Genomic DNA, 144,179 nt, shown 5'->3' with positions numbered 1-144,179 from the left:
GTCATTCCCATTCAGTTGCAGCCTGTGACCCTGGCAGCAGATCTATAATAGGTCTCGGAGTCATTTAGTAATATCAGGGGTGAGATCAGCCGGTGATCAATGGTTTGCTTTAACGCTGATGCTTCACCCAAGCCGTCTGATTGACACTTAAATGTGGAGAGCCCGTGGGTTTCCCTCTCGGTTCTGGTTCTAGCACAAAAAGAGAAGGAAAGAAAAAAAAAAAGTGTCCCCTCTGACTTTTCCGTTGCGTATAAAGTAAGCATTTAGAAATGTACAATGTGCTGCGGTTGCACATGGATTCATGTGATATTTGCAGGGTGAACTGCCATATCGTAGGTTCATCTGTGGATAGCATTAGGGGGACTCTATGTGCCAAAGCCATATTGAGAAATAAATTGCTAGGCATTATTACACTATTTCTCGGACCGCTCGCCTTACGCTGTGCCCAGACATGACTTGCCTGCAGTCTGTGATGGAGCATATCCGTGCCATTTTTTGCTTCGCTAAAGGGCAGCTCCCAGGGTGATAAGGTTGGTGAATAGGGTCATCGAGCCATGGCTTCAGCGAGTAACTCCCATCCCCCTAAGGCTGGCGTTAATGTGATGAAAAGTTGACAGCACACAGGTATGGAGTTACTAAATGTCAAGCCTAACGTGTCCCGGTAAGACTGGTATCCTTGAGCCTCATTCCTCCAGCGGCTAAATCCAGGAAGCTTGACTCGCAGTGTTACTGTATTCACAGTACAATATCGGTTTATTAGTTCTGAGTGTCTCAACTTAATGACATACCAAGCTTCAATCAACATGTTACCACAGTCTGTTCCGACTTTACGTTTTCATACTCGGTCATTCAAACCGACAACTAAAATGTATACACAGGAGCTATTGCGACAATTTAATTAGAGTTGCTGCCTAATATCATTTTGTTCCGATTTTTCCCAACACTTTAATGAGGTTTGTTGAAACATATTAGTAATTACTACAACCTATTTATTCATTACGGAAACCAAAAATCAAGCTGCAGTCAGATAACGGAAGTCATTTGTTTACTTTTTTTCTCTCCCATCTCTATTTGTACAGACTTTTCGTGTGCATTTTTAGGTCTACACATTTCTTATAGTGCAGGCACTTTAATTCAACCTGAATTCTGAGCAAGTAGCAGTGAAAGCTGACACTGAACCTGTGGGGACAAACACCATTACCATGTTTAGTGAAACAGATTATTTTAGGGTTCACCTACGTGCATTCAATTTTCTTGTTGAGCCGCGATAATTAATTAGAATTATCTCTTGTTGAATTACGACAGTGACTTTGCCTCATGTGCACTACATTAACGCAACAGGTTTGCCGTTACCTTTTGAATTTATTCTATGAGGTAATAGATGAGTATGAGGGAAGCCTTGATAGGAAAGTGATGAACAGCCACAGCCCTGGAGGGAATCGATGTGCCGAGGTGGTTTGTTGGTATTTTGCTGATGGGCAGAACATTTACTGTGAATCCAACCTACAGTATGTAAAAAAGTCTGGAGTACACTACTGTAAAACACATTTAATCTAACTGGAGGGAATCAGGGGTCAGTATATGAAGAGTCAAATCAGAACACAGACGAAATAGCCGAGCATAATTATGCAGGATTGTATTCATAAGATATGGTATTTCTGTGTGAGCTGCTTCATTTATTTCAGCCATTATCCAAGCACGTTTCCTTGACTTCATATCAGGTCAACATGCTCTATAATGTTCGTATCATACAGCATTTTGCAGTTCAAGTTCTGTATTTATAATCGTACTGTGGTAAAGTGCAGGAGCATCAACATGTCTGAGGTCATGTATATTCTCTAGTGTGGATGACATATGTCTACAGAATGTGTCATCTGGCTACTCTCAGATAAACATATGGGGAAGAAATAAATTATGTAAACCAAGTGTGTGATAATCACACAAATGAATGTATGATTTCTAGTCTTGCTCGTGACCATCAGAGTTGAGAACACTTAATTTATAACACGTCAACTAAATTCTGGCAGAAATGTATTACTATTTTGAAAATAGTCATAAATACGAAATTATTTGATGATAGTTTTCTTGTATGTTCAGACAGCAATCAAGCTGTTGTCTTTCTGTCGTGTTCATGGACTGACATTTCAAGCCGTCAACGCTTACAATTTTACTAAACTCCTGTATACCAACGAGCAAAGACATGCCTTGTCAATTGTGAAATAAATTCTAAGTTATAAAAAAACTGCAGTAACAGTGCTTGTAATAGAAGAGCAGCATTGCACAAACATTCATAAATTGTAGATTGAAGATTGGGAAGATGAGCGCTTCATTTTCAATGCATACAATGTAGATATGATTGAATTTAACCGATCTCTAAGGATTTAGGAGCAGTGTGGAGCAGTTTGGGAGCAACGGGCCTTGTTCGTGAACTCTGTTATATCCTGTCAGCAGTGTGATTGGAACCTGTGACACTCCGAAAAAGCAGACTTGTCAGCGGGAAAATTAGTGATTTGCAGAAGTGTAAAACTAGTTTTTCTTTTTCAGTTGGTAGTAAACCAACTCCAGTATTTCTGAAAGAACTAACTCGTCATTTGTTCATTTTTGGAAACTTTAGCAACAAACTGTTGGTTATCATTAATGAATTTAAAATCAATGTCATCAGGCCGTATCATGTTTTATGAACTTTAAATAAAAGCGAAGTACATTCTGAGTGAAAACTGAGTTACCTGTATCTTACAGTTTGATTTGTTTTATTTATCACATATTATGATTCAAGGTGGTTTTATGAGGTACTCTTTATTTTTTATGATGCTGGAATTTTGTTTCGATGCCAAGAATAAAATCCTTTCATTTCAGAGTTACACTCCTTAAACAAATGGTTTGTGAAGCTTCTCTGAAATAAAACTCATGGTATGGTGTCATGTATCAAGCATTGCAGTCAATATTAGCGTATCCTACAGATTCATGTTAAGTTAAATACAGTAGGTGCAAAAACATATGAATCAGTCCTCCTTTAAAATAATTTAACAGAAGAACTGGTCCAGTTTCGAACTACCTGAAAATCTTCTGAAAACAATGCTAAACGACAACAAAAAATATAATAAGGAGACTATAAAGTGGCTGTCGTGAAACCTGACTGTACATGTCATCACTTGTCTATATCTTCTGTATAATTGAGTCATCAACCCAAACCCACCACAGTTTATATCCTGATGTGTATGGTGAGCGAGTTTCTGCTCTTGGCTCCAGACCTTTAAATATCTCAACCATATTAAAATGTAAAGATCTGATAAAAAATGCTCACTGTGTGTTTTAGTCACTTAGACTTCATGAAAAATTTCCAAGAGTGCAATGAAGCGACCAAATGAGGCGAGTGGATGACTTCTTCCAGGCCTGGCTACAGCTCTCACATTAGACAGCCCATCAACAGGCACATTTGCAGTGTGGGGGTGGGAGTGGGGGTGGGGGGGGGGTTAGACACACTAATGGTCTGATTAGGCTGGAGGTGAATCTCAAGGCCTTCGACAGCAGTTTACATCTTGGCATCCAAAAATTACAAATATGCAGTATTACACTATCCAAGCTACCATTACAGTGGTTTTTATGATATCATCCTGCCTGGCATTGCGACTGTGGAAAAACAAATGACTGATGTCACATTCTTCCTATCTTTGGAATTTCAGGAATGTTTACAACATAAGATGCAAGTCTTTGAAAGTTTAAAAGAGGCCACATGGCAAATCTTTTAATCCCCCAACAATCTGGGCCGTAAAGTAACCCAGGGACAAAAGGATAGATGATGCCGTGGCCACCCATCTGGGTTCAAGTCTCAGTGCAGCTGCACACAGTAAAACCACAATTTGTTCTTGATCTTGTGAGCACAGAATGAGGAGATTACGAATGTGATCTTGTCTTAAGTTTGCGTATTACAAGAGAAGGCACCGCAATATAATTTTTATTGAACTGATTCAGCTATTTCAGCAACCACGGTATGTCATCTTTATTAGGGACTATTGCTGAGTACGTGCTCATTTCCGAGCCAATAATCGGTGCTGTTTTTTGTCTTCCATGCTTCATCAGTTTCAGTGGACTTCAGTCAAATCCAAGTTAAACACATGCAGAATCGGACACGTAATATGCTTGATGATGCTCCTTAGATATAGCCCGCCTACAGGATTAGTCCCCAATCCATGGCTATTTTATAAAATTGATTGTGATTGTCAGTTATGAGAGATACCAAGAATATATGCAAAGATAGCTTGTACTCCTTGAACCTTCTTCTTTTTATTTTTTAGATAACTGTGAGACTTCTTCAAAACTGTTGCAGAATCTAACACTTACAGAATTAAATTCACAGAAACTGTGGCTGGGAATAAAAATATGTAATACCAATTCAATGTGATATCAAGTTGAAGGAAAAAAAAATGAATTGCAGATTCTAATATGGCACTCACGCTTTCTAAGTTTTGAGGAAGTGGAATTACAAATAATTTTCTGTAAATGTAATGTAATGTTCATCCTGATTTCACATACTTCATAAGTCACCTCTATGCTTTTTGTCACAACTGGAAAGAGCTTCATACATGATGGCATCTGTGACCTGCCCCCATCAACCTGCATCAGAGCCTTTAGCTTGATCTCACTGCACATGTGTGGGGTATTTAAACAACAGTGGCTCACATTATGATGACAGGTGAAAGTCGTGGCTTCCAACATGGCAGCACAATACTATTCTTTTATGAGATAAACATGCATTTTCTCAGTATTACTATGTACGGCATCAAAGTAATGTTCAGGGGGATACCTTTACCTTTTTGACAATTTTAGGGGAAAATCATGATAAAAATGATTGGGCAAATTTTGCCTTATTCAAATGTCATCCATCCATTATTTAGGATTTATGAATAACCAGAGGGCCAGAAAGAAACCCACACTTACATACTTCATACAGAAAGGCCCAGGCAGTATTTGAACCTTGACCTTCTTGCTGCAAGGAAAGGGTGCTAACCACTGCCCTTGTGGCCCTTTTCAGTCGTTCAATAAATTTGAGTTTGGAAGGGTCAGTGATGCATTAAATACAGTATTTTTGTTGCAAATGGCATACACAATTTTTACTTCATCTCAATTTAATTATGGGAGCACTCTTAAGTAACGATAATATTCTTCTGTAGCCTTTCAGAAGTAATTAACATTCATCAGACTTGAGCCTGTAATTTTAATGCAAGATTCAGTACTACCGTCCATTCCCAAGGTCAAAATTCACCTCATTATCCCACATGAAGTACTGCACCAAACAAAGTGCCCGAGGACATATTTAGCGTAAGTCATGATACAGTCCCACAGTCCTTGCCTCCTAAATTGTTGAGTGATAAAAGTGAGTCTCAAGATCTAAGAGAATCTTTCATTTCTAATCCTCGCTGATCTAGATCCTTCCCTTTTTTTTTATTTTGCGGGCATTACTGTTTCCATGTGGGGAAGGCAGGTGAGTTTCTCATTGTCTGAGAATTCATGGTGCAGAGCAAAAGCTGTCGACAGCACTTTCATACAATAATAGCTCCGAGGTGGAGAAGAAATGGAGGTAAGGTGCCACACATGCCTTTGTCCATTGTACTCACTTTTCACTCCCCCACAGGCCCTCAACAGTCTCTGGCATGTGGCGCACAAAATCCTGGCTTGAGACGGAGACTAACTGGATGAGAGCACTTTGATGAGAATCCAAGTGTTCCTAGAGAGGAATCACTTCTTGAGTATTGTTTTCTAAACATCTCCTGTGTGATATTGCATAGTGAAAAGACATTGTGCTATACAAAATATGCATGAAGTGTAAGTGAAAAAAAAAAAAAAAGTGTTTCCCGCATACCAGTGAAACGGCAATGGTCTAGCTTAAAACACTCACACATATACACACTACCACAAGTTGGAGTAAAAAAAAAAAAAGCTGCCTCAGCAGCAGCAAATATGGTCCTGAATCTGATAGAGTTGTGACCTCACCGGTACCATCCACCATCGCTAAAATGCCCCTGAGCAGGGCATTAAACAAGGCATGAAGAAACTGCAGTAGTGAATCTACTCCAAGACCAACAAGACAAGGCTGTAGTGTTTGTACATGCTGGCTCCCAGCTGTGACTGTGGGTACACATAGAATATAACATCCCCTCTTCACTGTGGCTGTAAATAGTGATGTATTTTTAGTAAACATGCCTTGTTAAATCAGGACAAAAATTCTAGTTTATTGAATGCTGCCTCTGCAGCGACGGTAGAGTAAGTAAAGTTCTACCGTGTCTTTAAAGGTGGATGCCTCTGTGCACTCCAGGCAGTATATTTTTCTGTGTATGTAAGCCATAAGCCCAAGTTTAGTCAGCAGTCTTGTACATTTTGCATAATAAAGAGTGTCACCATCCCAACATCTTGTGCTCAGCAGGAAGTAACTTGGCTCCCCGGTGCTGGTCTTGTTTAGTTTCCATGCTGGCATGCAATATAATGAATGATATGCTTGTGGTTTTTCCTTATGAGCCAGTACAAATGGCAGGCATATATTTGTGGAGCAAAACACTTCTGCTGAGACTGTGTGGGCGGAAGAGACAGAGAAGGAAGGGGAAAAGGGGTAATTGTTTGAGAGCTTGTTATATCATCACTGAGTAATAATTGCAGTAATTAGTGAGAATGTACATCTATCTCCTTCAGATTGGCTCTTGGAAAAAGGGATAAATTTGACAATAGGGCAAACAGATTGTTTTGTTGCAAAGATTATTTAGAGTTTAAAATCATATCAGATGTGGGGCAAATCTCCTCTGTATTCAAGCAGCCAGCGATAAGAGTCTCTGGCGATCCATAATGTTTGTCTGCAGTAATTAACTCGAGGTGAAGATTACGGGAGATTTCTTCTCTAGTGTGTACACATCATGCAGAATTCATATTCTGACCTAAGCCCAAAACAATGAGCCTCATTTATAGCTTCTGCTCCAGCTGATGGAGAATGGCTTTGACAGCGATCAAAACTGCACACTAATCTACGCAGCTGGCATTTGTCATTGATACGCATTGGTGGCAGGCGCACCATGCATTTTAATGCACAGTTGCACTGGAAGCAGGAGAACAAAGAGGGAGATTTGCATTGTTGCATGAAGCAGGTTGATAGTGGAAGTTCATACTCTCAATATCCAAGTAGTCGTCCCATTGTCAAGGTATCAAGGTTCAAGCTTCGTCACACAGAAACGCAAGCATGTTTTTTCGTTGACTCATCCATAAAATTGATATATCTTTCTCTGAGTGCTCTGATTGATGTATAGGGATATAAGTGGAGGGCAGCCCGCCAACATGCAAAACCAGAGGCGTAAATATGTAATTTATAGTAATTTTAACATGAACTGTATTGGTTAACAGTATCTCCTTGAGGAAAAAGTTCTGGATGTGATTTCACAACCTTGACCGGGCTAGTTCTTTGAGTTTGCATGTTCGTCAAATACATGTGTTGGCTTCCTTACACAGTACAAAACCATACTTGCATAAATACTGATTCCAAAATGCCTGTAGGTATGACTGTATTGAAGGGATTTTCTCTGTGTTTGTCTTGTGATGGATTGGGGTCCTGTCCCCAGTGCATCCTGAATTTTGCCTGATAACAGCTGGGATTAAAGTTGGCTTAGAAGACAGATGACTGATAGTAACGATTCCAACCGGGTCCAGGGCCACCATGGAAGGAAACACCAGTCACTGAGAGGGTCTCTGAAATTCGGCCTGCTCTCAAGTTACTGAAATTAGATCTTCACATGTCCAAAAACTAAACAAAAACATAATAAGGCACTTTCTAGAAATTAGACCAATTCCTAAAACCTGTCGGTATGTCCACCTGTCCACCTTCACTGTAATATTTTCATGAATTGCAAACAATAGAGTTTGTAGGCTTAATCTTCACAAAAAGACTGAGAAACCCTTCATTAAAACATACATTATCACGTATCATTTACCTGTAAATCTATTTGCTACCAGATTTTTCTCCTTCCCAAAAATGCATGCATAAAATGAAAATCTAGTGAATTAGTATGAGTACGCACTAAAGACGCAGACCTTTATCCGAATAGATAATTAACCTATTCACAACAGTGAGGGTTCAAGCTGCTCGTATGAACTGTTTTCATATTTGTTTTGCACAGATCTAAAATTGATGAACCCAGAGACATTGTGTAGCACAATAACAATGAAGAAAATTATAGAAACACAAATAGACACTGTATGCAAGCAATACGTGAGCTATTCAAATGTTTTGGGCATATTGAAATTCAGTGGAAATTTACTTAAATATTCAAGAGGCAGCCAAGAATGTGCACATAAACATTTATATCATTTGTGAAGGTCAGTTACAGTTCTCGTACCAATTATAGCCTCGGCCATCTGCAGAAAGGAATCTCCTTCATTTCTCATCCTCCCTCTGTGTAAAGGGTGTTGGGCAGTTGTCCTTGTCTTCTAAGAGAGCTGGTAATTCTTGCGGATGTGCGTCTGTAAACCCAGAGGAGGCATTGTATGTGATATTGCAGAATACAAATAATCTTCACTTGTCAAAAAGTGTCTGATGCTAACTGCGCTGGGCTAAGAGAGGAGTGCGGCCTCATTGCAATATTCCTGCTGGCCTTTTCATGAACAGCGTCTGATTTAAATGCACAGCGCCAAGTACTTCCATGATTACGCATTAGCAGCTCCGAGAACAATTGTAACTTGTGTGCGCCACTTTCCAGTTAATCCATTATACATCCATCACCCATCTTACAGAAGCCACCTCTCGTGCTCTCTGAGCGAAGCTCGCGCCAGTGAAAGGGGTTTGACTGTAGATGCTCCTGCTATTAACAGAATTAACTCCAACCAGGAGCACAGCTCAGGGAGAACACACCAATTCCATTATCTCAGCTGGACAGAGGCCATTCTCTCACTGCCACTCTGCAGCCAAAGTGCTCCAAGCATGGAGCCCTCCAATCCCATTGTACAGAGACACAACATGGAGCAACTCTCAGATGCACTCTATCAAAGCCTTTCTGCTTGAAATATTCATCTAGCTGGGAAAAAAACCCCACATTTGAATTTTTTTTTTTTTTTTTTTTTTTTTTAATAAATAAATAAATGGAAAAATAACAAGGTACAAATATTTAATTCGTTTTTCCTTTTACAGAGCCAGAAAAGTGAACCACTGTGAACCCAGTCATATTTGGTACACTTTAGTTTACATCAATACCCTTTCCCAGGACATTTTAGTAAACATTTATTTTCCTCAGCTGTCCTTACTGCTGAATAAGTTTAAAGAGCAACCTCAGCAGACAGGAGTTTGAAAAAGTCAGATTATATAAACAGAAAATTTTAATGATTGAGGAAAACTTTTGCTTTTTGCTCAGTTAAAAAGAACAATGACTGGTCGGTCATTTGGAAATTAGTCAATACAATAACGAGAATCTGAATAATTTGATGGGAGGGTAAAAATAACACAAATCACGAGGATGGGGTGAGGATGTGTATACTTATTCCAGGAAGAAATTATGATCAAATTTAATTTAATTAAACCCACCTTTTTAAAACCAAATGAAATTGGGATTGAAGATGAATTAATGATAAAAAAAAATTAAGCGAAGTGTGAAGGATATAACAGTTGCAGGCCTATTTATGATGACCTATATATCAGACCCCAATACTCTTTATTGGCTATGAATCTTAGTAACTGCTAAGAAAAAAAAAATCTTTTAATGTGAAATATACACTGGATTTGCTGCTCTTAATGAGAGATAGCAGCTCTGCTTTATTTGGATTTAAAAATACACCCATTTTATTTGTTGCTCCGGTATGCATTTGAAGTAACCTATATAAATGTGAAACGGAAATGGCAATAATGTTTTCAATAAGAATAATTCAGCAGAGGGAGGAATGCGTCAATCAGAGGGTCTGGGTAACTCCCGCCTCCATCTCCACAAGCAAATTGCTCTCAGAAAACTGTTAAAGGGAAAAATCATCTCCGCGTCAACACTCATCAGCCAATTCAAAGAGTACATCTATTCAGCCTCTCGCACATAACACTAGCTAACCAGACTAATATATGGCAGCAACTCAATGTATTTTAAAATGGTAGAAATGGTGGAGAAGTTCAAACAGAGCCCAAGAATGGTGAAAAAGAAAACTGGTGATTCAAGCGATTTGGAACATTGCATGGTTGTCAGTGAAAGACAGGAATTCCAGGCACAAATATGTCTAGGGTTTAAAGAGAATGGTCTGAGACAGAGAAAATATCCAGCAAGCCGCGGTTCTTTGACCTCTGGCATCAACAAGACATTTTGGCCCAGAGGAGAACAGTCAGACTGGTTCGAGTTGATGAAAACACAACAGTAACTCAAATAACACTATAGCAGAGGTATGCAGACGGCACAATATGTGGAAGCTTGAATCTGACGGCAGCAGCAGAGGGTTCACCAAAATGAATACACTAATGGATAAATGTTGCTTAGTCTTATCAGAATTTGTTGTAAACAACATAAAAGCATGGATCCGTCCGACTTTGTATTAATGGTTCAGGGTGTTGGTGGTGAAATCATTGGAGGGATATTTGTGTGATACACTTAAAGCCAAGTGAACATCATTTAAAGGCAGCAATCTATCATGTTAATCCCTTTACGGCCACTGTGTCCACTTTTTTGATGGTTACTTTCTGCAGGATAACACGCAAAAAGCAGGTCTCTGCAGTGACCTAAACTAAATCCAATATCGCACTTTTAGGATGTGGTAGGACGGGGCATGTGCAGCCAACAAATCAGCAACAACTGCATGATGCTGTCATGTCTCCAAGGATTGTTTCCAGCACCTTGTTGAATCCACGCTGCCAAGAATGAAGACATTCCAGAAGGAAAAAGGCAGTTCAACCTTATACAACCAAGGTGTACCTAACAAAGAGGCCAGTGACTGTACATCATTGTTGTATTGTAATGATCAACTTGCAACCCTCTGCACTGGATAAAAGCAGGAGAAATTCATTTGGCTCCTGACCTGGCACACACTGGCAACCGAAACCCAATTTACACTTTGCCTCTCCACCGTTCTGCGCCCACCCCAGTGAGCAGCTCCTCGTGCTGGTAATGTGTTCCTCGCTGTTCTGAAAGTGTGACAAGTCTCAGTTAAAAAAAAAAAAAAAAAAAAATGGACAAAGACTTGAAACACAAACATAGTTTCAGCATATGTTCCTTCATTTGGTTTATTTTTACTCAAAAAATCCTGAAAACCTAACTTACAACAGTCTAACTAACAGTCAACCCTATTTTGAGGGAAGGTCTGGTACCTTTACTTCTTCCTCTTCTTCTTCTGCTTCTTCTAAATGAATCGAGCCATCTGCTCCTGAAGAAGAGCACGGCTTCTCTTGTGTACCCGAGAAGGGGGCAGGGAGTGTTTGTACTCCACTGTCAACAGATGTTGAAGACACTGAAGAGTGTAATTATTCTGATTACTGCCGCGGATAAATAGAGCAGCTCAAAGCAAAAAGGTAATTCCTAATGAGAACGTTCATAATTGACTGTGTTCAGGTAATTTAATGGCTTCTTCTTTGTTGGAGGTCGTTGGGGCTCGCATCATTTTATGAGGTACATCTCTGTGAGGCTGTGTCTTAACTCAGACAAACGGAGACACAAATGGTCACTTGTACTTTTGAGACTGGGGATGAGGAAAAGGAGCTGCAAACTCAAGCTGCCAGCACATCTATTTTATTAGGATGACAAAATATCTGGACAGCTGTTTGTGAAGGCAGAGGCTTCGTATTAGAAAAAAAAAAAGGTGAAAAAAAGGATTTTCCCTTCACAGTGTGTGCCTTCTTAAAGGCCCAGGACTTATTCCCAAAATATGCCTCATAACCATGAAAGGAGGTTGTGAAAGCCTATAAAACTGTTACTCAAAGACATAAGACAATATTGATAGTGTAGTGGTAGGAGTGGTATTGCAATTGTGCGCCACTTTAGTTCATCTACTTTACAGCATTTTCTTGCTGCAGGTATGTTATACGCTGTTTGAGGGCAGTCTTTATATCGTAGTTGTTTATTTTGGTTGCCTGTGTTCCAATCTACCGACGCTGAACGTTATGTGTGATGCATTGCTTATTGCACACACACTGTGACTCTGGCACCATATCCTTTTGTACTCGAGCTTGAGGCATGTTTATCTCTCGACGGTCTTCTCCTAAACCAGGAGTGTCAAATATATGACTTGTAGGCGAAAATCCCAGCTTGCCGGGAAGGTTTCAATGGGGCCTTCGAGAAATTACAAAAAATTACAGACAAGACAATAGCTGTATTTATTTATTAATTTTTTTACTTTTTTAATTGAAAGTAATTGCTATTCCTGATTTATCCACTGGGGAGACACATAGCTGAAAAACAATGCCTGTTTTAATGTCGGAAGGAAATTGTAGCTAATGTCATGCTCGTATAATACTGTGAAAACATGCATGCGGTCATGCAGACAAAGAAACTACAGGCTTTTGGCACAATTAGCCTGGAGAGAAATGTTGAGGCGCATCAGCTTTTAAATTGCACTAATTCTCCATTTACACAATGTTTCAAGTGAGCAAATATTGTTTTTGCATTTTCGTTTCAGGGAAGTTTCGCATTTACACGGCAGCCTTTTGAAAAAAAAAAAAAAAAAAAAACGGTACAAACACTGAAAATTACGCCGTCTTCATGTTGGGCCACTAGTGGGTGCTATTGGGTGTTTTAGTAATGGCACCATGAACATGTTCACGCAGAGAACAATACGCTTATCAACATTAACAATGGTGAGTAAACAGACATTCAGATGGACAAATGACAAAGTTACATTGCTATTACGGTGACTCAACTATAAAACTATCAAGTCCCAAGAGAATATGTACTGGGGTTCATGACAATCTGGAAGCCACCATTGTTGTCATCGTCCCTCCACTCATGCATGTGCAGAACAACTATTTACTACAGTCAGAAAAGCAGTTCAGAAAGGTTCTTTCCCATTGATTCCACAGAGACGGAAGCTGAGCTTTTTTGAAAAGTTCTACCTTGGGAGCCATTTTCCAACAAGGTGTTTTCAGTGACTTGAAGCACCACTGTTGTGTGAACAGACACTCAAAACAAGTTTTTTTTTTTAAATTAGAAACTCGAAAACGTAATTTCATTTGGGTGTTCATATTTGGCTTTGTAATATAAAGCTAATTAAATGTGAACGTCTTTCAAAATTAAGCAATTTGCTGTTAGAACATCTTTAGTCTGTAAATATTCACATTAGTAATCTATCTTTTTCCTGGTTCTAATAGTAAATAATGCTCTATGTAGCCTCGAAACGACGGGGAATTTTTACAACTATGTTAGAGATATATTTATATTCAGTAATTAGTTATCTTAACCCATATAGGAGGAGAGGTGATATCCCAATTGTTGCAGCAGTTTTACATCATGAATGATCTGAGGATACCGGTGATCTTTTACTGTTGAATCATGGAGATCCTGATCACACAGATCAGTGCATCGACAGATGCCTCTAACTTATTCATGTCACCTATGTGCAGTCCACACTGTGAGAGCCAAGCTACTTAAATCATCACTACGCGACCAGTCAAAGTAAAACCGAATTGCACCATGCACTAGCAAGGATCACGTCAATATTGGTGCACACTGCTGTGCACAGGAGCGGTAATGTCGAGCATAACCTGAGCTTAACTCCGTCCCACTTTTCCAACGGTTGCATCAGCTGATTTGTCCTGCCTCCCATACTCGCCTCCTCTCACTTCCCTCACCGATCCTCTCAGTATTTACACCTCCATTTCACCTACCGCTCTCAACCAGATTCTTCTGTTACATTTCTTGACAGAACCTTCCAACACTCGCACATCGCCTGTCTTTGTATTTGGTTGTTTTTTGACCTCAGCATCTGAACCTAAATACAGATTTTCAATATGTCCTCACACCATAATAGAACAGGTCAGAAGGTGAAATATTATGACCTTTTAAGAATAACTTTGATTTCACGTTGCAAATAATAAGCACAGGGTTCACGTTGGGCAACGGTTGTTTTTGTCAGAATGTCTACATTAGCTAATGAAAGATTCCATTGATGTAACAAAGCTTATGCAGGAGCTCACTTTTGTGGTCACACAAGTTGAATCAGATTTTCTCACAACTCTTTATAGTACATCACCTCACTTCAATAAATGAGTAATTTCATTTGTTCGATCTCTAGCTTTTATAGAAATATATAGTATAAAGTCCTCCATTAGGGTGTTGGGAATTCTGGCTTTTAGAAGAGCTGTTCTTTTTGCTCATAGATTTTGCTACTTCAAATTAATCCATTACTAATGTGAAAACACATTGTGTTGAATGTTTATTTGTTATCTGGCTTAATGTACTCAACAGTATGATGATGGTTAAACAAACAAAATACCTATCGCAATGCAACATCTGACTGTATGTTCAATATTTATAAACCTTTATTTATTGATGATCAGTGGTGTGAAACATACTGCATGTTAGTTCAGTTCGCACATTCTCATTCAGCCAAGGTACCTCAAGTAGCTAGTTTTGTATTTTATGTAACTTATTATCGGTTAGTTTCCTTTTTACTTTCTTTTTACCTACTGCACTAATGTCCTCACTTTCTCACTCATCTGGGTGTGTGAGAGCTGAATGTGCACGTGAATGTTTAGGTTATTCTGTATATACAGTGTGTCTGCTGAGATGAATGCGACGCTGAATGTGAGAATGGCTGCCTGTGTTCCATTGTATGTCTGTGTGTCTATTGTAGCTACACCGCAATTTCGTTGTACCATGTACAATGACAATAAAGCTTCTAATTCTAATTCAGGGGCCACATATTTTTATCATTTATTATCTGGAGTGGTACAATAGTGCCATAATACCATTTAAGTTTATAAAGCAAACAAATACAGGCAATTATGAATATTATCTCAATATAAAGTCAATTTTAATCAAACATTATGGTATAAAATATAGTGAAATATCCCAAAAAAGGTATTTTTGGGATATTTTGTCTGGTGGTTTAGTGGGCAGGATTGGAGACCTTCGCTGGCCAGTTTTGGCCCTAGGACCTTATGTTTGCCACCCCTGTTGATCTTTAACTGGCCAATCTCTCAAAAGTGTAAACTTGTTTCCGATTAAATCATTTTGATGTCTGTTTATTTTTTCCCACAATGTTCAACAGCTCATTTATTCCTGTTGTTTTACTAATGATGAGTGATGAAGAACATTATTTTTTTTTTTTTACCAACAATTTGTTCTGTGATAGCCTTATACATGTGCTTCTTTTCTGTAATGTAAGATGCCCTAGTGGGGCTCAACACAAATTGTTTGTGTCTCATATAGTCGGAATTGAACTGTTAAAACTACCTATTGCAACAGTCTTACACTAACAACAATATTGTAATACGAAGCAGCCACATGACTTTTTATAATCCTTTAACAATCTTCTCTGTATCATTTCATCCTCAACACAAATTATATAATGATAATACATTACTTTTAAAACTGTTTACATAAACCGTTGATTTATTGTTTCGATCAGGGGTGTCAAACATAAAGACCATGGGCCAAAACGAGACTGAAGGAGGCTCCAATCCAACTGGCCAAACCACCAAGCAAATTGTAAACATTTCAAAGAAAACATTGATTTGTTTTTCATGAATTGCTTAAGAGTAGCTAACACAACACTCACTATTGGTAAGTATGTACCAACAGTGAGAGGTGTGGTTCATTTAAAGATAAACATTTGTTATGGCAGGATTGACTGTCTGATCCTCATTTTACTCTGTCCATGTGTCAAAGTGCTTTTGGGCAAGATATTAAAACTCGACTCGCTCCCACCATTGTTCGATCGCCTCTCACACCAGCTAGTGGGGTGAATGTGTGTAAAATAATAAAATATGTTGAGTTTGTCCGGGCAGTGAAAAAGCAACATGTAAGTAAAATCACCTCGACATTTAGTCGCGATGTGCGAGGTACAGAACAAGTGGCGCTAAAAGCAAATTACAGACATCAATTTCCTGTGTAACTTTGCCCATCCCAGTGATGTTTCCATGAAAGGAAACACATTTTTATACATAGTTGAAAAACCATCTATTTTTCTTCTGCACAACAAGTGAAGACAGTACTGCAACAAAAGAGAAGTACTTATTGTGATTTACTGAAAGCCTGTGTTTTCAGTCTTCTTTTGAAGGTTTTTTTTTTTTTTTTTTTTTCCCCAAATGAGAAAAATCTTTTGCTATGAAACAACATTTATGAAACGTTGACTAAACATGGATATTTCTGTGGTGTGCCCCCGGCTCTGTTTATTGAGGATGGTTTATCATTCCTTTGTCATTTTGCATTCTGCATTTTATGAATATCCTTGAATGGAAATGTCACATTTAAAAGTAAAGTAGACTCTGTTGAGAGCAGATAATAAGAAAGTTTAGGCTCTAAGTTGTAGTGTTTTACCTGTGTCTGTGGCTGCTAATGGAATCTACCAGCCACCCACCTCAAAGGCAAGCTATTTGTCAGCCAAGTAGCTTACTTTTGCACTATATATAAACAGCCTATTGTGGCGTTGTCACAGTAGACCATTAGCATACTCAAACAAGCAATATTTAGGTTTGGTTTTAATGCTCGAATTTATAACAAATGCAGCCTTGTTTGCTGATGCTCTAGGCTGTTGTTCAGGAAAATCCAGATGATCAAATGAGCCCACAGGCAAACCAGGAGGAAACGGAGGGAAGACCAGGTGAGAATATGAATCTGGTCTATGATAGGGCATCATCACATAGAGTCGACCATTAGTGTTGGGGAATTGTTTTACACACATTTGCCTTCTGGCATAGGCAGTTCGTGTAGTTATTTCTCCTAACCTTAGCCATTTTGGGGAAATAAAAACCCTCTCTATGTGGTGGCGGAGGTAGTAAACCTGGAGAAACCGTGTAGGAAGCTCAGTCTTACTGCTGCACTGTGACTTGTTTTCAATATCTAGTAATAAGAAACACATTTATTAGCATTTGTTTGACACATAGCAACTGTTGTTCCTCACAATGCAGAAAGGGAAGAAGGGAACAAAAAAAAAGGCATTCTGGAGCATTCTTGCTACGCACAAACAGAACAAATTTATGTCTTAGTGTTTTTCAATGCAGGCATCAAAGAAGGAAGCAGACACAACGAGGCAGCCAGGCAACAAGAGGAGAGAAAGAGCCACGACGGCACATTGTGAGCAGCATTGTTATTTCATCACACTCCTGTGGCATTTTCTGCAACATACATGGGTAATTCATAGCAAGTGCAAGATCAAAACAATAAGAAAAATTGTCGGGGAATCATATTGAGGTTGTCAATACATGGATCCCAGGAGATGCAGAGAACGTGAGAAAGGGAGAGGGGAAAAAAAAGAGCAAAATAGAGAAACTTAGTGACCGAGCAGCTCATATTGTCAAATAGAGCATGTCATTGGTGCTTAAACACTATTTTCTGTAACTACCTCCTCCAGGAAATCTATTCTGAGGGACAGAAAATGTTGTTAGTGATGCAGACTGATGGCAGAATACATCAAGAACAAAATTAGCAAGAAGTGGACTCAAGAAAAAGATTAACTTTTCAATTTGGACTATTGTTGGATATATATTTATTTATTTATTTATCTCTCTATCTTTTTTTGCAAGAAGTAAGTCTCCTTTAAATATTTCCCAGTCAGGAAAGTCAGGTGGTAGTAACTTTAGTTACAATCAAAAAGCTGATTTCTCCTGGACTAGCTTGAAAGAGCTTTTTGTTTATGAATTCAAACGGTAAAAAGCAAGTGTTGCAATGTTCCCAATCGTGCTGGGTATATTTAGCATGGTCTCTACGAAAAAAACGGTCTCGTGTACCAATCTCGACTGATATGTTTTAGAGGCATGCTTGCTACTTTCTCCTTAAAGGTCTGAACAATTTGGATGCACGCCGGCTGACTGACTGCATCCTCCTTTTGCTTTGTGCACTGCTTGATGATGAGAGTTGCTTTTTCTTTGAAGCCCCTGTGACAGCAATTAGTGCGGGAAGAGTATTCTTTTAATTCTTGCAAGCTGTACGACTGCAGTGAATACACCCATTCTTGTGAATGTTTCTGCTCAGAAGCATGTTTTTTTTTTTTGTTTGTTTGTTTTTGTGATATTGATATGTGATCTTCTCGATATGTGATCTTCTAGAGTGAAAATAATCCCCAAAATTTAACAGGAAATGATTGCAATTTGACCTTAACTCTCATTTGGTGTTTGCAAAACACAAAATGTCGACACTGCAGATACTGGACATTGATGTCGGAGCAGTTTCAGCTAAGTTAACCGGATCAATCTGTTATATTGAGGCCTGGAATTGACATTCACACTACACACCCGGAAGATATTTTAGGATTTTGATGTTTTAAAAATATGCCAACTAAATTAATTCCAAACTTAATCACCAAGAAATTCTTCTTACGATTTTGATTAAAGGAGAAAGGATTATGATTTCTGGCGCCGTGTTCTGGCACAATCCTACACTTGTGTGTCTGAGAGGGACATTTCAAGGTCAAGATCATAAAGCTTGCAAATACTCTAACTAAAAATCCATATACTTGACTTTGATAATAATGGGAGGGAAGGGGCACTCAATTATTTAGTTGTTTTTATTGTACTGTCTCCTTCCCATTGCTATCTACTTTGATCCCACTATGTTTTTGTTAAGGTTATGCTTACACATCCTGACACATTCCCAACAATAAGCCACCATTTCCAATGTTTAGGAAACTTCTGAAACTAAGACAATTTGAAGAATGGTGTATGGTGTATTTCTACATTTGTTATTTTTCAGTGTTCATGCGATTAATTCTTAAGCTTTCATTTGTGAGTGCACATGCGATAACGCTGATCTTATTGCGAATGTTAGAAGACGGGAAAGAGTGTAAACAAACACACAAGAAAAAGATAAAAAGGAAATACTGTCAGTACAATGCTATATTACCAACCCTCCAATGACGGAAAAGGTCAGTATACATACCGCAAGTAGAAATAGCATGTTGTGCAATTTTGTGCTTTGATTTACTTTTACGAGCTCTTTTGCCATTTGTTAATGTAAGTTATAGCATTTTCACCCGAAATGGTTGTCGTGCAAAGCCTTAGTGCATTATTCTGTCTCCAAAATCCTCTAACAAATTTTCCCCATAAAGATTTGTTCTTAAACATATTGCGATAGACTTCAAATTTTAAGTCAAATCTTTGTGGTCTTCCGTTATATTTTGTCTTTATTACATCATTAGGAACATTTATAAATAATATATATTCACTATACACATTTTGTAGTAAAACTATCTATTAATATTATATGCCTATCCCATTGCTTCGATCTCGCACTGCACTGGTCGTGTTTTGTCTCCGTTCATATAAAATTGGTCTTAGAACAATAATCCTCATAATTTAACTCCAAAATCAGAAAAGTCTACAGGATGGAAATGTGAATTAGGATGTCAGCAACACATTTTAATAGAGCTGGGACAGGAGAATGTTCGACACTTTGTCGCATCACCTGTCCTTTTGGTAACAGTTTGGAAGTGTTTGCAGATGGAGGAGAACTGTGGGTGCACTTTTAGTTTAGGGGAAAAAAATGTCTTCACATAAGATTTCAAACGCTCTGCAGTTCAGCGTCTCCTTTGTGTTCACTTCAAGTCAAATGTTTATTGTCGGTGAGTGCTCCGGACTGCACAACGCTGAATTTATCATCCAGATTCTTTTGTTGATTCACCGTTTTGTAATAATTGTTGAATGTGGTCTGGTATTAGATTCTGAAAGAAAGCAAGGCCATCCCTTAAAAATGCATTGTGTGGATGGCAGCAAATGTTATTCAAAAACCTTCAGGTGTGCAAGTCGCTCATACCAGAAGCAATAACGCACCATTTTGTGTGTGTGTGCATGTGTGTGTGCTGGTCAATGTCTTTGTTGAAGCAATGCAGCCTCCATAGATATTTTCAAGAAATGTTCATGTTGATCTTCGAAATTTAGATTCATTGTACCGCAAGATTGACAATTTCTTTTCCAGCCATAATGCTACCCTCTCTGCATGTTCTTCTTATATATCTGCATGATTGCATTTTAAAGTTCAATTACGTAGGATGTGATTAACAATGTAAACAGACAATGGTTTTGAGTGATGCAGAGATTTCAACAAGTAAACTGTCTATATAAATGTAGCATCACCAGAGCTTTTGTAGACAACGAAGTATTTTAACATTTTGATGCAAAAACAAAACAAAACAAAAAAACACTTTCTTATTTCCACTGGTGTTTTTCAGGCATAAAGTAACTTATTTGGCTTTGTTTTCTGCTGGAGGGGATGAAATGCATCTTCATTACATGGCAATTAAGCATCTTTACCAGCAGACTGGACACGGAGATATCTCGAAAATTGTCTCTCTCTCTCTCTCTCTCTCTCTCTCTCTCTCCCGCTCTCGCTCTCTTACACTCATATATATATATATATATATATGGTCATGTCAAAAAATTAGGACACCCCATTTGATGTTCAATTCTTTATCAAAAACTATTCACATGTCAATGTCTAACCTTGTTTTTATTCATCACTGAAAAATAAAGTGATTTAATTGCAGGTAAACAACAACAACGATAACAGAATTGCGGATTCTAATTAAGGAAAAAGGTAGGACACCCTACCTTATAGCTAGTGTTACCCCCGGTGGCTGAAACAACCCGTGATGACATTTTAGAGTTTTGGAGGCTTCTTTTAGCATCTTGCATTCTGGGTGAACGGGGCGAACTTGCTTGGACAGCCAGACCCGGGCATGTTGGCAGTTGTTTTGAATGTTTTTTCCACTTGTAGACTTTCCGATGACCTCAAACAGCTCTCCGTATCATGGTGTTCACTCTCCATCCAACAGTCAGGAGCTCACCAAACTACATTTCTGAGGTTTACATAAGGCAAGCCTCCTTTAAAATGCTCAGTTATGATGTTGTAATCATGTGCACCTGATGTGATATGGCTGTGTGAGATTTTCGCCATTTTAGGTGGGAATAAATGTGGGGGTGTCCTAATTAGAATTTCTATTAAATATGTCCAAATATGTAAAGAAGCACTTAGGCTTTTGTAGGGTGTCCTGCTTTCTTCACATGACTGTATACACTCAAGCAATCAACTGTAAACTCACATTATAAACATACTTTGATATGTTAAGTCTATTTGTTAGACTGGATGTTGGGCTCCCTGTAGTTTCACATTAACATACAGTATAATGTTAATGGCTGTTGAGATCTGTGGACGATTCAATTGATATAAAGATATATAACATCATTAGAGTATTTTTATCACACATTTTCCTGAGAATTATAAATAATAAATACAGTGTAAATGATCAAAGAAGCACAACAGGTTACCTTCAATTTGATTCAGTGTTGAAGTAATTTCCTCATTTCCCATCGACATTATATGAAACATTGACCCTATATGTGCAAAGATGAATAGAGGCCTTGTGGACAACGATGACTATTCCTCCATCCCAAGCGTCATGTGCAGTAGATCATTTCTCATATGACGTGCATCGAATGCTCAATTATTATGAGTGACATCATATACCATTGATCTGCACCTCGATCTGAACCAAATGCTGAGTTTGAAAACAAACTTTATGAATGTCTTTAGTCTGACTTTAAGTGTATTTTGTGGTCCAGTATTTTATTTATTATTTTTACGTATGCATAATGATATACAACTGTTTCCCCAGCATCATTAGGACGGACCAGCTTTAAGTACTGACAGAGATCAGCAACAGAGAAAAGAGCAGAGAACATTAACAGGGGGAGAAAAAAAAAAACGCTTACACTTCTATGGCCTCCAATTATACTACTCATTTTCTAATAGTGCTGTAGTAGTAGGACAGACTGGATAATATGCCATTCAGACAAATGTCCAATAACGCTAGAGTTTACATTTGCAGGGAAGTAGCTCAGCCATAATAACCACATTTTCAGCTCTCTAACATTAGTGAGAGGACGAAGCATATTACCACCATCAAAACATCCCCTTTAAATTAGTTGAAAATTATTCCTAGTTTCACAAATTGTGGTGGGAGAGAGGCTTTAGTGTGATGCTCTGTGTGCACTCGTTTCATCTCTCTACTGTAAAACTGTCCAATAATAGCAGAATGTAAGAAGCAACTGAAGCTGCAATAAATGGGGGGGCTCCACTTTATTACACGTTGTACTAAAGACTTGTGCATTGAAACTCTGCATCAGGTTTGTTGGGGTTTTCTATTGTCTGCTGCGCTACAAAGAGAGCATCTCATCTAACTCATTAAGCTCTCCGTGATTAAATGTGCCTTATATGCCATCCAAGCAAGTCGTATGTGATAGATCATAATACACTCTAGTGAGTACAAGTTTAAATGGAGCAAATAAGTGCAAGCCTAATTTCCATAATTTTTACAGATTGCCTCTTCCTTTGTAATCAGTATTTAAGAGTTATCCCCGCTTTGCCGAAGCATATGGGCGACTTTCTGTTTTTGCAATCCTCTGCTTGAGATTGGAAGCTGCTGTGCAGCTTTTTTAGGGTGTATCTTCAGTGTATACAAGCTTTATAAATGAGCCCTCAGAGATCCATGTCTGTGATCTGTGATGTCACATTGATGTACAGCCCCGAGCTGTTCTTCTACTTCAATGGATGGGAAACTGACTGGGTGAATTTTTTAACCATTATTTATCCAGAGAAACCTGGGTAAGCACACATTCTACTGTTGAGCAGCGATTGTGCTCGATTCCCACAGCTGTCTGCTACAAGTGCAGCGTGCGTCTATTGATCAGAGTACTTTTGGCTTGCATTATCATGCAGGCATTTTCACATTCAAATGTTAGCAGAAGAATCGACCCACTACTAAATGTCAAAACCTCGGACTCTGATATCTCTGTCATATTGATTGACAAGTCTTTTAATACCGAGGCTCGACCACAGCTGTATCCAAATTATTACTGGCTGATGGCAGGCAGCGATAATGTTGGGTCTGTTTGCATCAGTAATAGTGTAAACACTGCAGAGAGCACACTCTGTATCAATATTCCCACGGTTTATAGTCAAAACACCTCATTTGCAATCAGGATGTGAGAATACCTGTGATTTGCACGGTCACAAGCCTGAGACAACTCCAGTCCCTTAAGCCAGAATTTTGACACCATTTGTACAAGCGTTGCTTTCTTTCCAGTATTATCCTTGTCAAATCTGTTTCAGACCGGTAAGCCTACCTTTAAACTTCAAAACACTGCTCTGCTTATGTCACTGTTTCCTTTTCTGTTCTTTTCCAAATCAATTATGCATCAGTGTGGCACCACAGATTGGGACGAAAAACAAACCCGTTTCCTTTTTTTTCCCTCAATCCTTCTCCGCTCTTTGGCTGCACAGGAGATGGTGGTGAGTATTCACTAATGCTGAATAAACCGTCCAAGGGCAAAGGGACTGCATCTCAAAATTCACAGGTGTTTCCCCCCACCAAGTGCAATATCCAAATTCAAATTCCCTGGCATGAAGCTGCATTGAGGATCCTTAATAGACTCCTGGAATCCAATAAGGCCTTGCTGATTTACCTATAAAAGCTAGAAATTATCTATCCGGAAAGAAAAGAGAAATATGCAAGTTAAATGTCACAGAACGATTTCTGCTCTTATGTAGACCAAAAGGTTAAAGGCTTTTCATCCATGAGGAAAAATGCTTCCCCCATGCATTTATTTATACTCTGGCTGTTATGGCTTTTTCAAGTGTCCCTACAGGGCTGTCTGCACTTCCAGCACCTCTCCACTCTGACGCACTTCCCCTGGTGGGGCTTGACTGCACTGGTGAGCATGTAAAGCTCGTCTCAAAGCACTCTTGCTTCTGCCTGGGGAACGACACCCTCAGAAAACACCTACATGGAAATGCAATTAAAAGCGCCTTTCTCTGAATAGTACAGGCCGTTTTAAGGGACAGTAGCAGCAAATGTAGTGTGAGAGCAACATGGTGCAGGATGGACAGAGAATGAGGGACGGAGGAGGGGAGGGGTTCGCCATCTGCATTCTCCTTCTAATGCACTCATCTTACATCCATCATTTCAGCACTCAGTCTTAATTTAACCTGCTCTATTTGATGAAATACACTCACAGCCACACATGCTCTGCCTATTTATGGCAGGACTAAACAGCCATTTCTCTACTTTATTCTGTGAAATCAGTAGAGGTTGGTTTTTTTTTAAGTTGATTTCACATATAAGTCTTCGAAACTAGTGCATGATATACATTTCCTAAGATCTGTTACTATTTGTAATACTGAGACTTGAATCCGTATCTTAAAGCAGCAGAGATTATTTCATATGTGCAAGTCATACCTTGGAGAGCTTGCTCTGAGTACAGAGTGGCAAAGGAAAACACAGTATGTGAGCCAAATATTTAATTGCGCAAACATTTCTGGTCAGGATTAGTCCCTCTCTCATGAATTCTTGGAAGGACGTTTCATCCAACCTGTGCCACCGTTGCAGATTTCAAGCTGCATCTAACATTCCTCCAGAGTGCTTGTCCATAATAAATCAGACGCAACGCAGACACATTAATCCTGATTTCAAGAACTTGACCAATCAAAGGACTTCACTGCATCCTGCAACTTTGTACAGGTAAAGCCAGTGAGTAAGCTGCTTCCCGTCGTTATGGGCCGTCTTCTATGTAATTTGGTTAAATTAGTTAGACCGTCTCAAAAGATTTTTGGATCGTTCGTACAAAGGTTGCAATTTAAAGAACAGTCATTTATTACAATGAAAGTAAATCAAGGGTGTAATGTGAAATCAGCAGCAATAACCAGGAACCATTGAATTCTTGAAGGGGAAGAAGAAGAAAAAAAAGAGAGCCGATGACAAGCGAGCGCATGTGTTCACTTTTATTGCCTGCGAGGCCCAGGTGAGCAGGATCAGCTGACAGCACTCCTGCGCCAGACACTCGTCTGCTCAGGCAAGGGCAGAAATCCCATCTCATTGTTGAGAGAGACAATAAACAGAAACATTTTTGGAGGGTCCCCAATAGATCAGCAAGAATGCTGCCAAATGCTTGATCCATGTAGTTTTATAGTTTCTGTTTGCCACTTAGCCATTATTTGAAAATGAATTCTGTGTTGGTTCATAACAAAATTAAACCACTGCCAGCATTTACAGATATTATTTGGAACCTAATTGAGTTTGAATTACAGTAACCGCGCGTGTATGAGAGGGCCTTGTGATGGACCGGTGACCTGTCCATTTGATAATAATAATAGACGATAGACAATAGACGATATGATGTGATAAATGTGGAGAAATGCTACATTTTCTGATGTACATTTCTAATAGGAGTGTAGCAACAAGCAAATCTGGAGATCAGGGGGATTCTTTTATCCTCGTTTTGATTATTTCCTTTTAATTCTTGAGAGAAACATCAAGGATAAAACTATTATGCACATTTTTTTAGAGCTGAATTTATTGTAATAGAAATTATTCATGTGTGTTATAAAGACTTACTAGATCTTTATGGAGTGACAAAGCTGAGTGTGTTGGCTAAAATTGATGAGCTGACTTAATGAAAACATGAATTGAATTAAATGGGGATCATTAAAAGGCAACAAACTACTTTGAAGAGTATCTCTACAGTCTCCATCTTCGTGACTTTCTCACTGTAAGGCAACAGCCTTAGCCACCTCTCTATCACACGCCTGAAGATAATCTTGTATATCTATTTAAATTATGTGATTTCCATGTGTTTTTAAATGTCATGACTTGAACTTCCCTTAACAATCAGTTGTATTGGAGCCATATCAATGGGGACACTGTCAGCAATGGCCTCAGATCATATTTAGTTGATTGTTTAAAAAGAGTAAACACTGATATATGAATGTTTTTGCTTTGTTTTTTGTTTACCAGGAAGCCTGTTGAAGTGACAATTTAAAGTGCAATTTCCAATTCAATAATGTGGAGAACCAAAACAAACATTTCTACCAGGATTTTTCAAACGTCTATGGCTCCCATTAACCTTAAGCAGCCATAAGAAATAAAACAGGAAGTCCTGCTTTAAACACAAATAAAGGGGGAAAGATTTTGTGTAACATGGCATTTGGTAAAATCCTGCAAATGAAGTCATCTCCTCCACAGCCGAGACTTGGTGCAGAGCACTCCCGGCCCTCTATGTGAGTCCAATCCTGGAGGAGTAGTTTAATTGGCATTAAATAGAGCACATAAACAAAACACAGCCTCATCAGCACAAGTGTCTTTGCATCAGTAATGGCTGGGATATTAAAAAGAATTAAATATCTTGATGTTCCTTCTCTCTAGCCCTCAAGAGCTTGATTTAAACTTTCAGGCTGTCCTGCAAAATTGAATTTTTTACTTAAGAATGCTCTTGATTTTTGGGTGGCAAAATGATGTTGGGGGGGAGGACACACCTGAGGTACTACGCCAGCATTTTGAAGTGGGCTTTTTGAAGCCGGTTGGGAAAACACAGTGTTACAGTGTGTAGTATGAGCTGGGTCATTTATCAAGTGTTATCAGCTGTGTTAAAGGTAAGAGCTCGGATCCCCACAAACCGATCTGTGTTTCTGTAAACCTATGTTTCTGTCATGTTTTACTTGTTGAATCAAAACAACAGCAAAACATTCATTTAGTTCCTCTCTCCTTTGGTTTATTTTGCTAGAGACTGTGCACTGCTGGAAGGCTATCAAAAAGTAATTATCAAGAAACAACATGAAATTTGTTTTTTGATTCCATTGTGCAAAGGCATGAAGAAAGTTATAATTGTTTGGAAGGGATCATTACTGGAATCCATCAACTATCAAGGGTGTGATTTCTATTGAGACGCCAAAAGTAGTGCTTCATGTTTACGACGTGTTTTAAACACTTAGTGGGGTCGTTAACACTGCAGACCTTCACTGCACGTATGGGTAGCCATTATATACTACACAGATAGCTTTAATGCACGTTTAGTTTTTTCACTTCATTGCATTTGTATTGTTGACAAACCTCATGCAGTTGTTCTTCAGCACAGTGCTGTGAAAAATTCTAATATATACATGTGACATGGTGAGATTCTGATTGAGTATTGCTATGATTTGCGTAAGTAATAGACGCTCTATTTTGGCTTTTTACTTTCACACCGTGTGATTTTAAGTGCACATTTCAGGCAGAACACTCAAACACAATCTTATTTGCAAGGTGAGCTTTGAGTGAGCGCACTTTCAGGAGCTCATACTGCAGAAGCGAAGGCTTTTATTTCATTGTTTTGGTTAAGAACGCAGTTTGAGATGCTGCATAGCTGAGACTTACTCTGTCATTTGGGTTATCTTATGCCCTCACGGTTGGTGGTGCAATTCCCAATATTGCCTTTTCTCTGTGCCAATGTTCTTAGGTAAGATTGTGCACGTTGCATGACAGCCTTCACCACTGTTGTGTACGTGTGTTACTTTGTGATTAAAGTGGTAAAATCCCTGTAAAAGTAAAGTCCATTTACGATTTTAAAGTGCTATGAAAGTTTTTTTTTTTTTTTTTTTTTTTTTTAGAAAAGTTCAATGTCTGTAGTCAGCAACTGTGAATAAATGAGCTGATTTGACTTCTCTGACTTTGCGAAGACATCCCGTGTCATCTGTCTAAACTCAGCACATCACACTGTCCAATCGTTCGTAAGGATTGAAACCGTTTTGGAGCTGGCAAGCTGCAAGGCCTGTGGTCGTAAAACATGTAGTTGGCATGGACACACATCAGTCCAGAAACATCCAGCCCCTCAGAAGAAAAGGGTCATTGAGATCAATGCGCCTTCAAGGCACAAACACAAAGCATCCTGTTTATGGCAGCGCTCCAGAGAGGAGCTTAAAAAAGGAAAATCCAAAACCTTTACAAGATGTTTATTTTGTGATTTAAAAAGCTGTAAAATAATTGCATAGATTAAAGATGGTAAATAAAATGATAAATATGGGATCTTTAAACTCTTCAACCCTCATGATGTTTCCAAAACAATGTCAGAGACGATGACAAGGCTGTTACACAATAAGCCATCAAATTGAAAGTATTACAAATGACTAAAAGCAAGACTCTGGGTTACTGGCAGACTTGTGTATATCATTTCCTACATTTCCCGTATTTGGTTTTAACAGGACACCCGGGGTACAATATTGTAAAAGACATTTGCATAAATATTATTTTTCTGTGGCAATTCTCCAGCACAAATTAAATTGCTGTACTTTTGGTTGCATGTTTGCTCTCTTGTTGCGAGTATTTCTCTGCACAGTGTGATTTAACCCCAGGTTCAAATGTACTGAAAATCACCATGGGCTTCTACCTCTCTGCTCTAATTGCTTGAGATGCTAATTGGAGTGTGGAAATGACCTCCCGAGTTTCATTTAGGAATCCCACAACCTGAATTTGAAAATAAGAAGCAAAAAGGTTTTCCAATTGCCACAAGACATCTGGATGGCTTTGCCCTGAAAGCATATTCATAATTAATAAACAAAGTCTGGTGGAAGGTGTCTTCTTTTTTTTTTTTTGATTGAAAGGTCTTTCTGAATTACCCAAGCTAAGTATGAAAAGAAGATGTAAATTTAGCATGCAAGAATATGGCATTTGAATCAGAGCATGCAGCATGCCTCATTAAAATTAAAATATAGAGTCCAAATGTAATTTCTCTGTGCACAGGCTTGTCACTAAATATGAAGGACTGAAAGTCCTTTACCGTATATGATCAGAAAACTTCATTACAAAAATCAGGTTCCCTTAGTCTCTCTCGAGTCTCTGCAATCATTCACCAGTATGAATAATTTTTTAAACCTGCTCTGACATAAGCATCTTGGGTCAAACTAATAATCTGTTGGGGGGGGAAAAAAAAAAAGTATTACTAACCCTGCGTTGAATGATTAAATAAGTCTTTAATTTACTTTAAACGTATCTAAAATTCTGCAGCAACATGTGAGCCATCGAAGTAGGTTGTCTTGTGTTCAGTCGCTTATCACGTTGCATAGAAGAGGCCAAAGAAAGGAAAGGGATTATTGTTGCATTTGTATGTGTAGAGCCACGCAGCCTCCAACATAAAGGTCACATAGTGTTGTGCTGCCATCGTCACAATGTGAAGAGTGTGGCAATCCGAAAGCGACGGCTGCCTTGAATGACTGTGTTAGAGAAAGGCAAGGCAACCTAATGGAGACAAGCTCTTTCCATTACGGCACCATCTGTTCTACTGAACAGCGCTGTTGGCAGCTGCACACATGTTGGAGCTAGACCTAGAAACCAGACAGGAAAGGTCTGGGGTCCCTTGCGCTCCTCCACTTACTTTATGACAAAGATTTTAATTAGCTGAACTGATCAGTGAAAATCCTTTGATTCCTCCACTCGGCGGTTGGCGCCGCAAGATAAGCAACTTTTTTCCCCGATTTCTCCGACGTCGGGTTTGATTAAGAGAGGTGAGGCATCAAAGGGAGGGGGGGGGGGGAATAAAAAGGTGATGCAGGAATTTGGTGTAAAGATGTGAGCAGCCAAACTAAATGGATGGCTTTAAATATTTCAGAAATGCTCTGCCCTAGTACCGTGCTTGTGTTTGAGGATGTCGACCATGCGGCTCGTGTTTGTCTGTGCTATACCATGAAATAAATGAAAGCAATAAAGCGAGGCTGTTGATTTGGTCAGAGGGATTCACCATGAAGCCATCCTTCTACATGAAACATTTATTTCTCCTAATTCTCCTTGCAGAACCTTTGAGTGGTAATAACATGTTTCTTTCCGCTTGGTCGTGCCAGGCGAGCGACAGGAAGACTGTAGGCCATAATTATCCTGTTTGTTCAGAGGCCCAGTGCTTTTTATTATTTAAATCTCCTAGGGCTGTGAAAGTGCTGGGAGGCAATTCTTTCTCCCATTTTTCGCCATGCTGTGTTAGTCAGTGTTAATGCCGCTCTGTAATTTTTTGATGTTCTGTTTGCACAGCGTTCATCAAGAATGTGAGAGACGCCTTAAACAAGAAAGAGAAGTGGCATGGCAGTGTAAACAAATAACTTGAACAAATTGCTTTATACAGACATAAGTACTGATGATAAAAGGCATCAGGCGCCCCTATTATTGTGGAATCAACTTTTGCACTCCATGTTGAATGAACTGATTTCCCACAATAGTGTAAACACTGAGACCTTTAAAAGAGTGGAGAGAAGGGAAGGCATTTTTCCATCTCTTCCCCAGACACTTGTCAGTCTGTGTCATTGTCCTGGTGCAACATTTATGAACATGACAAATAGGCCTTCACATGTGCTTGTATGAAATGTTGATGTGCTGGCAACATGTGTAATTGCATAATTTCTGGGTTTCTCATAATTGATTAGACAAGGAAAAAATATATATATGCGTATCTGTATTTTTAGATTGCATGCAGGCCTATCGAGGATTTTTTTTTCCAACCATAAAAACAGATATTCCAGGACACAGATTTAATGACTCAGCAAATGCTTAATTTTACATGAATATACAGAATCTTTTGTCGAAATGGTTTTATAATGTTACAGTTGGATTACTACACAACAACGAGTTGACTGAGCTAATCACATAGCTTTAACCATAAATTAATCAGTTCCTCCAACGCTTAACCTGCTTAGTCTCATGATAAGTCACAATCTTGTTTTAAACTATTTAGTTGTTCTAAACAACTAAATCAAATATTGAATTTTATATTTAAAGATAGCATTGGCGATTTTGGTAAAGTGAAAACTGCTTAAGTGGGAATAAAAACAACATCTTGTCAACTAAGGTCCAGTTTACACAACATTTTCAAGTGAAAATGAAAAAAAACATTTGTTGCGTTTGGGCTGTCTGTTTACATGGCATTCACAGCCGGTGAAAATTCTGGCTCCCAAGGTGGAACTTCGAAAAAGCTCCAACTCTCTCTCTCTGTGTAGACATGCACGAGTAGACCGACAATAACAACAATTGTGGCTTACGGACTGTCATGACTCCCAGTCCATATTCTCTTTGGTAATTTTATAGTTTAGAGTCGACGGTAATGAAAATCCAACTTTGTCATCTGTCCATACAAATGTTCATGAGCTCACCTTTGTTAAAGTTTACACTGTTTTGTTCTCTGTACATATGCATGTGGTTTCATTACCAAAACAATCAACAAACTACATACGTTTTCACCGTTTCTGCCATTTGTGTAAATCATTTATAAATGCGACATTTTTTTGGAAATGAAAATGCAAAAATTACATTTTCACTTTAAACCACATCATGTAAAGGTGATATTTTTTCAAGCTTTTAAAAACAACTTAGCCAAATGGTCAATATTTGATATTTAAAAAGAACAATATTCTTTGAGTTAAGCAAGGGTAAAACTATCTAAGTGGGTTTAAAACATCTGGTCAAATAAGGATATTTTACCAGTCCATCAATATTATCAGGATCTGGGCAAAGATGGTGAAAACATCATTTGATGAGTTGGATGAATGTTGACGCACCTTCATAAATGTCCAAGATATAAAGCCACTGTTGAGTTTTGTCCCTTTGTCAGACACAACTTTGTGAATGTGACTTTTCTGAAAAATGGCTCCAATTCTTTGTAGAGTATTTGACTTATTGAGATGCACATCTATTGTTTTTGTGTCAGGTGGTACTAGTGTCAGAACTACATCAACTAAACAAAACAAACAAACAAAAAATCACATTATAACAACTCCTATATTTCCGAGAAAATGGGGCATAAACAAGTACGGTAATGCCAAATAACAAATAATTAGGGTTGGAAATAACAAATTAGTCAGTGACTGAAGGATATATTTGCACTCTTTATTTTATTTTTTATTTTTGCAAATATAAAATTGTACTACAAACAACACATAGCATGCAAAAATATTAGTTTTATCATACTTTAAAATATATTCAAACCTTTTGATCTGCATCTTTTACGTTTTTTTCTTTTTTTTTAAGCACAGCACTCACTGGTTATGTCCACATCTTTTCATTTTTTATCTACTTCATTGTTTCTGATATAAATGTGCTTACAATATGCATATGCGATGCAGATAAATTAAATCAACTACCTCACACATACAAATTAGATAAATATGAATAATAACCTCTCAGACATGTCTCTTGACACTGTAGCTATGCTTTTAATACTATATTTAGAGTAAGAAAATGAGCTTGGTGTATGTAACATAGATAAAAAGGGAATTAAATTGTTTCCAATTGGGGCACGCATTTACAATCTATGCATTACCCAAGCATTATTTCCACTGGGCAAATAGTTTGACTATTAATTTATACCTGCTACGATACTTTGACTGTATTTTGCATATAAGCCTCTAAAGGAGAAAGTTTAACTGGTGGGTTTTTTGTTTTTTTTATTAATTTTAATTATTATGATTTTGCACATTTATTTAGTTAAACAGGAGAGGAGATAAATTCCTGCTATCTGCACTCTACAGAAGAAAAAAACATAACGCAATGCTAGACTCATATATGTCAAAAAATGATAGGAGAAAAACCTCTGGTGGTTTGTTTCTAATTTAACATTCAATTATCTCTTTCAGCAATTGTCCTCTTTGTACTGGTGTCCATACACACACACACTTGTTCTGACACTCAACACACACAAAGAGGTGCCTTTTGAATTTCCCATCATTTCATGACAATATTTACTACACCCCATTAAAATATTTCCTTTCTCTGTGTCAAATCCCCCCCCCCCGGGCTTCCTCAGAAAGTTCCTTCAGACCTGATAGTGGGTAGTCTCGCTTAGCACACCAACTCATGCAAGACAACTGTAAGAGAGGGAAGCCAGAGACTGGGAGAGCGGGGGGTATTTCAGCAAGCCTGAAGAAGCCTGGGTGTAGCTTATGGTGCTTGGAATGAGACCCCGGCAGGGCAGTGCTGAATCCTCTGTTAACTCAAGTGTGCACCGGTACAGGAGAGCCACATAAAAGGTGCACCGGTTCAACTCTCCCTCTCGTTACTAGTCATGTGTGACTTCCCGTCGTCCTGAGTGCAGTTTCAGTCCCCTCCAGACGACACTTTACTTAAGTTTTTAACAAACTGATTTCCGCACTCGTTCGCCCGTGAAAGGAATTCATGCTTTGTTGCCCCTCATTAAAGGCTATTCTGCTGTCTCTTGTCTGCATCAGCGTCGCACCAGTATCAGCATTTTATTACACATCAGTCAATTAGTGTTGCAGAGGTTCCCCTTTACACAAAAATAATAAAACCTGTAATTAAATTGTCGTTTATCACAGCAAAGAATCTCTGGATGCGTCTTCTCCATGTTCCATTTAGCTGCACAAAGAGCTTGGAGATAAAACGCTGTTATTTCTGCAGCAAATGGACGAACAGCCTATTATATGTTCGAGGCACCTGCAATGAGCAAACACATTTTGTTTGTGCATATTTATTTGAAGGAGATTTTGAGGTTTCTTTTATTTAAAAGATGCATCTATTGTTTTTTTGTTGTCAGAAAATACCCATTCCAATTATATGAATCAATCAATCAATCTGTATTTGCACAGCATGATTTAGACAAGTAAATTGCCTGAGAGTGAAGTATTTGACAAAAACAGGACACTCAAGAAAGACTAAGAACGAAAAGGGAGACACTAAAAGGAAATGAAAAAAATATTTCTGCATGAATGCACACAGGAATACATGGATAAGTACAAGCAGTTGCACAGAGCCATATAACAACCAATATACCTCCAGGAGCAAAAGACGCTAAAGGTTGAAATTATACAGACAGATAGATAGAAACGTTTCCAGCAGTTCACAATAAGATTATCATAACGATTGTAACAATCATTTAGAAATAAATAAGATGTTTGAAAAAAAATTATGAACCACGATGTCTGATGACAAAATAGCAAAATAGTTATGGAATTATGGATTAAATGCTCCAAAAAAACCAGCAGGAATAGCATGAAATGCAGAAGTACATTTATTAAGTGATCTATCAAAATCAACCCAAAAGGGCTTTCAGTTTGAATTAAAAGTATTACCTTTCAAAAAAGTTCCTTCTATTTTCCGTCATTGATCGTATGAAATATGAACAGGCATGAAGTGGCTGCAGCACTTTGTAAAAGACACAATAAGCACTGTGACATTGGGTGTGGTCACAAGTAAATTACAGAGGTTAGTGTTTGAGCGTTGGATCTCCCTGTTGTCTTCAGCACTATTATACACGAGTGCGTTCGGTTTCGTACTTGGCCTTCAGCTCAAAACATTAGTAAATTTACGACACTACCCGAGAGCTAATGTGTGGGCTGTAGCGCGGATACCCATTTCTCACCGGGGCAGCCTCTCAGTTTTTGCGCCCGCTCTCTGAAACCGACTCCAAACTGATACCAGACCCATATTTACAATGCTTAAAAGCCATTTGACAGCCTCACATGAATTAATGAGACGGGTTTATCAGAAGTGGCAGTCCACGAGGAAATATTCCCCCATTCCGCACGATAACTATACATCTATTCAAATTCATCAAAATGAAATTTAGCAAACCTTGAATTCTCAAACCGTCATAATCTGAACGATGTGACCCGATAGCTGTTTGTCACCGAGATAAGAGGAGGGGGCATAATTCTGATGTCCTGAGACACTAACTTACGGGGTGACATTAAAGTATAAAACCTGAGGGGAGCACTGTCCTTTGGTAAATGCTGAGGAGGCACTATGGCATCTCTCCCCCCCCCCCCCCCTCCAATTCTGGTTGTTTACAGTAGGCTGAGTAACAGACTTTGGGGATTTATAGGCAGTTGTGATATGAGCGAACACAAAGACATGAAAATGTCACAGTTTGTCAAATGGCTTGTGACCTGGAAAAAAAAAAAAAAAAAAAAAGAAAAGAAGAAGGGAGCATGGTTTACAAAGCAGTGTGAGCCGGTGCAGCTCACAGCCTTGCGTGCACGGACACAGCTAACTCTTAACAAGATTTAAAAATATATTGTAACATAAAAGCTCCAAGCAGCTGTAAGTAAGTTGACCTTGTTGATATTCTCTGAAATTGTTACAATTTAAAAGGTGCTGGGGTGTTTCTTGCGCTGTCGACAGAGATGAAAGAGGAACTCACTTCTTGTGCATGAACTTAACTCTTCGGTCTTTATTCCCGAATAGCAGATCACATTTAATTCTGCATGAAGTCCAGACTGTGATAGTGAAAACTATCCAGTCAAATAGATGCAGTTATACTTGATGGTGTAACAGCTTCCCCGTGACCCTTTAAGTCTAGACAGCCGTACATTTATTCAACTGTTTACATTATTGACATGATTGGAACCCATAAACTATATAAGCTAATAGAGCTAACTGCCTATATAAAAGGGTATTATTGAGGTTTTTGGGTATATCTTTGTAATGTTGCTTTATACATTTCTATCTACATTTCTTTGTGTTTTGTGCTATTTATGTTGCTTTAAATATTTTCCAGAACTATTTTGTTTTATCAGACATTGTTAGATAATTACTTCATACATATTATTTAGATTTAGTTTTTCATAATACCTTTCCCCTATCTTATTTTTATTTTGGGCTTTTTATTGTATTCCATATAATTAATTATGTTTATTAGTATTGATAGTATTCATATTAGTATTATTATTATTAGTATTGTTATTGGTATTATTATTTTTTTTTGTAAGCCTGGACACCTTGAAATTTCCCTCTTGGACGAATAAAGTATCCAGCTCGCTATTTTCCTTCTGACTTCCTCACCTTTTTCTTTCTATTTCTTTTTTTTTCCTTTTCAATATTTTATTCCCCCTTGACTGTACTGCAGACTGCATTCATACTTGCTTTCACAAAGACCTCGTTGTCACTTTCACTCCAGTTTGGTCCAACAGTGTTGAACCCGTCTTCATCATCTGCATGCTCAGGAGGTTCAGCTCACTGACGGCAACACCGCTGCTTCAAAATGAATAAACATAATCGCAGTGTTAACACTCTTCACAGTGAGGAATGTGAAGCTGCACGCTCTGTAAGGAGATGCCGACATAACTAAAGTAAGGATTTCTCGAGTGAGCCGAGATGTTGAGATTAGAGCGCTGACTGCAGACGGAACAAAGAATCATAATGTTTCGTTTTTTTGTTGCCACACTCGTGAGTGATATCTGCATAAATTGATTTTTTTTTTCTTCACATTGCCCACAAGATGACAATTAAAACAGAAATATTAGATTGTGATTACCAGCCATCCCAATTTCAACACAAAGTGCATAAAGAACGCATTATGAGAGAGGGAAAAAAAGTTTAATTTCACTGATAACCTTACTCTGGTGTCATAAATGTGCTGGCGCATTTCTTAATTTGCTTGTTGTGATCCAATATGGTTAATGCTTCTTGCTGAGTGGGCTTCAGGACTTAATGGGAGCCAGCTGTGCAAATCTTCAGTTTATAATAGCTGATTGTTCAGACAATTGCTTGCTTACTTTAAAACATTATTATTATTATTATTATTATTATTATTATTATTATTAATAAAAATAATAATAATGATATTGATGTAAATATCCAATTCAATGGTATCCCTTAATTTTGATTAAATATAATAGATTTTAGTATTTGAGGGATATTGAGCTTGGCGCAAAATACAAGGGTTTCATTTCACATTAGCACCTCAAGGATCGTATTTTGATTGTGAAGTAACATTTACAAACACTAAGCATTGCAGGGAGGGTGGATTTTATTCAGCTGAAGGCCAACTGGCAGCAGTCTTCAGCCGTATAAGGGAAACTGCCAAACAGAGCTTTGATATACATTTTCAAAGCAGCATGAGCCGACAGATAAAGCAGCAGAGAGGCCAAATCATCTGTGGCCAACCTGAAGGAGAGCCGGTCCACCTGTAGTGCTTTCATGAAGTATTTACGTCACTTTGTCTACCTCACTATATTACTGGTCTAACGTTTTTAATAGGCCAGTATTTTCAGTTGTCAGTTCCAATTGCTTTCACCCCCCATCCACTCGTCCTAACATCTAAACCAATTACCTTCTGTGTCCCACTCGAGTTTAAAGGCAATTAAATGTCAAGATATGTACACAAAATACCAATCAAGCACCTAGTTATGAACGTGGGCCTGTGGGGAAACCCCTGCTGCTTGTTGTGCTGGATTGGTCCCTGCTTGTCTCCAGCCTTCGTGAGACATGTCTCCTGCAGTGATGCAGTGTTAACTGATTAGAAGAAAAAAAATATCTGAGGTAAAAGGTCAAGGCTGCATCACCGAGGCTACTGAGGATGAAAGTCCACAGTCCTGCATGTGATTAGCTTGCAGGGGCCATTTTGATTGATTGAATATCAGCTTCTGAGCAAAGAATGAAATATTACTCAGTGCTTCTCAAAAAGTCACACATGAACTAAAATATTATGGGCTTATTTCCTTATTTATTATTTCAGCCTTTAAGTTATGAAAATCACAAAATACAGCATCTAAAATATATATATTTTTAAAAATTATATGTTATGAGTGGCTGGATGACTGAGAAACCCTTCATTTGTTTTGATACGCACCTGTTTAGTAGATCAAGAGTTTATAATTGTCACTGAGCATCACAGCCCACTAAAAAAATAATAGGTAAGATAAATCCGTATTTAAACTCTGCAACTGCTCTAACTGAATATAAAGCATACTAAAAATGTATTTAATCAGAGAATCAGAATCAGAATTTCCTTTATTGTCATTGTAACAGGTACAACGTAATTTCATAGATTTAAAAAAAAATTATTTTTCAGAATCAGAATTTCCTTTATTGTCATTGTAACAGGTACAAATGTATCAATTTAGGTGATCCCATGAAATTAATAATTTCAAAAAGAAATAAACTATGCTGGAAAATGGCATCCATCCCCATGACCCCCAGATTTTCCCTCCCTCTCTACACGTTGAAAACTTCTGCTGTATACAATGGCGTTTATGAACAATGTGTTTTCTCGGATTCACACTGAATAACATTAGAAAACATTTCTAAATCGGGCTCTTTTTTGTTACCTCACATGGTCTTCTGGGTCGGCTGTGGTCTCATCGGACGTGCTTTGCAAGGTCAATGTGGAGGCAAAGAGGGTAAAAGTTCAAGAAAACTTAAGTCTGTGGGCAGCAGAACTGTACAATTCAAATACGGGTGCCAAAAGCTCAGCAGTAGCACTGCAAGGTTTGGCAACACAGCAGAGCTCAGAGTCAAACAATGGTTCAAGCCTGCTCCAAACACTCAAACTGTGCATACTTGAGAGAAATGCAGGAGGAAATTTAGAATTGTGGTGTGATAAGTAGGTGGACACTTTAGACAATTTAGACATTAACATACTGGAGTTTGTGCAGTTCTCGTATAAATGTTATTCATGGCTAATAAAATCAATCTGCGTGCACTATCTTTTGTAACTAATTCCTCCCAGCTGAGCACTGAACTGTGTTAGTGAATTGCAACCTCTTGTACAGTGCACACTTTCTCATAAGCAGAGCAAAGAAGTATGGATTTGCCTGTTTAATATGGCTTAATGGGGCTGTTTCGTGAAAGCAAAGTCAATATTGTATTAAATGTGGCAAAAATAAATTACAAATCTAATGCAATGAGGTATTGCAGCCAGCAGATGGCAGCAGAAGTCATCCGTAGGCCACATCAAAAATCCTCCCCACTCACTCCTTTTGACGGCTCTGTGGTGGAATATTGTCCTCCCCATTGTTTATTTATTCACTGTTTATTTCCATGAAACTCTTTTAGATTTAAAAAGTGCTACACAGTAGAATCTGACACATTTGGTGAAGGATGATCGCATGCTGACATTTGTATTGCAACTACATCTGTCAAAGCATATGATTCACAATGTGTCAGCCTCGACTCCCTATTCAACATCCATCCACAGAGCTGCAGTTTAGCGAATCATCACAACATATTTTCTCCTCATTCCTGGTGGAGGATTTCTTCAGCACCCCTGAACCTGTTTTCCTTTGAGTTTGACTCACAGGCCTTGAGTGATTTGTCAGATGTGATAAAATATGAAGATCATCTGCGTGTGCTGGGGGAATGAACGCTCTGGGAACTGGCCTATGCTGCAAGAACAATGGGTTCATTGCGTGGAGTGACACCCAATCTCAACACAATATGATTGCTTTTTCACCACTTGATGGCAGTGTAACTGTGGACATCCCCATCAGCGTGAGCCGATGAAAGAAAGCTGCTTCTGCACTGGAAAATACTGACCAGGCCATAGGAACAGAAAGGAGAAGATACACTGAGATTAGACGAGATCACACAAATGTTACATGATGTGCCGGCACAGGGGAATAAAAATATGAGATACATACAGTCCATGAGTACATCCACAGGCTTATATTTTTCTAGCCCATTGCCGGCTGAAAAAGAAACATATTGAAGGGGAAAACAGATCTCTGACAGCATCAGTGTTGACTATATCTTGCCATATGCTTTTAAAAATCAGAGTAGAAGGGAACACACCAGGTTTCCAGATGTCAATGGGGTTACCTACTGTGTCACTGAAAAGATGTGTCAAGTATTTGCTTATTTCATGGCCTATAAGCGAGTCAAACAAGCACAAATTGCTCCACAAAAAAAAAAAAAAAAAATGGCAGTAACCGTTTGCCATAGCAGCTTGTAGTCTTTGGTACTCAGTAGAGCAGGAAGAAGTCCAGCTGACTGCACTGTTTGAAATGGTAAACAGCATGTCGCGAGACAGTCACCGTCAGTGTAGCGCAAACCAGAGGAAACCTGCTGGTGAAGTTTTAATGTTAAACAAAACTCTGTGTACTGTGCTAAGATGCACACTTCATTATGGATGTCATAGCATGCAGTGAGATGACCCCCAGCACCACCATTAAAAAAAAAAAAAAAAAAAAAGCCTACTCCTGCTGTCTGTGCAGATATCAACAACACAATAACATAAATCTAAGACTTGAAGTTGTTGATCTGTTTGGGAGTCAAAGTGGTGTACAGTCTGCTGCAAGACAAATGTTTTCCATTGTGGTGATGTACTTACAATATGCCCCACTGAATTAATGTTTTTTTTACTGCTACTCACATCAACATCCTCCAAAAGGGAGCTAATTAGTACATTGTAAGCCATTCGTTTCAGATGCTAGTTACTTTTTTAAAATTACAAAATAAATAGTCACAAATTACTTGGGGAAAGTAACTCTTGCCTATCTTATTTATAATATTGTGGTGACACTGACCCATTCATTAACTGTCAGCAATGTGTCAGTCTGAATAAATTCAACTTAAAAGAAATATTGTGTTAACTATATGAAAGAAATCAAACACATGAATTAAGCTGTAAATGCATCGCAAGCACTGTTCAGGTGATTAATATCGACTGTTGGACATAATTCATATTGCCGTCAGGAGGAGGAGTGTTTATTTATTGATTTATTTGTTAATTTATTTTTATTCCTATGCGAGTATGTTGCATATATCATTGCGACACACCGTTAAACTTTTCTGACGAAGCTCAGTGCTGTCACTATAGCTGCGGAGGTCTTACTCCAGCAGGCAACATTTTAGTGAAATAGTAACCATGTAGACAACATTGGGCTAATGCTAATAATCTGATCAGTAAACAGGCGAGAAAGAGATGGAAACTATTCAATATATGAAATGTAACAAGCTTCAGAAAACGATTAATTTCATAAGTGAAGTCGTAGTGTTGGTATAGTAGCTGATGCACATTATTATTATTGTGCATGTCTGTTTTAAGATAATTTGCCATTTATTGCACAGAGAAGAACAACAATCCCTACAAAAACGTTGATCTAATGTTTATAAGAACAGAGCTATCTTGGATCATATTTCATTTTATTAAACCTTCATGCCGGCAGAACCTTTTGATTTTAGTCTGGCTAAACATTGTCTGCAAATAAACTTTTCTCAAACTCCCCGTGTCAGTCCAAGTTAGGCACTGCGGCTGTCATTCAGCGGGGAATGTGGCGAAGTTTTACAAGGTGTGTCAGCGAGATACAGCCGAGTCAAAAGCCTGGGGCACAGTGTGTATTAAGGTTAATTTGAGCTGATTAGATTAAGCAGTGGGGCTGTAGCTGTGGGGAGCGAGGGAGCGTTGCGGTGTGTCCTGCCGTGAAGGGTGCGTGGTGCACTTTATCTCCCGCTTCCCAGTGAGCTTGTAAGGGTGATACTTCATGCTAAGGGATGGCGGGTTGTACGAGTTCAACTCTTTGATAGCACATATCCAGCAGCTTGTCACGCTTGATGGGAGAGTCAAATTGGCGGTGTCGAGGAAAACACTCTGGAGGAGGTTGGTAAATGCGGCTTTTCATTAATGGTACAACCACCCACACGACTTTCCAATCACTGTTGTATTTGATGTTTGATTTATTGAGTTGTGTTTACTTTTCTTAGCATAGTCTCATCGTCTCTTGATTTTTGTTGTTGTTGTTGTTGTTGTCTCTCCCAGGTGGGAAAAGGTTTCCTCCCTTCTTCACCCCCCCCCGCAGTGTTGTCTGAGATGGAAACTGAACATTCCACTTTGCAGGTTTGCAATGCGTCCTCCCACCATGCTCAGTGTGTATGTCTTCCCAAAAATATTTTTCAATCTCTTGCAGTGTCTTTTTTTTTTCTTCATCCCTGAGCTTTTTAGTCAATGACAAGTCCCACTGTGCAGTAATTGCAATAAAAAATTTTTTTTTTTTTTTAAATCTAGAAATCCCAAAAGAAGCCACCACTTGATCCGATTTTCTAAAACTGCCATTGATAAACAGTCCAACGCATTGATGATCTTTGAGATATTCAAGTTAAAATGTTTCCAAATATTCCAATGCTGTGCGGAGCTCTGTGAAGCTTTATTAAAGCACAGCAGTAGTCTTAAGTCCGCACTACGACAATATTTAAACCCTTTGTCTCACCCAGTATTTGGTCCATAAATACACATCTAACTGGGGAATCCCAGCCATATTTGTAGTACTGAAAGAAGAGGGAGAAAACCAACTCTGGGGAAGATCAATATAAACAGAACCAAAAAGTATGACCATTTTGGTTTTGTGCTATACGCTTTTATTATTTTTTTACCAATGAATAGACTCTTTACTCTCTACCTTTGCTTTTGAAAAGCACGATTGTTTTCTTGTAATTACTGACACAATTTGTAAAGAATGTGCATTTGTAGGATGAGCAGCAGAACATAGAGTATGTGAGAAAACTGAGTAGATTCTTAGCCAAACAGGTTGATTGGAAGTTTGAAGAAACACATTCAAGCATTTTTTTCATTTAGTATTTAGAAAGAGCAGTTTGTTCAAAGCTGACCAATAGTTTTTTCTTTGGTGTTAAAGTTACGACTGCTGTTATTTCTTTCGAGTCCTCCCAAATTATTTTATTCTCAGACTGTGGAGATATGCAAGTGCTACTGGCTACAGAATTTCACCTCAATATCAGTCTACACTGAGATGTGCCGATCAGCACCAAAGAGCTTTAAATGGGAGTCCACAGCAGACGTCGAATGTGATGTCAGTCTGTCCTGGGAATGTTTAGACTCTTCACTCAATGTTTGTTACTATTATTCATCATTGGGTGGATCAATGGATTTCTGTATGGAAAAAAAAATGCTAAGCAGTTCTCTAAGAAAGATGGCTGAAAATTATTTGTGATGATTGTTTAGATCTCATTCAACTAGCCATCAAACTAAAGTTGTATTTTTATTTTTTCAAGCAGCACTTCGTCGTCATTAAAGACAGGACACAATATGATGGCTTGTACCGTATCACTTTTACATCAGATAAGGTTTGTCCAAAGTAGTAGAGATCAGGCCACTAGTCCGCGGAGAAAATGAAGACATTTTAAAGGGTTCATATATTTTCTTCTTGCCTCGGTATAAAAGTAATGATTCAGTGACCTCGCGAATCTACTTTGCATTCAGTATTACCCACTAAATTTGCATATAGGGCAAAGAGACGCAAGGCACCATAAAACAATGCAACAACTCTTTTGAGAATAGCTCAACATTGCTTTTCAAAAAGTTCTATGATTACAATTTTACTCACTCATGAGAACTGAATTTCTGGTGAGGATATCATGACACATATTCAAAGGAAAAATGTAAATATAATTCCATAAATATGATTAAATGGTAATCAAGGATGCTATTGAAAGTGGAAACTGCAGTGGGGGAAAAAAAGAAAGGAAGTGAATAGAAAAACTGCACACGGCTTTCTAGGATGAGGAGGGAAGCTAAGCTGACGGCTTCTTGAATCTGTCTGCGCTGTTGTTTAGATATGCAGATTTAACAGTTGAGGATGTGGAAAAATACTACAAACTCCGCTGATTAAAAGCGAGTAAACAGCTGGCATTAGATAAAGGAGTCGCAATTAGGACACATCCAGATGTGATGCAAACATCAGAAACACTCTGGGTGTCTGAAACCGATATAACATTTGGGGTGCTTTGAATTGTGACAAGTTAATTATTGAGCACTGTTACTTTTGCTCATTTCAGGTTGGGATGGGGGGAAAGAGGATGTGCTTTTCTGTATTTCAATGTCTTCCTTTACTTAAAGGTTTCTTATCGAATATGTGAGAAACACTTGTCAGGCACCATAATGTACAACTGTAGTGATATATGTCCTGCCCAGGATAAAGCAATCACTTGAACGCACTTAAAAATCTCGAGAATGTTATTCTTCAGTACTGAGTGTCACGTAACCTGACGCCCTAATTTCTGCGTCGTTTCCCATCACCATGATTTTTTTTTTTCTTTTTCCTGCAGGTAGACCACTCATCTGCAGATAGAAAACGAGCAGAGCGTAGTGTGGTGCCAATTTCAATGTGAATTCAAATACATATCACCCAGAGAAAATTAAATCTCATGAAGACATGGCTGGATATGGATGGTACACTTGCATTAATGTTAACATTGTGCAAAATTACATCAGCCAGGAATGAAAGTGTCTACATCTCCTTTCCAATTAAGCTCCCTTTACTACATATTAAGTGCTCAACTTAAGCTGCGGGCAGCAGAGGATGCATTTCAACGGAGCAGGATTTCCTTTCATTCTGTCTGGCATACTGTATATGTGAAGAAATTACTAAGCCTCACAAGATTTTAGTTTTTGGAATTTAAAAAAGGAAAAAAAAAAAAACTGCAGCCAAATTGAGACTCTCTTCATCTGTAAGCTGCTTTACGCCTCACTAACGGCTTAGCCGTTCCTTATTAGTATTGGCTGCTGTGTAAATTCACCAGACTTCCCCCTTTCCTTTCTTTTTTTTTGCCACCTATCTATTTACCTTTGATGCAACCTTGTGCCCTGACAACTTCAAGTAGACACGTTAAGCTTGCCCCTCCTGTCACTGACTTGCATGTTAAGTTCAACTCAAGGTTTTATAGGAATTTGGCAGGTAGATCTTACTGCTGGTTTGTCCAGTATTTACAGTATGTTCTACGAAGACAGCTTTCAAAGTTACTAGGGAGTCTACTGCATGAGCTTCATTTTAATTGTATGAGCTGTCAGTTCCAGAAAGAATAATAGCGGGCTTTCTTTCCATAACATATTTCACCACTGGTAGTGACATTACAGCAGGTTCTTCTTCCTGAAGACAACACCATATTTTATGTATGATAAAGACAATTTTTTCCCCCTGAATAATCCAAGAAGGGGGCTGATTTTCCAGCTCGATGTGCAGTGAACTGCACCTCTCCTGGGAATGAATGCAAATGTGTTGGATATATTTCTTTGTATTTCTGCAGTCTTCAGAGTGCCATCTATTCTATATTATACATCAGATTTTCTCCCGTCTATGTGACACCCAAAACAACAGCACCGAGTGAACAAGTGTCTAGAGGCTGCTGGAGATGCTGATGGCTTCTGTCATTTCGTAACTTTTGTACATCGGTGGAGATGGAATAGTTGATTTTTATGGAAATCGAAACATGTCTGAACTCTTCAATATTTAAAAAAACAAACAAAAAGAAACTGCCAACTATTTTGTTCAACTTAGTGAACAGTAGTGTTGTAGGAGCAGCATATGTGCAGGTTTTTGAGAAACAGATGTCCTCCCCACCCACTGCATGCATTCGAAAAGGATGTCAAAATCCTCCTATGGAGTTTGTTTACCACAGCTCGTAAGTAGGGGGCAGCAGTGCTGTGCTGACAATTGCTAATTGCTGCATTGGGAGCATGATAATCAAAACCGCAGTGGCAGACAAGACTGAGGCAGAGGTCGGACAAACATAGTCTGTGTTTCTGTGCAACCAAAAGATGTAAATTTGCAGCCAAACTAACTGGTTGACTGTCATTTAATAAAAAAAAAAAAAAAAAGTCTACAGAGGGAATGTTAAGCTTTCATTATAAATGTGTGCCACTCTGGGAAACCAGTTGTAGATTAGTAGTAAATATGATTTGGTCCAAACAGTGAAGAAAAAAAAAAAAGCAGTCAGCCAATGGTGGCCACAGATATTTAAAATAAGTACTTCAGCAGCTGCCTGGCATCCACAGCTGCACTGCAATCTCTTTGATTACCTCCAATAATCCTCAGTGTGTCACACCAACATCCGTGCAGTGCTATTCACATACAGTAGGTGGAAAAAAAAACCTTTTACACAGCCTAACTGTAACCCACTATTAGAGATGGGTTTTTTTTCTTTCTGCCAGTTAACTCATTATCACCATGAGGTTCTGCTGAAACTGCACCTTAATTTGAATTTGGCATTGTCTACTGTTGAAGTTGAAGATTGATTTTGCTGTGCTTGCATGAATGAACTCGCATTTTCTCCTAATATCAATGATTTGAGGCACCTTCACAAATGTGACAGAGAAGTAGGGCAGCAATGTAGATTGTCATTACTGATTAAAATTACAGTTAGTCTCTTGATTAATTTTTGTAAGCTTGTGAAAGGCAACACTTGCTCCAAGCAACCAATCATGACACCATCAATTAATCGAGATTCCACTTCATCCAGATTGGGATTAGGAGTCATTAGAAGCAAAAACTGAATGCATTATGGACAAGCTACCCGTCCATCACAAAGTCAGAGTACTAAATAGAAAGGTCCCATCAGACAGCAAATTTCACTACACATTTCGTATTCACCATCCTAACTCATCAATCCAGCTTCACTGCTGCCATCAACTGCCCAGTTTTTACATCTAACTGGCTTGTACTTATCATATTGCCTGTATTGCCAATATTCAGAAATGAAGAGTTAGTAAATCAATATGAGCCATAACTGTCATACCATTCAGTGTGAATCAGGAAAAATAGAGGCTCATATGTCTCCCTTAGTGTTCAAGCTGTGAAGGACTACAGTGACCTGTCCAGAGCGTACCCTGACTTTCACCATGTGGTGGCTGAGAAATACACCAGCCCCCGACACCCTGGTCTGGATGCAAAGAAAATGAATATATGCATGAGCGGATTGAATAGATGGATCAAACACCCACAGCCAAAAACTACTACATGGAGCGATCTGAAAACCACAGGAAGCTGGTATACCATCTGACAGCTGGCAATAATGGGGCACTCTCTAAAAAAGTAAGTAAGCACACATATTAAAAGTCACCTAACTATCTTCATCACACCAGAAGTGAGACATCCACACACACAGTTGGTTGTGCTTTTCCAGACTGAAAAAAACAAACAAAAAAAATAAATAATTAAAGAATGGCCTGCAGATCTGTATGTGTAGCAGTTGAGTCTTAAGAGTACCAGCTGTCATCATAAATCTGCATAAGGCCCATTTCCAACAAATACAAATGTTCTTCAAAACAATGGAATTGAGCCCAGCAAGCCAGCACCTGGAAATGGGTATGATTGCGGGGAGCACATTTCCTCCCCTACTATTCACTGCGGTGATAGGAGTAATCACTGCAGCGTTATAGTGGGTTGTGGGTTGTTAAGGGGCCACAGGAGGGGCCATTCTCACTCCCTTAGGTTAAATGGCAAGTGCAGCGTTTTTACTAGCAATTTGACAACCAGGAAACGTCCATGAAACAGGTGCTTTTTTTCCTCTTTTTTTTTTTTTTTAAACCTTTCGTGGCTTTTTTTCAGATGCAATGAGTGGTGAATATATTTAATGGAAACAAACAATGCAATATACCATGCATGACCTAAATATGTAAATAAGATATTGCAAGGGGAAATGTAAATGTTCCTATTCCACACCACATTTACAGGCTAAGATATTAAAAAGATAGCTGCCTCAGTAGAAGTGATTTAGCAATATGTCAAGTTGCTATTGATAAATATATATTTCTTGATTGTGTTACCCCTGATTAATGATTAGTTACAATACAATAGAATCCACCACAAAGAAAAATGACCCATGCTATTGTTATTATGTGCCTCTGCTGTAGAGTATGAAGGGTATTTCTTTAAAAGCGACAGGGGGGGAGAGGGAGGGCGAGAGTGTAATTTATACCAAGCACTGAGGTTGATTCTTTGTTTTCAGGCAGCTTTGCCTTATCTGAATTTAACACAGGAACAGAACATTAAGCCTAATGACAGCGGCAAAAATAATCCATCTGCCCACTCATATTATCATCATCTCTCAAAAAAATACGCCGACCAAAATATATCTCATCATACAAATCAGCAGTGGTATGTTGAAAAAGAAAAAAGATTGCGCGTGAGCACACATTTTATCGCAGGAATTCCCTCAGCCAATATTTAAGCTTAGCATGCAGTAATAGGAACAGTGTGGAACATTAACAATACCTGGCACTGTGCTCGTTCACCAGCTCAGAGAGGCTCTGTCATTCACTGCAGGGGCATCACTAAAGATAAGTCTGCTATTAAAGTTGACAAATTCACTTAAAACATTAACTAAGTTCAGCACGAAAGATTCACACTAAAGATTCAGTCCTTTTTTTTTTTTTACTGATTTGCTCTTGGTCAATCTCTCTTTATTATCTGATTTAGCCACTAATAATGAGCTCCTCCTTGGACATTGATCTCTTTAATGCCGATCTACAAGGGCCTGTCTAATCCCTGCTGACTGCTCAGCACCATCAGGAGGACAAGCTCTCGCGATAAGGCTCCATTTGGGAAAATAAAAGAGCCAAGCTTTTGAAATACGGAGTGCAATGAGAAACTTCCCCCACAAAACTGCAAACAATGGAAAGACTCCGAGGAAAGAGAGCTGGACTGCTTCACCACCTCATCTGAAATCGATGCACTGTGGTTGGACCTTGCATGATCCTGAAGTGACATAGCTATAAATGTTATGGAATATCTGAGAGCGTGCAGCTGCAGAGTGGTTTTAAACCACCCTTGGCCTGTTCGGAAATCAAATCCATCCAAGGCAATGCCATAAAATTGCAGAGATTAGAAGAAAAATACATATAAATCAGAGTGTTGAACCAAAAACACTGTTTTATTTACTCCAAGTGCAATAGTATGATGATTATTTTAATTTACATAATTTACGTATGCTTCGAATTCTATTATATAATGTCAACAGTGACTTACTGTAAGTCCACACTGACCTTTGACTGTGTTCTTGTTCCAAATAAACCATGCACATGAAAAATCCAGCATTGCCAACCACCCGGTAGATAACTACAGTTACATAGAGAGCACCTTGTTTGTTCTTTCTGTGGATATATTTGTTTCCAATATCTGCTTTCAAGTGGAGAAAAAAAAAAAAATGTTGATGCGATGCTGTACTTTCACTACATAATGTTTGTGCCTGTCTCGAACAATTCCCAGACCCAGGTTTGAACTGTCAGGCTGCTTTAATGGATATGCATCGTTAGATTGTATAAGAAGAAAAATACATAATTGTGCAACTTTCTTTGCAGTGTGTGTCATATGGCATCTTCTGTCCTGGATTTACAATAGTTTGTTTTTAGTCTATGGGATGTAGCAGTAGGAAAAAGGTACTGGATGGTCAAGTGGATGCCGTTTCCCGGCATAATCATGACTTATTTTCCAAAAAAGATGAATGGTTTACTCAAAAACCCATTGCCCATGGATTCCAATTGGCCATTAATAATATCTTAGGATGTGGAAAATATTAGCATGCCAAATTACCCAAATGGCTTTTGTAGTTTCGGTGCGAGCATGTGAGGATGTTTGGACCATACTGAAGTGGATGGTTTTCTGTGAGTATTGCTCTGCCATTTGTCAGACAGAAAATAAGCCTGCACCAGATAGTGTCCTTGCTCATGTAGTACATTTTTTTTTTTCCAAGGTTGCAAGTGAGAAGTATTGAATATTTCACACCAAGCATATGTCACCTGCAAGCTAAACTCTATCTCAATTCTATGCTCCTCTCCCGACTAGGAATAAAAGTGTAATGTGTTTCTTGGTCTACAGTGGAGACATGGTGTTTTTTTGCATCAAGATATCAGCTCTAATAATGTGACTCAGAGATGTTGTGAAAGGGAACATTCACTGAGCTGAGTGGGTCAAATCCTGTGACACACATTGTATCCTGCATGGAATAAACCTTGTGAACTTTTAATATAAGACGATGCTGGGTCAGATGATTCATCGTAGCAACCCACCTTTTCTTTACTTTCTGCAATGCCTCCTGCTGACAGTACTGCGCAAGTGAAGATGACAACAAATTGAAGGGATGCGCGTCTTTTTACTGAACAGAGGGGAGAAAATGAAACTTCTGTAGTGTTTGGTTGTAGATTCTAAATACCTTTACAATAGTACAGTTCATATTTAAGTTGAATCTACTATCAATTTGAGATCCAATGCCTTAGAAAACCAAAGGCCAGCTTCATCAGCATGTGTGTTGAAATTAAGGATGTAAGATATTGGATATGTGCTGATATCCGATATGCCGATATTCTTAAAACAATATAATGGTGATTACCGATGTAGATATTGATATAATGCAGAGTTGACGGATGCATTGACACATTAAAATCATGTGTCCACAGGATTCTCATCCATTGTGTATGTGAAACGCACCTGGGTGCATGCTGGACTCTAGAGCTGCCGAGCTGAAATATTTTGTCTTTGACGTTCGATTGTACAAACAAAATTTACATATTAGATATCATGTCTCGTGTGTGGAAACAACAAAGTTAGAGCTCTATTCTCAAGGCTGACGAGACTTTTTGAGACACTAACACACACCATATGTGCCTTTTCATTCAGTTCCTCTGAAAAGCAGCAGTTCCACTTTGTGGAATTTTGTGGACAGCTTTAGAGGTAATGCTGCTCCGACTGCTAACTGTTTATGAGCTTAGTAGAGCCGCTCCACAAGGCAGCATCTTCATTATTAGGAAACGCCAACTATTGATTCTTCAAAAACATTGAAAACCCGACATTTCAAGGGATTTATGTAGCACCTTCGGAGGTCGAGGAAAGGACATCAACGTATTGGACCTTTGGTCAACCTTACTAAGAGACAATCCAAATCAAACTTCAAACTTATATTTATTGAGACCATAGTGTCCAGTTGTTTTCATATTACTTTAAATCTCACAGCTTGTAGATTTGAGAGGTACATTTATTAGAAATAAAGCAAAAAAAGTACATGTCAGAAGGCATGCATGTGTTTCAATGATAACTACAAACTGCAATAAGGCTTTTTATTTTATTTTATTTAAATTTTATATTGAGGAAATACATTTTCCACACATTTCCCACCAGATCTGTTGAAGCTTCTGGGTGGCAGCCTGAACTGCTTCAGAGTTTCTGCCAGTGTGAAGGATCAACAACAATACCAAGGTCCTTTTGGATCACTAGATCCATCACTCTGTCACGCACAGTGAGGTCCTAAACCCTCAGTCACTTGCATCCATAAGCTCATTCTTTCGGTCACTACCCAGAACCCTCATGACTGTAGGTCAGCGACAAACACAAGATTGACCAGAAAACAGAGAGCCTCAAGTGATGCACAAAATCAGCAGTCAAACTCACTGTTCCTCTTGCTCCCACTTCCTGACACACCTGAGCTCTCTTCGACTTGGACCACATGACCCCATTAAGCGAGCCGGCTGCCACTCCTGCAGGAAAGAACCATGTCTGCGGAAATGGAGGTGTTGTCTGAGCCTGACAGTCTATAATAAATGTATTTCCCCTCAAAAGAAATGCAAATTCATGCACCAAACGGCCTCCAAAATCTAATCAGATCATCTACTATACAGGAGTGTACGACAGGTTTCTAGGGAAAACCTGTGGTGTAAGTATTAGGTTTCTGGCATGTATTGTTCTTGAGTTATTATGTTCTCATGACTGTGCCCACACATACAAATGCCACAGTGATGCATAAAGTCCCACATCTATTGCGATGAAACAAGGCGCAATGTCTAGCTCTGATTTCTCGCATTATTACAGCACATCCATCATCAGAGTTTGCTCTGCTCTTCTTATGAATTGGAATCCCTAGGCTGTGCTATTTGTCAATAAAACTATCAGGAAAGTGCTGTTAGGATTTGATGAAACACAAGCTTTAAACGGCTCATTGTACATACAGGAATTTAAAAATTATAACTGCCACCTCTAACTTGAATTATCACCATGTGATGGAGGGCTGAAATGAATAATGGCTAAACTCCACTGGAAACTAGTTTTTTATATTGTATTTATTCACAAAATGAATGTATTCATACTCTAACCTCTATTGAGGTATTTGGTTAGAAAATATAGATGCTTGCAAGTTGGGGAGGGTTAGTGAGAAGGGAGGTAATAAATTCAATCCTTTCTCAGGAGCAGTTTCTTGAGGGTATGACGCTTAAAGATTACCATGAAAGCTGCCTGATCTCTGAATTTTTTTTTTTTTTTTTTTTTTTTAGCTTTTCTCATGTCATAAGCATTTCGAGCTATTTATCCAATATTTCAAAGATTCAAACTACATTATACAACTCCATATGTTGGTAAACCAACAAAACTACTACTATTACTGGTAATTGTTACAACTGAATCTACATTAAAAAAAAAGTGTATAATTCTACTTGAAAGTAAAAATCAGACGAAAGTCAAGTTCCTACTTGTATCTCACTGGATAGTGACCTTCCCTCAATAGTTGCACAAACATGCAAGAATATACATCATAAATCAGCAACCAGCGACTCACCTGGATTTTGTCTACATTTTGCCCCATCAAATTACAATGTTTTGTCCCTGTTTTGCAACAGATACACAAAATGTGTTCCAAGTGGAAATTCATGATACTATAGAAATATTTGGTCTCTTCCAATCCAGTTTAATGAAACATTAGGTTTAGAGAAATGTTTAATACATCCACAGTGACTGAGAATATACATATGTTACCTATGATATGTTGTGAAATATTTTTGAAGACATATTTCTGTTTTCAAACCAAATGAGATACAGGTTTTAACTCGGACATGCTTAGTAAATCAGTCACAGTAAATCCTGTGAGGACAAAAGAGGAGGAACAATGTCGTCAATTGAGATGATCAAACTGGCACAAGGGCTTTATTGTTTAGTCATTGCCTGTAAAGTTTGAAATCATATGGTTTTCTCAATTGACATATTGGAGGGGGGAAAAAATAAGCCATGCACAAAAATTAAGGACATTTGTGTTTGGAACATTATTGGCAATAAATCTTGGAACAATAACAATGGACAGCCTGTTTGCGTCGATTTTCAGCGGTGCCACCCTCATAAGGATTTATGGGAAGACTAGCAATCAGGAGTATGTGGGTCTGGAAAATTTGCCAAATCTTCAAACAGCTTTGCTTTGTGTTTGACTCAATGAATTCATTCATTGAGTCAAACAGGAGTGTGTGGAAGAACCATTCACATCAGCCTGGCTCCTCCACCTCATGGTGGTCACCAGCCCAGTCACACACTGGCGGTGGGATTGGATCCCACTCATCAACCAGCGCGTGTCGCAGCCAAGGTGGTTTTCGTGGTCACTTTGACATGAACAGCACGCCGAAGCAGATCCCACAAGTGTCCGACGGGTTTGAGGTCAGGATTGCTGGCCAAGCCGATCCTTCCTCCCCACTTTGAATTTCTGTGGCTTCTGATGAAGTCGCTCTGTGGGGGTGAGAGTCGGCATCTTGGACGATTGAGGTTGGTTCCAGACTTATCAGTTTTTTGAGTAAAATCTTAGTTCGAAACTGTCCCCCCCATAAAATCTACGCTTGATTATGTGTTTATACTGTGCACACAAGTCAGCCTCATGGTTCTCTGAAAAAAAAGGCTTTTTCTTATGTTTTAAAATGCGAAGGATAAAATGGAGCCTTTTTTACTACAATTTAGCATATTTTTAGAGCAAAATTAAATAGCTTTTAAATGCGCCTGAGAAAAAATTGCAGTCAAAATTTTTATGTCAGCGTACTTGTCCAAAGAAACACTTTAGATATGCTCATTTGAATGTGGAAGCTGCATGCACATTTGATAGCACCTTTTATTTAATCTTGCTAATGTTCAAATAATTTCAAACAATAAATCACAACTTCAGATAGTCATGAAAGTATTTTTTTTCTCCATTAAGTGGATGGATTCATGGTACAAACTGAACAGGTCTACATAGAAACTATAATTACTAAATAACCTCAAATGTGTTTACGAACATTAGAGATAACCCATGCACAGACAAGGAATACATACAAACTCCACACAGAAACACTCCTGAACCCGGAATCAAACCAGTGTATTTCTTTCCGTGTGGTAAAAGTGCCATGTTCTGTTTTTGTTTTTAAAGTAATTGAAGCATGAAATCCAGTTTGTACCGTATCATAGTAACATTTTGCAGAGAATAAATTCAATGTTTGTTTGTTTTTTTTTTCCAGTTGTATGTTCGAGGCAGAAACAAACTGACCAAATCAGACTCGTGCTCTCTGTCCGACTGCATTTTTCCTTTTTAAACTGGAGAACCAGCGCTATTTTAGAAGCATCTAACAAGATTAAGAGGTGAGTGCCATATAACTGTCTCACCCATGACTACCCGTTTGAAACACAGAAAGAAGCCATTTCTATGGAAATGCAATGTTTACACGCATGGGAGAAGTCTATTATCTGCCATTTCGAAAATGTTATGTGCGCAGTTGCTTCCCCAGGATTTGCTTCCTTTTTTTTTTTTAACCTCATATTGCTCTCAGCATTCCCTTCCTTGTTTTTCTATTTTTTCCCTGTGCTCATCCGCAGGAAAAACAAATGGTGTAAATGTCCCTGCGCCTGATTAAACACGAACCTTTTTCTTTTTCCTCCACGTCTATATACCACTGGAGAGCTATCCCACTAGCGTCTCCCCCGAAGTACCTCTTTCAGAAGCTGAATGGGGCCTTTTTCACCTTGAAAGCATTTAAATGGAGTTGGTTGGATTGGGCCCTTTTCTCTCCACTCTCGCAAGGTGAGTCAGGAGTTCAATAGTGTTTTGTGGAGCGTGAAGTTATACAGAGGAAGCAGTGTGTCCACTGCAAGAGAATAAAGTGATCGTAATGCATTGACAACGCCACTCGTCTCCAAGAAAGAAAACTGTCTCTTGAGAGGAGATGTCTTGTGATGTTTAGCTTTGATTTTAAGAGTCCTTCAAAAGTGTCCCGAGAGGTATGGTACACTTTTAAGATTTAAAGTACAGTTTTGATGCGGGAAGGCACAGGAAGCAGGATTACAAAGCTGAGGCGATTATTCCCGTGGTATTTATTTTGCATTGCACACTTCAGAGCCAGCAGGGTACCTGGCTTCTCAAACTCAATGAGACATAGGGCAACAGTTCGGGGTGAGAGGGCAATACCCTCTGCCTTAAAGCAGATGGGGTGGCATACTGTGGCCTGTCTACCTGGGTGGTAGAGGGCAGCCTTTTTGAGAGAGGATGTACATACATCCTTTACAGCCTTACACCATGTACTTGCTCCTTATATGTGTTAACTCTCCAGAGTACAGGGTTGGCTTCAGGAAACACACTCATTTTTGGGCTGTCACATCTCCACAATGCATCCATTTGAATGATGCAACACTTGAAAAGAAGGAGCTCAGGAAACCAATAACAATGCTTCAATTTGACACACATGGTGCTGCATTGAAATGTTGTACTTTTTCAATTTTGCTCTGCAAAAGTGGTCTGAAAGTTACATTCACCTTTTTCCATCAGGGGGGAAAGAAAAAAAAAAAAAAATATATATATATATACACACACACACACACACACACACAAATAGGTGAGTAAATCATTTTTGAAATAAAATTAATTCATACAATTTATTTACGGATTGAATAATTCAAACTTCAATTCAAAATGCAACTGTTGTCCAAAGGCAACAATGTATACTATAGGAAATTGCCTCTGTTGCCGTATGGCAACAGTGTACCATTCTGGGCTCACTGAAGCAGCATGACATTTTAGAGTGTGCATTTATATATATGTAATGTGCAAAACATCAAACGTTTTATTTTGATCCTTGCAATTTGATGCAGACAAATAAAAGTCCAACATATTTTCCGTGAATGCTTGCGTAATTATACTAATGATTGTGTATTAAAGGTACTGTTAGAATGAAATTCTAGATTTTGTCCAAAAAGTGTATTACTATAGTTTATTATAGTATATATATATATATATATATATTATAGTAGAAGATAAGCTCAAATCTAACTTTGAATAACTTTCTCGCAGTAATAAAAATAAAACAAAATCCAGTTATGGATGATGTGTAGCTATCACAAATGCAATACATATAACAAAAAGGGAGAAGTTGAGATTCAAAGGTCAGTACAGTTTGCTTAAATTCATAGCTGAACTTGTGCAGTGAACAAGAGGCCCTCAGGAAAAGGGCAAGATCTTCAAACAATGGACATCAGGCACTTCACCAGTTCCACACTGACCTGTAGCCTATCGGGGTGGAGAGAAAGGGTACAGTAGATGGAAATACCTCAGATATATCAGTGAAACTATAGTGCATACATCATGTCAGCTTGCATAAACATTGAGCAAATGATAGCAATGCATGCCAAAAAAATGATGCATAGGAAACAGGACACATGAATTAAATGAACTGAAGCAATGCAGATCAAATGCCTGATTTGATTTGACGCCAATTTCTTGTTTTGCAAATGGTTTTAATCTTTGTTTTGATAAGTAACAAGAGTCACGCGTGGACAATTGCGGGTTGTTCCACAGTCATTAAGAAAGTCAAAGATAAACTGCAAATGCAATCTTAGACACATTTTTTTAATTATTTTAATTAATTGTATGTTTATGAGAAAGGCAGTTAGTGATTTATACACAATAATTTGTTATTCTGTGACCAACCACCATTTTAACATGAAGTAACCAACCATAAAGATGTGGTGATACAAGTGACTCTTCAAAATGTTTGATCTTTTACATATTAGAGCGACACACTGATTAAAATAGTGTAATTCTTCAGTTCTCATGAATAAGCTGGTTTATGTCGACTTCAGGGTGTTTTGTTATGTCAGTTCTGTTACTGGAGGTGATCCACCGTACAACTGCATGTTTCTAGTTCCACCAACAGAACTTCTTAGGCACAGTGTTGTTTATTGTATCAAAGATAGCGGTAGAACTCAATAAAATAATTTTGAGCTTTATAATGAATTGCCTAATTGAATTTGAGTGTTTGATACTGTACATGAATGAATGAATCAAAGAGTAGACTTATATCATAGTCTCATAGTTTCACTTCTCGGTTCAACAATTGTTGTCAAAAGGCCCGTTTACACAACATTTTAAGTGAAAATGCATTGCATTTGCGTTTTTTTTTCCTTTTCAGAAAGGTTTCCTGTTTGCATGGAAACTTTTTGAAAATGATGTATGTCATGCCACCCTGGAGGCCGCCACTGTCGTCCATCTACTCGCGCATGTGAAGTAGAAATATTTAGTACAGCAGTGTTGTGCATGTGCAGTATCACTGTCTCAGAAAAGTATGGAGACAGAGTCAAGGCATTTTTTACAAAGTTTTGTTTTCCAGCAATTACACAAAGACAGTCAGAGCATTTTCGAAAAGTTTCACCTTGGGAGCCATTTTCAAAAAAGTGCATTTTCGCTTGAAAACATTGCATAAATGGGGCCTGGACATAGAACGAGCAGTCACCTTGATATTAGCTCAGGTATGTTGACACAAACTGCTTTGGTGATATGCAAATTACTGCAAATGTAAATATTGTATATATCTTGGATTTCCAGACTTTCATCATTTTTTTTAAATACTGACCAATCGGTAGGATGGAATATGTTTCAGGCATTGCCCCGTCTCCTTTGTCATAATCACAATGGCCACCAGATGCTGTATGACTCATATATTTGCTTCTTTTCTGAGGACGTTTCCCCACGTTAGAGTCGCACCTCAAACAATAGTGTGACTCTTGATATCTTCCAAAGACAGCGACTGTTACTTTATTGATGGTCCCTGACTACCTCATGCTGTATTCATAAGTAATCTGAGATCATGCTTCCTTAATATCCATGAAAGCATGCCAACACCCGATCACGATAACTCATGGAACTCGGCCAATGTGAACAAAGAGAGGAGACGAGCGAGGCAGAGACGAACCTCAAGACACAGAAAGCCAAGGTGTGAGACTATGGATCATACGTCGCAGTGTGAATGATCTCTATGTACAGCAGTGTGTATCTGTTGTCATTTCCTGAGATCCCAAATACCTCAGTGATCTGCGTTCTGAAACGATGAGTTATAACCAGTAATCTGCTGTATTGATTCTCTTTTAGTTGAAATAATTGTGCTATCGCTCTTTCAAATTGTTGGTTTCAATATGTTTGTGAAAAGTATGGCTTACGGCTGCCTTGAAATTGATGGCTGCCTTTGCTGGAACTAGATATTGGGACTCTGCTTGAATATGCATTTCTCGTCAACTCCTCTCTTCTCACTTCCTGTTATTTCCTCCCATTAATTTAACGTGTGTTTTATCCTTTATCTGATGAAAAGATTGTAATCACATGAAAAATTTAAAAAAAGGATCAATCTTGAATAAATAATGTGATTTGTCGTCTTTATTTCTGTATGTCTCAAGAAGAAAACAGAAGCTTAATTTTTTTTTATTGCATTTTTACCTCATAAACTGAAAGTACAATAGAAATGTTCCAATCGCTAGTTCAAATCTGGAGGACTTGCCTGTGAACTGAGCACCCTGAGGTGTTAGACAGAGGTTTGTCACGTATGCAGGTTTGGACTTTGTGGTCAGGACACATGTCTACTCTGTCGACTCTAGGTAAGGCTGAACCTGCCTGGTGTCGAACGCGCTGTCACACACACCATCTGTTACGCTACCGGCTTGGACAAACACAGCTATGAGTAGGTAATGGTGCGGACAAAACTTCTGACCTTGACACTGTCTCCTATGTGTGATCAACAGCGAGAGAGAAGTAGATTGATGAGCCTCGGTAGTCCTTTTGATTTTGTGGGGTTTTTTTTCCGTGTGCGTGTGTGTGTGTGTGTGTGTGTGTGTGTGTGTGTGTGTGTGTGAGAGGACAGGAAGGCGGCTGAATCCCATGTTGCCTGGAAACGTGTCTGTCTCAGTGTGTGATGGGAGATGGGGTCTTTCGCCGCCTCTCTTATCTTCTTCAACTTCAAAGATAAACATCAAATCGCCTCACTCGATAAATGTATTTCTTTTCTGACCTTATGCTAGACATCAAATGCCATTACACAATTACCTATGCCAAGTGCCCTTTTCTCATATGGTTCTCCATTATAATGGTATTTTCAATCTCCCATGAGGGTAATCTCCCCAGATGTACTGTTTTCAGATGGAATTTTAATTTGTGTCATAAAACTCAGCTCTGTAATGTTTGGCATTTAATAAAAGCACTACAATCTTCGAAACATCTCCTTAATTTGCTAAATCAGAGTGATGTAACTTCATACAGTTATTCATTTACTTTAATGAATAGTGCATCTGGATAGTACTTTGTGTGGTTGTTCAGTGTTCACAAGGCACAGAATATGTGACATTAAGTTCTCCGAGGCTCTGCGAGAAGAGGAATGACACTGATAGCAGCATTTTTTGTTATTGTCATGATAAATAGCGTCATTACTGTGTATATAAAGTCATTTGGTACAATTAGCGCTAACGGTGTTCTTGAAGATTCCTCCGCACGTCATTAAAGTTCACCTTGACAGATTTTGTGAGGTCATTAATTTCTTGAAAAGCCAATTTATTATCTCCTCTTTGCACTTCTGAGAGACGGGGCTTGTGGTGGTTAAGGTCACATTCAGCATAAAATCCGAAAGTGCATTGCACTTGTACTGTTAATATAATGTGCCCCCTTCTCTTGAATGCCATTGTTTCTGCACCGGCTTTGATAAAGGTTTACACTATGGAGGTAACGCATTACAGTAAGGGGAAAAAAAAAAAAAGACTACACAACATTATAACGAGGTGCTGACATGGGAACAATTTGACAGGAAAATTCAATTTAAAATAAAATTGTCTGATAAATGAGATCTATCCAATTTAAATGATTGTGTTCAATTCACACACCCATTTCATGCAGACTCAATTTAGTCATTGTCCACAATTATTATTCGATCTACTGCTGTGAACATAGTGCCAAAAATGGTTTAAATTCACCCTGTGGATCAATAGCACCTGATACAGCCTATCTCTTTCTCATCTCATGGCGAGGCGCCGCATTTATAATGCTATCGACAATATTGACCAGTATTGACGACCGGGGCAGTAGAAGCACTTCAGCCTGTGGGCGGGAATGACGTGTCATTTCTTCACAGCTGTACACCTTTTGTAATAGCTCATTCAACCATGAACATGAAAACCTGACAGCTACGTTTTAAATTATTTTAACTCAGCCCATTGATGGTGTTTTTGGTAGGTTGATGCCTATTGATCCACAGAATTCAAAGGGATTGAAGGTGGGAAGAGACATTTAGAAGCCATACCACAGGAAGGGATGGTGCATCAAATATTGTCTACACAGCCTTAGTTAGATGTATGCATGAATGTTTCACACCAAAACTTTGTTTTATTGTTGAAAATCAACCACAGCAGGCTTGTTTCACATATGGCTCACAGTAATGATGCACTTCTGGAAGATCAATGCACCATTAATTAGCCCTTTGTAAATTGATTGGGATATACAGTTGATTACAACAGTTACTTCCGACAGAGGAAGCTGATTGGATTAGAGACATTATATGAGTGCCAGTATTCAATATAACAGAAGCGCTTCACTCTGCTTCGCTGGTGCTTCAAACGTTATTAATGACAGCAATAGCAGGTAAATCTAGCTTGGTAGCGTAATGATAATGGCATGGTGGTGGGTTTGTTTCTCTCTCTGGAAGAGAAGTGTCCAACAAAATGTTTATGATTTAAAAGAGCAGAAACTATAATCATATAGAAGTACAGTAACAAGGTAATGATGAATAGAGTATTGTTTAGTGGTGTCATTTTGTGGTGTTGTGCCATATATTCTTTTCTCCTCCTGAATGCCATTATATTGTCTTTCCAATGCTCTTTCTCTCAAATTTACCTTCTCTGTCTTATACATAAAATACAGATCAGGTATCCATTTGTGTGATAATGTGCACTCATGAATTAAATCATATGCTTTGTATTTAGTCAGTTCACAGATGTTCTGCAAGGTATAAATTGTGTGCATATAGAATACATTTCACTGGACTATGTTTGATAATGTATGTACTTCCATACATATGTGCTGCTTTTGTAGCAATATTAAGTGAAAACTATTTTTTTAGGTCAATTTTCTGCTTTAACTAAATTCTTATGCGTTAACACATTCTAGTCGAATAATGCCCTATTGTTTAGCTTGTGTTTATGCCATTTGCACAATTTTTTTTATTGTGTGAGCCTGGCACTATTTGTGTAGGTGGAGGCAAAATCGTGTTTTCTTTATTATCATTATTATTATTTCCATTGACATCATCCAATCAACTGGTACACTGAAAAACTACATAACTGATTATCTTTTGCATTCACCTGGAGGCCTTTGTCTACAACCAAACCACAACTGTGCTGATATTCAGTACTATAGCACAACTGCATCACTCTGTCTTGTTGTCATTAATGACACCAACAACAGTTCACTCTGATGGACTGACATAACATAAAATACATCTAATGTTTTAAATCGTACTCCTGTGTCACATTTTGTTTCAATAGTTATGCGAAAGTGTTTTGTTTTTTTTGTTTGATTTTTAATAAAGATGATATGGTATGGACATTTTATTCCACATGAAATTCATTGAAATTATGTGACTGTAGAAACAATAGCAAAAACCTTTAGTGGAATTTTGGATGGGTTGTGACCTTGTTGGATTCGGGTTAAAGTCCTGGATGTGTCAGCCAGGGCATCTATAGAAAATGAAGAAATACGTTTTAATTGTTTTAATGTTTTTGCTGTCAGCTAATACGACGTAGTGCTAATGGACTGGAAATCAGCACATTGTGAGCAGCCATGCATATTCTCATTTTGGCTTGGTTGCTTCATTAAAATTAAAGTAAAATGGCAATGAGATGTTTTCCAAGAAAGGAAGTAAAAATAGTAGTAGCAGCAGCTTCATTTTCAAATATATTCCTGTCAAGGCTCAGTGACCAAAGCAGCTTCCTGCATTGAATTTTCTGCAGGAAAAGAAAAAAAAATGAGAAAAGAACGTAAACGCTCAGAATGAGAGGAGAGGAGTGGAGAGGAGAGGAGAGGAGACGGTGGAAGGGAAGGGAAGGAAAGGGGCTGGGCTGTGCTGCATCCACTCACCTCTGACTGACTGACTGACTGAATCCCGTCTCCACCTCTTCATCCCACAACTTGTCCCGCGTAAAGATGGGCGCGTTTTGATCGCGATCGGACCTGCTGAATGAAACCTAAAAGTGTGGGAAGAATGCGGTCGGGCGGAGGAACCGTGAGTAACTGGAGTGTCTTTGGGCGGCGGTGATGTTTGCAATTGGTGACTGCAGAAATTGCCAACGTGTCGGCGAGGCGACGGACCACAGCGTGTTACTCGTGCGCTCCTGGAGAGGAGCAACGGACATGTGAATGAGAGCGATCCAGCTCCAGCGGCTCAAACAAACTGCTTTTGGCTGTTGTTTTACTCCACTAACTTCAAATCCTCACAAAGTCCGATTGATTAATTGATTGTGGGATTGTTTTGTTTTTGTTTTGTTTGTTTGTTTTTTCCTGCTGGAGGAGGAATTCATGCGCCTATAGCTTTTTACGCGGCCAATATGCCAGAATGGGTCCTCTACAGTATTTATTTCTCTGTGGACTTCTGTACACCCAGACTCACGGTAAGTTAATGCACACTGCATTCACCTGACATATTGTCTTACGCATGATTTAGGATGTAGAGAAAGTAACCGAGGTCCGACTTGAAGCGTGCACGACCCCACACCATCTCGTCACCCATAAACAGCCGCGCGCCACTTACAATACATACAAGATTGCATTGTGCCTCCTGGATCTCTATTTCTGATCCTAATATTACATGGTTTGTTAATCAGACATTGTTCTCCAGGCCAACTGTATAATTGATTAACCAAAGTTGCTCATTTATTCATTAGTGGGCTTAATTGAACACATTTCAACATGTGTAGATGTACAGGCATTCTTGTTGAAAATAGTAAAAATGATATCTAAACGTTTTCTTTTTAAATTATATAAGAGAAATAACCTTAAAAAATACTTGGCTTATGTTACTCCCAAAGTGGTGCCAATTTATACAATTTCAGACCCTGTTCATGGTTTGCTTTAATCCTCTTTATCTTAGGCCACATACAGTGCAGCCTAATGCTTGGGATTGCTGATGGAGCTTACTGTGTGACCCATGAGTGAAACGTAGCATGTGCCATTGAAGGAGAAAAATAAATGCTCCAGCTGCACCTGAGATTTTGCACAGGAAAATGTTCCCATGATGAAGCTGTTGTGTACTATCTGAGTCACTAGTGTAGGTAGTGTAGGTGTAAGCACACCAAGTGGGTGTGGATTTGCTCAAAACTGAGTTATTCAGGGGATGTAGTATTTGTACGAGTCTGCTTTTCATTTACTTCATTATTGTTCTGTTGCTGTTGACATAATGTTCAGGCGGTTGTGATTGAACTCTTAAGGTCATTTCGGAGGCTGCTGTGTGTGTTGGACTGCTGCTGACAGACAGCAGTTAATAATGTTTGGCCTCATTTTTTTTCTGTTGATTTGAATTGAATCAGCACATTGCACACTCTGTTGACATATTTGTATACATAAATCTTCATCAATTAATAGGATCCAAATGTTGCATTGCTTTGTGCCAGCCTCTGCAGATATGTGTAACAAACTAACTGCTTGGTCTAACCAATTCCATTGTCAATTATGCGAAACATCTGCAAGGAGGGAAGGCACACATAATCCCTAATTGCTCTTATCTGTCTGGCTGCCTGTGGCAACAATATAGGTAAACTGTGATCCATTTGAGAGCATGTTGATGAGAGTTTGTAGAGTGAGCCCAGTGCCATTTCTGACACACAGACGGTTTTATCTACTGTTTTAAGATTCTCTGTGGTCAGAGTGACTTTGTGGCAAAAACTCATACTTGATTTTCAAATGAAAGAAACTACCTGAATGACAAGTGCCTATTGCTTGACAGTCAAAGGATTTTTTTTCCCCATTTATAAGCCCAAATTGAGTTCCTCTGAGCTCCACTGGAGGAGAGTTGTCACCTTAAATTGACTTTTATCAGAGTGTTCCCTGCTTATAAGCCCTGGGATGGCCAACTTCCCTCTCTAAGGCTTGTGTTTCTACTTCAGCACCATGGATAGTTCCACAAAAGGAGAGGCATGTGTGGGGAAGAAAGGAGGTGGAATACTTTACGTGTCATTTAAGCCAAAGTTAAATGTATCTGAATATATCGAGAAGCTTTGGTTTAAATCCATTGCCAAATGATAATTGACTTTATAACCCCTGCAGTTAAATATACACATTTAATTTAAGGAGTCGCATAAAAAATTCAAATCTTTCCACCGTTCCCACTCATTTACATTCAGGGTCATGGTGCATGCGGAGCATGCATTAAGCAGAAAGCAGGCAAGCCCCCTGGATGAGATGCCAGTCCATCACAGGGCCAGCAGACTGACAGGACCCCACAGGACCTTTTTGCTGTTAGATGACAGTACCAACCGCTGAGCCAGTGTGCCAAGCACGACATGAACCATCTAATTTAAATTCTGTTGTCTGTCAGCACAAGCCTCAAACTGTATATTTGCTACAGTGGAGGCCGGAGTAATGGGACAACCAATTAGAAGAAGTCAGCGTTCCACCAACTGTGTGTTTGTTTATACGTCTTGATCGATGCTCACAGGTTATTACTCAGGAGACATATAGAGTTTTAAAAGCATTTTTAAAAAACAATGTCTCACCATGGTGAGGTGTGTTGGTGCCAGCTAATGGAATGCTTTTTGTCAACAAACCTCTTAACATTATGGGCTATCACATCAATCCCACTCGCGTCTGTGAATTCATTTTGGATGTTGTTTGGCGAGCAATCACCATGGTTGTCTTTCCTATTTGTATGATTTGTCACCATCAGAGTAAAAAAAGACAGGAGGCCATGTAACATTTTTATTTATCTATATCTTAATTATTTGCCTCATGACCATCAAAAAAAAGTCTGTTTTTCAAACATTCAAACAACGCTCGCTTGGTTTGTTTGCATGCGCGCAACACAAAAGCAAGACCTTTTTACCATAGATATTATAATGTGATCATACGCCGTGACACAGATGAGAGTTGTGATGCTGTCACTTCGGTAAACAAACACAGTGCCATTACATTTGGGTCATTCCTCTGTGACATTTAAAGGTGGAGTTTATGAAATGGCATTGAAATGAGCGAACGTGATCACGTGGACACAATAAATGGGGGGAAAAAAATGTTAACTTGGTTGTGCTTACACATTATTCTGATCACGATGGTCGGGATTACACATCCTAAGTTGTGACATTTGTTGAAGATTGACTGTCAAACAGCGAGGTTTAAATCTAAATATTTATTCATGGTGATATAGCAGTGTAGCCTTGAACAAGGAAAGAGAACTTTGCATGTCCTCTTTTATTACAGTGCACATCCAGTGTAGCAGTCAATGCTATACACCCACTGAAACAACATATTTGATGATGTCAGTGTTTGATGGAACGTGTTAATGAAAAAGCTAATGAGATGTAATGACTCCTCAGCTCCTGTCTGCAAAAGTAAATATGGAGACTTGGGTGTAGTAACACAGTATATAGTGCAGCCAGTAAGCCCTGATGCTAATCAACATTCCTCCCAAGGACTTTGATGAAATTATATTCCGTTTTTATTCAACCAATCACATTTACAAGTCTGTGTGGATCCACAGTTTACTGTTTTTTAAAAAGCAGTGGAGATGAGGAGGTTCACAGCTTTTCTGCCTGTCATGTTGTTTAATCACTGGGAGTATGCTAATTAAACATTCCCTCATGTATTTCTTTCAGTGAAGAGGCCAGGTTGGCTTTTCTGTTTTAGAATTAGGATTTGCTTCTTGGGTTTAAGATGATTTAGCCTTCAGGTGGTATTTAGAGCTTCACGATCATTGTCAATAAATAGTTAACTTCCACTATTCCAAACATGCTGCTGTTACATGTGTGCGTGTTTTTTACATATCTTTCCTTTTAGGGTCTCGCCTTCGCCAGGAAGACTTCCCTCCCCGCATTGTAGAGCACCCATCTGACCTCATTGTGTCTAAAGGGGAGCCCGCCACCCTCAACTGTAAGGCAGAGGGCCGTCCGACCCCCACAGTGGAATGGTACAAAGACGGGGAGCGTGTGGAGACCGACCGTGACAACCTCCGCTCCCACCGGATGCTGTTGCCCAGTGGCTCCCTCTTCTTCCTGCGCATCGTCCACGGACGGCGGAGCAAGCCGGATGATGGCAGCTACGTGTGTGTGGCCCGAAACTATCTGGGAGAGGCCGTAAGCCGGAACGCATCTCTAGAAGTGGCATGTAAGTCTTGACTTTTCATCATTTCCCCCAGGGCGCTAAGGTATCACTGTGGTCAAAGCAATCTCAGTGTTGCATGACAGAAAAATGGGAGAATTGTCCTGCAGTGTCTATTGAGGTTGGTAACCTTTTATGGAATATGTGAAAATGAGTTAATGTTGCAACTGAAAAAGGTAGAGTTTGTGTTAAATGAAGCGCAACATTCTGGGGCTGTTGTGCTACAGAAGCCGTATAGACAATGTCATCTGTCATGATATGTGCAACGTCACCTTTCCGCTGAACCTACAGTTGTGCGCATACTTAACAGTGTGCACAGTCTGTGTGTGCATATGTGTGTGAATATGTTTTCAGACTGCTAGTGAGACCTGTTTGGATGACCTGTTTGAGTAATATATGGGCAAAGCTGTGAATGGCTCCGGGGTGGGAGAGAAAAGGAGGCAGGATTTTAACCTAGCTAACTCCCTTTCACTGTTTGGATTTGGAAAGCTGCAGCAAGCTCCCAGCCAGTTCTCTCCCTGTGTGGGAGAGAGGCGCTCTGGGCTATTCACATTTCCATTATGTGCTAAACTGAGCTGATTTCTTGCCATGAACAAGATCCACACATGCTCGGACGCACACACATACACACACACACACACACACACACACACACACACACACACACACACACACAGATATATATGCGTGCACACACAAACACCCACACTGTCTCTCTACTGCTCTGTTTTTGCTATTCTAGCAGATAGGGAATTCCAGGCAAGCAGTGGATTACAATTCAGTTTCAGATTTACAAAATTTGTTTCAATTGTAGCTTTTCTCTTTTCTTGCTTTATTCTAAAACAGGTGAGTGCAACCAATGTTGGAAGTAATGACTTGTCTGTAGTGTGGAGGCTGGAGAGGGGAAGCCCCCAATCAGAATGATGGTCTTTAGGGTGTTGCTATGACTTCAGCCGATCTGTCATCCACTGTGGATCTGTATTTGGCTTAATGGGATGGTGGGGTATAGGATGAAAACAAGTAAAATGGAGATAAGAACTGCAAACCTAATAGGGACTCAGCCCCAGACATTATCAGCGATCTCTATGCTTTTTTGTGCACCACTTTATCTCTTTGTCTTGTTGTTTTTTCCACATTAGACACTTACATTACAGTTGTCCACTGTTAGTAGCAATTCCTTCCCGCTGTTTCAATTTGCAAGCCGGGGATTTCTAATGTCTAAGGATATAGTGGGCATGCGAGACGCCATGCAGCCTAACCTTCAGAGGATATAGCTTCAGCTTTCACATATAAAATGAGAGACATTACATCGCTTGATATTGTACCTGATTACTATCTCGCAGCTAAAGCTGCTCTACCAATATCTCTGTCACTCTAATGAGAATTTACGCTGTGCTTTACATCCCATTTTCACTGCACATTTTCAGCATTTGTAAAGTTGCGTTTGAAGATAGGGAATAATTCTTGCAAAGAGACCAGAGGCCCAAAACTGTCGTTATAGTGTTGGGAGACAAATGTTATGGCTGCTTCGCTGATTCCCTTGACTGAATAGAGGGCGACTTTATGAACACAATGACTGTGTCAGAGTGATTTTGTGGGGATTTTCTGGTTCTCTTTAAATACAATAAAGCTCATTTGTATTTTGTGGCTCAAACAGCCATTCTGAATTCATTCTCTGACTTAATTGTCACATTCTTTGTCAGTGTCGGAGCTGCAATTACTATTACCAAATGGTTTTCCCCCTCTATTGTGGGAAGGCTATATCCATGCCTTATGTATCACCAACACATATGGAAGGAAAAAATAAGGATGCATTGTTGCAAATGTGGAGGAGCAAATATTCCGTGGCTAAATCAGAATATCAGGGAGTAACTATAGAATTTGCTTTTATCTGTGCCTCAGAGCAGCTGTATTGTTCCTTGAAATGTTGTCTTGAGACTCAAGAATGATATATTGCAGGATATAAGACAACTCCTGAATCCTTTCCCAAACAGAAAACCTTTGCTTTGTATTTCAATAGAGAAATGGGAATAGATTCTGAAGAATCAGTGTTTGTGTACACCTTATGTGTATCCTACATGGCCATAAATGCCACTGTTTTAATGCAAATCCACTTTCTAATTTCTAGAAAACTACAATATCTGTCTACCAACCAGTACAGTATTTCCTTCAAAGCCAAATATCTTGTTCACAACTGCACCCTCAAATGCAAGTATTCCAGTGTTGATAGTTTGTTTTGTTCTTTGTTGTGTAGTTATGTGCAGACAGTGTCAAAAGGTTGATTTTTTTCTGGAACGTCTCTTACATAAAAGACGGCATGACCAAGGCGGCCTCTCGTCCTCTTTGTGTAATTCAGAATATCATGGCTACAGGGATGCATAATCACATGACTCCTCTAGGAGCTGCAGGTTCCTGCCAGTATTGCTGCAGCCAAAAGTTGTCATGCGATGCTCCGGGTGGGAGCAAGTGGGTAGATGAAAGTGCTGTGGGGATGATCTGACGAGCTTAGAAAAAATGCTTTGTATCTTTAGGAGTCCTCACACACACTCAGATTTTCTAATGGGCTGCAGCATTGTACCCCGACCAGTGGCTCAGAAAATGTGGCTAACTAGCGGGGTGCTACCCCCGCGGGTACATTTGTGCTGTACAAGCTCAATTTTGGTGGTTCTTCATGCATTTTCTGAGCTTCAGTCTGACTGAAATCTGAAAAGGCATCAGTCATCCCATGTGATGCGAGACACTTCAGCTATTTAAGATGGCAGCAAAGCTTAAAATATGTAAATTATGCAGATATGCCTGACAAATCTACAGCTGGCAGCCTGGCAGAAACAAATAATACACCTCACAACATTTGTACATCTTCTAAATGAACTGCTCCTCACTACTTATCTTTCAGAGCACGAATCACACTGGAACTCATAAGATGGAATCAATAGGGAGTAACCTTGCAAAATCGTGTATGATTTTTTTTTCTGAGAGCAGAATAAAGATAAAGATAAACAGGATCAATTCAAGTAAAGTAAATGTATGCCATATCCTCTATTTCTGGCTTATTTACCCAATAATACATTTATTGCTTTTACACCAAAAGCATTCACCTATTTGAGTTCCTTCTTGAGCCTTTTCATCTCGCCTCAGGCTTTCTCCAGCGCAACTGTGATGTCCATCGGGATACTATTAACATATTTTTATTCCATCTGCATAGTTGTTTCATCTCTTTTTAAATATTTCAGTAGACTGTAGACATTTTTTCATAGTAGTGAATTTGCAGCACTGGTGTTTTACATTTAATACATAGCTTGCTTCAGTTGAAAATGAATCCACTAACATGAGATACATGTTGTAAACCTTGCTTTTCTTTCACTGTTTATGAAAACACAAAAACAGCAAGACACTGGAGAGAATCAAATTTGATCCTGAAGCCAGTGGAGGAATATTTACTGTATCAGTGAGTGAACCAAGTATTTTCCCCCTTTGTTGAAATTGTATTTCCTGAATAATGTGCATATTTGACACAAATGATAACATCAGCCATTTCACCAAGAAATGAGGCCAGGGCTGGTTATTATTAGATGGATCTTGTAGTTTTGGCCTCATAAACAAGATTCATAGTGATGTTTTTTTTGTTTGTTTTTTTTCGGCAGAGTTGATGCATGTCACTTGATTCTTACATCCAAGTAAGGGGATTTTAATAATCAAAAGTCACCTGCTGTCAGTGCGTACAAACACTCATGTCCAACTACTGAGGCAGTGCTCCACATCTTCAGTCTGTTAAGTCAGGCACTGCAGCTGAGCGCTACTTCTGAGCAACGTCAACAAACAACTGTGCAACCTCCAGGCCACCAGTGGACTGGCACTAATCATCAGAGTGAGTGGCTGTTGATGGAATTAGAACAGCTTCCTCAAACTATTAAGAAGGGACAGAAAGACATAAACAGTGATGTGTTGAAAGGAGGTGTGTGGGCGAGGGGGATGGCGGATGCAAAGGGTGTTCATTAGCACAGAACTCAAGAACAAGATGAGTGCCCCTTTCGTCGACTGCGCTAAGAGAATTAGAAGTATAGTCACTCAGCCAGACAATCATCAATTAAATCTTCCCAGTTGCAGACAAGCAGCAAACTAAGCAGCCACAATGCTATATAAATCCAGCATCTGAAATGGATTTGTTAGTGCACTATGCTAATTATTTTCAAAGAAAGAGTAAACACAATGGACATTTATGTGAGGTTTTAGTGGAAAAAAATAGAATGAATGCTTGTAATAAATTATTTGAAGTACAGCTGTGGACTCCAAAGCCAATATCTAAAAAAAAAAATTCCTGTAATTTATAACACTTGAAAAAGAAAACCCACAAATCTTATTGTCAAGCTGCTGGTACTTGGCATGCATAATTCAAGTTGTTGGTAGAAAATACAAATATTAAACATGGCCTAATACTTCAGCTATTGCTCATGGATTTATCAAGTTGGACATAGAACATGACAACTCCTTAAGTCATTAGCTTGCTTACAAATATACTAAAATATGATTATGATCATGCCACGATAGTATATTTTACCAATCGTTGACCAATTAAGATTTTTCCCATCCATGCAGTTGGTTTTGTCATATTTCACTGTTTCAATATCAACTTTCATTTTAGCCAACTTAAATTGACACCCTGTTTCGACTTCAATTCAAGTGAAAACACATCGTTTTTGCCTTTTAGGTTCAGAAATGTTTTGCGTTTACACACTAACATTTTAAAAGGGATGTCCATTTGCACAGAAACGGCAGAGACACTGCATGCCATGTTGTTTTTGTAGTGAAACTATACAGACATGTGCACAGAGGACAATAGGCTACAAATAATAGCAATGCCAAATTTGTGGATAGACGCTAATGTTGGATTGCTATTGCGATGACTCTCAAATGTAGAACTCCCTAGTCCCAGGAGAAAATGCACTGGGGGTCATGACACTCTGGGGGAAACTTTGTTCTAACTGTCCATCTATGCGAGCATGTGCAGAAGAACAATTTACTACAGTTGTGGTGCACATGCTTAGTAACAGCGTTTCAAAAAAAAGTTGTCTTTTCGTCTGTCTACACTGTTACAGAATCAGAGCATTTTCAAAAAATTCCACTTCAAAATGTGCGCTTTTAGTGACTCAGAGAACCGTTGCGTAAACGGACCTTGAAAACACAACAAAGGTTTATCGTTTTGACTTGAAAACATTGTGTGAATGGGGCATAACTGAGTCACAATGTCAACATAATTTGAATTATTGTTGTTCTTCTTTTCAGGCAATCATTTCAGTTTCTTTCAAACTACTCAACTGACAGTCAAACATGTGAATTTGTAGTGAGCAAGAGATCATCAAAGTCATTGTAGGTCATCCTCTGGGGAACATCAGTATCCATCATTGCAATTAGTGTGATCACAGAGTGACACTGCCAACTTGTCATGCTACCAGCATGGCTAGAAACCTGGCATGATTCCAGGTTTTATCAAAGAAAAATGCATTTCATTTTGTTGACAACCAGGCTTTAGCCAAACACACTTTTTAATTTCAAAATCATTTTGATCTTTGGGAAGGTTGACTTGTTAGAGTAGCTATTAACTGCACGTGAGTGACAGGTCTGAAACCTAAATATCTTGGCATTCCTATTTAATAGGGGGAAAAAAAGAGTATGGAGCGATACATTTTGTGAGAATCAACAAATAACTAATTACTTTGATTAGCAAACACTGATCCTGATAACGGAAGGTAAACTGGATATTTTGCCCATCTGACCGGGGGCCTGTATGGCCAAATTCACAACGTGCATTCTATAATTGGCAAAGTGAGATTATTTCTCCTGAACTAATTTTCATATATCTTACCAGTCAAAGCAAACAGTGTAATTACAGCCCTTGTATAAGCCTGCATCTGCCCAAATACTCGCAGATCTATTTGTAATTTGCAAGATAGTGACTCGCGATAATATCTCGGAAGCAGTAAATGCAAATTTTATGGGAGAAGCAGGTTTGCAGGATCCAAAATGCAAAAATCCATTTGAATCTAATCAAATGCAAATGACAGTAAAATACCAAAATCAACAGTGGGAGACTTGTTATTGCCCATTCAAATCTTGGAATGGTCAATGTTTCTGCATTTTTGTGAACATTTTTCACTCATGAAAAGAGATAAGAATGTCATATTTCCATCTGTCATGCGTTTTGAGCTCAGTTTTCTGTTCTGCAGCAAAACAAAGTTAAGAAACATGGCTAATTATCTTGTTTGAAATATCTGCTAACTTAAAAATGTTGTCTTCTGTTTTTCTGTACTATTTGTCTCAGGAAGTAAGAATTGTGAAATGATGGCCTAATTTCAAGTTGTGCTTGTCACGTGCCTTCTTTATCCTCCGTCCCTGCTCCCCTGTCTCTGTGTCCCCTTCAATATCTGGCACTCCTTTGAGCCCTTCAGCACTGTAGACTGTGCAGTAAACAACATAGCCTAGTTGGCGCGAGTTAAGAGTCAAAGCCGTGTTTTCTCCAGGCACGAAATAATCTTCTCTCACAAAGTACATCACATGGAAGGAATCATTTATCCCCCGCCTCCATATTTGTGCGCTGCGACTGGCACACACAACGCGGGGAGGCTGATTGGAAGGTATCTGTGTTTGTTCAAGCATCCAGGAGATCTAGGCACCAGTTCTGGGTGAGGGTTTTTGTTGTGATACCAGAGATGAGGTTGTGGTCAGCCATTACTATTACTGAGCACCTAATTAGTGCTTGTGGTGGGAATCTGAAAATGTAGAGCATCACTTAAGGTTCAGTAGCCTTTCCGCTGGGAGACGTCCTCTTGTGTTTTAGGAAGTGGGCAAGTTTCCATTCATCGTGAATTTCACTCAATTAACAACATCCGAAGGCACTACCTGCCAGCCCTGTGTGTTCCCAGGCAGACTGTTGGTGTTTTGTGTGAGCAGATAGGCTGGCCACATTGCACAGTTGGTTGCCAGTCCAGCAGCTCTCATGTGTACCTTTCCCCTGTTTACCTTCCTCTGCCTTGCTCTAGTTAATCCAGTCCCAGGTACTGAGTTTCTGGTTTTTTTTTTCTCCCATTGGACATAATCTCTCTTGGCTGTTCGCTTTTCTTTTATCAAAAAAGACAGGTCTTTATTGCAAAGGTCTGGCAGCGTGTCCAGAGTGACCCCGGCCTCTTCTCCTGCGTTGGATTGGACAGGCACCCTGAGTCTCCATAAAGCAAGTATAGAATGGATGTTTTCACTGAAAAGAACCAGCATTTGCACTGAAGTCCCATCTTTGTATAAGTCTTTGTTAGCTGATCTTTTCAAATATACAAAGAAAAACCCAAGATCTCAACTATGTCTTTTAATTGAAGCATTACATGTTGCCATCTGATTATAAGCGGTTATCTTTATGGATGGATGGCACTAATGTGTGTGAAACTGACTGTATACCTGCGATCCTTCCTCCTATTACACTAAAAGAAAGCATTGATTCCCTCATGCATTTGTGATCCCAATAACATGGATGCATTTTTTTTTTGTTTTGTTTTCTCCAGTGGCGGCATCCTCCTGTTGCTAGGCAGCCTGTAAGCAGCCCCTCAGTTACTTGTGTGCCAGTCTGCTCAATGGCTACATTAGGGCTATCTAAGAGCAAAGCTGTAATGGAAAGAGCAGCATAAACATTCACCCAGATGTCCAATAAGTGAGATGTTTGTTGTTAACCTTATTGCAGTTTTTAGTTATTAAATCAGATATTGTGGCTCTGGGTGCTGAGTATTATCAGCCTTGTTTTTTTTTTTTTTTTCCCTTCATTTCTGTTTTTCACAGTTCATTTCGGAAAGCCGGCCACTGAACTCTTGTGACTGGACAATGCTGAAAGTCTCCACAGCATTTATCTGTAAAAAGATTAACTTTTTCCATGTCAGTCTACTGACAGGCCTCGTTTGGAGGGCAGATATACTCAAAATTGGCTTTGTACCTTTGGAATTAGTACAACAATGTGATTTATACTTAAGACCTTAATACTACTTAAGACCTTATATAATGTAGCAGCAGTCTCTCATAGAGACTATTGAAGAATAACTACTTTATGACTACAAGTTGTATACATTATATTGTAAGTATTGTTTTTTTTTTTACTTGCATAGGTATAACTATGATCTTTTTTTGAAATCCTATCACTTTTGTAAAATGTATTTATTGGCTGTGGTTTTGTATGTTTTTGGAGGGCGATGATGCATTTTCCTCCACTTTAACATACTCTCGTTTCATAACAGCGAATGTGAAGGTGGCCAGAGCAGGCAGGCAGAACTAATTTATGGATATTTTTTGGCTTAAGACGGTAAGATAAGGGGCTAGCATCTGGTGCTAACTGGACCATGCTCACTCCTTGGAGGTCTGTGCAATACGAGGTAGGGTAAGTTAGCTACGGGCTAGCATCTGGTGTTAATTGGACCATGCAAACACCTTTAAGAGCTCTGGTGCACTTTCTTACAGTTGGTTGGAAGAAACATATGCCTGGCGTGAAGAGGAATACTACCTCGATTCACTGTGTTGAAGAATGTTTTTCTTTTTTTTTTGTTTGTTTAAGACACATCTCTGTGTATGCAAATATTGAAGAGAGGAAACGGTGTCTTATCGAGTGTTCTTTTTAAAAAAAAAAAAATATACATTCTCAAAAGTGAATAAGTGAATTAACCCTGCTTTGTATTCCCCTGGTATGGTGAAAATGCTTTTCAGCTTTGGCTAATACCATGTTGTTGACTGTGAGGATCTAAAATAAAACAAAATGGGTACTTGTGCCTTGAGCTTCCTTGGGTTTAACATAACGTTGAAGATACACATCCACTATTATTGCACAGAATCAGTGCTTTCAGTTCACTCACATTTTATTTTCAAGTAATACTCTTGCTTAGTGGTTAATTATGTGCACCTCTTCAGGGGATGTTTTACTTTTATCATCAAATTTTACTTGCAAGAAAGCTAATTACATTAAGAAAAGTTAACAATTTTGACTAAACTATGTAATTTAGTCACATTTTGTCTTGATTTAATTAGTCTGAACTCACAGAAGACCATGCTGAGTGAATCCAATTCCTGTGTCCAAGGCCATGTTCACACAGCTTTTCACTGAAAATGAATTGTTTTTGCATTTTTGTTAAAAAATAGTTTCATGTTTGTACGGCAACATTTTGAAGATGATGCGTCTTTTACATGGAAACAGCAGAAGCACTGAAAATGATGTGGTTAGCATGTAGGGCTACAAGATGGAGCTCTTGGTTGTTTTTAGAATGAAATGACACACACGTGTGAAAAGAACAATACTCTACAAACATTAACAATGGGAGTACACAGACATTTGTATGGACAGATGATGAAGTTGTATTGCTATTACAGTGACTACACTATAAAACCAGTTGTGTAAACAGGGCATAATGCTGCTGCTGCAGCAGCATACTCATGCTAGCAATGGAAGGTAGCAATGTGTATACTGAATTTAACTATCAGCACAGTTATTTATCATTAACGTGTCACCTGACATCAACAACCTTGTTGTTGTGACTAAAGATGCAAACCACTGTGGCTCTTTAACACGACAATGTGAACCACATGGTAGTTGGCTAAAATTCTGTCTTTTTCTGTTTCACCCTCAAGCTTTTCCTTTGAGACTCCACTGAGTGAGATGAAAAACAGACACAAGGTTCAAAGATTGGGTGTGCAACTTTGTGAAACACAAAAAAGAAAACCTGATGACCTAATTTTACCTGATGTGACCAGTCACATTTTGGACTCTTAATCCAATCTAATTTGATATACATCTTAACATAACTTTGGAAAATGTTGAGTTTTTCTGTATCATTAACCATGTTTGTAAAATCTGATGGGCAAGTAGCTGATCGGTTTATGTTTTGCAGGACTTTTAATCCAGTGCAGTTTTGTTAATCTTGATTGAATCTTGCTCAAAAAAATGATTTGAAAGGTATTTTCTGCGGGAAATCAAGGAAGATTGATTGACACACATGTTTTATACAAAGGACAAATCCATAATCGTGATCTCACCGTCAAAACAGAGATGTGTATCACACAATTTCTGTGTATTATTTTGTTGATTTTACGTGTTGGATACAAGTTGGGGTATTGTACAATTAATCCTAATCATGGGGAGGCATGGCTCGGTTGGTAGAGCAGTCATCTCCCAATCTGAAGGTTGGAGGTTCCATTCCCATCTCTGTCTGCCAACATGTCAAAATGTATTTGGGCAAGACACTGAACCCCAAACTGCCTGGGTGAATGCAGTGTGAGAGTGAGTGGTTGATGGTGGTCGGGGGTGGGGGCGATGGTGCAGTTTGGCAGCCTTACTTCCATCAGTCTGCCCCAGGGCAGCTGTGGCTCCATATGTAGTTTACCACTATTGAGTATGGAGCGAATGAATAATGCAATGTAAAACGTCTTTGAGTGTCCTGAAAAGCATGATATAAAACCCATGCAATATTATTAATCACAAATAATTACAGTAAGACTTGTGATTAATTAGATAGGATGAATAAGAAATATTTAAAAAAAAAAGTAATTTGTTGATGAAATTGCACTCAACAAAATCAAAACTGTTCTGAAAAAGAATCTATGTTGAGAACGTTACTGACAAAACTGTGGTCAAGGTCATATTAGGATGGGCTGTTCATGCGCCTGTCACAGCCTGTGACTGCGGATCACTGCTATGAATAAACCAAATGTTCCTATCTACCTGAGGTGTCTTGCCCCCAGAAAATCCTACGGCTAAAGTCTGTGGACGGATGTTGCTGCCAGCTATAAACTTCTCATCCCGGGAGCAAAAAAATATTTATAGCTAAGTTAACCAATTTTTGAGAAAATTAAGCCTCCAAATGAAATGTATCAGATATCCTTTCATACACATCTGTACTTACAATGGAATTATTTGATTGTACTATTTTCTGTGCATGTTTGGTTTGATTCTGGTAAATAACAAGCCTCAAAAATCTATTTTAAATGTGACATTTTATACAATGATTAATCACAGGCCACTCTCTACTTTTCAAGGTAGTAGAAATTGTGATGCTTTACACGCTACATTATTGGCTATAATTAAATGCAAGCATGTTCCAAGATTTGAATTTGAAATACGGTTATACATCCCCTTTTAGATGAGTTGGCGCTGGCTTAAGCTACTCCATTAGCAGACCTTGAATGGGGCCTTCACACTATTACAGATATAGCTGTTACTTATTGCTGCTGTCATCTGTGAAAACTGCAGGACTGTGAGCAAAGCCTTCTGTTTTCTGAAAGCTGCACAATGCTACGTTTTATAACATTTATATCAATCCAAGTATCAATATTAGGACATACAGAAAGGATTACACTTGGAAAATAAAGTGAAATTAGCTTAGCAAAATAGTAAATGGGTCCCTGGTGCTCACGTTTCCTCTACACATAACTGTGTGTCTATGTGTGGTCAGCAATGTCTTTACTCATGTGTGATTATGTGTGCAGCTGAGTGTGACAAAGCCAAGGTGTGTGTCTCTCAGCAAAATGATAATGGTTTATAATTGTTGCTGTGCAGTGATTGATGTTCAAGCTCTGTGTGAAGTGGGTAAGAGGCCATTTTTATACATATTTATGAAGAAACTCACAAGTAGTACTATTCTTAAATCATAAGCATTGGAGTTGTCTTTAAATCTTTCTGTCTTTCTTTCTGTCTTTCTTTCTTTCTTTCTTTAACACTGTAAAATCACTAATATGACTCTGCTTACCATCAGAGGTCTCCAGACAGGCTGGGGTGATGGGAATGGGGAACATCACCGACCAGCCTGTGGGGCTCTGTACTTGGTTTATTATTCATGCAGCCTGCCCGACATTCAACCCAATCTAGGCCAAAGTGCCTTTATAGCTGCTAAGTGTGACATCGGAGACATCCCTTCGCCCATTCATTCACCTCCATCGCGTCTGTTGACCCAGCAATCATTTAAAAAAAAAAAAAAAAACTCCATCCACCCCCTTTCCTGATTCACAAAAAGTACAGAGCAGTTGGACTAGAGAAACAAACAAAGTGACATCAGACTTCCCTGGTATACACCTCAGTGAGTAAAAAGGAAAAAAGAATATCCGGAAGCCTGATTAATTCATGAAATCCGCTGAGCATAGTGTCTTTTCTTTTATCCAACCCCCTCAAACCTGCACTCTGAAGCATCTGTTTTCTCGTGCCTTTTACCTGTGTCAGGGGTTTTTATACATAAATGCTCTGTATGGTACACATTGAGCACTGTCCCTGCCTTTTTAGATCAGCAAATCTGCAAAGTGCTGCGGCCCAGTTCACCCTCCATTGTTGTATAAAGAGGAGCAGCATCAAGGCGGCAAATAACATCCATCATGTGTGTAGTGGGTGCACTTTGCATGGACTAAAGGACCAGATCATGTTGCTGGTCAGTTTCTTGATGGTCAAAGTGGGTGTTACTAATTATCTGACAGTTACCAAACATTAGAACTTCTTATCTTACTCCTCAGAACCACGTTTCTCTCAACGTGGTATTGAGCTCTCATTCACTCACATAATGTTGCCTCTCCTGACATCACATTCATCTCAGTAAGTACCTTGAATTTATTCCCCTCTCTTAATTACTTTTTCATCTCCAACCCATTATCTCTTTTGTTGTTCTTTCTTTCACAAAGCCAGCATAGTGTCATGCTTCACTTCAAATGTTTTTTTTTTCTTTTTTGAATGTTTCTTGCTTCTTTTTTTTTTTTTTTTACATTTATAGATTTTTGTAAACCCATTTATTTTTTGGTTTGTTGGATTGATCTGGTGACTTCTACTTCACGGATTTCTGCGCTCTGCTGCTATGCTCCATTTACTGTATGCTGTGAGGACTCTTAAGTCCTTCACTGCAACTGTAAAAATCCCTTATCTGAATTAAAAGTGATAGGAAACACATGTCGCGAGCTACAGGGCCTTTGATGGCTTAACTTCACACTTATAGACACTTTACATGAGTTCACAATGAGAGATGGCATGCCGTATAATTGCATTTTTTTGGGAGTCCAACTGAAAAAATATTATTTCCGAAGAGTCTCCTGGAAGAAACAGTGTCTATTAGTTTCACGAGAGATCGGCCTGGCTGCTGTATGGAAGGAAAGGGCTTATTGTAGGCTGAATTGTGCATAAATATGGAGCGCAGACAACGAGGCTAAGTGGAGATTGCACAATGCCCACAACACTTTGCAATTTCCTGTTCGTACCTTTTCCTCGCAGTAACCCTTTTAAACCCCAGGCGAATGCTGGAGGGGGAATGGATAACAAATCATAATGCTGATAGTAAGACTAAAGATCCAACTGCTGTAGCAGAGATGTGCACTGATCACGAGGAACTTCACACTTTGATTAATAGGCGATAGGTAACACCCGCTTGATCACGCAGCATGAAAACAATGCAGAAAGCAGTAGCTCCTGTGTTGAGTGTGATGTGCCAATGGTTAGTAGGTTAGCTCAACCTCATGCTCCAATAGTTAATGTGCACTAGTCCATTGGTGCAGATGTTGTCCGCATGGGGACTGGAACTGAGGAGTGACCAAAAGAGCTCAACATCGGGAGGGATGGACAGTGTGTTGCAGAACAGATGTTTCCAGCCTTTGTGCGTTGGGCATTTGGGTTTTAATCTGGTCAGTGAAGGGCATTAGAGTCGGAGTCAAAAGGGGATGTGGTGTGCGTGGGGACCCCAGCTGTCAGCACCCTTGAGAAGACCCCCACCTCACCCTTCACAAATCACCAAATTTACCCCTGCAGTGGAGGCCCTCCCACTCAGACCTACACCCACAGACACGTGCAAAAACCCAACGCTACATTCTTTGTAATTGGCTCGGAATTAGGGCACATGTTGTATTGTTGAACCTGTGGAGATTATGGGTTATGCTTGAATCTGTGGAGATTATGCAGCGCCGGGATATTATGCCTCCATTTTCTCTGATTGCCTCTCCGTATTATTTCTTTTTCTGCACCATCGTGAATATCCCACTCATTTCATTTTGTTTTATTCTCCCCCTCACTAATATTGTACCTCATTCTCCTTTCACTTTCCTCTCAATTCCCTTCTGCTCTACACCCTCTCCTCTTCTCCCTCCGCCGTTCTCTTTCATTCTCCCCTCTTCCCCCTCCCGCTCCGTTTCTCCTCCTTAGGGCCTCTGGCTGTCTCCCCACAAGTGATGTTCTCCTGGCCAGATGATGCATGCATATCTCTTGTGTCTCCTTGATGCTAACTCACGTCGACGTTTGCACGGCATTGTGGGATTCTGCTCTCGGTCATATTTCATGTAATGATGAAAATGATGATGGTGATGAGGGGTGTGTGTGTGTGTGTGTGTGTGTGGGGAGGGGAGGGGGGGGGGGTCTATTTTCCGCTCATGTCTTTACTTCAATATCAATCAGTGCAGTAAGTTAAGATGGAAGAAAATGGTGGTCACAGCAAGGGAAACAACTTTTAGTCTGAGTTTGGATGAGATCCTTTTCACTTTCCGTAAAACAGGAGCGTCAGTTTCACCATCAGTTTAGTATTTTTTTTCTGAAATTTAAGATGTTTTCCTGTGTCGTTGTAGCTGTTGTTGTTCACTTCGGGAGTAACCATGTTTACTCGAACACTGTGTTCCAACGAAGAGGCAGGGAGTGAAAATCATTCCATAATAGAATAGCATTTTCCTTGCAAGTGTGCTAACAAGGGCAAATGTGTTCCAAGCGAAAACAGAGCGAGAGGGAAACAGAGGGGATGAACACATTCAGAGATGAGGAAAGGGTTCCTGGAGGGGGGGGGGCTATCATTATTGGATGAGTCGGGGCCATGGCAGACTTTTGGCCCTCCTGCAATGTCGCATTTGTGTATATGTGTGTGGCACATTTGTGTGTGTGTCTGTTAGCAGAGTCAGAAAGAGACTCTGGTGGTTGTGTGCGCTCACCAGTATGCAAAGCTGTGTCAGTGGATATAGCATCTATGGAAGAGAGATTTCTTCACAGTCTTTGCTACACCCTAATTAATCTGCTTAAACCTGCTAGGCCTGTCTCCAGCACTCTTAACACATCAGAAAAGCCATGGCAGCTCTGAATCCAACCAGGATTTTCTCCATGGATGCCTGTGGAAAATCACTCCAGCCCCACAGATGACAGCTTTCTGTCAGAGTGTGCAGAAATGCATATAAAGTAGAGGCAAACATGCACCTCATCATTTCTTATGATGGCTGCTGGGTGGGAGGGGGAGGCAGTTATCGCACGGGGGTCACAAAACCCCCTGAAACAGTCAGGTTGTTGGTTTATATTGCCTACTTGCTTCCGCTTCCTTTATACATGACAGATGCTTTCATAGCCGACAGACAAAGCAATTTATGGTCAGCAGTGTTCTTTTAGCCTTGCCCCAGGCTATTAATTTGATCGAGATATACCAAAAACACCAATGACAAAAGGATGACAGTCTTTTTTTGTTCACTCACTATTACTACCATAGCTACACTACTGAAACCGATGCCCTGAAATATCACGCCCTGGAATATCTCTCCGCTCTCCATTCACACATCCATTCATCTTCTCTACCTGCTTTAAGCAACTTAGGGTCACTGGGAGCTAATCCTAATTCCAGCTGACAATGGGAAAAGACAAGCAGCTAGTCCATCACAGGGTTAAAGCAGAGAGACAGACAACCCCCATGCACACATGGGGAATTGAACCTGGATATATTCAGTGTGAGGCAAACTGCTAACCATTGCAACACTGTGAGTGCTTCTTTTTTAGGAGTTTCTAGAGAAAGTCATTGCATATTGCAGTGTAGAGTAGGATAGTTTTCTAACGAAACTAATACCCTGCTTCACATGTCAACATGGCCCGTGGAGTATCTGATACAATGAATTAGTCAGATGTTTGGAATTTTTTTAGATTTTTCCAACAACAGCCAAGATTTATTCAAGTATTTCGACACTGGAGTACTTCTTCAACTCTTAGTTGCTCTAAAACATCATAAGATCCCACACTGAATGGAACATAAGTAATAGAGATAATGATAGGCTTTTGGTTGCACTTAAGCAGATTACGGGGTAACGATTGGTGAATAAAGGACTCATCGCTAAAGCAAAAATGAAATATTCAATAGTTTTCTTGGCAATATGCTACTGTATCCACAGTAAGTGGACTAATATCGGGGAGTGCATCTACCATATGGATCCGGCATCTTTACACTTGATTCTTATCAAAGCAAAACTAAGCAGAAATATTTATGTGCACGGTTCAGATCTGCAGTGCAGTGATTTCCTTGGATGAATTGCTAAGCCATTGTTGTCTGTGTAAGATTTTCCAGTCAATCAAGATAAGAGATCTTGCCTCCGAGAACTCCGCTCATTGACTTGTGTCCTCTGTAGGGGACATGTTGTCCACACACATCTCGAGTTACCTCTCTTCTTTTAGTTGTATTTTAAAAAGGACATTCAGGTCATTCCAATGATAGCGGAATGCTGAATCTGAAATAAATAGAAAGTAATGCTTTTTCACTCAGGTCCCAGCTTGATTTTCAAAGTGAAACCTCTTCTTAGTATAATTTCAGACTTTAATGAATCAATTATGTGTTTGAGAGCCACACGTTGGTGTAGTGGTTAGCCCTCTCACATCACCTCTGACCTTCAGCTCCAGGCTTTGGAGCCTTTCGGTGTAGAGTTTGCATGCACAGTCCAAACATGGCGTCTCTAAATTGACTGTGTGAATTTATGTGCACGCGTTTCTTTGTCCTGTAATACACTGAAGACAACCAAAGTGCCCCATTCATTTTGTCCTTGTCAGGTAAGATTGCTTCCAGCCTCTTACACATTTTGCTTCGGTATATAAGACATAAACATGGGTGGATGAGATATTGGATGAGGTATTGGATCTAGCATGCTGCTTAAAAAACATTTTGTATTTACTTTTAGTCAGAGCACTACTTTGGTCTGAGGTAACTCTTTTATCATAGAGAGAGAATCCAGATTGTTTATGACAACAGAGATGATTCAGAATTGTTTACATGTTCATACCAGTAACTGCTGTATGTGTTTTGAATATTGTAATTGTTTCCTCCTAATCACACTTGTGCTGATGTGTAATTTCACATTATCTCTGATAATGAATTAAGAAAAAGCTGCACAATTATTTGCAGTGACACTTAAAGTTTGAGACAGTGAGCTTGAGCTTGATGGACAAATAGAGCAAAAACATTGGGGTGTTTATCAGTGTTTGCTGAAATTAAGGATGATTCATCATCCGTGTGTAGCAACAATCTTTTGTATGTCAAAAGTCTATTATTTGGAAGGAACACAGACTTAGTTCTTTTTGGGTTCTTAACATAATTAATTTCTATTTTGAGGTATGCCACTAGTTGAGAGCAAAATGGATGAGAAGATTAACAAAATGAGTCCATTTATGTAATTTGCTAAACCAAGAAGTGCTGTTGGTCTGAATTGTAGTGATGTATTTAGAAACCTGCTGTGGGTTTGATAAAACTCCATTAACAGTGGGGAAATGACAGAGACAAAGACAAGAGTTCTCTCTCACAAAGAATACACATTTTCTCGCTGGTTATGCCTTTAGTAGGACATTCACGTTCGTACATTATTTCTACTTGGTCTGAACATATGCAATTATTTTTGTATTAGAACCATCCAGAATGCATTATATTGTCACCTATATTCTCATTCTTCAAGGTGCAAAATTGTCATCCCTGTCTCTGGAAAATGGCCTTCTCATATATCTGAACTGCATGTGATCCTAAATCTAAGTGTTGGATATCTTAGATGCTGAAAGGCCTAGATGAAGTGTGATTTATCGATGTCTTGTGTAATTGTGATGCAGCATAAATCTAAAGCACTAAATTGCCACTGTTTAACCAATAAAATTTTAATTGCATGGTTTTCCGCGACTAATCGCATTGTTTTGTGCTAGATTCAATAAAAAGGGATTAAATATAAATAAAATAACATTTGTTTTTCCAACATTTACAATAAATTAAGTGTTTTAAAATTGCGGTGTTCCCTTTACGTTTGCAGTTAAACTTTTTCTGAGAAATTTCAATTTAAAAATGTAAATTTCAGTAGTGAGTGTCCAACTGAGAATGTTTTGTTGGCTTATCCACTTTCTGATAGCAGTTGTTACCTTTTGATTTGCGAGCATCAAGCAGGGCCCCTATAAACTATAAGAAACCCCCTTAACATATATCACTTCATGAGGAATTGTTTAAATATGTCCTATCTTAAAAATGTCTTATTTATCATATCTCAGCTAGCAGCACTGAATTAGTCTGAATTACTTGGTGAGTTCAGTTGAGGTTTCATCTGTTAGTTGAAAGTCAAATATTTGTGCACTAATGTTTATTATATCAGTTTGAGTTATACAGACAATATTTAGCTCGGATATTATCAAAATGGTGGTTAAAAATAATTACAAACACTCTTTATACACTGTGTTACAGTTTAATGTTAAGGCACTATGCAACCTCAGTGTAAAACAAAACCTTAATTAAAATCTCACCCAGGTTAATTGAACTCTTTGTGAGAACAGAAGTTGGAGTAGATCTGTTGTCTTGGATATCATTAGCGTATATGTGAAGATGTGGGCTTATGATTAACAAACAGTAACTTTGGTCAATTACTTCTCAATACGTCTCACAAATTATTACTGTACCATTGGAAAACATTTTGCTTGGTGGATTGGATGATAGAAATCTGAAAGAAAAACACAGTATATTGGTTTCCCTGGGGGCAAACCTGGTCATCTTGGACAATACAGTTTGGTTCTACGGTGTGAAGATATGGGTTTGACACTGATTGCAGAATTCCATCTCAAGTCAAGTCAAGTCAAACAAATACATTCATCCCCGAGGGGAAAAAAATTAAAGATGTATTAATATGGTCCTCGCTACAAGTACATTTACTAAGAAAGACACAATTAACCCACACGAGCAATCATGAGAGGAAATACTGCAGGATGGGGCTCAGTGGTGGGTTTCTGCTGCTCCTCGTTCACATCAGACAGCAGGAATAATAAAAGACAGCAGCCTCATCAACTTCCTGTTGAGCCTGCTTGACAGAGGCAGGAGGCACAAATCAGGAACTTCCCGTTCCACTGTCAGAGATTCTGCAGAAAGGTACAGAGAGGAGAGAACTGAAGTGGCAATATATAATTGTATGGAGAGTAAGAAAAGTCTCCCAGGAGTCTAAACCTCAGTTATAACTATAAGCTTTATTGGATGGCAACATTTTAAGACATATTTTAAAAGTAGATTGTGTTAGCTTGATAGCTGAAAGCTCTCCCTCCCGTTCTACTTTGAGGCCTTGTTTACGTCATATTTTTAAGTGAAAACAAAAAATAATTTTTTTTGTATTTTGAGGGTCAGTTTACGCAACAATGGTGATCAGTCACCGAAAACAAACTTTTTCAAAATTTTCCAACTCTGTCTCCATGGAAGACAGATCCACATAAATGATCGATTTCATTAAAATATGTTTACATAGTTTGAAAAGACTGTTAAAAAAAAAAAAGACCTATGTCATGTAGGGTTCACCTTCAGTAGTGCAGTTAGGCTCACTTTCAAGGTTCCACCTCAAGTGTCAATTTAAAGTCCTATGCTGAAAAATATGCTTCTTTTTTAATGAATGAATGAATGAATTTTTATTTTAAAGCATGTGCAGATTATATATATATATATATCATTTATTTATTTATTTATTTTTGTCTGTGTTTATCTGATCATTTAGGTCACACTGTTGTACAATTTTTGCTTTCATGATAGAAACAAAAATAAATGAATGGATAAATCAATGTTTGCTGGTTAACACAGTTCTCTGGTGACTTACCAATGTTGCACTTTGTCTTCAGTCTCCCATCGGCCATAAAAGCTCATGAGATGTAAGTCACTATTTCCAAAGAATCGTTGTTTGTATGAAAACCCTCTGTAATTATAGTATGCAGATGAATTGATGTGAATAAGCTAAAACTTTCAGTAAAAACAGTTACAAATGGTACAGAAAGTGGTGATTCCATAAAATCTGCTGTCCGATGTTTGTGTGACTGCAGTGGCAAAGGGGACTTTCTTATCCGCTGCTTGTTTCCTTGGGTTTGCCTCAGATAACCAGCTACTGTCATGACTCAGCTGAATCACAAGTCTATGCCTGTGCAGTCAAGTGCAAATTGTCTTTCACCATCAAATATGAACACTTCTGTCTCGTCTGTTTTCCATCGTCATTGAATTAGATAGTGTCTTTATTAATTATTCACAATATTAGGGTTTTGTATGGTACAGTTATTCTCAGCTGACTTAACTATGACAGAAAATGGAAAATATATTAATATGTGGCTCTCCTTTTTTAGATTATTTGCCAGAGTGTTTCAAATAAGCCTCCAAATTACTGTTGCCTGGTGAATCTTGTGTCACTTTAAGAGTGGGCAAGCATGAATTCATGGTTCCTATTCAGACGAGAGGCTTATTAAGATAATTTATGTCATTGGCTGTGACCTAATTTCACAGAGACTCTTGGAAGCTGTGTTAGGTCAAATGTTTCTCATGTTACAAAATCAAAGCAGGCTTGTTTATCAGGTGAAGCATTTTTTCCCCACTTCATGGTCCAGTTGAAAGGCCAGAGGTGACCAAATATGTGACATCTGTATCCTTAAATCTCGCTTCCCCGAGGCAACTTGACATTGTTGGTTACTTTAACTTTCACCTCCCATCTCAATATTCACATCTCCTTTTCTTTTATCTTCTCAAACTCCACTTTTGTTTCCCTGATATTGACAATATAGTTGGTTGGCAGTGTGTTGTTCCTCTTCTTTTTTTTTTTTTACTCAGCAAATCTCTGGAGCAAATATCAGTCAATACCAAAACATGACTGCATCCTCCAACATAACCTTGTTAAAATTCTTGACCTTTAAAACAGCAGTTTGCAAAACAATCTCAACTCAAGGTCTCACTTATTCTCTTTTTCTAAACTTTCTGAAATGTCACTCGTGTGATGGCAGTTCTGTTCAAATCCGCAGAAATGCAGGTATACACATATGGGTGGAGATTTGAAAATGTGTTGTGTTGTGCAGCCACTCGCACTGATGCACAAACAGTTATAGTGAACAGACAGGCAATCAATTAAATGATGTTTTAATTGGTCTTAGGACAAATGCTAAAGTAGAATGATTCCAAAACTGTTCCTCTCCTTCTGTGTTAGCTCAATTAATCCCTGATTGGAGCTAATTGCTTGTGCAAAGTCTATTTGAAATAGCGGTGGATATAAAGTAGACAGAGCATGCTTCGCGGTGTCTCCTTCACTCTTTAATGCAGCCTTCCTGCCAAACAAACCAAATATTTGATGACAGAGTGTCTAATTGCCTCTTTTCTATCTCACTTGCTCCCTTATTTTGATTAACAAGCACAAGCAGGTGCGCACTTTGCTGATGTGCATGCGTGCATGCATGTGGACGTGGAGGGGGATGCTTAGATTTACATTCAGACAGACTGCGGTGTGTACGTTGACGCTGCAATAGTCATCATTAAATCACTAAATCCACTAGTCCAGTAGTCGTAGTCGCTGTTTTCCTGCCATTAAAACACTCTGGTCTGGCTTCACTCAGGCTATTAGAAGCTGTTAAGCAGGCTGAGTAAACTGTGAGCTAATGATGAGAATGCATCTGCGAAATCTGAACTCCATAGCACCACATTTAGCAACACTTAATTAATCTTAATGGATTCTGAAATAAGCCAGCCAAAGAAATATCTTATCCATAAATTACTTTTCTCTGTTCCGTACCACGTATTGCCACAAAGCACTCCCCTGGGATGCTTTAACTCTCACAAATTAATGTATATGTGTGTGGTATACTGTATGTGTGCAAGCAGAAACACTTTAACAGTTGCACTGACTGAGGCGCACACTCTCTTTTCCAGCAAGGGATTTTGTTTACCACCATATCCTCAAATCAACCTCTGCCCCATGTTGCCATTCTCATCACTTTCACTCTCCTGTTAAATTTTTTCTTACTCCGTAACTCTCTGTCCTTTTTTTTTTTAACTGCGCGAGGCGAACAGGAAGAGTAAGAAACTGCATCACTGCGAGTTCAGTCGTTTGAAGGGAAGCCATTTAAATTTAGTGTTGAAGTTGACTGAACAGTTTCAGTAAGTGGTATTTGCAAGAGTATGTTTATTTGTTTGTATGAGTGTGTGTAGGTGTGTGCGTGTGCGTGTGCACTTGCCAGCATGTGTCTGCCACAATGTTCTTATCACCTCCTCACACACCTGCTTCCCTCGAAGACTGAGCCTCCCCTCTTCTCATGCCTCCTCATCAAAGCCAGATCCAGCCACAGTTGTCGCTCCCCTTTCCCCCCCCCCCCCCTGCATGTGTTCCCCTCCCCCGTCTAGGTGGTTTGGCTGGCGTTCAACAGTCGCCGCTCCCCTTGTATCACCGCTGTGTTGTCCAGGCAGTCAGACCTCGCTGGTATCATCCCATCCCTGTGAGGAAAATTCATGCGGCTTGGCGGATGTATGTACAGGTGTTGTAACTCTTGGAAGGGCTATTAAGGATTAGGAAGGATGACAAACTGCTAAGAGCCTTAAGTTGCTGGCACTGGAGGCAAGGACATTTTACTGCAAACTACAGGTGTAAATCAGATGTCTTAGCTCACAAAGTCACTGTCAATTAATTTGCAGTACCTCCTGTGAACAAGCAGGTTGAAGGAAATGCAATGTGTGTGTGTGAATTAATGCAAAACATTCACTAAAGAATGAGGTATTAAGCATCAAGGAGCCTGTACTCATAGACTTTGTAGCAAGGGTGGGCCCCCATATAGCATGTACTACGTTCCTGAAATATATTTGTCTCCCCCGAATTGCAAACTGCTGCTCTATCCAATTAAAAGGCATGTGTGTAGGTGGCAAAAATTTTATTTGGCTTTCCAGTCAACCTTTGCCCTTGTTGTAAACAAAGCCTCTCATAAACGGCAAAGCAAATTAGAGGCGCTGCATTGTTTAAATAACACCACAAGTCTGAAGCAAACACACACGGAAACAACTGTCTGTTTATGGATGTGCTTTTTTTTTAATAGTTTTTAATGATTCTAATGTAAAACGTGATTTTCTCTCATAAACCTTTTGAATAAAGATCAGGTTAAAGGTTTTTGACCTTCACATAAGCATAGAAGAGATGTCCATACAATTAAATTCAGATTTTTTTCCCCCTCTCCTCCTGAAAGATTAATTTTGCACAACAGTGCTCAGCTTATATACATTCCAATCATACATACTCATCTCAGGTCTATTACACTGTAGCATGTAAGGTATACATTTGATTTTTTTATTTCTCACCTCCGACTCTCACAGCGCTGACAAATCTTCAATCAGCTGTTCTCCAACCGCCTGCTTGTCAGCCATTACCGTGCATGCAACATCGACTCAATTAATTTCACTTCTTTTTTTCCCGCAATCCTTTGCTCTAACTCTTGTGTTTATCACGACACACCTCTTCATAGCACTGGTAATTGTATTAATTCTTAATTAACTTGGCCAAAAGACGGAAAAAGTCTTTGCATTCCTAATTAACAGACTCCGATGTTTCAGTGCGTTAGGGGAAAAAAGTAAAAGTGGAATCTCAATTTGTCCTTCTCTCTCGAGGCAAGGATTTTAGGAGCTATTTTGTTATGTCTCATCAAGCATCTGGTGCAGTTATTGTATCCAGGTTACTCACCACTCCCTTGATTGGTTAGATAATCATTTCTCGTTTGGAGGACTATCTGTGTCTTTGTGGACTGTGTTTTTTTGTTGTTGTTGTTTTTTTTTGTTTAACCATGAACGTGCATTTGTCCAGCTCCTAAGCTACCAGAAGCCACAGTTTTCTAGTAGTTGAAATAATGCAGACTTCATCCATGCATGTAATGTAAACAATCCTACCTCCAGTCAGAGCTTTTATTCCAACATCTGTATGTGCAGTGTGCACCCCCCCCCCCCCCCAAACACACACACACACCGTCCCTCCTCCTCTCCGGCCTCCGCTCCCCTCCACCCCTTCCCTCGCCGCCTGCTCTGTCCTCCCTAGAGAGCTGCAGCATTAATAACTGTAAGTGGATAATGCCTGAGCTCGAATTCCGATCAAGGTTTAATAAGAGCATGATTCAGTCGGCCACTGGCAGCGGGAGGCACTTTGTGTGTGTGTGTGTGTGTGTTGGAGGTTCCAGGCACATGTGTGGTTATGCCTTAATGTCAAATATTCCTGCTGGTGTGTTGACTGCTTTTTTTTGGGGGGGGGGGGGATTTTCTCACATCTTGCCTCACATCGCTGCAAAACCCTAAATGTGCTTTATGCGTTTCTATTTGTGTTAGACTGGGGTCACCAAAAATTACAGTTGTGATTGTAGAGATATCATCCGACGAGTGTTGGGGGAACATTTGTGCAGTGTGCTTATGTACCGTCCCTCTTAGCAGTTTCAAAGCAACCACAGGATATTCACTCCACATCCTGGGCTTGTGCCAGCGCACTGGTAGGTGACTAAGATACATTTGTTGTGGGTTGTTCTTGTGTCTACATGCTCACTGCTGTAGATGGAGTATCCCTGTGACACAACCAAACACCATATATAATCAGCCGTTGTGCAACTCTGCATGTACAGTTTCCAGTGAAGTATAAGCGTGGCTCTATGGAGTTAATTGGAGCGTTGCCAGGATTCTATATGGGCATCCCATCAACAGTCAGCTATCTAATACAAACAGACTGGTAGGCACTGCAACGCTGAATAACATAATTCATTACAGCAAGAAGAACAGGCAAGTTTAAATGTACTGCAGCGTCACATAGAGGCACTTAAGAATTATTAATATTTCTATGTATTATGTAATATTAAGGTCTCTGCGTGTGCCATGGGGACAATATGAGGGAGGCATTATTCATGTTGAGAAGACTCGTGTTTTGCTGAGAGTCTAAGCCATTAAACATGCTATCTGCTCATTGCTATTAGCTCCAAATGCGCCGAGAGAAAACCTGACTTTGACATCTAATCCTCTTTAGTCGGAAGAGGACTAATGCACAAAGAGTAGATAGCCCATTTGACAAACATATCCATTCTTTATGGGTACACACTGAATGGCACCGTATCGATGAGAGTCCCGTGTTTCTGTTGTCTCTCCCCACCGATCTCGTTTGACTTCCCGTCTACCTTGCCGTCTCCCCTCCACCCAACCAGATGGCCTCCCTCTAACGGAGCATTGACACCAGATGTGCAGTTCCAGTGTCGACTCAGGGACCAGCTGGGCTGAGTGTGCCAGTGGTTCTGTTAATGAAAATGGCTGTGTGTGTGTGTGTGTGTGTGTGTGTGTGTGTGTGTGTGTGTGTGTGTGTGTGTGTGTGTGTGTGTGTGTGTGTGTGTGTGTGTGTGTGTGTGTGTGTGTGTGTGTGTGTGTGTGTGTGTGTGTGTGTGTGTGTGTGTGTGTGTGTGTGTGTGTGTGTGTGTGTGTGTGTTTACTGTGGTTCACTGGCATGTGACAGTTTGGGGAAGTCTCTGTGGGTGAGGGTTTTTCAGAGTGGGACACAGCAAGTTGCACTCAGCCATGTAGTGCTCAACAGCACACCCACCAAGGTTGGAACTATACAGCTACCCATCCAGAATAAACACACCCTCTCTCTCCACATCCCGCTATCTACCTTTTTTTTTCTTCTTTTATGAGTAAAAATGTCTGTCATAACCTCCATCTTCCCTCACATATAATTATATATTCTTCCTTCTAACCTATTTAGTAGCGATGGGATCACCGGGCTCATTGTTAATTCATGTGCACTCCTCAAACATAGAAATAAAAGTGCACAATGTCTAAGGTAGAATTTGTCCAACTGTATATCTGAGTACAATGAAACAAGTTCATTTTTGCGAAGTAGTATTGCACAGATAGGGATTGGTCACAGATACAATCACAAATGCAAGGTAATGCGCTGATGAACCATTGGTTCTGATAAAACCTCAAGCCCAGGCTAATGAAGTTGTTACCACACGCTGCACTATGAATTTGCTCAGAACAATTCATTATTACAGATCGTTCTACTGATCAATTAAATGATAAGGAAACAAAGGAAACCTGTTTGCTTTGCAATAATTCTGACATCTCCCATAACATGAAGCACAAACCAGCTAATTGAAAAATTTCTATGTCAGTCACATTACCTTTTAAAGGTTAAAAAAAAGACGGCTAGTGAAGAGTGAACATTTGTGGTAGCCCAGTTATCTGAGCTCTGAGTATGGGGGTGGTTTAATAAACCAAATGACTGGCGAGGTAGATTACATTCTTCAAGCTCATACATGGTCTGACAGAAGATTCCTGCTCTTACAGGATAAATTCTAGCCTTTTCAATTTCTTTTTTTTTTTCAACAGGGATAAGGCGCACAGCTTGCTTTGATACTGCAATATTTTCAGCATTTCTTGAGCCAGAAGTGGTGTAGCGGCAGAGTGACACAGGAGTGAAGGTTCCCATAGGATACAGTCCATTAAGCCGATAGGGGGGGGCAGAGATGTGGCACCAGATATTGGAAACTCGACCATAATCTATCTGGCTCAGCTCGGCAAACCTGAACTATTCTCAGTGGACTTTTACCGATGAAATTCCTTCAGTTTACACAAAGCAGTATTCTTTGTCTGGTTTTCATCATACTCATAATCGATTCTAACATTTGATGGTTATATGTGAATCACATTGACATGAGTACTGCAGTCAAATTAAGTTTGAGACTTGATAGTCTAATATTTACTTTACTTTATCCTGACAAAAAACTATGGAGCCTCAAAGTAAATATGTATTTTTGGTTTTCCATTGTACTGGTTACCTCAAAAATCCAACATACCTTTTTATGTGCATAATCATTATTATTATCATGTCATCTCTAGAATTTGGAGAACAAAACAATCTACAGAGGTAAATGCCTATGAACCTCCAAATTATGACTTGAAAGTGAAAAGCCATGCTGATGTTGAGGTGAGGCTCAGCACCTACACCTGCCTCTGCAGTGATCGCTTTGCACTGAGGAGTCTTAACAATGGATGCGTTACTGCTGAATGGGAAACCACAAGCAGAACCAGACCCAAATGTGGTGAACATCACCCTCAATCATTTAGGCAGTAGAAGGATAAACAAGTAGCCTCACAAAAATACTAGTTTCATCAACATTTTGTGGGCAAATTAGAAGCAATGCTGCTCTTTATTTTGTGTGAGCATAGTACAGCCACCCACATGCATGCCTCCTGGGGATTACACACACACACACACACATACAACAAAGTGCAGCAGTATCGAGTGCAAAGCAGCAGTCAATTTGAATACATTCTCAATAGTCCAATAACAGACAATGAAAACATTCTCATGAAATGATAAAGCCTCCAGGATGCCCCAGACAGGATGGAAAAAGTGGACATATGTGGGTAAATGAGGATATTCGGTCAGTTTGATGTATGATCCCTTGATGGCTGGGCAGAGTAATTTATGTACAAATGCCTTTTTGAAAAGTTGGAAAATCAAATATATCAGGAGTATGATATTTTGGATTGTAGATGAAGACATGAAAGTCCTTTGAGCATGTGTTAAACACAGATATTTTTCCAAGCTTTGTAGAAACAATTGATTTAAAGATGCCAATTTGAACCATTTGTTCTCTTAAAAGTCCACTTTCTGCTGTGGTCGTTAAAGCAATGCCAGCATTAGAAGACCAGCTTTGTAGGAAATTATCACCAAACAGTTCCTCCATAATGGGTCATTACCATCCCTCAGAATTGTTTATATTGTATCAAATATTTAAAGAAATGTTTGCTTTAGAGATGAACAGACTCTTTAGCTGTAGCATACACTGCTTAAGGTGATTTAAAAATGAGGATACAAAACTTTTGCTGGTGTTTCTGTTCTATTCGCAAGTGAAAACCCACCACAAACAAAAAAAGAAGTGTCACAAATTGCATCACCAAATGATAATTTCTCACCATAATATTCACAAAAACATCATGGAGAGTCCCAAAAAACAACCAGCATTTGACAAAATAGCATGTAGTATTTTTAGAGAATCTCTAATTGGTTGAAGTCTCTTCCAGCATATATTCTGAGTGAAGTGTGGTTTGCTTTTCACAGGCTGTCAGTCATTCACTCAGCTAACACACACAGATACATGGATGTGCAAACACATTCACACCTCCAGGCAATTTAGACTTTCCAAGTCACCTCAACTACACGCCTTAGAGCTACAGGGGAATCCAGAGAGTCCTAAAGAGGCTCAGAGCGAGACAGGTTAAACATGCAATCTCACTTCGAGCGGAGGCTCTTTCTTGCTGTTTGGTGACAGTGTTTACCACTTAGTCTTTGTGTCTTTGAGTTCCCAACCCTCTTGCAAAGTGCTGATTTAATTTCCAACAGAAAATAAAAAAAAAAAAAAAAAATCAATATTTCAATGCAGCTGTTGTATGCTTAAATCCTTAAATGTTGCTCTTTGATTAAAATAATTTGTGGGGGGGGCATCAGATGTTGAAGATGCAGCCCATCAGTCTGAGAGATGTGTGGACTTGTGTCCCTTGAGTATTCCTTGAATACAGCTATGTTTACGCACATCACTGCTTCCAGCAGAAGTGAAATGCTGAAAATGCACACAGTCTTTGCTCCACAAAACTGCACTTGGTACAATAAAACTAAGCAAAATGTGACATATTAGTTTTTGTTTTTTTTGTTTTTTTTGGAATTGCAGACTTTGACATGAATAGTTCTCTACTCTTTCAGCACACACTACATTTGGATACAGATTAACATGAAAACAAGAACCAGGTAGACAATTCCACACATACAGTAAGCCAAGTAATAATTTGCTGAGGGACTGGATGCTCCAGTGGGTGTGTTGTTCCACGGTGTCTCATCAATTACATTCCCGGAGAGAAAACACCCGGCTGTTTTCTGTTTTCTTCGGATGCCGGGGTTAATGGTGCTTTTCTCAAATGCTTCTGCCAACCAGTAATTGGAGCAACTTAACAATCATAAGTGCAGCCTTTGTAATGTCGAGGGCTCGGGCTGAGAACAGCTTTATTAACTATAAAAAGCCAACTTTTATTGATTGACCCATTTTTTTTTCATTCTACCATTTCCTTTTTGACATTTCTGCCCTTTTTGTTTGGGCCCTTGATTCTAGCCAATACTGCCAATCACCATAGGAGTACACTGCAATAGTAGAGAAAATAGTATATTACGGTGAAGTACTCGTCAATATGCATTTCAAAGATTCACATTTCCTTTGTAGAGTGGATTGGGATCTTTAATAATTGTGGGTGAATGGATAATATGCTTGTTCCTTATGGCATTTTGCAGATTACATTTTTTCTGAGTGGATTTATTACACATTCATTGTTTATAGTACGTTACACAACATAGTATTGTGGTGAGCCGATCCCAGCTGACAATGGATGTCGGCAAAGTACACCACAAAGAGACACACAATAACACTAACTGGCAATTTAGAGTGACCATCATCCATCCATCCATCCATCCATCTTCTCAACACTTCATCCAGTTCATGGTCGTAGGCTCCAGGAGGTGCAGCTAACAATGGGCAAAGGCAGACTACAACCTGTACAGGCTGACAGACACACTCACATGCACGCCGAAAGACAAAGCTGGAATACTTGAAGAAAACCTGTGCTTGGACTGGACGAACATAAACAGAGAAAAATCCCCAACTTGGACGCAAACCTTGGACAATCTCACTCTGAGATTAGATTTCTATGAATAATGTGTCGCTTAGTGTGACAATTCCTCAAGTCTCTTCACCACAAAGTGAGTTTTATAGTTTAGAACAATTAAAATAACTGAAGGATGATACAATTGGTTTACTGAATAGTTGGAGTCCATTCTCTCTCAGATTTTTGGATTTCAGCAGTGAAGTGACAAAGAGCAGGCTGATAACATTTTGTTTGCTCTGTTTGTTTGTATGCTGCGGGTGTGCTGGTTGATTTTCCTCATCCAGAAGATTGAGACAGGATTGTCACTATCCTTACAGCGTGTACCTAGAGAATATGGGTTGGCATCTATGCCTGTGTGTCCATCTGTCAGTCATTTATTGCACGTCTTACACTAGTGACCTTTCTACTTACTGATACGTGACACAGATGCCGTCTTGTCTCTTTCGGTCTTTCGTCTCCATCTGACCACAGACGATTGGCTTTGGCACATGGCGTCGTATGCAGATCAGACTGTAAAGTCGGTGCAGACTGGCTCCAGTGTGTCAGCAGCCGAGAAGTACAGCAGCAGATACTGCAGAGTCAGCCTCTCGCAGCAGTCATTTTCACTGTGATTTAAGGGGTTATTACACTGCCTGCAGGAGGAGAGCCATCCCTGTGTTGTACGCTGTATTTCATCAGAGGGAGCACTCGGGGATGAGTGATAGCATGTCAGCGAGAACTCTGATTGACAGATTATGAAAGCATTGACAAATATGATTTGATAAGATCAGATGAAACATGGGACTAGAAAATCAAATGGGTGTGAGCCTTCTTTATATGGAGAGCATCTGAGCTAACTGTACTGATATGTGTCAAAAGCACTGTGTGTTTGCTTTGGGAGCTTCGGGCTGTCTGTGTCAGTCTTAAAAGGATTTTCTTAGCTTCCACAACACAAAGAGAGGAAGGGAGAAAAAAGAAGTGCAGCTAATGAAAAATGATAGTTTGCTTATACAGTTGGAACAGCTTAGTTTTGTTTGTGTCTTTATTTTCTTTTGTCAGGACACAAGTAGTATTCTTACTGAAAATAACAGTGTTTTATTAGAATATTACACCAATGTGAACAAAAGCAGTAAATGTGTGCATAAATCAATATTCTTAATAATCCATCATATTCTTTACATCAGGATTTCCTCTGCTCTTCTGTTACAGATCTACATTTTGTGTGGGTCATAATATGGTCCTCAGTTTGTAAGATCTCATCATGGTTTTGTCACCCATCGCTGTTTCCCTTCGTAACAAAGCTCCTGGTCAGAAAAGATATGTGACACTTGTGTGAAAAGGCATAAAGAAAACTGCAGTGATGTTGGGGAGTTTGGGTGAGAGAGACTGTGGCAGAGCCAGTGAAATTAAGTCAAAAGACAGTATGATTCACCAAAAAGACACTGCTGTTTGGATCTGGTCTCTAGGACCCACAGATTCACAGCTTATCATGTCTAAAAGTGAGTGTCAGGCCAGACTGCTGCCTTTAGCCCACTTGGCAGCCTGGTGGCTGTTGCTCATCTGTCCCCAAGCCAGTGTGAGCACATCACCGATCTGGACCAGGATTAAAGGACCTAATACTAACAGCTGTGCTGAGATTAGCCATGTCAGTATTTACAGTTATTTTGTCAACCGGCGCACCGCGCACTCTGCTCAAATAATGAAGTGAGATATTTGAATTTCCTCCTCTCATTTGTTCAAAAAGCAGACCTTTTAATGAGGAAAACAAATCTGCGAGCCATTGTATGCATTTTGTGTGCACAAAGAGGCGAATTTAGTATTGCGGTGAAGATAAACATGAGGAATCAGAGTGGGAAAGATTCATGGTTGGAACTAATATTGAGGTGTGTGACCAAACAGAGCTGAAGCCACCTCACTAGTTTCCGATAAAAGAAATGAACCAGAAAGTGGGGACATGAGTGGAAAAAAAAGAGGAAGACTGACGGAGGATGAAGAGAGAGAAATGATTAATTTGACTTTCTGCTGTAAAGATGTTGATGGATTGAGGAGTTATAGTGTGTGTGTGTGTGTGTGTGTGTGTGTGTGTGTGTGTGTGTGTGTGTGTGTGTGTGTGTGTGTGTGTGTGTGTGTGTGTGTGTGTGTGTGTGTGTGTGTGTGTGTGTGTGTGTGTGTGTGTGTGTGTGTGTGTGTGTGTGTGTGTGTGTGTGTGTGTGTGTGTGTGCCCTCACCAAGCTTGTCCATGAATATGCATGTGTGTTTTCACACAGAGAGAGCGACGTTCTCTCTCTGTTGAGACTGATCACCCCATGATGGGCTATCACTGGAAGATTGGACTGATTCTCCATCCCCGTCTCTCCATGGAAATGTCATATATAAAATATTGATGCCATTTTCTGAAGTGGCACCGCAGTCTTTCTTCTGATAGATTGTGCATTTTAATCTACCCAGATGCTTTATATGATGGAAGGTGTAGAACAAGAGCCTGGGAAGGTGTTAGAGGCGGTGGGTCAGCGGTGGACCCCAGCAGTGGCTCTCTTCCAGTGCCTGTGCAGGATATGTGCTGGGTGGCCTTGTGCTTACCAAGGGGTGTGCATAAATATGATTAACAGAGATTTTGGGTGAATAAGCATCTAAGCTCCTCAGTGGAGCGTTGGTGTTGGGGGCTGGGGTGGAGATAAGCAGAGATGTCTGGTTACTAACCAGTGTACCTGAATTCCTGTCCATTCTTATTGGAAGTGACTCTTGACTGTTTGTGCCAGGGGAAGTATTGATCAGTGCTTTGTGTATAGCCAAATTTAAACAAATTAGTGTAAATACCAACAAATAGGTCACAGGAATAGAAAGTACTTAAATGGCCACCTAATTTCTGGTTAAAAATGGGTCAGTAGGTTCATCACCCTGGAAATGTGCCTGTACATATTGATGTTAGGAAGAAGGCATATTCTGACAGGCGATGATAAAGTCTACAAGCTTATCTGCTGTTACTTGGCCAAATCTGCAAACCTGGGCTTAAACAGCTTATAAGACTTACATCATGGCTGCATATATTATGTGTACAACACTTAGTTGAAGTGGTTTGATGCCTGCGTCGTGCAACATGCCAGAGGGAATGTTTTCAAGTTTTCCATCCATCCATGCATCTGTCCATTCCAATATTGTTGAGGTGGTATTTTCAGAATGCCTGTGGGAAATGGTACCCGTGTTCACTCTCACTTAAAGATAAGCTGATTAAATTCTTGTGTGGCAAAAGTCAAACTGACTGTGACCTCTCCAGTTCTCGTTAGCTCGATATCTCTGGAGGAAGCCTTCACAATTAGCTCGCATGTTCACTCTTAAAGGTTCAGCCATCCATCTTCGACACCCGCTTCAGCCAGAATAAGGTCACAAGGGCAGGATATACCCAGGACAGGTCATTCGAGGCTGATCAATTAAGAATAACTCCATAACTGGATGAGTTGGTCTCAGAAAAGATCAGTCATATCAGAGTTAATTAGAAAATAAAAGTGAATTTGAAACAAGATTCCAAGCTCTCTGAAGGGGTGCAACGCAGAAAACATGTTATAATAAAGCATGCAAATAAAAGCTGTGAGGGGCCAGCTGATGAAATGACTCTCACCACAATTAGAGCAGCTTTTCTGCTGAAGCCTGAGCAAATTTGTCGACGCGATCATTTGCCATGCTTTCAGCCTTTATAGATCACGTTACTGGATTGTTGGGGATAATTACCAAGAAAAACACCTTAAAGTCATAAAACATTCTACCTTTTTATTGTACAATTACCTAATATCAATACATGCTTTTGTTAGTTTACACCAAACCCTGATAAATATCCATAGCTAATAGCTTTTATTACATTTGTTAACCTTCTTCGACAGACAATATACGCATGAGTCGAGATAGACATTAATGTCAAATGTTATTGCAAGTAGTGATAGGGTTAAACCAGGGGTGTCAAACATGAGTCCTGTGAGCCAAAACTATCCGACAAAAGGCTCCAATCCGGCCCACCAAACCTACCGAGCAAATTGTAGAAATTTCAAAGAAAACACCTTGTTTTTTTGTTGGTTTTTTTTAACAAGTTTCTGAAAAGATGTAGACACAACACTGAAACTTTAGCTGAGATAAAATGCATTTGAGACTTCTGGTTCAAACCATAAAAAAGTAATTCTGGTATCTAAACCCATGATTGATAATCATGCCGCACAGTGTTGAAGAGGTTAAAACTATCTTACTCATCAAAAGATCTTCGTTCTAGCATGGGTTTGGATTGGGGTCTGTCCTTAGTTTTATCAAGTTACTATGATTTCTCTCACATTCCAAAAACATGCATTTGGCAATAATTGATGACTCTAAATTGGCCATATATGTGAATTTGAATGTGTGTAACTGTCTTTGTCTGTATTTTCCCTGTATTTAACTGGCAACTTGAGCAGGACATGGGTTTATTATTGGATAATAAAATGTTTGTTTTTTTCACTTTTAGGTTTTTAACAATACCATTTTATTCAATCTACATGTGATAAAGTGACACTTCAGGTTAAGTCTTGACCTTGGTTTTCACAAACCTGGGTTCAAATTGTAGTGAGGGCATAAAAGGCATCCTGCTATTGATGATATAATCAATTCAAAAATGCAAAATTAATCAAAATTAAAGTACATGCATCGCATCAATTATAGCTTAAAATAAAATCTCCTAATGGGATAAATTTCTCAGCGGTGGTATTCATAATCCTCTTCTGTTATCCTATGCACTGCTGAGTCCAAATGTAATAAATAAACATGACTTACTAGAGACACTTTTCTTGTTTGTTTGTTTTTTGTATACAGTTGATATGATCAGATACGGTATCACAATTTTTCGGATCATTTTAATCCCAAGTTTTACATTGATGCATATGATTATGTGCACTTATCTGGAGTCAGAACCATTTACAGATTATCATAAGAGATGTAAAGCACATTTACACAAACAGTAAAAATCCAATGCATGGAATTCTTACTTGGTGTATTTAGAGCATGTGTATAATTTTGTTTACAGCTGTAATGTGGAGAAATGGGAAGTTATCAACTATAGTCACTTGCATGATAAAAGGTTAAGTGGCCAATGTGTGACTATACACAGCATCACCTGCAGGTCACACAGACCTTGTATACTACACTCATATTCGATCATTTCAGCTCCTTTTTTGTTCATTGTGAGACCAAAGGTCAAATCAGTGCAATCAAAGCAGCAAAGCCTGCCGTATATTATCAGTTAATGCGGTGGCATGACATTACCATAATAATTAGTTTCCTTTTGTGCCGAATGCCAACAGCAGTGGCGGAGTTGTGGCCTGCCTTGTAGCTCCGAGCATTTATTCAAATGCGTTCATACATATCTGTATACTATCCAAACATGCACATATTGTGACCCATCTGTATATACCCATGCAGAGCAGGATATAAGCAGGGTGTTGTGGTAAACACAGCTCAGTGCTACCGTTTCCGGCGGCCATCACGATATGTGTTTGACTGTGTGAGATGGTGCAAATATACAGAATATCTTGGAATATTACACAGTTTTCTTCCATTAGACTCCACAAGGAAGCAATGGAGAAATAGCCCGCTATAGGTTACAAAGAGCATTTTTTTTCTATATACATTTACTCAAGGACATGATGAGCACAGCAGAGCCGGCTGCCAGAATTACAGGAGATGTGGGAGAAAAAGCAGTTTATGTTTTTTTTTTTTTCCTCTTTAAAAATTGTGATGATGACAACAGCGATGTCTATGAAATGCAGCAGCATGCATAATTTCAACTCGAGAAGATGAGGGCCTGTAAGAAAGCTCGCTTTCCCTTGGTGACCGCCGCTTTAGTGAAACAAGGCGGATAAAATGCTGGATTCTGATCCCTGACTCATTTTCCAGCTAATGTTGTACATCTCCACAATATTGCTGGAAGGGTTTACGATATCCATGGTCTTTCAGAAAGGGGGAAAAAATGTGATCGACCTTTTCTATATATTGGTGTCTTCCTTTTTTTTTTTTTTTCTCTCCACTTCTTATTCTTCATATTCTTTGAATAACCATTCAGAGAAGTAGCAAGGTTGATGAACAAGGGGCACATGTGCCTCCCAGCCCGAGATTACAGAGAGATTTCTGCAAATAGAGAAGACGATAGAAGGACAGAACATTGCAGTTAACAAGGCAGAATTAAGTATCCGTAAATGAAAAATCATGAGCTCGGGCGGTGTACAAATGTTAATGGCGTGCACAAAAAAGTGTGTCTGGATTTACAGGTGTATGCAGAAGTGATTGAGATGGAGAGTCTGGGGAGCTACGGGAAGCAGATTTACATAGTTTCGTCTGAGAGATAGAAGAATGTGTTCTTGTGAAGAAATGCATGGAGACAGGAGTAATTAATTATAGATGTGCAAATGTGGTCTGAGGGAATGCTGTTACAGTAACTTGAGGCAAGGCGAGGGAGTGGGGGAAGTGTGGAGGAGGGGGAGACCCTTCCTCATATACCATCCACAACTTCAATTTACATTACATGACAGGAGAATGGAGGTTAATTAAACATGACAATGGTGGGGCCTTTATTGTTAAGTCGTCATGGTGGCTGACTGGCTTCCAACTCAAAGGCCAACGAATGCATAACAAATATAGTCCTATGGTAAAGCGTGAATTCACATTCAAACAGTTCATAGGAAAAGAGGTTATGAGTAAATATAGGAGTACCCTGTGGTTGTGTGGAGTACAAATTTGGGCGAAATATAAAAAGTAATATCTATTCGCATAATAATTAAAGCCAGGAGGAGAACTTCTAAGGGAAAATGAGGGAAAAACAGCATTCACTATTAAATTTATCCAGCGTGAGCTATTGTCACAGAGCGAACTAAACTGCATATAAAAGAAAAAAATGCAACAAAATTTCCTGCCGCCACAGGCGTGCTCATATTTCAGCATGCATCTATTTTCAAACTTCACATTGACGCTAATTGGACTCGACACTAATGATGCCAAAAAAGCAAAGCGGTGCGAGGCTTACAAGCTGCCTGATTATACTTTTGGAGACAGCTGACCTCAGTTACCGTGGACCTTTTTCATCTGACAGAGATTTATGTCTGCTTTTCAAAAATGTAAATATGCTTGGGTCATAATTGGCCTTAATGCTGCACAAGTCATTAATAAAATATATTCTGAAGTATTACTTTTACCCATTTACTCATCGATGCACTCAAGCTGTGGTTCATGATAAAAATTGAAGTTAGAAATCATGCGAGCTGCTGTACTTCAATAATCACTGTGAGGATTCAGTGTACCTCTCGTTTTGCATTTTATAGCACCAACGTTATACCCTGAATGAATGCCAGTGTTTCAGATGTTCTCTATATGGAGTGTATTATTTATATAAAAGTGGGTTTTGAGTTCCTGCTGTTTGGAAAGCAGAATTATAATAGGTAATGTACGTCTGTGCTGGGCTCGTAGCCTCAGGGGACATTGTGTAAATGCTCCTCATCTCCCTGCTGATCGTGGTCCTGACTGATTGCTGATGACTTTTTCAGGGCACAGACATGTTAAGTTGTTTATTTATTCAGCAAAAACAATCCCCAATGCAAATAGCCCTCTCCACTCTAGATTTTCCTCCTCAAGCTCCCTCCCACCCAATTGTGCGTCGGCATTTCTGTCTTGGTTTCTGTTTCTGTCTCGACGCCATGTTGCAATCATCAGCAAAGTTGGTGATATTGTGAACAGGGCAGCTGCTTTTTGTTTTTGTCTGTGTGTGCGTATATGTGTGTGCGTCAGTGTACAATTTACGCATGTGACAGATGTGGGACATCCTTGACTGCTGTTCAGAAAGTGACACACCCCTACAGGCTATCTTCTTCAAAAAGGATCTTCAGCAAACTCCACACCACAGTTTAGCAGACCACTGTCATAAGGAATCAATGGGCTGAAATGCATTTTCTGACACTGGATCACTGACTGTATAAACCCATACAATGTTGTTATGGTTCATCTTAGCATCACAGATTCTGACATTCAGCTCAGACACAAAGTACCCATAAAAAAAAAAAAGTTGCCTCTGTTTCTGCCTAATTTCTGGTGAAACATATATGCATGCAACTCTGGCGTGAGGAAACCTTTGTCTGTATTCAAACCTCATCTGAGATTCCCAAAAGGAAACATCTTCAGCCATCTGTTAAACACAACCCTTCATAGTGCCAGCAGCTTTATCTGAGCTCTCTTTTCATATGAAATTCATTTTTTTTTCTGTCTGTGTTTTTGCTCCAGTCTCAACCGTATTGAGCTGTGTGACTTTTTAACACATAAAGTAATATATCATTATCACTGGGTGTCAAGCTTTGCACCCAGGTTCACCCCTGTAAACAAGCAGATCACTAAACAGAATGCTCTGGGACATAATTTTAGCATAATTTTTTCACTCATCGCCATCTGTCTGTCACACCTTGTTTATTTAACACTTTGTATAATGAATGTCTTTTTTGATTCATTAAAGCTCTGAACTGACTCAATTAGGGCAATATTAGTAGGTCACATATGATTAGGAAAAACAGTAAAAGATTTGATTCAGATTTAGATGCCTTCTGTTTTACCTTTTCATGCACACTAACATGTACTTCAGTAAAATGATGAGTGTTTTAGCTTGGCTATGAGTGGGATGGTATTACATATCATTATATAGCTTTGTACATTTTTTATGTTGGAACCTAATACATTGTTTTTCTTACATGTGGTGTTCCTGATATGTATACAATTTTTGGTATACTAAGTTATAGAAATCCTAAAGTTGTACATTCATGGTGCTGCCCAAGCAAGAAAGCCAGACTGGCACTATACTAACAGCTACTATAAAAACAGCTTTTTTGTAAGAAATTTGAATCAATCCATGTTAATGAAGAATTCCTGCTTTTCAAGATTCAAGTGTTCATCCTCTGGCTCTATAGGGATTTTGGTAATAAATTTGATGGGGATCCACCGTGGTGGTGTCTAGACATGTCACTTAAAAATGAAAAGAAAATTTCACCCATGTAGGAGCAATAAAAAGAAGGTCACAAGATCACAATAGTCCATAGGATTCCCCCCTCTGGGGACCAACAATATCTGTGCAATCCATCTTTATCAGTCCATTACTTGCAGATATATTGCATATGGCCTAAAGTGGTGGACTAAATAAGCAACCAAATGACAAACACAGCAGCATTTGGCATCATTAGCCACCTTTTTATTTGCTCGTCTCGCTATAGAATGTAAAATATTAGTGGTCAGCCAGAAACAATGTACAACGCAATTTACCGTGTTAGCAAAACCTACTTTTGTCACGCAGAACTAGTGCACAACTGAATTATCTGATTTGGCAGCCTTGTCTGTGCAAGCTTTACTTTATCAGCTTCATTTAAATGTCATCAGACTCAGCTATATGTAGAGTTCTGATGCTATTATTCTTGACCATGTTAATGTTAATAGCTGACGTTAACATCCGGCCGAGGTTGAAATTTAGCATGCATGCATGCTGTTTGTTTATTGGTTATGCACGCTATGCTTTTGCGAAGTACAGCTGACAATAAAAAAAAATAAAAAAAATGTCAGTTGTGACAGTAGTACAAATATACCTCAAAGCTTTGTTTCATTTATTTATTAATTTCTCCCCTTGATGGGGCTTACGTCACAACTGAGCTGATGTGCACGCTTCAAAACAGACCCTGGAGTAAATGCACGCAAGCTTAATGGATGCACGAGACATTAATTCTCCCAGATAATGTACTGTCTGATAAATGCCCCGTCTGTGCAAAGCTTGGGCATGTTTTAAAAACATCACTTCCTGTATAGGAATAAGCAGACGGCTTAAAACTCAGGTGTGTGTTAGTGGATTGCTTTATGTACAGAGCAACATATAGCCATCTGGTCACAGATTCTATTGAAAAGAAGTAAATGTCTTCTATAAGGTCTCATGCAATCAAAATATGAATTAAATGTATCTCAAATGAAGACCACAACCCCTCCTTCTCCAGTAATCATGTAATGAGTCCCCATATATTATTTGTATTCAGCATCTTCTACCTTGTCACATATTTTTACCACCTATTGTGCCATGAAATAAAGCCCATTTACAAATCATTCTCCTTCTGATTTGATAAATGTAACTGGCAAATGAGTGAGTCCCTTGAATGCCTTGTTTGAATAATTGAGCAGTACTCAATCAGACAACATTAGGGCGGGCGGCAGTGGCGGCCTCGCCATCCGAAATAATTACCAACACGACAACAGAGTGCACGTCGATGCCGCCTCCGCGGGGTTTCTACATTTGAGATCAAGCAATTAGAACGACGCCATCTCATGCCTCCATGGACACCACCTATAGAGACCCGCACAGGCGTCTCAGCGGGAGCAGGAAGAGCAGAGGGACACCCAGGATGGTGTTGGCAGTGTATCATAGCAGCCATCGCAGTGAGGTAATGCATACTGTCAGGTTTGGATAAATCACTGCATCGACAGTGTTCATGTATTTGGACAAAGACCCAACCTCTTTAGCCTTTCAAATTTGCAGTAGCCTATGACTAAAAGATTGTACCTAATAAGTTATTCACTTTCAATTTACATAGGCACAATTCATCATGTACACCATCAATCATAATACAGAAAAATAATGAAATAAATGGCAAAGATTTGCACACACTATGTTTCGGTGATGTAGGGAGGTGTATAAATTAATTAGAAGTTTTCCAGAAAATGAGACAATAAATAAAAAGGTCCTAGAAATTATAATGTGGGAGCTGTAATTTGGTAGTAGCAGACAACATGTAATTTGCTTTGTTCTTTTTGTTAGCATAATGCTTTTAGACACAATTTTAAACTTGGTTGCTCTGTTTAACATTTTCTCGAATTGGATTTTCACTTTATTTCAGTGAGTGTTCATACATATGTGCGTGTGTGTACGTTTGGGTTTCACAATCTCTTGAGAGATGCTATAGAAGCATCTTCAGCAACAACACAGGCGCAGGAATGCAGTTGTGAGCGTGGACGAGCGCTACGTTTAGGTCGCCGGGCGTACAGTCCGACGGCCAGCCAGGCATGCTTGTGCCAAAGTAGTGTCTGCACCCGAGACTCGTTTACTCCAGCGACTTGATGTGATTGACAGCTGGGCCAAAGGGCTGTTGGCTCCTTCCTGATTTCTTTTTCACTGGAGGTGTCCTGTGGGACTTGGAATTCATGCTACAGTATATCAGCAGAATAGCTTATGGCGGTAATGAGGATGAAAAGCAAACTGAACACCAAGCCAGTTTATTTCAGTCCCCGCTGCTCTGACTTTTACAAACTAGCATTTTCAGTAAAAGATTTAATGATTCTTTAATTTTTCACTGGCAATCTTGGAAGTGACATTAAGCAGTTTGGTGTTTTGCATCATTAAAGATCTTTATTTCCCTTTTCATTTCTTTTTCACATTCATAACTGTTGTCGCACACTGTACTTTATTATTTAAAATAGGCCTTCAGGAAGACATTCCACAAAAACAACATGTCATGAGCTATTAATGCAAAGAGGACGCCATTCATCGCAGGATCCAAAACATTATCTCTATTTTTATCCGTAATTCCACTGATGACTTACGGTGCAGTCATTCCTGACGCTACTTAAAGCTGAAGCTTTTGAAGAGATATTTGGGATAACAGTTGTGACAGAATTAGGAAGTTTTGAAGCTTTAACCTTTCGACTTAGCCGCAGCTCGCTCATACATCTGTTCAAAATGCACCAGTATGGCTTTAACAGGCGTCTCTTGACAAATCTTGATGGGCTTGTTCCTTTGAACACATTCAAAATCAAGCGAAGATATCCCTGCCATGGTTAAATTAAAAATGCTGACAACTGTGGAAGGATGAATAAAGAAAATCTTCATGAACAGAAATATAACAAACAAAAGCTGTGTGCATGCATGATGGGAGAGGAATACATTCTGGCATGCTCGAGCTGAAGTATTTCATATAGCTGTCAGGGTTTGAGGCTGTGTTTGGTGAAGATAGTTGGCATCTTTTCTGCCATAAATTCCTCACATGAATACTCTGGAAATAAAATACACACGGCAACCCTGTAACATCACTGATTTATTTTCAAATATTTCTACCCTTGGTCCAAAATGAGACCTTGCACCTGTTCCAATGGCATTTTGATAATGCCTCAAAATGCAGTGTTTGATCTTGTCAATATTCCCGGTCACTTGTGCTTTCCTTTTTTTGAATTTTTGCATGCAGTTATACAGACACAAAGAACCAAGGTCTGACCCTGTGGCTGCTTCATAGTACAAACCCATCTTCAAACTCTTGTCATCCAAGGATTCAGAGAGCAAGAGAGAGAGAGAGAATGGTAAAAGTAGACAGAAGTGGCTTTGCCAAACTGCTGCAGTGAATTAGTAAAATTAGAAGATGTGCATTTGATGAGTGAATTTCATCGCCCACTCACTGTCATCAACCTTGTCTTTACCCGTGTCAAATAAATGTCTGAATTCTTTACTGCCGGGCCTTTGATAATGTAAAATAGATTCTGGCATTTTAAGAGCTCTGAAGAAAAGATGTGTTCGGCTGCAGCTTGGACTCTTTGCTTCAGATCCTGCCTGTGAAGAAAATGTTTTCCCACATCACAGGCTTCTTATCTTCACTATAGCAGGGATTACATGCAAGGGCTCTTTTACACTTTACACCGACATAAAGTATTTTCTATCAACTACAACAACTTTTACTGCCAATAGTTGTGCTCAAGAAGCGAGGTTTAAAGGCACTTAGCTAATTCATATAGAATGACCTTATTCCATCGACTTTCCTTTCGCATACGCTTCCTGTCAGTTGATCCACCCGCCCAGCCATTTGCATTGTGCCACTAATGTGTGGGTTTGGATTTAAAAAAAAAAAAAGTTGTGTGTCAGATTTCACTAATGTTTGTGTGAGTAGCTCATTTGCTTTATCCTGTGCGTCTGCATTGTGCTGTGGGACGTCGCCTCCAGCAAAGCTGACAGACGGGCTTTATAGATTCAGTATAGTTTGAATTTTTGATGTTGGATCTTTTACTTACTGTCTCCACCTCCATGTTGGTGTTGCTTCTAAAGTTTCGCTCATCTTTCATGTGTATTTGCACTGCTTTGAGGAATATCTCCCATGCACTATTTATCCTCTCTGGATTTATAGTCTGTTACATATATCTGCCGAGATCAAGAAGCCCACACCGGTGCCCCCGGGGAGGGGGGGCAAGACTGTATTATTGAAGACAGATTGCTGAGGGTCCTGCGAGGCAGTGTTTTTGACAGAATTATCTTTGGACTCCTAAATTAGAATAAGGGTGATGGAGTTCATTGAGGACATGACAATTCAAGGTTGAGAGTAACTTTCAGGTTCAATGCCTGAATCCAAGTCAAATGCTTGATAAAACATTGCTGTGTCAACAGTAATAACTTGCCCTCCTCTTTTTTTCTTTTTTCTTTTGTCTCTCAGTGTTGCGTGATGACTTCAGGCAGAACCCGCAGGATGTGGTGGTGGCAGTTGGGGAGACGGCGAGTTTTGAGTGTCAGGCTCCACGTGGTCATCCTGAACCCACCACCTTCTGGAGGAAAGATAAGGCTCGTCTTGACCTGAACGATGACAGGATCACGGTGGGTTATTCCCTGCGAGAACTCTCCTCTGCTATATACTCAACCATTATTTTAAATCCCATAACTGTCAACTGGCAAAAGACTTTGCCGCTGCTTCATTGTGACTATAAGCATCTACCTTCCGCAGGTTCGTGGAGGGAAACTGACAATCTCCAACGCCAAGAAAAACGACGCAGGGATTTATGTGTGTGTGGCGGCCAACATGGTCGGAGAGAGAGAGAGTGAAAAAGCTCAACTCTCAGTATTTGGTGAGATGTCAGCCGATGACTCTTTGAAGACATTTTCTTCACAGTAGTGGATACAGCTCTCAGCACTCTGTCGAAAATAGTATTCAACCTCTATATTATGTGTACTGCTCACATCCAGAGAGACCAGTGTTCGTGCAGCGGCCTGTGAACCAGGTGGCCTTAGTGGACGAAATCGTAGAGTTCAGGTGTCAGGTCCACGGTGACCCCCCGCCTACGCTGCGCTGGAAGAAGGAAGATGTGGATATTCCTCGTGGCAGGTGGGGAGAAAAAAAAGTGCAAATGTGTGTGCATGCATTTGTGTGCGTGTCTGTATGTGTTAATACAGCTAAATGGTAATGAATAAGTGCTTAAGCAGACCTAATGAGTCCCATCAGAAAAAGAAGATTCAACATATTACTTAGGAGAGGCTTTAATCAGTGTACAAAAAATGATTTCCTAACTGCAGAGAATCTCATTAGTTCCTATTTCAATTATTTTGCTGAAAAAACTTGCTTTTGCCAACTTTCAAGTACCACCAACTAATTCTTTAATTCATCTATGGCACCTAAAATACTGAAAGAACGATACGCCAGAACTGTATACACAGATCATCAATCACATTATGAGCATTCAATTGTAAATTCAATACCAGGGATTATGTCTTTATTAAGCAAACTATTAGAGAGTGAGAAATATAAAGCAAGAATATATATATATATATATATATATATATATATATATATATATATGAATGAATGAATGAATGAATGAATGAATGCTTTGTGATTTAATGCATTGAACCTGCAAGGACAAGTAAGGAAGCACTAACTTCATCATGTCCAGTCAGCTGGAAAGGTGGTGAATCAATTCAGCGGTCATTTCTGAAGTCATTTCAGTTTTCAGCGCTTTTGCACTGGATTTCATCATGTTAGGATCCATCCCTGTGATTTTGTCTGCCCAAGCAAACATGCATTACGGCCATATGATAATTGCTTGTATCCCATTAGTGCACTATTTTTGTGTAAAAGTCATTATCAAGCTGTGATGTAGGTTTTACTGTCTTAATAGTATTCCACACTGATTCATACTGAAAATACTTGTCATACTGGGATTGGATGTAGGTTTGTTAACTAATTGCAATGTCAGAGATCGGCAATTTATGACTGTCTTTTGTCAGTTAGATTATTACTCATAGGAAAAGTAATATGGGGAGAAAAGGGTGACACTTGTCACATGTTGTTGCTGCTGAAACATAGTAGACTGGTACTATCCCGTATATGTTACGATGTTGGAGTGTACAGTGACGTACACTCTTGTAACTGTCTCCAAGTCTAGGCGTCTGGAACTTAACCTCAGTACCCCTTGACTTCTGCAATATGTCCTACTTTCAGACCTGCCTCACCTCGTCTCCCTCCTTCCACTTCTTTCATTCTTTTCGTAAACCCTTCGGCCTCCTGGGAAGTCTGTATCTGGGTCAGAGATGTGTCGTGAATGGAGTCCTCACCACAGTCTGGACAGACTCCTCAAGCCCCCATCGATATTCTGCCCACACCCTTTGAAACATCTATTTCAAATGTGACTTTTTCTCACCCCTTGTGCCATTTCTCTGCCTGACTTGTCTCCCATCGCTGAATCAGTATGGCTGGCTAGACAATTTAACAGGATCTCTCACGCCAAAAGGGACCCGAGAGAGGGAGAGCCTGACTCCTTGCTCCTCCACTCATTCTGTTTGTTGCCCCTCTGAGGCGCTTATCTAAACTCTGGTAGCGGAGACGTCCCTCTCACTCTGACTGCATCGCTGCAGCATTCCAGTATGCCGCACTGGTGGAGACACACTCATGCATGCAACATCTCCATGAATTAGTCATTTTCTCCTGCTCAGCTCATTCATCAAATTCAGCTTGCCAGACTGTGCCACTCCCTTACTCTCAGACTATTTGTCTAAATCTCTCCCTCTTCTCTTCCTTTCTCTCCGTTTCCTTTCCCTCACTCACACGCAAACACCCACATGTGCATATACACACTCAAACCTTGAGGATACTGCACAACCAACACCACAGTGGGTGGCTCGTCTTTATAAATATTGGAACAGTGGAACAGCCAGGGTTCCAGCTGAAAGCACCTTTCATTTTGCAACGCCTTTATCTCAGCATAATTGTTCCCTACCAGTTCAGCAATTGCCTCTTTATTCTATCAAAAATGACACAGCCTTTCTGAAGCTTCTGTCAAAAACATCACACGCACATCTACGCACTCTTTATTTAATTGCTGTGTTCATATTTACTTTGCAAGGATTGCATTTTTCTTTTGAACTTTCATCGATGTGAAATCAACTGCGAGTGATGTGATCTTGCTGTTCCTCTCAGGTACGACATCAGATACGAGAAGGAGGACTTCCTGTTGAGGATTAAAAAAGCCTCAGTCAGCGATCAGGGGACCTTCACTTGCCTTGCAGAGAACCGCGTGGGTAAAGCCGAAGCTTCTGCCTATCTGACTATCAGAGGTGGGTAACTGCTTGTGGACTCGCAAAGCTCATAACCCAACCCTTATTTATTTTATTTTTTTTGGTATCTCCCAAAGCAGGCCACAGGACAATCAACCCTTTATTGCCCACTTTATGAGTATTATTGCCCCCCTGCTGAAAAGGCTGGGCCTGGCCTCAGCTTTCCTTTCATATAGCGGCGCTGATGTAGTTGATTGCTCTGATCTCCAGCCAGGCTCCAGATATGAACAATCTAACCAGCTCTAAGTGAACTTTTATGACCTCTCCTGGGGAGGTTTCAATCTCCATCCAGCCTGCTCACGCCATATTTACACCATAACAGTGGGGGAAGATGTTTTACAGTTACGGTTGAGTCATATTTTTTTTCAGTTGAACTGTGAAAACATTGTTCACACCATTTTTTTCAAATGATGGACTTGGTGCCAGCTGATACCACAATGTTTCCATGTCAACAATGACGTTATAAATCATCATACATGCTGTACAGTTCTCATGACATTTATTCATAACACTCATTTCAAATATTTCTTCACATTTTAAGACATTTCTTTATCATTCATGTCTATTCCTTAAAAACAAATTTAGCTGAGTGCCTAATGAGCAAGTGACCACAATTCCCTTCTTTTTTGGTTTTTTTTCAGAAGACGGCCAGAATACTTTTATAATTTTTATATTGTAAAGATGATTACAGTGCTTAACAATGTATTTTTTTTGCTCTGTTAACTCCTTTTAATTTAGCAAATCATTTCTAAATGTTATCCAATGCACCAGTGCAGTTGATTGATGCATTCAAGTTAATATCACAAACATTGTTGAGAAAAAAACATCACCAGGCTTTAACATATGCATGTACATATTAAACTCATACATGCATCTAATAAGTCATATTTAGGCTATGTCACATTCTATTCTCACTTTTATGATCATTTAAGATGTGACAAAAGGATGGAATAACTTAGTACAATTGTTTTATTCCTGTTTGAGGTGTATTTGAAGGTCTTGTGAAGTTTTGGTGGCCTTTGAAAAACACTCAATCTAAATGTATAATGTTAAGTATTTGATGGTCTGGATTTCATATATTTTAGTGTATATTTACGACGGACTTTGAGGTAATAAGTAAGAATGAGTCTGGTTTAAGGAGAACAATCATTGTTAAAAGCAGCATACCATACATGAGGGTGTGTGTGTGTATATATATACATACATACAGACAGACAGACACACACACACACATACTTAGTATTTATGAAGATCAATGCTGATAGAGCTTCGAATTGAGCTGTTATTAAGCGTAAATCCAAAGAATAGCTTTTTAATCAACCCAAATGAAGTGTTTGAGATAAATCTGCTCAATGTCAATGGAGGTTTTTGGCATCAGCTTCCCCCTCCTCCTCCGATACTCCCAAGGTACCATTTGCTTGAGGATCATGCCATCACCTTCACTGGTGAATGAGCCTTTACCCTTTCTTGTCCCTGAACATCGTGGATGGAAACCCAACTCCATCTCATTCGTTTCTGATTTCCATTTCTTTCTTTTTCTGTCCCTCTGTTCTACTCCGCTGCTTTCTTTCTCTGCGTGTTGCGTGTTATTCTCACCCTCACCATTGTCCTGTCACCAGCTCGCCCTGTTGGTAAGTAAGAGCTGATCCCATTTTGCATGGATTGCTCTTTTTTCTTTTGTTCTTTTTCTGTTTTTATATCATAAACATGCACAGTATGCATGTACTGTTGTGGCATTCCACAAACACGATCATCAAACTAATATTGGACATGCATATCTACATTGCTATCTACCCCTGACCTTTCCTGGCAGTCTTCTGTAGAATCTTTGGATTTACCACATCACTTCTTTCAAAATGGGGGTTCAGGTACGGTTGATATGCTTCAGCTTGGAAACTAGAGTAGAGATAATAGATATTGAGGCACTCTGTTAGTCAATTAGCTGATATCATTCATTCTGATGTTCTAGCAGCTGGATGAATGGCTTGTGTGACTGGCATAGAAAAGTTCCTTAATGAGACACGGTGCATGAACCCCTCTAGTTTGTAGCTGGACATTCTGTGTGAATACTGCAGTGTATTCCTATAGTAAAACACACCTTTGCTTACACGTCAATGTATTGTTGCTTGCTTTTATTGAATCTCAATTCAGAGGCACCTCAGTTTGTGGTGCGACCTCGTGACCAGATCGTGGCTCAAGGACGGACAGCGACCTTTCCCTGTGAGACCAGAGGCAAACCTCAGCCCACCGTCTTCTGGCAAAGAGAAGGTAGTAAGGTGAGGAAACTGTTCGCACATGTTTAAGTGTGTGTGAAGGGCTGTACACATTCTTTGTTTAATTTCCAGGTCCATATACAGACATTCATTTGGCTAAAAGTTTCTGAATTTTTTATTTTTTTTTTAAAGGGGCTAAATGGATAAAATCATGGACCTCTGAATGTGCTCCTCGTCCATATACATTTAATGAAGTGGTCATTTATCATTCATCTATATTGGACTGACTAGCCAATTCACTTAGCAAGAGACAATGTCATATGCTGCATTAGAGACATTAGACATAATGAAAGCAGGCTAATGACCTTTCCTGCCCATCCGCTTGTCTGCCTGGGGTGCAGAAATGGACAGTGCTGATGCCTCAATTTCACAACTATGACTGCAGGTTATCGCAGCAAGACTATCACTCCAGTGGTAAACTACCATTCAGACTTGGAGAGATACTGACCTACTTTTCTAGCTGAATTGGGCATAATTGTTAGAATTCTGCTGTTTTATTGGAAGCCAGATTTGAACATAACTTGAATCAGTCTGTGTGGATTTGATGGTATCCAAAGATGAAAAATTGAAATACAAGCGATTCAATTTTTCCTGGCGATATAAATGCTTCATGTGAGAAGAAAATTATTTAAAAGTAGTGAAATCATCTGTCCCTGCAGCATGTAAATTTTAACTGATGGTAACTCTCAAAATTTAGATTGTAAACCGAGATTCAAAATTATACTCTAAAATCAAGGACTAAAAATAAGTAACTTTTAAAACAAGCCAAATCATTTATCATATCTAAAATAAAATTTTTAATCTTGCCAAGTCCCAAATCAGTGTGACACTGATTTGTCTCTTCCATGTTTATGCAAATTACACATTGCTGTTTGGAAGTGACTGAAAATAAGGGAATAACTGGGAAACAACACGGGTCTGAAAAAGAGTTTTCAAAAAATATACAGTTGGTCAATAGTATTCCTCTTCAGTATTTCTTCCAACTGCAACATTTTAAGGAACCAGCATTTGTGGAATACTAAGTAGCATACTGAAATATGTTGTTTGTTCCCATTAAAAAGCAGGTTAAAGAACCATATGAAGTCATAACAGCCTCTTGGATATGCTTGTCACCTTCCTGCTCGGATACCATTGTAAGACGATATCTCATTCTTCAACCATTTGTTGGTCACTCTGGCATAAATGTCAGGTGACTCACACCCATATTCTGTTTGGTCGTCTTTGAAAAAACCTTCTTGTGTAGGAGCGGGAGTGGTCACCTTGAAAGAAAATAAAAAGTCCGGTCCTAGACTGTGACGATACAGAATTGCAAGTGATTGCACTCAAATGCAAATTAGTCCCGATTGTCAGTCCCTGGATGTACCAGAAGCTCAAAACAAGTGAATTTGCAATAGCACAATGGGCTTTTTGGCATAGGCAAAGTTGATTAGGCATATTCCCACTTATGCAGCTCATCCCACAAATGCATATTCCTGACAAATGTAGTACTTGTGAAAGATGAAATTATCATACTTTCTAACAATGTCAGTTTGTGTCAAGATGCATCGTTGCAACAAAGTAATTATCTTGTCAAACACACAATTTGGATGTTGTTTTATGTACTTTGAATCACATAAATCCATATGAAAAGGATGTATGACATAACCTCATCCAGTCGGGAGCGAGCACACATTTCATTCATGTTTTCACAACACTCTGGCTCCCTGTAGGACCTCCTGTTCCCCAATCAGCCAACGCAGGGTGACAGCCGTGTGTCCGTGTCTGAGAAGGGAGAGTTGACCATCTCGTCAGTGCAACGCTCAGATGCAGGATATTATATCTGCCAGGCCCTCACTGTGGCAGGCAGCATCATGGCCAAGGCCCAGCTTGAGGTAGCAGACGGTAAGATGGGATGATGCAAAATCACGCATGCACACACACACACACACACACACACACACACACACACACACACACACACACACACACACACACACAAAATCAACCACACTTCTTGAACTTTCTCTGTTAAACCACTCTTGTTCAACACTGTTGCAATAGTCTGCTGAAAACATAAATTTTTACATTATGAGTCTCTTCAATATATGTTTGATGTTGGCCCATCATTTATTATGATGCATTGCGGGCTTAACAGTCATACAAAACACCCCCCCCCCCCCCCCCCCCCCCCAAGAAGATGAATCTGTATGTTCTAAAAGCAAGTCGGCCATAATTACTCTTTTCATTTTCACGTTGCTGTGGTAAAGACTGAAAAGACTGGAACTGCGTAAAAATAAAACTGTCTATTTGATGGAGAGACACTTTACACGTTTCTGACAAAGCTTTAATGTCAGCATTAAGTGCTCAGCTGCTGCCAGCTGGGAGCTGTTTATTCCCTTCCCTCCATTTGTTTCTTGGCTTTTTTTCTCCCACATATTATTAAATTAACATCTGTTGGAGTGTTTTTTGGAGAGGAAATGACTCCCGTCCTGTCACTCATTTTGAGATGGATCAATATCAAAATGTGAGGTGTTGGGGCTCAAACGATGGGGGGAATGTGTTTGACTGATGGCTGTAAACAAAGATGGACACAGAGTTGGCATGAAGCCCAGGGGAATTCTTTCTTTGTGTAAGCTGTGTCATTTCTACCATTATGTGAGACTACAATATCAGTATGGGGGGGGGTGTCCAATAAGACACGGGAGCCTTTTGAGGAATCAGATGATTCATTTATAAATCGGGCATTGATGTTTGACTGACTGGTTGCATAGATTTCCAGTCAGATATAGCTCCAACTTTTTTCCTCTTCACCTGTAAAATATGTTTACATCAGAAAATAAGATGACTGTTATATCAGTTTGCAAGGTACAAAGAAGTGAGAACTTTCTATTAATGTTCATTTCCAACGGGCAAAATGTGGGAGAAAAGTTGATATTTTCACTCTGGTATAATTATTTGTTGTGGTATTTGGAGTGATCTGTCTTTTTCCAAAGTATTTTCTGATTTATTTATTTTTTTGCATGAAATGGTCAGATTCTAGCTTAATTGTGCAAAAAATAACAAATTTTGATAATAAACTGAAATATCACCCAACTACTGTGGAAGTGGGTGATCACAGTTCTTCAAGTTACAAGTTTCATATATATATATATATATATGAGATGTGTACATGACCTTAGATGACTCATGTCTAAAGACTCCCAGGATGCCAGAAGTCTGATCCTGGCCACTGCTGTGATCTTGGATCAAGGAGTAGAAATCAAAAACAGGACTAGGAGAATTATCTTTCAACTGTAGCCTTGAGCAGTGGTGTTTGTGGAAATCTACTCTGTAGCGGGCATATAAATAGCAACTGTTGTCCCAACAGTAACATTGTATTATTGCCTCTGTCGCTAAATCTTGAGTGCATCATTGCATTTTTGCAGCAATACATCTATTACATCTAAATCAAGAAAAAGCAATAAAGTACTTTTTGTTATCTCCCTTGATCACTTGGGATATGTCTGACTTTCTCTATAGCAGATGTATTTCTTTTTTTTTTATTTAGTTAATGCACTGACCAGTTTTATGTTCAACTGAAAAAAATATGTTCCCATGAAAAGACATGAGAGTTTCCCATGATTGGCAAGACCATTTACTACCCACTCAAAATGGTCCAACACATCAGTCAAATCCTGATAAAGGCTCGTCAGCAACACAATATAGCTTATGTTTATTTGCTGGGAATATAGGCAGTTCAGTCTCGGTAATAACTGGCATGCCGCATGAGGTTTTGCTTACTGTACTGTGCGGCTTGTAGTCTTCCTGATTTTATTTTTTTCGGCTATTCTGCTGGAATTGCTGTGCTGCTCATTGGGCTGAAAGAGGTGCGATGAGAGATAAGGCAGGGGCAGCCTGCTGTAAACACTTGTGTTGAATCGAGACAGACCTGATAACAGTGGAGAGCAGCAAGTGAAGAAATTGGGTAGCAAGGGGTAGTTACAAGGCACAGGGAAATTCAACACTCCAGAAATTACTGTTTCGGAGTGGCTGTTTTCTGGGTGATATAACATGCTCTGAAAAGCTTTAAAAAAGAGATGTATTGTTGTTCTGCTTGGCATGCTAATTCCAAGTTTAGCTTTTGTGCGTGCTCGCGGGTGGGAGGTTGGCTGCTCAGGGGGAGGAGGCTCAACTATGAGTCACAGTAGGAGGAGAGAGGACAGGCATGGTTGTGTTGAGAGGTGTTATAAAGAAGGTATGGTAATTAGCACCACGGGTGAAGCATCGTTAATCCTCACCTAGTAATTAAAGCTCAAAGGTGTGATGCAGTGCCATGAGCACACTGCCCTACAGTGGAAAAGGCTCACAAAACAGTCACTTTCTCTTACAATAAATCCATCAGATTGAACCCTACCATCTTGGCCCTGCAACCACTTGTGTAATTATTGCAATCACAAATTAACACCTTCTGATAAGGTCATGTTTTTTTTGTTTTTTTTCCCACTTCACAAATCTGGCAACTAGTTAGACCATGACGTGAAAATTACAGCTCTCGAAGTGATTTCAAACACTAACCTATCGTTTCTTGATTGTCATCCTCAGCCCTGAAGGACCGCCCACCACCTATCATCCGCCAGGGCCCGTCCAATCAAACGCAAGTGCTGGGGGGTTTGTCTCTCCTCAGGTGTCAGGCATCAGGGGACCCGGAGCCAACAGTCACCTGGCGAAAGAATGGGGCCAGTCTGCTGGGAAAAGATCCTCGTTTTTCCCTCATGGAGCACGGCAGCCTGCAGATCCAGAGTACCACAGTGGGTATAATGAAGTAGACCATTAGTTCTCGACCGAGGGATTTGAAAATCCTCCTTAGACAATCTGTACGATATAGAGCAGATCTGCAACAAGGCTTTTGCTTTCATATGAATGTGAGATTGGGTGTGTCGTCCAGGAATTGGCTTCACTTTTCTGTTTTTAAAAATGGTTGCTTTTTTAAAGGCGGTCGAGTATGATCGTAAAAATGTAATTCTCTTTACAAAATAATAGGAAAAATGCAAACCATTATCCTTATTTGACAAATCCATGCTTCAACTTTTTTATTTTGTTTTGGTCTTGGACCTTTGGAAAATTTAAATGTCCCACTTCTTGTTGTTCACATGACCACAACAAATAACCAATATAGAGCAGTTAACAAAAAAAGCTATTGAAAAAGCAATAGTAGGGAGCATAGAAGTCAAAACGTCACCATTTGCAACAAAAACTGAATTTTACTTTCACTTACATATCACCAAGTGTTGTGTGCTGGCATCATAACACAATTTAATTGACATATCACAATCAAAATATATTTTAGAATTGTAAAAGCCTGTTATGGCAGTGTATTGTCACATGTAACACAGACTGTATGTAGTATTTTAATATTTCAGTCCAAACAATCCCTGGTCAAACTCTATAAACTGCAATATCTGAAGTGTTACACATACTTGCCGTATCAACTTTGTCAACCAATTGTACAAAAACTGTTTCACTAATTCATTAAGTCATGTTCGAGACAGCATTTTATCCCCAATTCAAATTGAATTGCTGTCTGTTCATTGCCACATCAGCTCGATCTCTTTTAAGTCCCATATTATGCAAAATTCAATTTATGGTGGTTTTCAAACAGTAATATGTGTCCCCATAGCCTGTTGTATCAGTTCCAGAAGTGCAGAAAGTTGTCTCCCTCACTTGCCCCGCCTTTTAGTGAAGGTGTGCTCATACAGGTGAATCAGTGTTGTTCCCTTTATGACATCATGCAGGGAAATAACCACTCCATCTGGTGGTGGATACTCCCTTTGACCCTCCCACAAGTAGATGAGATCTGCCCTTTAAAGAACGGGCACCGTTTTTTCTTATAATGAACGGACACAGCTCACTGTCATTTAAAGTTACAGACACAGAAAAAGGCTGTTCTCAGTCAAACTCAATGAGGGACTGGCTGAAATTTAGGACCAAGAATGGGTTTGATGCAATACATGTTGAATACAGTGTTGTTGGGCCTCTGACAATTAGGTGAAATTGTTGAAAAACTGTATAATATGGGGCCTTTAGGTTTTTCACATTTCACATTGTACAAAGTGCTATAGTGTGTGTCAATGAACAAGTACCCAGATTACCACACAAAAACTCAAACAAACACACATCTTTTGTTGATGTTTTCTGTGTTTGTACAGTACGTCTTGTCTTGCATGTGAAAGAATAAAGCAGAACTCTCTCATCTGCCAGATGATGTCAGCTGAATGTAATTCAAATGGACAAGTGCAGTCAGGTTGCTTTTAAAAGATGAATAGCGAGTATTGATTTTTATAAGTCGTTAAATGTTGCTATTTAGTTTGAATCTCTGAGGCAGCAGTTGTTAGACTCAAGGACTCAAGGACAGGAACTGGTGAGAGGAGTCTGAAGGGGGTAATATAACGGCGCGTCTGCAGTATACAGCGTCCTGTGACGTGTCAAAGTGCTTTTCCTATGTCACTCTTGTACTTTCCCTCTCGAGGTAACACAGTCGTCAGTGGTTCCAAAGGCTTTGCCGATATAAAATAGCTTGTCATATCTCCTATTCCCTGTGTCAGCACTGGTGATGATAATGTTGATGACTCCTGGAATGGTGGGTGACTCTTATTGGAGGAAATCAATTAAGAAAATTAATGTAAGCTTTTAAAGGAGGGGGTGTCTTTTTTTTTTTTCATTGCCCTGTGTTATAGTTTCCTCTCATCCACTCTCTGGCTTTTCTCGAGCCAAGAGCAGGCCAGTGGAGGTTAATGCATTTTTACTGTACTACCAGCTCCAAACGTCTTCAAAAGCCCAGAGTGACGTAAGAGCTTGTAGAAACCAACTGGGATCACAGTTACAAAGACTTGAGGTTTGACTTAAACGCAGCAATTGAGCACAGACACAGTTGTGGGTCAGTTTAATAGACATGAGTCTTCTAAATCTTTCATCAGTTGTAATGAGGTTGTTGTCATAGCTCTTAGATTGGCCCTGCTGCACATTCAACCAATCTTGACTGGATCTGAATCATAATATGACGTTCTGTATTTCATAGCTGTCAGACTCGGGGTTGTACACCTGCGTTGCGACCAGCTCCAGTGGAGAGACGTCATGGAGTGCCTACTTGGATGTCAGAGGTCTGGTTCATTGGCAACAATCCACATGAAAAATTAACTCAGTTTCATGCATATCAAGCGTAAAAGTCCTTGATGTTGATTCGATCTCAAGGGTATTCGTTTTGTCTATCGCCCTCTCTCTCTGTCTGTCTCTCTCTCTCTCTCCCTCTCGCTCTTGCTCTCTCCTCCTCAGACTCCACTGACCTCATGGACTTCATCTCTCACAATGCGACCGCCCTCCCAGGGCCTCCCTCCAAGCCAGAGGTCACTGATGTTACCAAGAGCAGTATCTCGTTGTCATGGGAACCGGGGCCAGAGGCGGGCTCCCCAGTGTCCTCCTATGTCATCGAGGCTTTTGGGTACGTCTGTTGACCTACGGCCCCAAGCAACATTTAGTGACCCCGAACTTTCATGGCAATAACAGATTGGGTGTTTCTGTGGGAATTGAAGCAGGCGGGGGCCATTTCAAGAATCAACTTGATAGTCTTTCTTGTACAGTGTAAATCATCTGTACACGTAAATTACTGTGCAAATCAATGAAAATCGAAGCAGAATTTGATTGACGTAAACTTGAATTTTGCTTCTTTTTATTTTTTTCCTCCCTTTGTGTCATGGTTGTTCAAGTAATTGTTCTTTTTGATGATGACAGGAAATATTTTTTTTAAAAGATTTCACTCAATTCTGTCATGTTGTCATTTTATTGCACGTCATTTTGACTCTGTATTTCTTGAAACATGTCTATTTGCCCCTATAAAGCATCATTAATAACTAATTACATCTCTTCCTTTTTACAGCCAATCAGTGAGTAACAGTTGGCAGACAGTTGCTGACCACGTGAAGACCACCGAGTTCACGGTGAAGGACCTCCGTCCTAACACTGTTTACCTGTTTATCATTAGGGCAGTCAATGCTCAAGGGCTTGGGGACCCAAGCCCGATGTCTGAGCCTGTCCGCACTCAAGGTACAGAAACAAGAATGGATTATCCAGGATTTTCAGTGATAAGCATCACTACTGTAGGCTAAATGTTTGTATTCATTCCCACCTCAGACATTAGTCCCACAGCCCAGGGAGTGGACCACCGCCGTGTGCAGAAAGAGCTGGGGGATGTGGTGGTCAACATGCATAATCCTGTTGTTCTCAGCTCCACTTCAGTGCAGGTCACATGGACTGTGAGTACTTACAACATTTCAAAAATGTATTATACAGTATGGGTTTTTTGGGGGTTTTGTTTTGTTTTTTTGTTTTTTTTCATTTTTTCTTGTGTAGCTAAGCTTGTTTGAGAACTTTCTACTTGGCATGTCACAGTGTTGGGGATTAGTTGGCACACACACACACGCGCACACACACACAGGAAGTATGATGGGATGGATGCACATTCGCAGTGTGAACAGCTGCTGCTATATCAATTCAGATTGGTCTGAGGTGATGCAGGAATCAAGACTAATGTTCCTGTTCAGGACAAATACATCACCATTAGGTGCTACATGTGTCACTTCTGGAAGCAGTTTGCAGTCAGCGTTTTATCTGGGAAATGTTTCTGTTTGTTGGCAGGGCGTCCCAACTGCCTGCTGCTGTCGGTTAATAACACATCTCGGATGGGCTTACACCATTCTGCTATTCCATGCTTGTCAGTATGACTAGCAGGTACTGTAATGTAGCTTTTAGACTGATACAGTGACAGAATAAACTGTGTCGATGTGAATGGGTCCGCAGATGTTTTTTTGACCCGGTTCCATTTGTGGGAAGAACGTCTCGTTCATTACCCTCGAAAAGTTTCAACATTAATGTGGTTTATGGGCCATGGGTACCTTTGAAATCGTTTTCAAAAAGTCTTTGTTGCCCTGTGAGTGTCCTGTGGGAACAATTTACATTTCCCCATTTTGAGTTTTGGATCCCAGTCAGCTTTAATTGGCCAATCTGTTGCTCAATGAGAGGACAGCAACTGCTTTCCCTGTTTGCTTGCTTCATTCCACACTTTGCATCATACACACATCTGATTCGTGTTCGTATTATATTGAACCTATAGTCACAAATTGCTAAAAACAACAAAAACAACTCTATATGTTTATTATAGGCCATGCTCTCTGAAGAAATACACATGCAAATGTCTTGAATGAATTGAAATAATTTGGAAATACAGACATACAGTCATTACTCCAACCACCATGAGTGATTTCTTTTCATCTATCGACTCAGACAACAAGGAACTAGCGAGTCAAGTATAAGGGACATTGAAGAAATCCACAGTTCACAAGACTTTTAGCCACATATTGTTGAGAAAATACAGAAAATGTACGCAGAGAGAGAAAGAGAGGAAAACAATGACGGTGAAACCTTTCCTGAATCATTTTGACTGGTCTGATGATTCCTGCTTCAACTTCAGTTTGTAAAAGCATTTTCTTGCTTCTACTTCTGTTAGAACGCTTTCACAATTTATTTTTACATATTTTACTTCGCTCCTGAATTGGACCAGCATAAATTAAAAAAAAGGTATTTTGATCCAAATTTTGAGCTCTGACAAAGCAGAAGGCCTCTGACTCAGAGCTTCTGTGCAGACTCGGAGGACACGTTGCAACACCCTTCCCGAGGGTTTCCGTTTGTCTGCTGCTAATTAAACTGTATGACTAACTAAGCATGCATTGTCACTGACAGAGGACACAAGCTGAATGCTGATCCATTGCAGGTACACAGATGCTTGAAGCCTCCCACATCATTTGCACGCAGTCACCATCATTTTCCTTCTCCCGTTCCTTCCCCTCTGCTCCCAGGTGGAGAATCCATCCCAGTTCATTCAGGGCTACCGTGTTCTTTACCGGCAAACTTCAGGGCTGCCCTCCCCAGGACCTTGGCAGATACAAGACCTGAAGGTTGCGTCAGAGAGAGACCTCACACTCTTGGATTTAAAGAAAGGCATTGTCTACGAGATTAAAGTGAGGCCATACTTCAATGAGTTCCAGGGTGCAGACAGTGAATCCATGACTGCACGCACCATGGAAGAAGGTAAGCAATTAATAAAACCACGTTTCCAACAAAAAAAAAAATCAACATGCCTGCCCACTTAATGTTGAAAAGAAGGCAAGATTACTTATGCATGAGCAGACGCTCTTGTGTAAATGTTTCTACCTACTTTTATATTTAGTTGCCGCTAGTAATGGCTTCATGGCTAGATGGTAATGGATAATGGCATTTCAAGTACACCCTCCCACACACGCATACTGCTGCAGTGCCATGTCCCCTGTGTGTGAAAACAGGTCTCCCAGACAGCGCAGTGGGGTTCTATGACAACCCCAGGCCTCTGTGGGCTGGTGGGCAGGAGGGGGGAGGGCAGAAACTGTCTCCTTTGACATCAGCGCAACTCTTTCTCTGCTCCTCTGTGGACCCCTGCTGCCATGTTTCTGTCCGGACATGCATGATATGACCCCCTCTTTACTCACATGCATACGCACTCCCAATTTTCATAGGCAACAACACACCCTAAGTGTCTGTCTCTGTTCTCTGATTGTGCAAGAAAACAAATTAATCAAACACAGGTTATTCTTATGTTGACCTTATAAATATATACAGTATATAACATTGCGTGATTGCGTCATTGAAAACAGGAACTGCAAATCATTCATTGCCTATACCTCTGACAAAAGCCATTCATTCAACCATTGTTCATTACCTACTTTATTCTGACCATGGAGGCTGGGCCCTACCAAGTCAACAGAAGGCTAGCTACACCTTGAATGTAAACACATTCTTTCCAGACTTCCATGAGATATCACCTTTACAAAAACAAGTCAAACTTGAGAGCGTGTTGAACTTGAAGCATTATTCTTTTATGTATGTATGGCAAACATACATAAATTTGAATTGTGACATAGTCATACTTTGAATTGTGTAGATTAATCATACAAGTTCTTCCTTGACTTTGTGATCTGTAGGCTATAGTAGTATTTAGGTTAGTGTTGGGTTCAAAGCCCATAGCTTGAGCTTCACAATACCTTACAATAGAGATAAATGTAAATCATGGGCAGACTCAATTGGCTCACGTGGAAGATAAAACTTAATGTTACTGTTGTTCATACTCTCAGTAGTCAATCTTTTAAGCTGCTCTCCTCTGCGTGAACAAAGGTTTATCATCATGTATTTCTACCTCTGCATCACTGCTCAAACATGCACTGAGATCAAGTCATCCTGACGCCATTAATGCTGAAAAGAAAACGTTCGCCCAAAGCATCTTTGTTTGATGATGAGAGTATCACAGCATTGCATCTCCCTCCCAGCAGGAGATAAAGGACGCACTTAGAGCTGGGGATAAAGTTAGAGGAGGACGGGAAGCTCACCTCACTGGAGCCCAATTAAAATGGCCACACAGGATCAGTGTAGGTCTTTGCAGACCGGTGAACATGCTCTCGTTACTTAGGATCCAAGAAATGAGGTGTCATGGTCCTGGAAAAAAAATTGGCTTGATGTAGTGATTCTCCAGAGCCAGGGAATGTGCTCCTCCCAAGAAAAAACACTTGTTATCTATCAAAGGCAGATTGAGAATGTGCCGCTGCCTTTGTGAAGCCCCTTCAGAGGGTTTCTTAGGGGTGATAGATGTCAAAGCATCTACTGCTTAGGGGAAACATTGTGTATTAAAACTAATGATCCTTACAATCCCGCAGTGACGGTGGCTGGTCAGAGGTTAGAGGTGCTGTCACTGTCATTTGTAGGATCCCCAGGCTTTCTCCCAAGACTCATAGCAAATCAGACGAAACGATGTGGTGTGAAGATGAAACCTAAGGTGTCTTATCGCAAGAAGATTGCAAAATCATCAGACTTTGTTCCCTTTTCATAACTTTTCACAATTTGCCTGAAATCCAAACTTAAATATTGGAGGGACAGTTCGGGGAACGACAGTTCAAGTGGAAAAAAATTGCAGGCCCTCTTAAATTTAGAGTTGTATCTTTAATTTAGCTGCTCAGCTCTAATGTTTAATACTCCAGTGATTTCAAGAATATTAGCAATTCACAGAGTGACACCTGAATTACTGTCTACAAGAACAGGCTTGTTACTGGAACATTTTTTATTTCCACCGCAATTGCTGAAATAACTTAATGAGTCTTGTGCACAATAATAAATAGTTACTCTCCAGCATATGATGCATTACAACAGAGAAAGCTCAGTAGACTGTGACTATCACTGGCCCAGCTTCAAATACCAATCCACTCAGGTCCTGTTGATGCAGACATGAAATATTGCACCGAGAACCAAGTTCAGATGCCTTCCATGTCGGATTTGAAAGTCAGATACACGTAGAGCGAAATGCACTGCTGAAAACATATTTGGCACGGCAGCTGACAATATCTTCTAATCGTCTAATGTGCAGCGGCAGCTGGCAACATAGCTGCTGGTTTAAGAGACACATCGTTTGTCAAACTGGGGAAGTTAAGCTAAATGAACCTAATAAACTTAAATTAAGTTAAATTAACTCAAAGTACAAATTTAATTAACCTCAAGATGTTAAATTTGAATCAGCCATTTAGACAGAGGAACAAACACTTCACGCTCTGCATCCAAGGTGTCTGATAATAAAGACATTGATCAGTCAACGTGAAGCTTTCACAGCAGCGAGTGCCAAAATGACCTGTATTTGTGTTTTAACTTAATTTAAAGAGTCAATGAGTAATCCAATTTGTTCTTCGAACCGACTCATCATTTTCTAATAAAAGAGCTTTCGATTTAATCAGCTGTGACATTTTAGGAACTATTTTCCACACTGTGTAGGCATTTATACCGAGTTAAAGTAAGCTATAAACAATGAATTCAGCTACAATTGTTATTTCTACCAATGTGGGCATTTCTGATTCGACCAGTTAGTTTTATCTCACATTGCACACAGACGTGTTGACATAGAAATGTTTGTGAATATTCATGGTGGTTAGCATAATGTATGCATCCATTTGCATAACAGGTTATGTTTACCTCCCTGTATCCTGCATCGCAGAACATTAAGCAGCTTAAGTGCCTTTTGTTTAATTGCACAGCTGTGAGTAAAAGGTGAAATATTCCCTCATACATCAGAAACATTAATTGCTTTAATTCACTCTTTAGCCACAATCTTCATCGGTCTTAATGTAAGTATTAGTCACAATGATAAGAATGTAATCTTTGACCTTTTCTCCTGCGCTGACCATTTATAGTGATGTAACTCTTGAGTCATTACTGGTATTGTAGCCATTACTCGTCCTCGGGGAATGTTTTGGTACATACGGAAAATGCACGAGTACACTTAATGGTTCCTGGCTTCTGCTAATGCAAACATCTGACTGGCTGAGAAGGCTCCATCTGTTTGCTGAAACAGCACCCCTGAAGTAACATCTGGAGAAGTGGGGGGTTTCTTGCATGACGGTCCACACTCACCAGCTAATTGGAAATATATACAGATTTGAGTTAAAGCCTCTACCGGGTATGATTGTAGAGCTGCATGAAATTAAAAACATATTTTTGTGGCCAATGTCCCCACGTTGCTTTTATTGCTTGTGTAAGTTCGCACTGCACGCTGCACTCTTGAGGAAAACATAATATTGTAAATCGGGGTATGAGATTTTACCTGGCATTCGCAGGATTTCAATATGCACCGTATTTCCTCATGGAAAGCTCGACTATTATTTTCTTCTGTCTGTGCCGGTGCAAAAGAACAACATCTGGATATTGCAGCTCACTGACTGAACATCTGTGTATTTGTACTTTTGAGGAATCAAATTTAAGGAACAAATAAAATGGATAAACAAAATGTTCCTGGCTGGTAGATTCATGAAGCGGCGGATCTGTCTTGAAATCTGTGTTCTCTGGGACATATTCGTTTGAATGTTTGCTTTTCCCTCAACAGATTTTTGATTATGGTTTGATTTTAGGAAATGTGGTTTGTTGAGCACAGTCTACTTCATTCTGCCTACATTTTTACCAGATTTATTTTTGATTTTATGGATGTAGCATTGTCCAAAGTAACTGCAAGGTATTGAATATTGGTGTGTTTTTGATTCTGACAAATTTGTGACCTGATGGTGAATCTTGTCTATGAATGGATACTGAGAAAATCATGTACCACTGTAATAACTAGTATATGGGGACAAAGCTGCATTTATCTGCCTTCTTACTGCTTTCTCGTAATATTTAAATTAATTAACACAAACGGAGTACGAGTTATGGTTATCAAAAGCACCCATGCTAAATCCTGTCAGAGGTTAGAGCATTAAACAAGAACTAATAAGTTATTTGTGTGCCTTCTTATTAATTCATCATTAATCCATCCCAATGGTGTTAGATAATATATTGAGTTTTATATTTAGCTGGCTTGTCTTTAAATAAATCATTTGCTGAACAGTGCATGTTCTCAGTTTGTGGACAGTACATCTGGGATCATCTGTAATTGCTACAGAAAGTCGAGATCATTCAAACTAGTTTGAATCATTTCAGTTAACTTAATGAAAACTAAATTACATTTCAGCGCTTGATTTAATTCATTTGTACTGCCAAGCTGTTTAAAGACTTGTTCTACAAGCCACATCTTACAGGGAGACTTGTTTTATCTGTCCAGCTTATGCGCGAAAAAATATTGTTTTGCTTGATTTTACAATGTGAATCAGATGAGCTTCCCAGATGTCAGGAGACTGGGAGAGGTCAGTGTCGGCACGGGCACAGATGCTTCCAGCCATTCTTCTGATGTAGCGTTTCAGCATTTGATCACAACATGCACTGTATACTTTGCTTTGTGTTGTCTCTGTGAGACATTCGGCACTTGTATGCGCTCCTCGTCACCCATTTGCAGAACTAAGCCCATCTGGAGAATTTAACTCGCAGTACCCATGTTCCTCGCTGGCCCAGACAATGGCCCACCTGCTTTGGCTTCTCTGCACAGCTTTGGAAATTCAATCCGTTGCTTATATGGCCACGCTGCGGTTAGCATTATTATTTTGCAGCTCCTTAATTGGGTTCAGAGTAGTTATTTCATCCACTCAGTCAGAACGTAATGATAGTTTTAATGGGAATCGTGAGAAACTATGTGCCCAGAGCTCGTCTATTCAGAGAGGGATGATGATTTGCTCAGTTGCATAGACATTGGTTTCGGCCTCCCGCAGCCTGCAGTGTCTTTAAATCTTTGATCTGTCCCATGCAGGTTATCAGGCCTGTTTGGTACATTTTTTTAAAATGACCTATTAAAAAGGGAAGCTGGAATTTGGCACCCTAAGGCACCACATTTGTGGTGACAAACCATTGCAAAAGCCCTCATTATAGGACATGGTAGCTGAATATTCTCATTCCTATAAAGATATGCAAAATTGAATGTGGCTACTTTGGAAGCATTTTCACATGGTCATAATGGTGCTAATCCATAATGAAAGTCCTATTAGCTTTTGGGTTCAGCTACTTTTTTTCTTGGCGGATGGAGTTTCTGCTCATATCTGAATTTTCTGATCTGCATGAAATGGTCATTTTGTTTGGGGGTTTTTTTGTGACTCAAATGGACCTCAAATGTTCAGCGTGTAAAGTACTGGAATCTGAAACTTGGTGTTTGTTTGAATGTTTTATCTTAGTGCATCCTGGCTATCTGAAATTATTTGGAAAAATTGAGATGAAAGGCTCCAGCAGCCATCTGCTGTTTTTGTTTGGAGAAAACATAGCGAGTGAAGACAACCCCCCCCCCCCCCCTTTTTTTTGATAACATAGAAAAACAGTTTCTCCCCTTGTTAAATACAAATCGTTCCCACTCATTTATTTATTTATTTATTTTTGTCATGTATATTCTTCAATCTCTTCTACTCTCTTGACCCATCAGCACCTGGAGCGTCTCCACAGCAAGTGACAGTGTTGACAGTGGGAAACCACAATAGCACATCCATCAGTGTGTCGTGGGACCCCCCTCCCTCCGACCAACAGAACGGAATCATCCAGGAGTACAAGGTATGCTCAACCTCTTCCAGACTGAATATTTCAGCTGTGTACATTATGAATTTACACCGAGTTCTGTCTGCAACTCTCCGTGTCTGTCAGATCTGGTGTTTGGCCAATGAAACCCGCTTTCACGTCAATAAGTCTGTGGATGCAACCATCCGTTCAGTGGTAGTCGGGGGTCTGCAGACCGGAGTGCAGTACCACGTGGAGGTGGCTGCAAGCACCAGCGCCGGGGTGGGGGTCAAGAGCAAACCCCAACTCATCATCTTGGGTAATCCACTCTCACGCACACAGACCAAACCTGGAGCCAAATAAAATGACCTCATAATGGGGGACCCGAGGTCTCGATTACAGACTGGGGGTCTGAAAAAAAAAAAAAAAAAAGAAAGAAAAGATTTATCAATTTATCACGCTTGAAGAAAGAAGATTGTGCTTTACAACGCACGACGTCCATAAAGAAATCAATAGTGGTTCATTAAGTGTAGTGTCTGGTAACACTGTGCCAAGTACTGTTAGCCATATCAACAATCCTTTTCAATATGTGGGCAGCTGGCGCTAACAAAGTAGACAGTGTTTTTGTTAGAGCTTATCAGTCTATTGCATCTTATGAAATGGCTAAAGGATGCCCAGAGTATATAAGCCGCGAATCAATATGGGAGCCCTGGCCAGATGCTCTTCATCTATGACTTTTGACTGATATATAATAACACCCTTAACGCAGAGAGAAAGGGAAACAGGCCTGTAGTCTGAAGCTTAATGATGGGGGGGTGGTTCCTGCTGGAGACTGTGAATCTAATTTCACAGCACAGTAGCTGCAACAGAAAATCAAACTCTGTCAGAGCTGCTCTGTCAATCTCGTGTCTTGCAGCTCAAGTTGATAAGTGCACTGCTGAATTGATTAACTTTATATTGGATGCACTGATGCTTTTTTTTATTTGTTTTTTTTTTTTCCTTTTTTTTTTTTACTCGGTTGGGGGTTTTTTTCACCGTGTTGTTATGGTCTCAAATTTTGGCTGTATCTAAAGCACATGGATCTTGACGTTTAATATATTGTTGTTTTATCTCTCTCTATGTCTCCTGTGTTGAGAATTTTAATGTAATATAAGGTTTTTGTTGAACTGTTTTATTACTAAGTCAGCTTCTCATTCAAGTATTCATTCTTTAATGCAAATATACTGTGTGTGTGTGTGTGTGTGTGTGTGTGTGTGTGTGTGTGTGTGTGTGTGTGTGTGTGTGTGTGTGTGTGTGTGTGTGTGTGTGTGTGTGTGTGTGTGTGTGTGTGTGTGTGTGTGTGTGTGTGTGTGTGTGTGTGTGTGTGTGTGTGTGTGTGTGTAACTGCGGTGCATCCAGGTGCAGAACTGAGGGATGTGATGACGGGCTCGGACGGAAACAATAGCATCTCCGATGTGGTGAAGCAGCCGGCCTTCATCGCCGGGCTGGGAGGGGCTTGCTGGATTGTCCTCATGGGGTTCAGTGCCTGGCTGTATTGGAGGAGAAAAAAAAGGAAGGGACTTAGTAACTATGCAGGTAAAAGAGGGGGGGGGGGTGGCTATTTACATGGTTTTCCATCAACACACGACAGGGCCCTCTCCAGTGGAAGCTGATGTCGTCCACAGATGTGACTCCATTTGAGCTGGCTAAAATGCAGAACAAAGAAAATATATTCAGTGCAGATGGAAATAGGCCCTATTTACTTTAATTCACTGTGCACTGATGTGCATCAACTATGCCGAGTTCCATCAGCACCAAACCTCGGCACCCTAATACGTTCACGCAAGATAAGTAATTTAACATCCTCTTCCATTATCAGACTATAGCCGGTGTTGTTTGCACATTAACACCAGCCACGTCTGGGTTGAGGTATGGAATATTCCTTTATCCCACTGAGAGTCAAGCATATAGCTGTGTGCAATTATCATAATGTGTATCGCAGCAATCATTGTAGTGACTTTGGGAGAAAGCTCTGTGATTTCCTAATTCAATAGGGATTTATATGATTGAGTGCTGCTTCTCTGATCCCTTCTCTCAAAACAAACCAGGGACTGTAATATCAAAGCATCGCATTTCTGTTTTGAAGACCATTTTCTTATTTGGTTGTGTTTGAAAACGTTGAATGTGTTTCAAGTGATGCTTTTGTTTTCTCAGTTGATTTGAGGTGTCGTGTTTGTTAAATGATAATATAAGCTTTTTGATCTCTACTTTTTTTTCTTTCAACTAATCTAACACTCAAAAATGTATTATCAAAACATACCCCAAGGCTGACACCCAGGTCAAAAGTGCCACCTTCATTTGAACTTTACCCCTCGAATCAATCAATGTAATTCAAAAAAAACAAAACACAGATTGTAGTGGTGAGATGCATCACTGCTCCAAGTTTCATCAAAACCCCATCCACCCTGACATATCATTAGTGATGGCTGAACAAGCAAAGCAAAAATGAAAGAAAAATATATCGCTTAGTTGAGCATGACAGTGTGGCTTCATCTTTGAAAATGTATACCTGTAATTGCTGACACCTGATATAGTCTTTGTAATGCATGTTCTCTTTCTCTTTCTCTTTCCCAATTGTAGTTCAGTCCTTCACCTTTACCCGAGCAGGTATGCATGAATGTGACGCCTTTCTATAAAGAAATACGACAGTAATTATGCTACATGCATTCTTGACAGCAAAAACGTACCAGTCAGTCATTTTGATAGATCTACTATACAATACTGAACAAATTACAAATTTTGCTCCCTTCTTCTTCTTTTCTCCTACTAGTTACATTCCAAAGAGACAGAGGCCTGATCCGAAATGGAAGGTGAGAATTCAATTGATCAAAGCACAGAAAATCGCAGCTTGAGCTCCCCCGCTGGCGTCTCAGTGTCACACAGCACATCGCGCCGTCTGAAACCTCAGCAACTCGAACGCACTGTGAAACCCCAAAATGAAGAGTTCTCCCGTGATGAATGGCATTTGCATATGTGTTCTCCTCCCCGGCTTATTCACACTGTATCGGCGTACGATTTGCATTGGTGTTCACTTGATGAAATCATTAATCACGCCTTTGAAGTGAGCACTACCAATTAATGCAGGTGGGCAGCTGTATTATTCGCCGGCTGGTTCTCAGTTCACCGCTGGCACGGCGAGAGGTCACAGGAGAAGCGCCGATGAATGCTCTGCTTAAAAGGCTTGGCAAAATGTACACAGTCACGGATTGTATGTGAAGATGGAAGAACAAAGTGTTGGACCTTGAGACTCTAGTCAGGGGCCAAGAGAATTTTCCGCCTGCTCAAAATGCCCAATGTGAAGCCAGCCTTTGAATATCAAAGTGTTGCTGAAACAACAGGAGAAAAAGGTGAATTCACATCACAAAGAGTGGATTTAATCTTTTTTTTTTCCTTTTTTTTATTGTTCCATGTTCACCCATTTCTGTTCTGCTCATTGTTACACCTGAGCCATTTGGCAGACTTATTTTTATCGAATGGTTTTAAAATCTATTACCTTCTCATAGTGATTAGAGTGACTTTACTGGCACACAGCACAACGCACAACAGACATCAAGTAAATGGATTTTAAATCTACGTAAAGAAGTCCTGTCAACTATCACGAGTAAAACTCGTGTTATTAATTTTAAAATCACACTCTCCTTTTGTGTGTTAGTATTGATCTTTAGATGAATGTATTTTACGATAGAAGATACTGGGCTTAATTTACTAAAGATCTAATCAAAGCAGAGGTGTCGAACACATTTTTGTTGTGGTTAATAAACACACCAGAGGTGGAACTAAAAATACAGTTATGTATATAGGTAGGATTTTGGATACATTTTAACAAGTATTTACTTGTACATTTGTCAAATCTATAACAATAGTGGCATAATGACCTTTAAATTTAAAATCTAAAGTTTGCCTTTGTTGTGATGTAGAAAAGTTGATAGTGCAAATAAACCAAATTAGAAGTGTTGTCAGAGGAAATTAGCAGCAGTTGGCTAAGAAAAGAGTGCAATATGGGACATGGGAGTTACAAAAAGAACTGAAGAAATTAAAAAAAAGATGGCAAATACTAAGAAGTATCACAACATCTATAATTAAAGAAGCATTTACTAACGTTTACCTAAAAGGGTCCGATAAATCTTTACAGCCAGTAAGAGCCACAGTTGGGGCTTATTTGTTTTCAAGGCAGTTACATTTAGTTCGAATTTGTGTGTTTTCATTAAATAAATATGGTGTTTTCCTCTACTTAATCCTGTTTTATTATAAAGCTAGACTAAAACCTTCCCCCACCCCAAAATCACACCCTGCACCGAAACATGCAGATAAGCCCGCAGCTAGAACAAATGCTACCAGTAATAAAACTAAAAATAAACCATTTTGTGTTCTTTGTTTTGTTTTGTGTGTGTGTGTGTGTGTGTGTGTGTGTGTGTGTGTGTGTGTGTGTGTGTGTGTGTGTGTGTGTGTGTGTGTGTGTGTGTGTGTGTGTGTGTGTGTGTGTGTGTGTGTGTGTGTGTGTGTGTGTGTGTGTGTGTGTGTGTGCACACGCGTGCTTGTGTACGTGCTGGGTTGTTTAAAATGGAAATTATTGACGTAATTGTTTGAACACCTTTGAGCCATCATCAAGTCAGCTGTGAACAATTCCCTGGGCTCTTGGCAAATCAGCCTCTGTGGAAAATGCACTGTGGAGTTGCATGTTAAGTAAACATATGCAAACAGGACGCGTTTGCTTAATGTGCAGGCATGTGGCTGTTTTGCCATTTTTATGGCGGCTAGTATGAAGGGGTTGTAAACTGTTTTGTTTTGTTTTTTTCCTCCCTGAATCGCTGCCCACAACTTTCCTACCTTGAAGTCAAAGCCTTGTATTCATGACCGTTGTATTTCACAAAGACAAAATGACACGGTAGCTTTCCTAAACCACCTAATGGGCTTTTGCTGTCTCTGTTGCCATGGAGACAGTGCGCCTGTGTAGCTGATCTGCCAGAGGCTGTCCATGATTCTCAATTTAAAATGTAAATTTCTGTTGTGCTAAGGCTCTAAAGTGGATTTAGTGTGTATTTAGGCCTGCCTTGTTTCTCCGGGGAGAGTTAGGGGTGGTGGAGTTAAGGGGAGGCAGAAGTCTGATTTATAGACTCGCCATTTTATGTCTCTCTGTTGTTTATTGTTGCCCGTGCACCGGGCTGCTCCACAGGCGAGAATATGCTGAATGAGTTCTCACATCAATTTGTTGTTGATGCAGCGCAAAGAAAATGAGCAATACAGTTAACGGGGCTCGCTGCACGTTTAACAATGTCACCGGTTCTTTGTCTCTCCCTCCTCCACACCTTTCCCATCCCTGTGTTTCAACTTCTCGCAGCCGTCCGGGGCTGTTGAAAGCGGGAGATCCAGGCCTTCCCTGGCTGGCCGACTCCTGGCCCTCCACGAGCCTCCCAGCTAACGGGGGCTTAGGGAGCCCGAAGGGCGGCAGCAACTTTGGCCGAGGAGGTAAGGAAACACAAACAGGCTGGGGCGGGGAAGGACGGGGCTTTGGCGATGCCTAGTTGGACAGTTTTGATGTTCATCCTCTGGGATGTGTAGTGACAGTACATCACAAAGAGGCACACACACATATACACACCAGCTTAGCACACGCACACAAATTAAAACAGCCTTTGAGGGCTATATTTTACTAATTTGATTTGACAGGCCTGATATTTTGCTTAAATGTGTGGTGTTCGGATAGACTTCTCACTTGTTATTTCCTGACATGCACTGCCATTGTCCATTTTTAGACACACACTGATTAATAGGAATTGATAGTCCATTTCAGGTTGGTATTTGTATGGTTGCATGCTCTTAAAACTGCACCGGTGATCTGCCGGCTTTATGCACGCAAGACATTGGAGCTGAAGGTTAGCACTGTGTGAGTATCCCTCTAGTGAACACTCCACCAAGCTCCCACAGCGTGTTGCATGCTAATTAGAGTTGTTGATAATCACTTTCATTTATATCAAGTCCATTTGAGACCTGTATTTAACTATTACCGAGTGCCAGAGCAGCAGGGAGTGTTAATGACCTTAAAGATCGTTAACTTCATGTCAACTTATCTCTCCATGATGCCTTTTTTTTCCCCATTTCCCTCTTCACTCCGTCTTCATTCGCCTTTCTCTCAGATGTTTTACCGTCTGCAGCGGTGGAAAAAACGGGCACCATGCTGTCTGACGGTGCCATCTACAGCAGTATTGACTTCATGGGGAAAGCAGGCTATAGCAGCCCAGCGCGAGGCAGTCAGCCCACCCCCTATGCCACCACCCAGATACTGCAGTCCAACAGCTTCCACGAGCTGGCGGTGGACCGCCCAGATCCCCGCTGGAAGGCCTCTCTCCAAGCCCAGCAGGAAATCGCAAACCTGGGATACTCACTTACTGATAGACGCCCTGGCAATGGTGAGATCTCAATTTCTTGTTGATTTGCTGTTTGCACTCCTGTGAATTCATATTGAGTCTCTATGGATCATCATCCCGCCCCCCCAGTGAAATTACTACAAGCAGTAGGGAAAGAGCAAAGTGGAAAAAGAGGGGGAAATTTATTTACATATTCACTAAAAATGGACCCTTAGGATAATGTTCTTAATTACTCTTCTGTCTTCATCACCATTCTCCCCTGGGAGCTTATCTAGCCCAGAAATGTCACACAATCATGACACATTTCTTTGGGTTAATTTGATTAGTGGTGGCAGAAAAATCCCTCAGTGTTCAGTTGTTTATTTTTAAATCATTATTTAGCTCATATACATTTGGTAAAGTCATGGAGGCATTTCTGTCTGTACTTTTGTGGTGTTGCATAATAAGCTGTGTGCTCAACTAAATGTCAGGCTTCGCCGAGATAAAGCCGAGCAAGTGGGGAAGCTGTATGGAAGCAACTTAAAGTGATTTTGCTGCAGGTTTTGATGCCTCTTTAAGAAATGTCAACATTTAGAAAAAGTCCTAATGTGCTGTCAGCATACAGAAAAGAGACATAATGAACGTCAGGTGGGAGACAGGTTTGAGAAAGTTCAGATAGCAGAGAAAGATAGAAGATAGCTTTCAAAACTGTGTGTGTGTGTGTGTGTGTGTGTGTGTGTGTGTGTGTGTGTGTGTGTGTGTGTGTGTGTGTGTGTGTGTGTGTGTGTGTGTGTGTGTGTGTGTGTGTGTGTGTGTGTGTGTGTGTGTGTGTGTGTGTGTGTGTGTGTGTGTGTGTGTACTGCCAACTTAAAAATCTGTGTATGGAGTGGCATCTTTGTGTTGTAAAGAGAAGGTTAAACATTCTTCCAATTATACCCTCCCCCAGGTGCAAAGGTTGGGAAGAAAAAGAAGGCGAAGGGTGGAACGAAAACATCTAAATCAAATGGGACATGTTGGGCTAACATGCCTCTACCTCCACCACCCATGCACCCTCTCCCTGGTACCGAGGTTGACCTTGACCATTACCCCCAGGAGAATCATGCAGCAGGGTACGATACATTCATATCTCATCAATCTCTGCCTTGAAACAAGTACACAAACACGATGAGAGAGACAAGCGACGACGTTCTCCACCTGTTTGTGCACGCATGCGACGTTTGTAACAGAGCTCAAATTCAGTCAAAATAAATACCATCATCTCAACAATGTTTTGATCTGTGTGGACTTGGTTTTTAGCAACATCATGCAAAAACCCGACAAATCAATGTCAATGGGAAATGTATGCAAAGAGCAGGCACTTAATCTCCACTAGCTTATGAATATTTCAACATGTGTTGAATTTTTCCTTTGTAATAAGACAGCTGGTAAACAACCTAACAACAATTTGGTCCACCAGCTACGACAGCAACAGTTGGGCCCCACCGATGTCCATGCAGACGTACCGGCACCCAGCTCTTGACAGCGAGGTAGAACAAGAGAGAGGTCCCACTCCTCCTCTCAGAGGACGATCATCATCGCCTGCAACAGCTACCTTCAGCCAGCCTTCATCCTCCTCTCTCAGTTCAGCACACCATGATGAAATGCAGTCCATTCTGCAGGCCCACCTGGATGAGCTGACCAGAGCTTACCAGTATGAGGTGGCGAAGCAAGCATGGTGAGGATCCTATATCTTTTCTACTGAGTTCAGAAAAGAAAAATGTGTATTAAATATTTAAAAGCACTATACTGTTTATACTGTCAGTATAGGCATTGCAATTTTCTGTCAAATGTTTGCTTTTGGACAGTCAGAAAGATGCCTGTAATTGTATTCATTTCATTTTGTTCATCGTTTGAGTTTTGCATATCAATGACCAACGTTAGAGCATCTTATAATGCCAGTATTTACACGTGTCACCCAAAACCTGCTGGCCGCACGCCTCGCAAGCGATAAAAACATCTCTCCATTGATTACACCTTTGATGGCGCCTCGTAAAACTTGACAAGTCAGTGGCGACATGTGTTGGAAGGGTAATGAGTAGGTTTAGTCTTACATGCTATTCTGACATCAGTAAATAGAGTTAGTAATTATCCATGCATCTCCTCTATGGTGGGATGTGAGCCATCCTGGAGGACAGCTGTGCACAAGATAACAGGCATGTTGGTGACAGCCCTGCCCATCCAGATATCCTTTATCCAGTCCAATTACAACTCCATTGTGTTAACACAACACACACCAGTGCTGAGAAAGTAATCAGTAAAATCACTCCAGGCATTCATAGTCTCTACACTTTGCATCTCCACTCTGTTAAATATCAACCAATTTTGCAGTATTTCTCCCCACTCATTGTCTGACAGACGTTGCTTTTTAAAAATCCACCCGTTTATTAATATGCAATATATTTTTTACATTTGAACTAGGCACATGAAGAGCAGTCCAAATGTCTCCAACAGCCCCATGGACTTCATGTCCAGTACTCTGGGCTCCGATCTGGGAGCCACTCTCCTCTCTGAGGAGGAAGAGGACGAGGACGTGGACGAGAGATACGCAGTGGTTTCAAAGAATCTGTGCGGCTTCGAATACACACCTGGTCACAGTGTGGACAACCTTGATGGCTCGGGTAATTATCAGACCAAATAATCATGAGTGCAAGACAACATGGTTACATCCTGTTAAACATGTAAGAAAATTAATAGCCAATATCATAGGTGATGGGAAATTTTAACATGTATTCATATAACATAGAAGACAATAAACAGCCATGAAAGAGGTTTACAGAAGTCTTGAGTTCATCATTAGGGTGAAAAAGCTTATTTAAATGTATTACTATTGCTAATGCAGCTTGAATGAATGAACAAATATACAACTGTATTATAAAGCAATCTTAAAATAACAAATAAAACAAAAACAGACAAAAGGACACTTGTTCTTGAGAGGAGAACAAAGATGTGACATTTATATAGTTCTACTCTTTATATTTGTTTTACAAAATCTTACTTGTTTTGTTTAATCAGGTCATTACTAATAGACTAGAAATGGTTACATTTAGAATTTAAAATTGATTAAGATTGAATATCTTCCCTTCAAAAATAATGGATACAAGTGATCAAATCTTGAAGAGGATTATAGAAAATTTGAGACAGTAGCCACTGTAAATCTAATTGGCACTGGAGAGTTTTGCAGTACACAATTTAACCCCCCCCCCCAAAAAAATAAAATGTTTGGTTCAAGTGCTGAAAAATGTTAGTTCAGTTTTAGTTTATTGGAAGTAATGGTGGAGAGTGAAAACTCCAAATAAATAGGAGTAAACTGCAGCAGCAGAACCAGACTCAGTGGTGGCAGCCATCAGCTGCTACTCCACGAGCTGTGGAGTAGGAAAAATAGTAAGAAAAAGGAAAAGACAGGACAGAGAACAACATACGGCAATCTGTCAATCAAATATGTGTGGACTGATGGGAACTGGAAACACCCATCAGAAACGTCTAGCTTACAGTCAGTCAAACCTGCAGGAAAGTACAGAAAGGAGAGAGCATTGACTGCAGAAGAAAGACACACGAGCAATGGTGCATGCATAGAGAGTGAAAACAGAAGGTGACATCTTGGCTGGCAAAACCTACAGCAGCCAAACCAAGAATACAATCCAGAGTGACTTCAAGCAGCCCAAACGATAAACGTAACGTCAGACAAACGTTTGGGGCCTGGTCATAAATGTAGAGAGCATGCCTGCATCCTGATCTGAAAACAAAGCTGATTACAAATAAAGAAGAAGGCAGATAGCTGAAAGCTTTGCTTCCCCTCATTCTCCTTTTGGAAGCTGTGGAGGCTCCTTATAAGCCCGAGCTCCGCCAACAGAGCGTTCTGATGGAACAATATGGTGCTATCAGCTCTTTAGGTTATGATGGAGCTCGGTCATTAAGAGCTCTGTACATTAGAGGGAGAATTTCAGTCTGGGCCTGATTTTACAGTAAGCCAGCGAAGAGAAGCCAAGGTGGGAGGAATCTGATCTCTCCTGCGAGTTCCTGTCAGTACTCTCACTGCAGTGATTTAAATCACCTGGAGACTTTGAGTTATCTTGATAAATAGATTTGCAGTAAGGGGTAGTTTTTCAACTTGTTATCAACCAAGATGCTCCCGGTTTTAATGATACTTAACATGTGAAAGGTGTTTTTTTTCTTTATTAAAAAGTTATGGATACACACATTTGAACAACAATTCTCCGGCGGTTGTAACCTTATTTATTTCAAACTAATGTTTTAGTGCAAATTAATAGCAACATTTTCTGCCAATAGGTTTTTGTTCCACAGAGGCTGAAAACACTGTACAGGCTGTTGGCTTCCTGAAATATCACCTATTGACACACTACAGAAAACAATAGACCAGTTAATCGCATGCATGCAAGCGCCGCACACGTTAATCTCATCCTTTGGGATATGACATGGCCAATTAGCAAGCAGTGAAGGTGATTGATACTTAAAGGTGACAAAAAAAAACTATAGTTGGTCAAAAGTGACAGTTTTATGGGCCCCGAATTATTCAAAAATTCACGTTTGATTCGTCCGTACCTTTTTATAATTGGAAGATGTTCAGACTAGATTTTTATAGGTATTTGAAGTCATTCTTAGATAGACATCGAAGCCATAACATAGAATATTTTAACAACTTTAGTAGGGCTCTGCTGAAGACATTTAAGGTTTGATGCATTTATAAATAGGATTCTCTCTGAAAGTGTTTCTTTAGAGGGAAATTTGATAGCCTGTCCCAGAGGGACACAACTGTACCATTTTTAGACTCCATTGTTTGATAGGTTAAAGCTGACTAGTGCATTGAGAATATGAGTTTTCAACACTTTTAATAAAACCAACGTGGGCCACGATACAGGTCAGTGCTGTGAAAATTATGTACAAACATTTTATCAACTCATATTTAACTGTCACTCTTATTTTCGAGGCGCGTTGAGATGTACGCAGAGACTGTCTCAAGTCCACTAAATCAGAACATGAATAAAGCCATTGTGGTGGCAGCTTTTCCACAGGGAGCGCCATAAACTATTTCAGTTTCAACTACACATTTGTTAATACACTTCGCTGTGATGCTTGATTGGACAAAATAAGAAGGTGTGCATAACAATTCCCTGTAAACCCCGTGCATGAGTATTGGTGACGTTTGTCTTTAAGCAGTTATTCTAAATTTTAAGGAAATTAATGCGTATGTTTTACTGTATGATGTGTGAATCAATTAAATTAAAATCGTCAAATACAACACACTCATTTTAAGGCACTTTTATGGAGAAAACGCACACATAAGTGACTGTTGAAAGAAAAAACTCACTTTTAAAAGGAAGAGACCTTTGTAGAACCAGACTTGGAGGTGGTGGCTTTGAGTCTGCTGTTCCAGTGGGGGTTCGGAGATAGAAGGAGACAGAAATATAGGAAAGACAGACAAATCATCACCAGACTTGGTTTTTGGTCTTTATATAGTAGCAATGAAACAATATTCTTACTTTATTACACTACAAAAAAATGAATTGATAACTATTTAGTATGTATCATTTAAAAAAATACGTATAAATAATCTGAAGGATCAATGCAGAAGTCGTCGGTAAACTGAGTCAATTTAAGAAGCCCTCTCTTGACAAATGAATGAACTTCAAGCTCATCATCGTGAGACTGGCTGACTTTTATTTTGCAGATCGAATCATCCAATGTGTGTCACGAGCTACTAAAAAATCCCCCCCAAAAATAAAAAAGTCTACTTATTTCTTTACCTTCTGCTCTTATCTGCTATTTCCCAAACTTTCATGCTGAGGAATGGCAAAGTAACTGTTAAAAAGCTTTGAGGAATTGTAAAAAAAAAAAAAAAAAAAAAAAAAAATCATTAAATGTCTGTCCTAAAGAATATTTGATGTGAATTTAAAGTATAAAAAACTTTTAGGCATTACTTTAATTTGTTTAAGTCTGTAACTGCCCTAATATACATTTTTGTTCTTGCAAATTTTCCAGCATATAAAACATGAATTAAAAGGACCCACCAAACTTTTTTCAGCTCAAGACCCAAATCAATCCCGTTGACTCCCTGGGAACCAAAGTTAATAGTACTATTTTTATGTCTGCTTACAAATAAACAAAAACAAATCATTAAAAAACAGCAATTAACTGCCTATCCCTGCTGTCAGTTTTAAACCTTTGTTATTCATCACCTTGCCAAATTCAACACTTGAGGCTTCTTTTCTGTGTCCAACAGGAGTGCGTCTGAAGCACCGTATGGTGCAAAAAAAATAAAAAGCATGCTCTTCAACTATATTTTCATTTATGAACAATATTCACAAAACTTTTATAAATTTCCATCTACTGTCTGCAGAAAAATGTTATATAGTTTGGGGCACATTGCTGTAGTAAGTCACCTGTTCTCATATAGGTATATCTGGGGCAATATGTACTTTATTCGCAAGTATCTAGTCTTCCTATTTCTGTCAAGTGGGATCTATCTTTGAGCACAGCAGGGCAACAGCAGATTCGTACGGTTATAAAGGTTTGGCAAATTGTTAGCCGGCTTATTTATTCAGAAGACGATGATGATATGTGAGAGAATTTCGTGGGAACTTTGAAGACTGATATCTTGTAATTAATCGTACTGATTAATCTTCTTTGTGGATTTCAGTTGTGACACTCTTTCTGTTTTCTGAAGGTTCCTGTGCATTCGGATCACTCCAGAATTTGCTAATCTGTTATTAGCTAGCCATGTGTTTTGCTCAGAAAGTTTCAAATGTTCTCCTTATTGTAGGTAAGGCCTCCAAGCAGTGTCACTCGGATAGCTTCGGCACAGCGGACCACAGTGCAGCGAGCACACATAGCCTTGGACACAAGAGGGCACCACTTACTGGCCACAAACCTCAGACAGACAAGGTTGGAACTCTTCCCAGACAAAGAGACTCCAACACAGACGGTAAGTCTGGACTTCAGTACTCTCAGACGTTGCATATCAAAGAGTCCCCTTTCATAGTAAGTTCAATGAGAAGGTCTTATATCATGATGTCTTGTCTGTATCCACTGCCAAATACCATCACCCCCTCCCCCCCCCTTCCTCCATCCATCCTCTCAGCAGCCCACACACCGGCCATCAAGTCCCTGCATGGCATGAGTTCCCATATGCACAGCTCGTGGGCAGCTGCGGCGTCGGACCCCTCGGAGGAGTGCATGGTGACCGTGTCGACGCTGGAGCGGCAACATATGGCGTCCTGGGGTGGCACAACATCATCCGGCAGGGCCACCCTGGGTAGGGGTCACAAGAGACCTGGCACAGACCCCTCACACAACGGGCATCCCTCCACAAACGGCACAGAGAAACGGGAGCACTGTGAGTGGTAATCCTCTGGAGGACGTATCAGTTCTCATTACACATGACAGATCTGATGTGATTTGTAGGAAGCCATAACTGGCAGGTTTCTGTTGCCCATTTATTCAAAAAGGGAAAATCTTCAGTGAAATATAAATATTAGGACTGGAATCATTTTAGTTGTACCGTGAGAGATCCTCTTTGTGTAATAACAATGAGAAGTGCTGCATGTTTTTGCAGCGTGTTTCGCTAAAGTGGTGTTGACTGGAAGCGTTTATCTTCAGCTGGTGCAGTGTCGAGTTCAGT

The 144,179-nt window shown here is 39.7% G+C and overlaps 1 protein-coding gene across 1 annotated transcript; it reads left to right on the top strand.

Annotated features, from left to right (window-relative positions):
• Positions 1–62,020: 62,020 nt before the first annotated feature.
• LOC308139572 (roundabout homolog 2-like) lies at positions 62,021–143,905 on the top strand (the record flags this gene model as incomplete). The annotated part of the gene is made up of 27 exons (XM_080509032.1): positions 62,021–62,117; positions 65,494–65,820; positions 108,992–109,149; positions 109,277–109,397; positions 109,516–109,654; positions 111,743–111,879; positions 113,499–113,510; positions 114,031–114,155; positions 115,862–116,033; positions 118,713–118,918; positions 121,186–121,267; positions 121,440–121,605; positions 122,041–122,207; positions 122,295–122,416; positions 124,016–124,247; positions 130,054–130,178; positions 130,269–130,440; positions 131,520–131,696; positions 132,741–132,767; positions 132,931–132,970; positions 135,499–135,626; positions 136,295–136,567; positions 137,451–137,613; positions 137,961–138,218; positions 138,962–139,161; positions 143,322–143,483; positions 143,643–143,905. The coding sequence occupies exons 1-27, from the start codon at positions 62,063–62,065 to the stop codon at positions 143,903–143,905; spliced, it is 4,209 nt and encodes a 1,402-aa protein (XP_080365158.1). The 5' UTR covers positions 62,021–62,062.
• Between the last annotated feature and the right edge of the window lie 274 nt (positions 143,906–144,179).

The sequence above is a fragment of the Blennius ocellaris genome, assembly GCF_963422515.1.
Source record: "Blennius ocellaris genome assembly, chromosome: 14".
NCBI classification, from domain to species: domain Eukaryota; kingdom Metazoa; phylum Chordata; class Actinopteri; order Blenniiformes; family Blenniidae; genus Blennius; species Blennius ocellaris.
Note: the sequence above shows the minus strand (reverse complement) of the source record. Positions and strands in the feature narration are given on the sequence as shown.